The 104,187-nt window shown below is 36.7% G+C and overlaps 1 protein-coding gene and 1 long non-coding RNA gene across 10 annotated transcripts; one reads left to right on the top strand and one right to left on the bottom strand.

Moving 5' to 3' along the window:
• The first annotated feature begins 3,392 nt into the window (after positions 1-3,392).
• Positions 3,393-59,812, top strand: LOC137240041 (uncharacterized). Of its 2 annotated transcripts, none has more exons than XR_010949588.1 (5): positions 3,393-3,557; positions 3,614-3,727; positions 3,784-3,875; positions 3,957-4,169; positions 59,435-59,812. It is a non-coding gene; the product is annotated as an uncharacterized lncRNA (long non-coding RNA). The 2 variants fall into 2 exon arrangements; XR_010949587.1 differs by lacking the exon at positions 59,435-59,812 and adding an exon at positions 38,431-39,064.
• LOC137240039 (uncharacterized) lies at positions 34,734-102,868 on the bottom strand. 8 transcript variants are annotated; one of them, XM_067765936.1, is made up of 11 exons: positions 102,752-102,868; positions 102,415-102,592; positions 101,088-102,202; positions 59,419-59,714; positions 39,707-39,851; positions 39,046-39,442; positions 37,262-37,478; positions 36,860-37,194; positions 36,172-36,787; positions 35,783-36,118; positions 34,734-35,457 (listed from the first exon to the last, which is right to left on the bottom strand). In XM_067765936.1, exons 1-3 carry the CDS (start codon positions 102,817-102,819, stop codon positions 101,756-101,758), a joined length of 693 nt encoding a protein of 230 aa, XP_067622037.1. In that variant the 5' UTR covers positions 102,820-102,868; the 3' UTR covers positions 34,734-35,457; positions 35,783-36,118; positions 36,172-36,787; positions 36,860-37,194; positions 37,262-37,478; positions 39,046-39,442; positions 39,707-39,851; positions 59,419-59,714; positions 101,088-101,755. The 8 variants fall into 8 exon arrangements, with proteins under 8 accessions (XP_067622037.1, XP_067622041.1, XP_067622040.1 ...); XM_067765940.1 differs by lacking the exons at positions 59,419-59,714; positions 101,088-102,202; positions 102,415-102,592; positions 102,752-102,868 and adding exons at positions 49,028-49,099; positions 49,159-49,350 and having other exon boundaries at positions 34,744-35,457; XM_067765939.1 differs by lacking the exons at positions 59,419-59,714; positions 101,088-102,202; positions 102,415-102,592; positions 102,752-102,868 and adding an exon at positions 43,618-44,049 and having other exon boundaries at positions 34,744-35,457.
• Positions 102,869-104,187: the final 1,319 nt, after the last annotated feature.

Genomic DNA, 104,187 nt, shown 5'->3' with positions numbered 1-104,187 from the left:
ACTATGAGAGTTTCGCCTATTATTTAGTTAGTTTAATGTATTGCTGTTTGTGTAAAAATTTGTTTACCATTACTGAATATTTTTTGGATGTTTACTTTTTCGGTTCTATTACCTTCTTGTACTTATGTTTAATATTTTAAAATTAGTCGACAAGCTACACCCAAGAGTGTAAGTTTATAAATAGGTTTTTATATTATTTATGATTTTAATGTTTCATGTTTGTTTTTTACAGTCTTGAGAATGACCTCAGATTGAGGTCGAAATATTGACTAAATAAAATTTAATATATATACATATATATAAACTCTATCCGGGTTTTAATCTGAATATATATGTGTATGGCCTCGAGCTCGTTAAATATTTAAAATTTATAAATCTAAGGCCGAAAATAATCAGAAGATAAGTAAATATTCTGTGTTAATTTTATTGTCAGCTCTTAGTTCAAAAAACCATTTAGTTGATGTGGCAACAATTTTTTTGATGTAATCCATCACTAATTATTAATGAATGAGACGTCATTAATTCAAATTAATCAAATGTATCAGTGGATTTTTTATAGGGGGCCCGTAAATTGTTTAGTCCCGGGCCCGGATTTTCTCTATACGGCCCTGCCCCGACATCTAGGCAGCTCATTTTTAGGGGAAGAAATTTTTTAGCCATGAGATTGTATCGCCTTTATTAACAGCAGACACTTCCATTAATACTTATACGGAAAAGAGCTTTCCGAAATTTCAGAATAAAAAGGTAATACTCCCTGTGTAGCAAGACCGCACAAAAGCTTAACTCTTCTGTCAAATACAATAAGCCTTTTTCTTTTATTTTTTTGTCAGTTCATTGCGGCTGCTGAGTAGAGTATCAATCACTCTATGTCAGCTGCCAGTTCGAAATCATCCTATCTCAAAATATTTTTAAAAAATTTCCCATTTCAGGATTTTTCACAAAAACTCCTTATATCAGAATTAGGTTAAACAAGTAAGGAAGGCTAAGTTCGGGTGTAACCGAACATTAAATACTCAGATGAGAGCTTTGGAGACAAAATAAGGGAAAATCACCATGTAGGAAAATGAACCTAGGGGAACCCTGGAATGTGTTTGTATGTTTGTATCAAATGGAAGGTATTAAAGATTATTTTAAAAGGGAGTGGGCCATCGTTCTATAGGTGGATGCCATTTCGGGATATCGCCATAAAAGTGGTCCGGGTGTTACTCTTTGTTAAACCTGAATCTGAATATTTTACACTTTGATTTTACTAAAAATATAGTTAATCAACGGACTTACTATGAAAATATTGATTTTAAATGTGACACACGTTGACTTGAATACAAACATAGTTGATCAACAAATAAGAATCTAGCAACTTCAAATTAACAAAAATAAACTTCAGTATAACTAACTTAATGTTTGCAGGAATTCTCGCAAGTGAGCAAAGAACGATGCTAATTTTTGTGGCGCAAAACACTTTCTTATGAGCTTTGCAGCATGTGTTTTTTGACAAAAACTAAAATGCAGAGAAAATAACGGTTCATAATTTCGTTTATAGCGTTATTTCTTCTATCGATGCGCAGCTCAAATAAGAAATAAAACATTTTTTTAATTCTATGATATCCGTGAAAGTGAATACTTGAAAGCTGTGTTTGGAAAATTATACAATATTATTATACGCAAATAAATACTGTGCAAAGTAAGTATAAACGCCTCAAGTGCGCTTCAATGTATTTAATATAGGGGAACACAACGGGAAACGGAACAACTGAAAAATTCGCTCATCCTATTTCTTATGATCATTTTGCAATATCCCTTTTGATACTTATATAATATTGTTTCCGTCTCGGGAAAAAGATTTTTTTAGTATCTAATTTGAGTCGAAAATGTACCAAATCAAATATTTTATCCGACTAAGCAGAAGTATAAAAAAAAGCCTATAAAAAATATTGCTTAATATTCGCTAGCGTTATTTGTTGCGACTATCGTAAACAATACTTTCACTGCCACAAACTGAACGACATATGAATCATATTGCTATCGTTTTCAGATGCGTTTGAGAGAGTTTGATCCGGTTAAATTTGCTCAAATGCGGTATCATTAGCGAGCATTTGGTCTGCTGGGTTATTATATGTACATACATTCACACATACATTTATTTATATATTTATTATGGGCCATCTGCACCGCGATTCATACATATGTACATAACTCAAGCGCAATTGGTTCAGTGTTGCCAAGATATCAAAGTGTTTAAACCAAAGTAGGGCATACTTTGCGGTCGCACGCTGCGACGAATTAATACTCAAATGACCACGCAAATTTATTTTTTCTTCTAAAATTTAGTGTTTATAAAAAATGTATGTTTTATGTCAATAAAAACTAATAATATTTTTACAAATAAGTGTCCCCAATGGGAGTTGAACCCTGGCACTGCATTTGTGATCTGCTCAGAACCAGATCCCAAATTAGCGACTTATTTTTAGAGACTAGTGACGTGAGAATGTTAAGTTAATATCATATAGTATCAAAATGGGATTTCACTAGTTTGTTTTATATTGAAATATTTAAAAAGTGAGCATTCTCGTTTTATTTTTCTAAGATATGGAATTATAATAAAAAATTCCGACAATATGCATAAATTGTATAATATACCTACACGCATTATGAAATGATATTTCAAAGTAGTGCTGTTATCAAGAATGAACTAGGTTCTCAAAGATTTTAGGTTTTGAACATTGGCAACCATAGGATGTGCGATCGAATATGAAAAATTAAATTACATTATTGGTAAGATGTGAAAACAATAATCTTAAATTTCGTGTAAAACATATATTTACACTTTAATATGCACATATGTACATAAATTAAATGTAATTAAACGAGCCACGAACTAAAACTATGTGCGTTTCTTAACATTCGTTGATTCCTCTACGTAAGTATGTAAGTAAGTATGTGCATGCTAATGTGTATGGATGCCGGTACAATATGTAGGTACATGTTTATACGCGAATATTTTCTTCAGAAGATTTTCATTTACATTCAAATAATGTTGCTTTTATTTCTGATTACCTTTGGTCAGGTTTTGTGTACTTGGAGTGAATAGGAGTTGTGAACTAAATTAAAAATTATATTAGCTAATGATATTCGTAAGTGTGAAAATACTACTCAATCGAAATCAGAGTTCTTAAAAAAGTGCGTTGCTATATTGCTTCCTCTACGTATGTACGTTTGTAACGAAACAGCTTTTGAAAATGAGATACAACTACATATATCTCTAAAGCTCTACCGATTTTCAAAGTTGTGAAATGTTGAAACCTCTTGCCATTGGTTTAGCTGGAAAATAAATGTGTCTCAAAAATAAGCGGGACACCCTAATTTGCTTGTCAATGTGTATGAATGCCGGTATATAAATGTTTTTCACGCGAAGATTTTTTGATTTAAACGTTGAAATATTTATTAGTTCTTTCTATTCCATTCAGAAATAGAATGTTAAATGTGCAAAGGCGAACGAACTGATGACGAAAAATTAAAAGAATTATTAAATTTATTCGAGTTATTTGAATGCTTAAGATGTAAGTAAAACATTATTGGAAAACTATCAATGCCACTTCAATTTAAATTATACCAGCGAACGGAGTGACTTATCGCTGTCGTTTCAAAGTCTGACATTAAGGATGCTATCTCCAATATTGGATTAAGAGCTGAGTTCAGGCAAAAACTTTTTACTTGGCGTAAATCAGAGGTGACACACGTGGCTAAATAATCTTGTCATAACATTAAAACGTTCGTTCTTATTAGTTCAATATTGATGGCGAAACAATTTCGGTAGAGTCCGGAGTCGTATCTTGGTTGGAAAAATCGCAGAGCTCAAATTCAGTGGAATTCAGCACGTAAATACACAAAAGTTCATTGCTTATAAATCACTATTTTCTGTAACCCGTATTTATCTTTAAAATTTCCTAAAATTTCAGGACATCAGTACCATTTTAAAAAGCTGTTCGAAAGGCAGCAGCATTCTAACTTACTACGAGAATCACTCTGGTTTAACTAATACTCAAAGGGAGCAACTAATTACGATAGCAGTGGAAAAAGCCAATTGCAATGATATAACCATTAGAACTTCCGACTATCCTGCAATTGTGGGCCAAATAATTTCAATATTTCCTGTAGAACGTGAAGCTAAGGTAAATGACTTTGTGTGGCGTCAAAATATTCCTTTATACTTATGGGGTATTCCATACCAAATCAACCCCTTTAGATTTGGCTGAAATTTTTTCTTCTTTTTCTACGTTACGAAAGATGTTTTTCAGAATTTTTTTAAAATTTTTCATCCAACTCAAAAAAAGTTATGAATTTTTGAAAAAAAAAACCGCTCTTTTTTTCAAAATACTAGAAATTTTTCAAAAATTGACCGTTTGGGATATTTTTTTCAAAATTTTTGTGTTTGAATGTACTTTTCGAAAAAAAATACCAAAAAACTTGTCAAAGATCATCTTATATGAAATTTTTCAGTTTTTCGAGAAGACTCACCAATTTTTCGAAGTTCGCCGATTTTTCGAAGTTTGTCATTTTTATTTTTTATTTTTTCCCCCATAAAGAACTTCAATCAATTCTGCAATTCTCCCCACTAATCCCGGAGTGGGCCGATTTTTTTTTCATTTAATTGAAAAAAAAATATTTGAAAATTTGAAATTTTTTTTTCAATTAAATAAAAAAAAATACAAAAAAAAAATCGGCACAGTCCGGAATTGCAGAATTGATTGAAGTTTTTTATGGGAAAAAAGTAAAAATGACAAACTTCAAAAGATCTGCGAACTTCGAAAAATTGGTGAGTTTTCTCGAAAAACTGAAAAATTTTCATATAAGATGAGCTTTGAAAAATTTTTTTTTATTTTTTTCCGAAAAGTACATTTAAACACAAAAATTTTGAAAAAGATTCCAAACGGTCAATTTTTGAAAAAGTTTTAGCATTTTGAAAAACAGAGCGGTTTTTTTCAAAAATTCATTACTTTTTTTGAGTTGGATGAAAAAATTTTAAAAAATTCTGAAAAACTCCTTTCGTAAGGTAGAAAAAGAAGAAAAACTTTCAGCCAAATCTTATCTCACTTCCCTACGCTCCTGACATAAATGAAGATTTGAAATGCATTTCTAATTTCTGTACTGAGCCAATTAAGGATATTGATTCTCAGTATCGGATTTTAAAACTTTTAAGAGAAGTGAAATTTATCAAGATCCGAAACCGTATGTTGTATCAAGCAAAATTTTACAAAAAATTGTAAGAGGTAATTCGTCTTTATTTCCAAAAAATATCGATATTTACATCAGTAACGTCCAGTTTCAGTTTAAGTCTTTCTTTGAACTACCGAACATACTTAACGCGACAATTGACAGTCAAAAAGCGCTTTTGGTGAACAATCTTTCTCAAATTTTATAAATTCAGATACATTCGCGAACAAATCAAAAAATTATCTATCTGATGACATTGTAATACCATTTTTTACGCATTTCATTATTCGTTTCCAACGATACCTCAATACCTGCTGTCTAAGCTAGATTTTATTTTTCCATTTGCTTTTATTTCATCAAATTTGTTAAAACCTCATGATCATGAAACGATATTTTACCATATATTGCGTGAGCTTAAGCAGTTGGAAAACGGCATTGAAATTGATATGCCTAACGGAATAAAAAAAGTGTATTTCGTAACAGGACTAGTTTTAGGATACAATTTGGGGTTAAATTCATGGGAATAGCGGACACTTCCCCCTCAAAAGGTCGAGAAATCGGAATTTATTTCAGAAATTAAAATATACACTTTTTGAAATTTTTCTACGTTCGGAAATTGTTCATGCCTATTATCTATTTTCAAATTGTTAGATTACGATGATTTTGCTGGCTGGGAAGACATTTGGGCTTAAATATTATTTTGTAATGTGTATTAAAGAACATGTTGTAAACCCACCCCAGACCTGTACATGTGTGCTGGTATATCGATCGATCAGCTGTGAATATACTGTCAGAACTATTGCGAACATATCAAAGTGGCAAAGTGTTTTTATAAAATTGCGGGAGTTATAATATTTTATCCTTCGAGATTAGTGCTTGAATTTGCTTTTAAATAAAGCAATTGTGAAAAATGGGAAATGGTAAGTAAATACATATGTTGTTACATGCATTGAGCATTCAATGTTTCGCACTCACTGGGCAACAAATAATTTAAAGTGGAATTCACTCGTACTCGTTACTGTGCGCGATGAAATAATATAACAATATATTGTGTAATAAAATTTATGTTTCCAAAGAAAACAAATATTCAAAGTTCAATACTTAAAGTATTTGTATGGAAAATCCTCAAGTCCAAGGTGTGTAAATGAAAATATCTAGCATCAATACTGCGGGCCATTTTTTTCTCAACGGAGTATCATAGAGAGTAAAATGTTGCGTATGTAGTTTTCCTTGCGTGCAAAAATGTGCTCCAGAACAATTTTATTGCACGGTTTTTGCAACAATTTTAAAAATATAAATTTATTTCACAGAAATGTAAAAATGTGCTCTTGAAGAGTTTTTAATTACAAGCAAATTGGTGTTTGAATTAGTAGTAGTAGTAGTAGTATTAGAGTTTATTTATTTAGCAATTTAGCTACTTTTTAAATTATAAATTAAATGTAGTAATTCATTATTACATTTCAAATCTTAATCATAATTAACTTTAACAAAATCAGTCACTTTTCTCTTAAATATGTACATATTAGATTCAGACTTTATTTCCATCGGCAATGAATTAAATAAGCTAGCTCCTTTATAAAACAAACTGTTTTGTGTCGCACTTGACATTAGAGGTGGTGTTCTAAAATCAATATTGTTCCTAAGGGAATATGGTTGTATATCAGCTACATAGCATATCTCGGAAGTTAAATATCTTGGTAAAATATTATATTTAATTTTAAACATAAAGCAACACGCGTTAAACATAACACGTTGATTTACAGACATCCATTTCAACGTTTCAAGAAGCGTTGAAATCGACGTCATTACACTACATTTAAGAATAGACCTCATAGCTTTATTTTGGAGTTTTTGCATTCTATCTATACTTGACATTGTGCTTAAGAAAAGGATAGTGGAACAATATTCAAAATGTGGTTTAACGATCGTGTTGTAAATATTTATTGCACACATAGTTGAAACTTGTTTCCGTATTCTTTTAACCAAATTAATCTTTTTAGCTATTTTTTTGCAAACTTAATCTATATGCAAATTAAACTTAAGTTTGTCATCAATAATAACTCCTAGATACTTAATTTGGTCTACTCTCTCAATATATTCACAATTTATAGAAATATTTTTGTTGGATCTACCATTGATCAACATCCATTTGGTCTTCTTTACATTAAGTTTTAGTTAATCATTTTTAAATAACTTTCAACTCTGATAATATCTGCATTAAGTTTATCTATACACTCATCACCTGAATTAGCTGATATATATAATAACGTATCATCAGCGAACAAACATACATTTGAATGCTCCAAGGCTTTTTCGATATCGTTAACGTAAATTATAAATAATAATGCACCTAATGTAGAGCCTTGTGGCACACCAAGGTTCACCGAAATAGTGTCGGATACACATACTCCCACCTTAGTCCGTTGATATCTGCCAGTCAAATAGCTTTCAAACAATTGAAGCTCCGGCCCGGATATTCCGTATTGTTGCAGTTTTTTTTATTAATATTCCTCTCTCCAAGGTTTCAAACGCTCTTTGAAAATCGAGGAATACTGCTGCTATTGTTTTTTTTCTATCAACATGTGTTTTCCATCTGCTAATCACTAAATTTATTAGTGATTCACAGCTATGTTTTTTTTTCTGAACCCAGATTGATATTCGGAGAATAACTCGTTTCTTTCAAAATATTGCACCAGTTGATCATGAAACATTGTTTCAATGATTCTACCTTCCACTATCAATGTGTTAATTGGTCGAAGATCGTATGGCTTGATCGCGTTCTTTACTTTCTCTATTGGAACAACTCTGGATTCTTTCCAATTTTCTGGGAAAATGCCTTTCGTGAATGATTAATTAATCAGCGCAACCATTATTGGTCCTACATATTCAAACGCCTGCAATAGTATAGGCGCTGAGAGACCATTAAAATCTTTCTTTTTATTCATACTTTGAATATAACTTTTGAGCTCACTTAACGTTATTTTTCTGAATTGGAAACTGAAACTTTCATTTGGTGTTTGTGCCCAATTAACAAAACGCATTGCTGGTATAGATTCATTAATAGCTTAATTGCTGTCCACAAAAAAATTGTTAAGTTGATTCGCTATCTCGTACTTTTCAGTTACTACTGTTCCACTAAAGTTTACTTTTTGTATTGCTTTATAATCTTTTTTTAATACCAATTTTTTTATTTTTTGCCACATTGACTTTTGATCTTTGCACTGCTCAATTTGTTTCTCAATATATTTATTTTTCTCTCTATCCAATTTTAATGTATATTCGTCCCTCACTTTTTTATATTCAGCCCAATCAGACGGATTCTTTGTCCATAAAGCGCGTTTATAGCAATTAATTTTCTTGTATTTCACTTCAAGTAATGATGTGTTAAACCATTCACATCTGATTTCATTACTCTTTAAGATTTTATTTTTTGATATTTTATGCAACGCATCTTTAATGTGTTCACTAAACATTTTTGCCTTTTGCTCGAAGTTATCGTACGATTAGTGATACAATTTTATCCTCCTTTTTATGCTGGTTATTTTTGCTACCAATTTCTATACAAATCGTTTCGTGATCACTCATTTTATGTTCAGTAACATTTTCTGCTTTTGCTATGAGCGCATTTGTAACAACATAATCAATTAGTGTTGCTGATGTAGCAGAAATTCTCGTCGGGTCCGTAACTATTTGATTAAACGCGTTATCTTCGAATACTTGCTTCAGTTGCCTCTTAAATGAAGAATTATCCAGCCAATTAATATTAAAGTCACCAATCACTAGCACATCAGTCATGTTCGATAACTTTTCTATTTCAGTCTTAATGAAATCGCAAAACGCAGCTTCCGGTGAAAACGTCTGTTAGGTGATTTATAGACCGTAGCAATACACAACTTTCTATTATTTTGACTAATATGTACCTTTATACACCAAAACATTTTCTCACGAGCGACTAGCTCAATAGACTCCACACTCCATCTATTCTTTACGTAGATCAAAACTCCACCTGTATGCCTTGATTCGCTATCACATCTAATAATTGAATAATCGCTCAGACTTATTTCACTGTCTTCAATAACACTGGTTAAGTGTGTTTCTGTAAGACATATCACATCATAACGTTGATGCGCGGAGAATATCTCTAGTTGAGCATAATTCGAACATAATCGCAGATATTAAAATAAGCACACCTAATGTTATGCTCTGATTGCTAATATAACGTTCTTTCAGCTTCAACTTTCAGTTTTCTCTGCCATACATTACAACACGCGTCTCTAGTATCGTGATCAATATTTATATTAGTTAAGTTAAGGCTTGCTTTCGCTTTTATGCAGTTTATACAATTTACAACAGTATTTTGGTACTCCTTGTAACTATGGCCTGCTGCGCTATATTTTGCACATATTTTCTGGGTTTCTCTGCACATGGATGCTTTGTGGTTAAAACCCCAACACTTGTAACATCTCAAGACATCTAAGCTTTCATAAACAATACACCGGTCCCATTCAATATTCAATCTTTATACCTTTCATGAAAATGAAATGGTATATTAATTTCGTCACGAAACCCAAAAGTGTAAGTCCTTAAAGGAAAATTGATAGACCCACCATTAAGTATACCGAAATAATCAGGGTGAAGAGCTGAGTTGATTTAGCCATTTCCGTCTGTCCGTCTGTCTGTTTGTATGCAAACTAGTCCCTCAATTTTTGAGATATCTTGATAAAATTTGGTGAGCGGGTGTATTTGGGTGTCCGATTAGACATTTGTCGGAACCGGCCGGATCGGACCACTATAGCATATATCCTCCATACAACCGATATTTCAGAAAAAGAGGATTTTTGTAATATCTTATTCAATTTAGCAGATTGAAGCTTCAAACTTCACCATATAATTTCGTATATTGCACATATTGTTGCCTGAAAAAATTGATGAGATCGGTCGTATATATAGTATATATCCCCCACAACCGATTGTTCAGATAAGAAACTTTTCGTAATTGCTGCCCTATTTTAAGAGCTAGAGGCTTCACATTTCAACGAATGCTTACTTATATAGCATATATTGTTGTCTGAAAAAATCATACAGATCGGTGGTATATATAGTATATATATGGTTGTATATATAGTACATATATATAGTATATATATATAGTATATATATATATATTCGCAATTTTAGCCCCATTTTAACAGCTAGAAGCTTCAAATTTCACCGAATGCTTAAGTATATGGCATATATTGTTGTCTGAAAAAATCATAGAGATCGGTTGTATATATAGTATATATCTCATACAACCGATTGTTCAGATAAGAAACTTTGGGCAATTTCTAACCCATTTTAACAGCTATAAGCTTCAAATTTCACCGATTGCTTACGTATATAGTATATATTGTTGTGTCAAAAAATTATAGAGATCGGTTGTATATATAGTATATATATGGTGGTATATATAGTATATATATATAGTATATATATATATTTTCGCAATTTTAGCCCCATTTTAACAGCTAGAAGCTTCAAATTTCACCGAATGCTTACGTATATGGCATATATTGTTGTCTGAAAAAATCATAGACATCGGTTGTATATATAGTATATATCTCATACAACCGATTGTTCAGATAAGAAACTTTGGGCAATTTCTACCCCATTTTAACAGCTATAAGCTTCAAATTTCACCGATTGCTTACGTATATAGTATGTATTGTTTTGTTTGTGATATATATAATATATATATGATGGTATATATAGTATATATATATAGTATATATATTTTTTTTTGCGATTTCGGCCCCATTTTAACAGCTAGAAGCTTAAAATTTCACCAAATGCTTATGCGTATAGCATATATTGATGTCTGAAAAAATCATTGAGATCGGTGGTATACATAGTATATATCTCATACAACCGATTGTTCAGATAAGAAACTTTGCGCAAAATTCTTCCCCATTTTAACAGCTAGAAGCTTCAAATTTCACCAAATTCTTATGTGTATAGTATATATTGTTGTCTGAAAAAATCATTGAGATCGGTGGTATATATAGTATATATCTCATACAACCGATTGTTCAGATAAGAAACTTTGCGCAATTTCTGCCCCATTTTAACAGCTACAAGCTTCAAATTTTACCAAATGCTTACGTATATAGCATATATTTTTGTCTGAAAAAATCATAGAGATCGGTTGTATATGTATTATATACTTCATATAAACTCTCATTTTTTCCCCTTTTTTACGGATAGAAGCTTCAAAATTCATCAAATTTCATCAAATAGTTACGTTTACGTCATATATTTTTGAAATACGTGATTCGTAGTCATAGTTTTTACATTCAAACAACAAAAAACGTGAAGCTTTGCGTCCTCACACAAAGTACCTACCTATTTTTTTTTTATATTTATCTTAAAAATCGTTTAGGTATGTAGATCTGTTCACTATATATTTCTTATCTTATACATCCGATTATTCGGAGATTATGAATGGGATAAGATTATTGTTAAGCCCCATTCATGAAAGGTATGAAATCTTCGGCACAGCCGAAGACAGTCCCGTCCTTACTTGTTTTATTTTCATAACGCTCTCGAAAGCATCTCCATCAATATCAACATACGCATTAAACGAACGAGTATTCTTGAAAGAGGCATAAACTTTAGTGCACTTTATATATTTAAATTCAATATCGTTTTGCTTTTGAATTGCTTCCTGTACCTTATTACATTCTATCTTTGACTATAACCCGCACACTAGAATTTTAGGATAACGCATACCTGGAAGAACAACGTCATAATTTTCACTAAGCTTGCCCTTGATTTTGTCTGCTAAAATGCCTCTGTCATCACTAATTATACAATAAATTTTTTTTTTCTTAATTCCATTTATTTTCACTTTTATGTCTGCTGGGTTAACAGATGCCTTAACATCAATTTTCGTTTTTTCACTCTTGGTTTGTTTTTGGTTTCAGAATCACTTGTGCAAAACTCATATTTTTCTTTAGTTTCGCTGTATATGATTCTTTCTCAACACCATCTTTTTTTATTTACGATTGCCTTAACTTCGTCGCATATTTTTACACTCTCTTTTTTATTACTTTCAAGCTCTCGACACATAGCTTCTGATTGATCTTTAAACTTAAGAGAGAATTCTGCAATGCTCTTATTAACATCTGCAATCTTATTTTCACTAGCTATCAGTGTTGCCAGCTGATGAAAAAAAAGAAGCTAGATTGGCAAAAAAAAAAAAGGTTAGAAAAGGCTAAATTTAGAAAAAAAGAAGCTAAAAAAGGCCAGAAATTTTGTTGGTTAATTCATTAAATTTTTTTTATATTTTAGTTTACACATTTGTAAATAAAAAATTATAAACATAACTTAAACATAACTTCTTGTTTCAAAACATATCAGGCACATTTTCCTTGACTAGCACATGGAATTACTTTAAATGATTGCATATGTGTATATAAATAAAAAAAATATTACAAACTAATTATTTATATAAAATATTCCCCGTCTGAAGAATCAGAAGAGCTTAAGTCTGCGTATAAAGTTTGGCTATTTACCATAGATATGAGATCATCGGTAATTTCAAAATCATTACAACATTTAGATAAGCGTTTTAACGAGCATCTAATATTAAGCAGCGCATTAAGCATTTTAATTTTTAGTTTGTTCCTTAATTTAGTTTTCAGAATTTTCATGCCACTAAAAATGCTTTCAACCTCCGCGTTACTGAGTGGTAATACTAAAAAACTAAATATAAATTCGACAAGTTCTAAAAAAGGAGGTTCGTTTAATGCATTTTTATGTTCCCGGACTTCCGACCAAAATTTCATGGTGGAGTGTACATTTTTCCATTGTATAGTTATAAGCTTTCGCCACTGCAGCTCTATTAATGCTATTTGACTTGAAGAATAACTATACTTCTCTTTTTCAAAGTAAGAAAATACATCTGGCTTTGAAACTTTCAACGAATTTTCAGCAGAAAAAGAATTAAACCCTTGTAGAGAACTCATATTACTAGGTATTAGGTGTTCACAGGAACTATTGAAATTACTTTATTTTAGAAATTATTAAAAATACATTCGGAGTAAAAAAGGCTAGAAAAAAGTCACGAAGCTAAACCCAAAATTTCGAGGCTAAAGGCAAAAAAAAAGGCTAAATCTAGCCTCGAAAAGGCTAAAACACTGCTAGCTATTTGCGTTGCCCTAAGCGATTCTATTCTCCCTGCATAGCGCGCTTCAACAGCTTGCAATAACTCTTTTAATTCACGCTCCATTATATTTCTTGTTTCTTTATTATCTTCTTTAAACTCTCTTAAGTAGCTTGCATGCTTTTTTACTTGACTTCTCATTTATTGAAGCACATCGTCAATATTATGTATGTACTGTATACACTCATCACACATATCGGAGAAATACATTTGACACTAAATTGTTTAAGCTCGATTGATCTATGCCCGCGCATTTAGGTGTTTGCTGAAACTCTTTTCCGCACACCCCCGCACAGAAGAGGCTTGTTTCCCAACGTATTGCGTTTTTGCATTTATAACAGCAGCCTATAACTGCACTGCTTTCTCTTTTGGCACAATTGTTTCACTTTATTTTTATTTTATTTTATAAAATTGGCAAATTTATGTTGTTTAAATTTGAAATGCTCATGCCATTCCAAAGACTGCAAATAATTTGTGTTTTATAGCTGTTTTTTTTTTTTTAATTTTGCTTTATATTTATTTTGTTTGAGTAATTAAACTCCCGCTGTTTTGAAAATTGTCAAAATCGGTGGAGTCTATCGGCTCCTATTCAGCTTTAAAAGGAAAAGGACAAAGAAAATTCAAATAGCGTTGATTAAGGATACGGCTTTTTTTTTGGAAAAATCTAAGACGAGCGTTTATTTGTATTATCGATAGCTATCAAATAATACCTTTGTTCTCAAAAATAAATATGACATTTTTCGGTGATCTATTTCAGAAATTTTCACTCTGTGTCTTTAAACATAACATTTATTTACATTGTTATTATTACATTGTTTCATTAAAATTATATAAGTATGAAATAAACACACCCAGTAGGGTGGTCCTTATTTTTGAACTTTAAAAAAATGGTCGGGGCACCCTGTCATATGATTCTCCTCAGAAAAAAAATGAATACGTATTTTTTTATTTTAGTTTTAGAAGCATTTTAGAGTCGCTACCATGCATCAAAGTTTTGGAAAACGACTTTTGAAGAGACAAAATACCTATGAATCCGTAATATTATCTAATGGCATGCTTTTATTAGTATATGTATTAGAGTGATTCAAAAAAATTGCCACCACTTAGGGTTAAGTTAGAGCACTAAAGGTAATACTAGGTTCAAACACACAGAAAATTGGCAATTTATACTATTTGGGCAATTTATTACGCAATTTGTCATATAATAAATTGTAATAATAAATTGCCAATTTAAAAAAAATTGCGTAATAAATTGTTTCAAACTGCAAATGCAACATTGTAAAGTGTGTTTATTGAGTATATTTTAACGTCAGTTACGCATGGCTGAACTATGTGGTTGGCTCATCTCATCAGCTGATTTTATGTCTTTCTTTTCACTGGAGTAGGGATTGTCAAAAGAAGATGGCAAACTCAAAATGAAACCAAAACATTGAACACATTTTCTTACAACACACAAAAATTTCAAAGTTTTATGTTTTCATTCCATTTCATTCGCCTAATAATGTGCGTGTTCATTTTGACAGTCTGAACGAAGGTATGTTCTTGCTGTAGAGATGAGCCAACCAGCTATCAAATTACTATTGTGTAAGCTAAATCGAGTTGTATGAACAGCACTCATTTCAAATCGAAATTTGCTCAATTTATTTTTCTGTTTGAACATAGTATAAGACCGAAAAAACAAATTTTTTTTAATTTTGAATCACCCTAATGTATATATTCAGTTGATATTGAAATCAAAAAGTAAGAACTCATGTTATTATTGAAAACATCGAATCTGAACTTCTAAATAGTAGCATGCTTTGATTTGTTTATAAGTGAAAATAAGTTTTTAAATTCAAAAACTAGGTGGCGTTGCATGGCCGCGAACTAAATTTTTTTTTTAAATTGTAACCCGAGTTGGCTTTGCACACACCTTTCTATACATTGGTTTGTGTTTTATAAGTGAAGTCAGCTGTTGAAACATTTTTCAAATTGAGAACCCAGTAGGCGCTGTATGGCCGTAAGCTAAAATTTTTTTTAAATAGTAACACGAGTTGGCCTTGAATCTTTGCATTTAGTTGTAACTTTTCTGTATTTTAAAGTGTACGGGTTGCCTGTTATAAGTTATCATGGCGTCTACAAGTAAAAAAGCTAGTCTATCAACTAGAAACAAAACCAATATTTGGCTTCTCGGACAATCAGTACCAAATCTCAATCAGTCAAAGTTGCCTTCTTTTGGCGAAGTGTTACGTTTATTCTTTTATTACAAAAATGAAGAAAAAAAAAAAATTTCCGGGATTCTGCGAATCTTGCCGCATGTGAAGTCATAAAGTTATGGGAAAAGGCCAGTATACCAACAAGATTGAAAAAGCATGTGATCAATAAAATAGAAAAACTCTTCAATGAATGGCGTAATCTAAAAAAAAAATAAAGAAAACAAAAAAAAACGTTCGAAGAAGTTACAACAAAAGGAACAATCCTGACATCGTAACTTAGAGGATCTGTATGATATCGCGCATTCTGAAGCTTTGATTATTATGACAATAGAAGAGGATAAACAGTTCTTACTAGCACAGCGACAGCAAAACCGACCGGGTTTAATTGGCTCTGTAGATAAAAAAAATAAGGAAATGTGATCAGATTAAAAAGAAAGCCGAACACATGCAACAATTGCGTGAAAAGGAAAATAAAAGCATCTCGGCTATGACAGAAAAGGTCCTACTTTCTTTATCGACCACAAGCGAAGAATCGTCTGGATCTGATTTCGAAATTGAAGTCAAGACGTTGAAGTCAAAACCCCCCAAAAAACGAGCTCGTCAAAATTTAATCAGTAGCGACCTATCTGCTAGCCTCGATGTTGCTAAATTAAGTGATAGAAAAGCCACTATGGTCGTGTCATCTACCTTAAAGAATGTTGGTGTCAATCTTTCAGAGTTTAATGTGAATAGGTCTTCAATACGTCGAAATCGTATAAAAAATCGGAAAACACTGGTGGAATCCCTTAAAAGAGAATTTAAACCTGACGTACCACTTACAATTCATTGGGATGGCAAAATTATTGAGGATATAAGTGGACATGAAACTGTAGATCGGTTACCAATTTTGGTATCTGGGGTTGGTATTGATCAGCTTCTGGGGGTTCCAAAACTTGAACATGGAACAGGCGCAGCATATGCCACAGCTGTGCACGAAACAATAAAGTCATGGAGTTTAACAGATAAAATTAAATGTGTTTGTTTTGACACTAAATCTGTTAATACGGGCCTAAAAAATTGTGCTTGTATTATTTTGGAGCAAAAAATGGAGAAATATATGCTTTGGCTGGCTTGTCGTCATCACATAATGGAGATTTTGTGGTAGTGGTACAATCCTTGGACCCCTCTAGCGGACCTGATATTCAGTTATTTAAAAGATTTAAGAAGAACTGGCATAGAATCAACCAAAACGAATATACCACAGTAATTAATGACGCAAATTCATCACACATCATTAATAATTTTGCGGCAGACATGCTTTCTTTTGCCCAAAAACATCTCCTAGCATATCAACCCCGAGATGATTATAAAGAGTTGCTGAACCTGACTATAATTTATTTGGGAGGAGTCCCTGAAAAAGGGGTTTCTTTTAGAAGACCTGCTGGGCTACACCGTGCTAGATGGATGGTAAAATCTATCTATTGTTTAAAGATTTTTCTATTTAAAGACCAGTTTAAGCTAACGAAACAGGAAGAAACAGCAGTGAAAGATATATGCCTTTTTACAGTTATTATTTATATTAAATACTGGTATGAGGCTCCTGTAGGATCCTCCGCACCAAGAAACGATTTACAGTTATTAAAAGACCTTGCATCGTATGAATTTGTAAATGAAGAGTTAGTGTCTTTTGCTTTTTTTGACGATCAAATTTCAATACAAGAAAAGAAAAAAATGGTGGAGGCGCTAGGAGTCGAAGGCTTAGAGGACTGTCCAAAAAGAAAACAAATCAACATCAAATACATCTCTGACATGGGTATAGAAGATTTTGTAACCAGCAACTCTTTACGATTTTTCAACATAATGGGCGTATCGTGTCAGTTTTTGAGAAAAGATGTGCAAACTTGGGAGAATGATCCAGAATTTGAAGCTGCGAAGAAAATCGTTCATTCCATGCGGGTAATAAATGATATAGCTGAACGTGGTGTCGCTTTAATGGAAGAATATAATAAGTTATTAACAAATTATGAAGAGCAAAAGCAATATCTACTTTTGTTGGTGAAAGATTACAGAAAGAAATATCCAGATACAAAAAAATCAACTCTTCTTAATAATAGGTTATCTGCTTAATTATTAAAAGTATTTTTATTTTGAAATTGTTACTTTTGCGAATCATTTATAATACTAAATAAAAGTTTATACTTAACATTTTTATAAAAGTTCAAACGCTGGTAGCGACCCCTAAATATTTTAGATTTTTTTTTGTTTTACTGAAAAATTAGTTTCTCGGGATAGAGAATCGAATGAAAAGGTGCCCCGAAAGAAATAAAAAAAAATTTTTTTTTACCCATATAAGGACCACCCTAACACCCAGTGATGATAAAAGTACCAGTTCGAAAATACTTTGAAATCGAAAGCTTACATTTTGGTACTATTAAGCGATGTACGCAGTAGAGATATACGCCGCCGATAAACGCCGCCGATTTTGGTCGTTTTACGCACGCCGCCGCCGAATGTCAAAAATATTGGGGCGGCGTCCGGCGCCTTACTATGTTTTCTACTCGTTTAAAACTTTTTCCAACTGTTCAAAAGTTATTTAAAAAAACAGGCGTTTTCGATGTCAGCTTAACACGAACTTTGCATCGCCCAATTTACCAAGTTATTAAAACAAAACACTAAAAGAAAAGTTATATAATAAATTTATATGCTCACTTTGCATTTTTTTTTTTTTTTTTCAAAAAATTAATAATGAACAATGAATTCAAATGAAATGACCCACGGCGAACATGTTTTCAAATTGTCCTCAAGTTGTTAAAAAAAAGCAAAATACCCAAAAAAGGTTGCGATTTTTAAAAAAATTGTATATTGCGATTGGCTGAAAGAATAAGCGAAATCAGTGATGCAAAATCCTTTAGTAGGTTCTAGGGGCATAAACAGTCCATTGAAATGATTCTTACCTCATACTTAAGTCGAGGATATATGTATGTATGAGAAGGGTTTGAAAAATCGCTTGGGCTTACATTCAAACATCTGTTGTTTATTTGCGAAATTATACAATAGCGTCTGAAATGTTAATTTTGATTTTCACACTTCATCCTTCAACACCCAAGTCTCCTGGTTTAACCTTTCCTAAAGTTGGCGGCCCTATCCAAAACTAGTCCCTTAGAGTGAAACACATTGATTATCACCTACACGTTACGGCTCCTTTTACAAATGTGAATACGTAGACACATATATTTACCAGGTGAGGCTTTGTCCTTCGCTTCCCAAGCTTCCCAATACAGTCGAACTAATGACCGTGTGAGGTACTACCCTAACGTAGTGAACAGTCGAACTTGTCTGAAAACTGAAGCTACGCGGTCATTCATAATGAGCTCTTATATCATAAGGCCGGAAAACAAGAGTTTACATCGTTCAACTTAAAATCGGTCTACTTTCATTCCAAAATATCGTTTTGATTTAACGAAGACTATTGAAATCAATGTTGTGAACACAAACGTCTGCAAACTTTGGTTTACATTTTAAAAATTTTTTTCCAGGGCCCTTGTAAAACGTTAATTATGTAGATGCGCCGAGGATTATACGATTTTCACCCATTCCGCAATAACATCCACTTAGACGTGGGCGGCATCTTGGCCGAATAGTCACTCCCTAAAATTTGAAGGTGCTTCTCTGGTGTAGCTCGGAAGCATCCGTTGGAAAGTCTTCGGAACTACGTCTAGAGCTTCTAGGAAAGTGACGTTGACGAAGGTACGAATTTGAAATCCTATAGCTTCTGTGCTGGCATATGGTGTGAGGGTCAGGAGGCGTGGTAGCGAATGGTGGTCGGGATTGCGACTGTTCCCACATCGGGAATTGTAGCTCTTAAAAACCGAAAAAAACTGGAGGCGCCCTGTGCCACAAGAGTCATGAGTATTAATAGGCCATTAATAGCAACCGGAAGCCTTTGTGCGTGACCGCCAAGGAGCCATAAATTTAAGGAAATTGTGTTCGCAACGATTATTAGGAGTTAACCCTAGGGGAAACTACGCTTTAAACGACATATGCAGACAAAAGTGTGACTATTTTATGTATCTCTATTACTTTTCAGCAGACGCAGCAGTACCAATTCCAAAGTCCGGGGTTAGGTTCGAAGCCGCTCTGGAGTAAGTGAACGAGGGACAATCCCTCCGCAAGGAGCTACTCCTGAAAATGTTTGAACGGTCTGCGAGATCTTGAGGAAAAACCCCAGATCTTTTCGAAATGGCCACCACGTTGATTTCCTTAAATACATACAAACAAAACCTTTCCTAGATATTATGTTTTTAAATAGAAAAATCAAGTTTTTAAAGTAAGAGCACCGGAGTATGCCGGTGCGCCGCCAACGCTGACGCCGCCGGTATATAATAGAGCCTACGCCGCCGCCGCCGATAAAGTGATCGGCGTAAACCTCTAGTACGCAGATCAAAAGCAAACATTCAAGAAAAATTTTGCATTTTTCTTGAGCATGAAAATAGCAGTGGGCACAACATTTTGGCATTTAACGATGCATTACAATTTATACATGAATACCGCTTTTATAAAAATAAAACAAAATTTATGAAACTTTTTGATACCATTTCTGGGTAACTCTAGAATGTGTTTGTACGATATGGGTATCAAATGAAAGGTGAAAGGGAGTGGTCCTTAGTTCTATAGGTGGACGCCTTTCCGACTTTTGCAGGGGTTTTGCTCAAACTTTATTTTTTAATTTTATGATACCCATTGGTACTTTATATACGTACAAATTAAATGAAGTTTGTAATTTAAGTGGATAACGGTATTTTGGGGTGGGACATCTGTGACCCAACAGCACTTCAGAAAGGGACATATTTGTCCCAACAGGGTATAAACTACACACAGAAGAGGAAAACTTGTTAGGTAATAACTTATGTATTGTATGCCGCTATTAACGTTTACAACTCAACTCTGGTTGGGTTGAAATTTAGCAATTTTGTATTACGGATTACAACTCAATCTGTCAAAAAAATGTCGGTTGAGTTCTATAGTCTTACAACTTTTTGTGGCATTGCCATTTACAACCTTGTGTTGGTGTAGTTGTCAAAGACGTCAAAATCTTACAACTGATTACTAGCAGTTGTCTCATACAATTTTGCAGTTGTTTTGAAAAAAGGTAACGTTTTACAAGACGTTTCACCACCTAATTTTCAACAAAAATTTTCAAAAGTTGGTATCAAAAGACGCGTTTCGACCCCCGATTTTAGAATCCGGAAACAAAAATTAAAAATAATTTCAGTCATATGATTTCGGTTAAAATTTTCATGTGGTTGTTGTATTTTGCCAGATTTTTTGTACGCACTAAAGCAGAAAGGCGTTGTACCCACCCAGGGTTGTTTTTTCAACGCAGAAGAATGTTCTGTGCAAAAAAACTATGGATCGGGCCTCATATGTCGAACCCTATCGGGGATATTTTGTGGGTTTTTGTGAATATTTTTCGACAGTAATAAAATTTTTATTTTCCGCTTTCGAATCCTAAAAACGGAGATCCAAACGCGTCTTTTGATACCACATTTCATAAGAGTTAGATGGTGCACGGTCTCATAAAACGTTACCGAAAAAAAAAAACAAAAAATTGAAAGCCGGTAGTTAAACCTTTTTTAATCAAACAATAATCTACAATTTTGGACATATTTAAAGAAAAAACAACGTTTAAACGAAGGATTACATTGAATAACTTCTTGACTTTATGGAGCGGCATTCCGAAGTTGGGACAGGGTGGCCGCAGTTCGGATGCAGCGAAAAAAGGTGAAATTAGGCGAACGTAAGTCCCGTTGATACTAATCACTACTCCTGGGAATCTTGTTTTAGAGTAATAAAATACAATTTATGCTGTTTGAATTTCAATCCACTTCGCACAAATATGCTCCTCAATAATATCTAAAACCAGTGGAACACCAAAATCATTTCCACAGCATTTTTGAAAGCTGCCATCAGCAAGGAACCTGAGTGTGGCGCATAATTTTAAAATAGGGGTAAAGCCTTCCCTCGAACGCGTTTGCGGAAATGGTCCTTATTGTGTTTAGTAATGAGCAAAATGCTTCCTTTCAAATCTGCAAAATAACTTAATTTGAAGCTCATCATTTGTCACTTAAACATTTTCTTACTTGGTGCTTGTTAGTTCCGAGGGATTGGAATGATCACGCGAATGTTTTTCGTATTATAAAATAGATTTCATATAGTATCCGTTTTGCTCTTAATAACAAAATCACTTTTGCAAATGCTTAAATTTCCGCCACAAATTCACCAGCTGTTCATTTATCTGTCAAATCATCACTTTCTTAGGTTGGCAACATCAATTCAACTTCAACTGAAATAAGTTGTAATTCGTAATACCAAACAGGAGTTGAGTTGTCTTAAAGTTGAGTTTTTTTAATTACAACCCAACTAAGTTGAGTTGTAAACGGTAATAGGGGCAGTAATTTTATTTATTTTATGAATTTGATGAAACGAAACATTGCAAAAATAATGGCAAATTACAGGCACGGCAAATAATTTTTGTTCCTTTCTCGATACATAGACGTCTTTTAGACTGTTCTATGGGTAAATGATCACCTACATTTCTCATTGATTTGTACCTATTCGTATGCCGGCTCAGAGTGTTTACGATCGCGGCGTCGGTCCAATGCATTTCATGCCTTGGCCTGTGCCACCTTCATGCTCTGGGCTGCCAAAACACTGGTCTCAACTCACTGATACCAGGTACACCATCATCAATCGGACAGCACACTCGACAGAGCCTATATCCTTCAAGGCGCCTTCATCCATCTCTGACTCCCAGAGTGACGACTGCCCCCATATGCACTTCAGAATTCTTCAACGTTGTAACGGTTTAACTGGCAAGATCGCGGAGATAGATGCTAATATGAATAAAAATAATATCCGTGTTGCCGCAATTCAAGAAACAAAGCTAACTGTCAGATCGGACCTCCGAACTTGCGACAACATTCACAAGCAAGATCGTACAAGGGGTAATGGCGATGGCCTTGCCTTTATCACCCATCACACAGTGCAATATAGTCTATTTCAACCTAACATCAGCCGCAGGCATAATACCTTAGAAAGTCAAGGCATAACCATCCGGTCAGGCGATGTAGACCTAGAAATAATTAACATATATATTCCCCCTGCCACTTGCTGTCCAAGTGGCTATCGCCCTGACATCAATACGCTACTCTGTGGCGAAAACCGTCTTATCCTTGTATATTTCAACACACACCACGATCTCTGGCATTCCACCTGACAGCAGAGGCAGGCAGCTAGCAGAGAAAATAGACAATACGACTTTCTGCACGATAAACTGCGATGCCCCCACCAGAATTGCAGGTAATTGCCACAGCTCACCTGACTCTCAATCGTCAGCGCAGGGCTCATAAATTGCGTTGAATGGCAACCGATCCGTACTCTAACTTCTAATCACCTGTCCGTTCTCCTTTCAACTGAGCGACCTGCCAATTTTATCACTTTTGAAAAGCGGACTTTCATTAATTTTAAAAAAGCCAATTGGGAAGATTACACAACCTTTACAAACCAATCTTTTGCTGATCTTCCCATTCCGACCGATGTCCGGCAGGGCGAGCATGCGTTCCGGAAGGTCATCGCTTCAGCTTCTGCATCTACCCGCTACTAAAGCCTGGCAAACCTGCCAACGAAGGCGAGTCTTATCGACTGATATCACCGTTTTGCTCCCTCATTTCACGGCGAAGATTTGCCTAGCCACGCACAAACATGGCTTCCGTAAAATGCACAGCACCAACACCGCGCTCGATGCCATTAACACTCAGATTAATTACGGATTAAATCAGCAAAAACCCCATCATAGGACGGTGCTCGTGGCACTTGACCTGTCAAAAGCTTTTAGCACATTCAACCACGGCACGCTACTCTAAGACATAGAAGGCTCACACCTTCCTGCTTGTCTAAAAATATGGGCCGCTAATTACCTGAGTGGTCGGCAGGCGTCGGTTGAATTTACAAAGCTTCCTTCGCCACCAGATGGAGTCACAATCATTTCCTATGCTGACGACCAGTGAGCTGCAATTATCCATCTTTTAAGGTTATTAGTTGACTAACCAAACAAGTAAGGAAGGCTAAGTTTGGGTGTAACCGAACATTACATACTCAGCTGAGAGCTTTGGAGACAAAATAAGAGAAAACACTTCGTTTTGTAACGTCGCACAGTGGCGCCTTTTGAGTTTTTTCTTTGCAAAAATCATAACATTTGAACCAATGACGATATTTAAAAAATGCAAAAAATTTAAAATGCAAATGAAAGCTAATTACTTGAAGTTTTATTGTGTGAAAGCTCAGAATGTCACAGATACAGGGTACTTCAAAAAAAATTCGTCAAATTCGAAAATTTTTGAAAAATGCAAAAACAAAATGTTTTTAGTAAAAAATAAAAAAAAATAAAATAAAATGAGATTTGTCTTATAATGACGTATTTAAGCATTAAATAAAATAAACTAATGATTTTGATTAGATAGCGTGGCACTGCCCACTTATGATAAAAAGTTTTATCTAAGTAGTGACGTAATCAATAATTTTACATGTTTTTTTTTTTAATTTACAAGCCAAATATGTATTTTATTAATAACTAAAAGTTATTGAAAGTGGTTCAATGAAATATTATTTGAGCTAAAGATTAAACAGCCAACGAATTTTGGAAAAGGGGAGTGGCGCTGCCACATATGCTAAAAAGTTTGATCTTAGTAACCGCTTTACAAATTTGTACCAAACTCGATAGACGTATTGATTTCTACAAAAATGTAATATCGTTTGAAGGTGAAATGCCTAAGGTTTAAAATAAATTTGACAAACTTCAGAGAAATGCAATAACGAAAAGTATATATTTATAAATTACTAAATTAATTAATTCTTTTATTTGAAATAAAAAATTAACTTGTACATAGATATTTAATTTTTCAATAAAGTAGAAAAATTGATTAGTAAATCTCTTTTACATTGTTGTGATAAGAAGTGAGAAACTTATTCTATGTTAACATAGTCATGGTCACTAGAACATATATCTAACAAAGCAACCATTTCTGAGCTATACGCATCTGTAAGATCTTTTTATGTTCTTACATGCCTCATAGATGATATGACTGGATCAGAAGATATAGCTAACATGTTGAAAAGGTCTTTGTTTTGTCTAACTCGTGATACTTTGCAGGTGTTCATACATCTATATCTTTTGTAGTCCTTGTTCTTAGATTCTTGAGCTTCTTCAGACAGTTCTCCTAATGGTAAGCACTGGTACTCTATTAAATCTTTTCCATGTGCTAAAATTTTATGTACCGTTGGTTTAAGTTTCTTAGGATACTTTTGATGCAGCAACTCTGTAGTTTTAGATGCATATTCTCCAAATTTGGGTCCACTAACTTGTTCATGGCAGTTTAAAATATTTAAAATTACTCACAATCTTTTCACAATATCTCTATCAACTCCTGTTATGTGAGCAGTCACTTCATCGTTTTCAAAAAATCTTCTTGAGGAGTTACCATCATTTGTATTTCCGTATCCATACTTTGGACAGTCAACTCTAAGGCCAATCTCTTTATAGAATGCATCCTGAATTATTTTTTTTCTCCTGTTTTGTTTCTACTTACATGTTGTTTTGTCGTCGAAAACTTCTCCTTGTTGTGGTAGTGTATAAGCCAGCTTCAAAACAAATTCCATACATCTTATCCTAGCATGCAAAGGAGATATTCCATACTCATAATTTAGTTCGTCAGTGATTGAATCATCAAGATTTTCAAAATCCTTTTGGCTCTTACAAATTGGATATTTCATTGTAGATGTCGTATTTGTTATTAAGTTTAAAACTTTTCCATCGACCATTGTTAGAAGAAAATCATGCTCTATTTTAATGACATTAACCTCTTCAATTTCAATTATTGTTGGTTCTAATTTGGCAATTTGATGTTTTATATCACTAACTGTAGCTTTTATGAGCTCTGAAGACTCCTTGTATTTAAATAATATCGGGCGATGACGGACGTGGATTTTTCCAATATTCTGAAGCTTCATCTTTTAGTCGCAATGGAACAATTGAAGCCATAAACATATTACTATCTGTAATTGTTTCATCGTCTACATTTATTCTTTGTTTATATGCGCTTTGTATTGATGATCCATCAGAGCCCCACTTAGTTATCAATGCTAGCTCCTTTGGCAGTGATTTCAACTTTCCTTCAGTAAAACTTTGAAGGAGTCGTGTAGACGTATGATCCATTAAGTTTTGTAGCTCAATTTCAGCTGATACTTCGGTCATTTTGGGACTTAGAGGAACTGCTTCTTTCTTGGCTTGGGTAATTTTTTTGTATCCAGGTAAAATATCGGCATTACGTTGCAATAATGACTTACGCAATATAATATATTTTTTCTTCGTTAAACCGAGATCTATAAACAGCGCCAAAGCTTCTTCGGGAATGTATTTCCTAGGTATCGCATTTGGTGGTGTGGGAATGCTGTTTTTGATCCTCATCAGTCGCAATGGACCTGCTACCGCAACTGCTTTTGTTATATGAGACTTCACGTTTTCTTCGTCTTTTTTATATTTAATAGCCAGTACTTCTGAAAAATGTGTTGTGGCCATAGCTTTTGTGGTATCAGACAGCTTCCTTGTGTAGGTAGAACGCTCTTCTATAGGTTTTGTTGGGCTCCCTCTAGTTGGATTGGTAGACGTGCTAGGCGTTTCTTCGTCCAAAAAAGTTTTGTCAGCTAGCCACTTTTCATGCTTACTTAGAAATTTTGAATTGTCACGATAGACGTCCTTCCATTTTCTTTCTATCATAATGTATTGTAAACAAATTTTTTCTTCCAGGCCTTCCTTTTCTTTAATGCTTGTTTCACGCGCTAATTCTCTCATAATAGCCTCAACGAAGTCCCGTCTTAACTTTGTAGATTTAAACATCGCAAATAGTTTCGAGTTTTCTAGATACATATTAGAGTTGCCTTCGAGTGTATCTGACTAAATATTAAACTGTGAACTATATTTAAAAATACTATTCACTTTATTTAAGTAAACAGAATACTTAGTTCCTTAATCTCCAAAAGACGAATTATAATGTGCATTGTATGATGGATAGCTTTGTATACCTACTCAAATTATTAAAATGAATTTCAGGTATGCAATTCGTAACTAAAACAAGTAAGGAAAGCTAAGTTCGGGTGTAACCGAACATTACATACTCAGTTGAGAGCTATGGAGACAAAATAAGGAAAATCACCATGTAGGAAAATGAACCTAGGGTAACCCTGGAATGTGGTTGTATGACATGTGTATCAAATGGAAGGTATTAAAGAGTATTTTAAGAGAGAGTAGGCCATAGTTCTATGGATGGACGCCATTTAGGGATATCGCCATAAAGGTGGACCAAGGGTGACTCTAGAATGTTTGTACGATATGGGTATCAAACGAAAGGTGTTACTGAGCATTTTAAGAGGGAGTGGGCAATAGGTCTATAGGTGGACGCCTTTTCGAGATATCGCCATTAGGGTGGGCCAGGGGTGACTCTAGAATGTTTGTACGATATGGGTATCAAACGAAAGGTGTTACTGAGCATTTTAAGAGGGAGTGGGCATTAGGTCTATAGGTGGACGCCTTTTCGAGATATCGCCTTTAGGGTGGGCCAGGGGTGACTCTAGAATGATTGTACGATATGGGTATCAAACGAAAGGTGTTACTGAGCATTTTAAGAGGGAGTGGGCATTAGGTCTATAGGTGGACGCCTTTTCGAGATATCGCCATTAGGGTGGGCCAGGGGTGACTCTAGAATGTTTGTACGATATGGGTATCAAACGAAAGGTGTTACTGAGCATTTTAAGAGGGAGTGGACATTAGGTCTATAGGTGGACGCCTTTTCGAGATATCGCCATTAGGCTGGGCCAGGGGTGACTCTAGAATGTTTGTACGATATGGGTATCAAACGAAAGGTGTTACTGAGCATTTTAAGAGGGAGTGGGCATTAGGTCTATAGGTGGACGCCTTTTCGAGATATCGCCATTAGGGTGGGCCAGGGGTGACTCTAGAATGTTTGTACGATATGGGTATCAAACGAAAGGTGTTACTGAGCATTTTAAGAGGGAGTGGGCATTAGGTCTATAGGTGGACGCCTTTTCGAGATATCGCCTTTAGGGTGGGCCAGGGGTGACTCTAGAATGATTGTACGATATGGGTATCAAACGAAAGGTGTTACTGAGCATTTTAAGAGGGAGTGGGCATTAGGTCTATAGGTGGACGCCTTTTCGAGATATCGTCATTAGGGTGGGCCAAGGGTGACTCTAGAATGTGTTTGTACGATATGGGTATCAAACGAAAGGTGTTACTGAGCATTTTAAGAGGGAGTGGGCATTAGGTCTATAGGTGGACGCCTTTTCGATATATCGCCATTAGGGTGGGCCAGGGGTGACTCTAGAATGTTTGTACGATATGGGTATCAAACGAAAGATGTTACTGAGCATTTTAAGAGGGGTGGGCATTAGGTCTATAGGTGGACGCCTTTTCGAGATATCGCAATTAGGGTGGGCCAGGGTGACTTTAGAATGTATTTGTACGATATGGATATCAAATTAAAAGTATTAGTGAGGGTTTTAAAAGCGACTGGCCCTTAGATGTATATGTGAAGGCGTTCTCGCGATATCGACCAAAATGTGGACCAGGTGATCCAGAAAATCATCTGTCGGGTACTGCTAATTTATTTATATATGCAATACCACTAACAGTATTCCTGCCAAGATTCCAAGGGCTGTTGATTTCGCCTTGTAGAACTTTTTCATTTTCTTCTACTTAATATGGTAGGTGTCACACCCATTTTACAAAGTTTTTTCCAAAGTTATATTTTGCGTCAATAAACCAATCCAGTTACCATGTTTCATCCCTTTTTTCGTAGTTGGTATAGAATTATGGCATTTTTTTCATTTTTCGTAATTTTCGATATCGCTAAAGTGGGCGTGGTTATGGTCGGATTTCGGCCATTTTTTATACCAAGATAAAGTGAGTTCAGATAAGTATGTGGGCTAAGTTTAGTAAAGATATATCGGTTTTTGCTCAAGTTATTGTGTTAACGGCCGAGCGGAAGGACAGACGGTGGACTGTGTATAAAAACTGGGCGTGGCTTCCACCGATTTCGCCCATTTTCACAGAGAACAGCTACCGTCACAGAATCTATGCTTCTACCAAATTTGAGAAGGATTGGTAAATTTTTGTTCGACTTATAGCATTAAAAGTATTCTAGACAAACTAAATGAAAATGGGCGGAGCCACGCCCATTTTGAAATTTTCTTTTATTTTTGTATTTTGTTGCATCATGTCATTACTGGAGTTGAATTTTGACTTAATTCACTTATATACAGTAAAGATATTAAATTTTTTGTTAAAATTTAAATTTAAAAAAATTTTTTTTAAAAAAGTGGGCGTGTTCTTCATCCAATTTTGCTAATTTTTATTTAGCACATATATAGTAATAGTAGTAACGTTCCTGCCAAATTTCATCATGATATCTTCAACGACTGCTAAATTACAGCTTGCAAAACTTTTAAATTACCTTCTTGTAAAAGTGGGCGGTGCCACGCCCATTGTCCAAAATCTTACTAATTTTCTATTCTGCGTCATAACGTCAACCCATCTACCAAGTTTCATCGCTTTAACCACCTTTGGCAATGAATTATCGCATTTTTTCGGTTTTTCGAAATTTTCGATATCGAAAAAGTAGGCGTGGTTATAGTCCGATATCGTTCATTTTAAATAGCGATCTGAGATGAGTGCTCAGGAACCTACATACCAAATTTCATCAAGATACCTCAAAATTTACTCAAGTTATCGTGTTAACGGACGGACGGACGGACGGACGGACGGACGGACGGACGGACATGGCTCAATCAAATTTTTTTTCGATCCTGATTATTTGATATATGGAAGTCTATATCTATCTCGATTCCTTTATATATGTACAACCAACCGTTATCCAATCAAACTTAATATACTCTGTGAGCTCTGCTCAACTGAGTATAAAAATGTATGTTGTTAACAAGTTCCAATAACAAAAACGACCTTACGGTCGTACTGAATTATATATACCTGCTCAGGCGCGTATTTATGCCCAAGGCTGTTTAACTTTATTTGACGTAAAAAGTGAAGTTGCAGGTGGACGCAGGTAGACTTTATGAATTTAGGTAACTGAATATTTCACAAATAACTACTGTTAATTTGACGGAGCACATCTTTTAACATTTTTTTTTCATCAAAATTTTAAAAAGGGCCAAAAAGTAGGCATTTTGAAAAACAGGTATATCCGCCAACTTTTAACAAAAAAAAAACAATTTTTTTTTAGTTCAATCCTAAATTAAATTATCTTTAATTGCTATACAAGAAAACGACAACTGGCCGCCTTATTTACTAACAAAACCATTTTAAATACAACGAAAAAGAAGAAAAATTTCAAATTTTTCCCAGTGTTGAAAATTGGTCAACTTTGAGCGGCTCTACCTGGTGAACTATATATGTATATATATATTCTTGATCCCTGGAAAATTCTCTATTAGAAACATGTATTAGATTTAGCGAACGCTTTCATGAATTTTTTGATTTTTGCGATGTTTTAACGGCAGAGGCGCCACTGAGCGTCGTCGCATCAAGTTCGTTTTTCCCCACAACTCAACCGCGTGCTATAAAAGGACGCTATTCATGTGGTTGAGAATAAAATGGCGGATAGTGCGGGAATCGAAATGACAAAAAATTTAATTGGAAGCATTTGGAAAACTGAAAAATTTATCGTACTTTGAGTAAACCATTAAATCGGAATGTATCTAAATATATAGTAGCCTCAATTACGCAGAAACCTACGCACATGGTTCTGGCCTTAGTGTATACCTGTGTGTTGGTGGAGCAACTGTACAGCAATCTAAAGACATCAAACTTCTGAAAGATACAAACAAATAAGAGAAAATCACCTTGTAGGAAAATGAACCCAGGGTAACCCTGGAATGTGTTTGTATGAAATTGGCATCAAATGGAAGGTAATAAAGAGTATTTTAAACGGGACTGGGCCATGGTTCTATAGGTGGACGTCATTTCGGGATATCGTCATAAAGGTGGACCAGGGGTCACTCTAGAATGCGCTTGTACGATATGGGTATAAATTGAAAGGTGTTAATGATTATTTAAAAGGGAGTGGGCCTTAGTTCATCCAAGGGCCCCCACTTAACACTTGCCTGGTTATTCACACAATGCAACAGATCTACAATTGAAGATTAAAATTATGCCTATGGATAAGCGTCGTATTACAGAACTTTGGAATTGTACAATAAATAAATATCAACAGCTAATCCAAAAGCGGTATTTTACCAATACCGGCGTAATATGGTGAAGGCGTATAAAGCGAAGGAGAAACGTTTACCCCGTCTGCATATGAAAATGTTCAAACGGAAAAATATATTTTAGTCATTATCAAATAAGAATTTAGTGTATATGGCTGATTCTCCATAAACTCTCAGTTTTATGAGTGCAAAATTGAGAAAAATAAACGTGCGAGTTTTGAATATTTTTTGATATTTTAAAGTTCATTTATACTTGTGAAATGGACTGTCAAAGTGGCCAAGCTTAAAGTATAAACTTATAGATTTGACAGGTAAATCTCTGAAATTCGTTTCCACGGTTGTGACCGGATTGCCACGGTTGTGACATTAGTAACAATCGATATAAAAAAAAATACATTACAGGACATAGTTAACACTCTTCGCTTTATTTATATAAAAGTTTAATAATATTTAACCGAAATCAAGTAATTTTTCTATGTTATTTGGTGTTTCAAGTTTAACCTTCACTAACTTTATTAAAAACAAGTAAGAATGGTTAAGTTCGGGTGTAACCGAACATTACATACTCAGTTGAGAGCTATGGTGACAACATAAAGGAAAATAACCATGTAAGAAAATGAACCGAGGGTAACCCTGGAATGTGTTTGTATGACATGTGTATCAAATGAAAGGTATTAAAGAGTATTTTATGAGGGAGTGGGCCATAGTTCTATAGGTGGACGCCTTTTCGAGATATCGCCATAAAGGTGGATCAGGGGTGACTCTAGAATGTGTTTGTACGATATGAGCTCTAGACTTTGTTTGTACGAAAAGGGCATCAAATGAAAGTCGTTAATGAGTCTTTTTAAAAGGGAGTGGGCCTTAGTTCTATAGGTGGTCGTCTTTTCGAGATATCGCCATAAAGGTGGACCAGGGGTGACTCTAGAATATGTTTGTACGATATGGGTATCAAATGAAAGGTGTTAATGAGTATTTTAAAAGGGCGTAGGGCTTAGTTCTATAGGGGGACGCCTTTTCGAGATATCGCCATAAAGGTGGACCAGGGGTGACTCTAGAATGTGTTTGTACGATACTGGTATCAAATTAAAGGTATTAATGGGGCTTTTAAAAGGGAGTGGTGGTAGTTATATATGTGAAGGCGTTTTCCAGATATCGACCAAAATGTGGACCACGGTGACCCAGAACATCATCTGTTGGATACCGCTAATTTATTTATATATATAATACCACGAACAGAATTCCTGCCAAGATTTCAAGGGTTTTTTATTTCGCCCTGCAGAAATTTTTCATTTTATTCTACTTAATATAGTAGGTGTCATTTTAAAAAGTTTTTTTCTAAAGTTATATTTTGCGTCAATAAACCAATCTAATTACCATGTTTCGTCCGTTTTTTCGTATTTGGTATAGAATTATGCCATTTTTTTCATTTTTCGTAATTTTCGATATCGAAAAAGTGGGCGTGGTCATAGTCGGATTTCGGCCATTTTGTATACCAATATAAAGTGAGTTCAGATAAGTACGTGAACTAAGTTTAGTAAAAATATATCGATTTTTGCTCAAGTTATCGTGTTAACGGCCGAGCGGAAGGACAGACGGTCGACTGTGTATAAAACCTGGGCGTGGCTTCAAACCAATTTCGCCCTTTTTCACAGAAATAAGTTATCGTCCCAGAATCTAAGCCCCTACTAAATTTCACAAGGATTGGTAAATGTTTGTTCGACTTATGGCATTAAAGGTATCCTAGACAAATTAAATGAAAAAGGGCGGAGCCACGCCCATTTTGAAATTTTCTTTTATTTTTGCATTTTGTTGTACCATATCACTACTGGAGTTGAATGTTGACATAATTTACTTATATACTGTAAAGATATTAAATTTTTTGTTAAAATTTGACTTTAAGAAAAAATTTTTTTTAGAAGTGGGCGTGGTCGTTCTCCGATTTTGCTAATTTTTATTAAGCATACATATAGTAGTAGGAGTAACGTTCCTGCCAAATTTCATCATGATATCTTCAACGACTGCCAAATTACAGCTTGCAAAACTTTTAAATTACCTTCTTTTTAAAAGTGGGCGGTGCCACGCCCATTGCTCAAAATTTTACCAATTTTCTATTCTGTGTCATAAGTTCTACTCACCTACTTAGTTTCATCGCTTTGTCCGTGTTTCGTAATGAATTGTCGCACTTTTTGTGTTTTTCGAAATTTTCGATATCGAAAAAGTGGGCGTGGTTGTAGTCCGATATTTTTCATTTTAAATGGCGATCTGAGATGAGTGCTCAGGAACCTACATACCAAATTTCATCAAGATACCTCAAAATTTACCCAAGTTATCGTGTTAACGGACGGACGGACGGACATGGCTCAATCAAATTTTTTTTCCATCCTGATGATTTTGATCAATAAGCAAATGAGTACATGAAGTTATGAGCATCATATGTACATATGCATGCATATACATTCATACATACGCGTGCACATATGTGATATATATTAATTAACGTATATATATTCGAAGGTAAGAATTAAGAAGTAAAGAATTAGATAGTTACAGATTACAAATGGTGTTGACTAGCGATAGAAAATTATCGATTGTTAATTATTGAAGCGTTCGATTTCAATTTTATAAGCAAAGCAATGTCAGCCATAAACAATTAGTTTATTTACTTCTTAGCTTAAATTATCTTACGAGATGTGCTAAGATACTAAACAATCATTTAGAACTAGATTAACAATATTCAAATATTTCGACTGCTCTAATATTTCGGGAATATATTTTTGTCTTTTTTTTATTTTTATTTCTGTCTTTATAATCTTATGGCCACCGTGGTGTGATGGTAGCTTGCTCCACCTGCCACACCGTATGCCCTGGGTTCGCGCCCCGGGCAAAGCAACATCAAAATTTTAGAAATAAGGTTTTTCAATTAGAAGAAAATTTTTCTAAGCTGCGTCGCCCCTCGGCAGTGTTTGGCAAGCGCTCCGGGTGTATTTCTGCCATGAAAAAGCTCTCAGTGAAAACTCATCTGCCTTGCAGATGCCGTTCGGAGTCGGCATAAAACATGTAGGTCCCGTCCGGCCCATTTGTGGGGAAAATCAAGAGGAGCACGACGCAAATTGGAAGAGAAGCTCGGCCTTAGATCTCTTCGGAGGTTATCGCGCCTTACATTTATTTTTTTATTTTTTTTTTTATCATCAGAAAGATTATAATTTCAATTGATATTAACACTGATTTATACATTAAAACCTCACGAAATTATAACATTTTCCCCAAAAGTAGACAACCTGCCACGGTTGTGACATTTGACGCGCGCCACGGTTGTGACATTTCAATGAATAACTGTACATTACACACATGTAATTCAAGCTAAAAGATTTTGCGACCGTTTTGAAGGTTGTGTTAGCGAACGTGTTGAAAAACCCGTAAATTGCAGTACACACAATGTACCCTTTCCGAGTGGCAGGTGCCACGGTTGTGACGTGCATTTTCGAAACATACCGTTTTTGGTTTTCGATTATATATAAAAAAAGACCGGTGTGATTAAGAAAGCTATATTAATAAAAAAAACTTTCAGTGACGCCTGCTGATTGAAACTGACCCCTACATGGTGCAGGCAAGCTCGCACTGTAGTAATAATCCCATAAACAATTGGACGACATTATTTTTTTCAAACCTAATCGACACTTTTCAAAGTAGAGTTAGGAATCGATAAATTAATACCAGCAACTCAGAAATGTGAAATATTTATCAGTGAATAACGTATTTAATATAAATAAAAACTATTATTCCCATTATTAGCGATTTGAGTCTGAACCAAATTAAATCATTCAAGAATTGAAGTTGGCGACATGCCACGGTTTTGACATTCGTATGGTATTCCCCATGAAATCTTGATAAAATTTTAATATGATACAACAATTTATCCTAAACTAGTTGAAGAAAGTCACTTTTCAACATTTAGCGTGCATAGTTCATTGATAATGCTTAATGAGTATTAGAAATCGCAAAGCGACACAAAACTGAGAGTTTGCGGAGAATCGCCCATATGGCTAAACCGATTTGGGATTTCAAAATCAACTAACCATCATCTCTCCTTCCTGTATCTTTCCTAAAAATTTCATGGCAATCTTTCTATCCGTTCTCGAGTTATGGAGTGACAATCAAAATGTACACTTCTCTTTATATATATAGATGTATTAAAATGTTACTAAATAACTAGAAAAGGTTATTTGAAACAATATGTGGCTGATGAAAGATAATTTTATTTCTACGTTACAATAAAATAGTATAAATAGTAAATATTCTGTGTTAATTTTATTTTGAGCTCTTAGTCCAAAAATCATTTAGTTGATGTGGCAAAATTTTTTTTGATGTAATCCATCAATAATGATTAATGAATAATGTTGATAGTATATCATCATTATTGTTGTTATTGCTCGAACCGCTTGAGGGAGGTGTATTTAGGTCGGGTTGTGGGTCCAGGTATGAGAGAATTTCCATTGGATCGACATCGGGGAGGAGCTGGAATTGAAGAAGAAAGAAAACTAATTTGTGTTGGACTTCATTTTGAGATATTTGCTGGATGTCTTTCTTGATTTCGAGGGAGCCTTCAATAATGTGGCCATTGGTACTAGGAGTTTGGCCGAATAATTCTACCAGAGTCGGCTAAACTCCTAGTCAGCTGGTTGCTGGTTGCAAAGTGGGTAAGATCGACGGCTGAGAGAAAGTTGAGAATGGGTGCACCACAGGGGGTACAAAGTAGTGGTTTATGTTGATGAGCTGGCAATACTTATAAGGGGAAATTTGAATTGGAAGTACAGAAACAAGTTTAAAAGGTTTCACTTACATTGAAATATCCAGCACCGTCATTGTTGTCCATATTCAATTCGGCATTCAAATATGTTTCACTGAGATTCGGCAAACCATTGGGCTGGGAGTTGATCAATGAATTTATAATTTGCTCCTGTTGTGGTTGTTGTTGTTGCTGTTGCTGCTGCTGATGTGAATCATTCGTAGAAGCACGATGGGATCCTGGTCCACCGGGTTGTCCACCAGGGGTGCCAGGTGCTTGTGGTGATCTTTTAAATTTTTTTGATCTGTTAAACTTTTCTCCATAGTATGCTGATCATTAACACCACCAACTTCACCAGCGCTATTACCATACATATCGGATGGACTGCGTCTATAAAATGAGGAAAGCGACAATATTAGATTTGCTACCCTTTTCTTACTTACATTTGACCAGCGCCGGGTACATTGGGCGTGTCCGCATTCATGTCATGCTGCATATAGGAACTCATCGCATGCGAGTTATCCCATGGTGACATAACTTTTGATTGATCATCGGAGGTGTTTTCTTGTTTAATATTCGTCACGTTGGGACCACCCATTTGGCCACCCATGGGACCGATTTGACTACTCATCTGACCGCCACCCATTTGACCACTACATATTTGACCGGGCATTTGTTGTCCACCCATCGGACCCATTTGACCATGCATTTGCGCGCCCATTTGTCTGGGCATCTGACCGCCACCACCCATTTGATTAGCCACTTATGCACCCATTTGTCCTGGCAGCTGCCCATGCGATTGAGCAACTATTTGACCAGGAATTTGTCCGCCCGAACCTTGTGCACCCATTTGTCCTGGCATCTGTCCAGGTCCTTGTCCTAGCATTTGTCCAGTCATTGGGTTGGGTATTTGTGCTGACATCGCGCTATTGATGCATACCTACGCGCCAATTACCACTCGAATCAATTATGACTTCATCCACATCGGTGCCATTCAGTTTATGGAGAATGGCTCAGATATACTGATCGATTTATAGACTTTCAGTAAGCGCAGGTTTACTGTAAATAAAGTAAGATATGAATTATCGTTTATAACCTTCGTTCGAGCCGCTCTTTGTTTTAAATACTTACTTGCATTCGGGACACCGCCAAGCGTCACGTTCGCAATTCATAAGCAAATAGGCTTCCAGATCAAAACACTGTACATGTTTGCATTCGTGTCCTCGCGCGGGCATACGTATTCGAGACTTCATGATCGGATATTTCAGTGACATTTTCGTGCACTTAGTCGTTTCCATATTACTGGCGCCAGCTTCCAGTGGCACATTAGACGTTGAGCATACCATGAAGTTACGTTTGATTTTGGCCACACAATGATCTACGGGTAAGCAATTGCGTTTGTGCAGACTCTGCAAAACATGCCGCACGGAGGGTCGATGAACTAGTTGCAGCACGAATAAGTGGGACTGGAAAATGAAAAAAATAGCAGATTAGGCATGTGTGTACAACAGTGCCTAAGTACGAAATACGCACCTATTGGATGGGGCGAAGCATTGCTACAACAACAACAACTGATATTTTAAATATAAAGAAGCTTTTGGAATTGACAAATCTAGTTGCACCTGGAGCCGCTTTATCTTAATTACACTTCACTTCAAACGCTTCTGAGGTTTTATTCGGACGTCTCTTTGTCATTGTCTGCTCTAATATTATTTATTACAATATGGTTCAGAGGAGGCAACTATGTATGCTATTAAGAATACGAGAAAAAAGTTTTTCGGAACATTAATGGTGTTTAAGTTATGCCACCTGGATGTATCAAAGAAAATTAAAAAGTATGCTGCTTTCCTATAGCCACCACCCTTTGATAGCGGAGGAAGGAAAGGAGATGTCTTACTTAGCTGGGAACTTTAAGAGGATAATGATTTGATATTCATTGGTGCTTCCAAATGCCTTCAGTAACCACTCACAAGAAAAATCTGATGAAAAGTGTGACCCGAAAGGTCACCCACATCAACCGGAGTAAGTTCTTATACATAGACTAACTTGTAGTTTATCAATTACTTTCGCAATTCCTTTGAGGAATGGAATGGGAAGTTCGAAAGTACTTTTTCCATTCTTTGTAATATATTTGAAAGAAATTTCGATTACATTTCCCATTCAGTACGGGAAAGAAATTACAAATGCGCAAAGTATTTTTTTTTTTTTTTTCAATGACAAACAAAAAAAACTTTGTACTAGAGCCTCAAAAAAACGAAATTACTTTTGGTATTTTTTTTTGAGGAATTGAAATGTAATCAATTCCTTTGCTGTGGAGTAAAGGAATTGATTACTTTCCTCAAGTACATGTAATGGGGAATTGACGGTAATTGATTACCTAAAGTAATCATTACTACCCAGCTCTGAGCGTGAGTATGGTATTGATATCGAATATCTCTATACCAATTTTAAGATCTATACCATAAACCCTTTTGGAGTTAAGGGAAAAGGAAACGGTAAGAAAAGTAAAAAGGAGAGGAAAAGGCAGTCGTAGTGTTAGAAGTAAGGGTTGAATTCCTATTCGATTTTTTGTCGCTCGACTGCATTCTACCATCAAATACAGGTAGTCTATCGGTATAAATTGCCGTTTAAACGGTGGAACGACAAAAAATCGACCAGTAAATTGACTCGTGTAAAGCAGCCTTTATTTGCATACATTACAGGTTTGACTGGACTACAAAAGTGCTGTGAAACGGAAACTAACTTCGAACAAGCAGGAATCTCAGGCGACTGGCGGTGGGCGTAATCATATGCACACTTTTAATAGTTTGGAAGAAATGGTAATACGAATAACCGCACTGGAAACATCAACTGAAGGTATCGAAGGTACAAATCGATATGGAAGGAAACAAAGCTCAAGCGCAGGAGGTAATGCTTCTTCCTCTGAACCCCCATTAGAACCAGATAACCTTGATTGCTCCATGCAATCTACGCCCGAAGATGGCCCAAGCACTTCTCGTAGTATAGTGGCAGTCAACGACAATACACCACAAACCTTCTTCTAGAAAAGCAATTAAGGATTCAAGAAGACTTTAATAGACAAACAAAAGAATTTTATAAAAGAAGTGAAGAAAAGATGGACGAATTGAATGAAAAGTTCTGCAGGTTGAACACTTTTAATGAAGAAATGTTGGAAGAAGTACGTCGTCATAACGTTCCCATGGAAACGTTGAAGAGAGAAGAAATTGATCGAACTTATTTATGTCTTTGAAAATTAAAGCAAAAATTTTTCTACAGTGTATAAACTACAACAATTAATTTTTGACATATGTACGTACCTCTTAATATATTTTAACTGCTTCCTTACAAACTTCCAAGAATTATTTGCCGTATTTGAAATGCTTCGTTAGTATTGCTTTCCGCTTCGTTTTGCTGTGTAGGCAATGATTCTTCCTATTCTCTTTCGTTTTCAACAAGAGGCTCCTCGACGCCGTAGTGTAAACAAATATTATGCAACTCGCAGCAGACATTTGTAATTTTAGCTGCTTTCCTAGGTGTGTAATGAAGCTGCCGCGCACAAAGTATACATCGGAAACGGTTTTTAACTACCCCAATAGTTCGCTCTACAATATTCCTTGCTTTTGCGTGCATTTTTTTAAACGCTTTCTCGGCTGCCATCCTCTGGAGACCGGAAAGGAGTCATGAGCCACGGCTGTAAAGGATAGCCTGCATCGCCTGTTCATAAAAAACATAATAAAACTTAAGGGCTACATTCTCATGGTATATGCGAATGAAATCTCAGACGAACGATTCGTCTCTTGACGTTTTCGTCTAACAACCATATTCTGTATCACTTTCCTTCGCCTCTTACTTTATCTCTTTTCATAACGTGAGAAACGTAAGAGGTGGGTAAAAATAATACAAAATGTGATTGCTAGACGGAAAACGTTCGCCTGAGCTTTCGTTCGCAATAAAGAATGATGCCCAATGATGACATACCAAGAATCCAAGTATTCCTTTCTCCCTCTCTATATGAGGTTTGGGGATACTCCTTAGCGTCGCTAAGATTCCATACATGAGAATCGTGGTTACTTCCTGGGTACCGTGCATCAATACACCTGATTCACATTTTACTATCACAAACCTGGAAATAAAAGTTGATAAAAAAATTAAGCCCGGTTTATCTTTTAAGGTCTATATTGTATATATGTAGATATTCGCATGTTATATTACATCATGTTAATCAGATTACAAAAACGCGAAATTGCATTTTTTTAAGTTTTGGTTTGGAACTCCTCATTTCACCTAGCCTGTGTAGAGGCACGTTAGCTTCTACAACAATGAACAAATAGATCTCCACACACAAGCTAGGTCTGAACACGTCAGTGATAGGATTAATTCCCAGTCATAGACTGGCCTTCTGAAATCTCGAACGAGAAGTTTTGGCGGTAAGTACAAAACCAGCTAGAATTAACGAATTTTTTGAAGCGATCAAACTGTGTAGAAGCGTCACTTTGTGTGAAAATAAACTTGCTTGTTATATGCACATATCGAGCCATACCAGCGAAATTTATGTAAGGAACAAAATTTACGATTTTCCGTTTTGATAGGAATCTACAGCCTCCCATCATTGACATCAGCTACCAAACTTTCACCAACTCTACGAAGAACGCTTTGGAAGTCATGGCCAAAGCAATTTTGTTGTAAGTAACATTTAATAACGTCCTGAACAACATCCAAAACGTACTTGAATGCTACTTTATTGACCCCAAAATTCTTCACAAACCTTTTAAAAGAACTAAAGTTCATTAATATGGTTTTGCGCACTTGTTTTGAACAACTTTTACTTGGAATTTTTAGTTTGGACACACACGATATAAAAAAAAAGATATTTTAATAGGGCTTCCTTTTTTCTGATCACAAACAGATTATTCCAAGCCTGCGCAGCTTTATGGTTATCAATAGTGGTTATAGTTTACAAATTTTGGTAATTCTATACGACAGCATGACACTGCTAATACACTGCCGTGCTTATAAAAAATTACCCTGGGTGTGTCCAACACCGGTTTGGAGACCAAAATTATATCCGCGCAAAACACAAAGAACAATTTTTTTGTGGGTACACCAACATTACAACAACCACATGAAAATCGCCAACTACAACTGCAAATATCTCCGGACAGAGATACAACTTTTATTTTCCGGTTTCGGACGCGTGTTAGCAGTGTCATGCTGTCGTATAGAATTACCCAAATTTGGGTAGTCGCACAATTATTCACGCACTTTTAATGAAAGTTTAAAAATTTTTCGACGCTCACAAAAACCCCCTTAGCCGATAAAACGCACTCTTCGCGATCCACATTATTTAGCAGAACACCACCGCTTTACATGGCATTGTCTGCCGCCACAGTCCATTTTATTAACTTCCGACATGTACTGGAGAGTTTAGAATTTCCGCACGGTAATATATTTGTTATCAGGGGAAAATTTTAGAATAGCACCCCCCGAGTTCGGGGTTAAACTTGGTATCAAATGAAAGAGGGAGTTCTCCCGATCACAAATATATATAACTTAAAGTGCGCATACTTATATTTTACGAGTTATTTGATATTAAAGTTTGCAAATTTAGCAAATTTCTATAGCACTTTCACTTACAATTTACACATCTTTCAAAACCTTTATGCACATAAATATCTATATAAATTGGCAACGATACACTTAAATTTCATTTTAATATATTTCACATATAATTCTTGCATTGTTTTTACTTAATATACAAGTTTTTATTAAATCAATCGCGCTTTTGTAGCAACATTCACATTTATGTATATATATATTTTATTGATGACATTACAAAGCTGTGCTGCCACATCTAAAAAACGGAAACGGTGCAGTATCGAAAAATAACTTATAAAAATATCTTTCATCTGATGTATATATATCTTTAACTTTTCTAGTCTTTATTTACCAATAATTTGAAAAAGCTCTTTTTTGCATTCGTGAACGAGCTGATATTACCTTATAACTCTTATGTTTATTGTTATGTTAGCCGATCCAACACCGGCTGCGCCATGCACAGTAATTCTGCGTAGAACACCTTTCCGCGTAGGCGGCCTTCGGCCGCGCTTATTTAAAATAACCCTGGGCTACGCCATGCCAAGTCCGGGTGTGTGGTATAACCGTGGCTACCGCCACGGTGATATTCTTCCGCATATTACCTTATAACTCTTATGTTTATTGTTATGTTAGCCGATCCAACACCGGCTGCGCTATGCACAGTTATTCTGCGTAGAACACCTTTCCGCGTAGGCGGCCTTCGGCCGCGCTTATTTAAAATAACCCTGGGCTACGCCATGCCAAGTCCGGGTGTGTGGTATAACCGTGGCTACCGCCACGGTGATGTCCTTCCGCATATTACCTTATAACTCTTATGTTTATTGTTATGTTAGCCGATCCAACACCGGCTGCGCTATGCACAGTTATTCTGCGTAGAACACCTTTCCGCGTAGGCGGCCTTCGGCCGCGCTTATTTAAAATAACCCTGGGCTACGCCATGCCAAGTCCGGGTGTGTGGTATAACCGTGGCTACCGCCACGGTGATGTCCTTCCGCATATTACCTTATAACTCTTATGTTTATTGTTATGTTAGCCGATCCAACACCGGCTGCGCCATGCACAGTAATTCTGCGTAGAACACCTTTCCGCGTAGGCGGCCTTCGGCCGCGCTTATTTACAATAACCCTGGGCTACGCCATGCCAAGTCCGGGTGTGTGGTATAACCGTGGCTACCGCCACGGTGATGTCCTTCCGCATATTACCTTATAACTCTTATGTTTATTGTTATGTTAGCCGATCCAACACCGGCTGCGCTATGCACAGTTATTCTGCGTAGAACACCTTTCCGCGTAGGCGGCCTTCGGCCGCGCTTATTTAAAATAACCCTGGGCTACGCCATGCCAAGTCCGGGTGTGTGGTATAACCGTGGCTACCGCCACGGTGATGTCCTTCCGCATATTACCTTATAACTCTTATGTTTATTGTTATGTTAGCCGATCCAACACCGGCTGCGCTATGCACAGTTATTCTGCGTAGAACACCTTTCCGCGTAGGCGGCCTTCGGCCGCGCTTATTTAAAATAACCCTGGGCTACGCCATGCCAAGTCCGGGTGTGTGGTATAACCGTGGCTACCGCCACAGTGATGTCCTTCCGCATATTACCTTATAACTCTTATGTTTATTGTTATGTTAGCCGATCCAACACCGGCTGCGCCATGCACAGTAATTCTGCGTAGAACACCTTTCCGCGTAGGCGGCCTTCGGCCGCGCTTATTTAAAATAACCCTGGGCTACGCCATGCCAAGTCCGGGTGTGTGGTATATCCGTGGCTACCGCCACGGTGATGTCCTTCCGCATAGTAGTAAAAATATATATTTTCCTTTTTCTTTATTAACTGAAAGGTGGCACGTTAATATTTATATTTGTTTTTTCTTTGTTGATGTGGCAGCACAGCTTTGTAATGTCATCGATAAAATATATTCATACATAAATGTGAATGTTGCTACAAAAGCGCGATTTATTTAATAAAAACATTTAAATTAAGTAAAAACAATGCAAGAATTATATGTGAAATATACTAAAATGAAATTTAAGTGTATCGTTGCCAATTTATATAGATATTTATGAGCATAAAGGTTTTGAAAGATGTGTAAATTGTAAGTGAGAGTGCTATAGAAATTTGCTAAATTTGCAAACTTTAACATCAAATAACTCGTAAACTATAAGTCCGCGCACTTTAAGTTATATATATTTGTGATCGGGAGAACTCCCTCTTTCATTTGATACCAAGTTTAACCCCGAACTCGGGGGGTGCTAAACTAAATCGCTGCCGAAATTTTTGCTAAATAACTTACGCCTTATCGTCCCTGTCAAAAGGATTGCAAGCGTCCCCCAACACTTTTCTTGGCACTCTTAAGCACTTGAATTCACTACGCTGCTCTTCTAATAACATGGCTGCTATCGAAATGGAATTCATTTTGTTTTTGTTTTATTTATTTATAAATAAATTTTTATAAATGTGATTCCAACTTCTTGAAATGGCCAATACCAATTTACATGCATTCGGTAAATACATTCCCTTTACGACGGGAGCTCATGCGTAATAATTAATAGACCCCTTAACTCTAACTAGTCGTATTATTGTAAAATAAGTTTAAAGAAATGAATATTTTATGTTTATTATTTTATTAAATGATTGAAACTATAATCGCCGAAATGTATGTCACAAATCCCCATATTCAGATCTATTAATTTTTGTTTGGAGTGGCATCATTGATAAAAATGTGCGTTTTGACAGCGCTCTCTCGATACAAAGAGCTGCAAATCCATTCATCTATGGCGTTATGGTATGGCACCATTCAAGGCGAATCTATACCAGGTGGTGACAAAGCGAATTCAACCAATTCGCCGTGCAGAAGAATGTCAAGTCAAAAGAAAATTTTCATTGATTTCGTTTAACTGACATATTTTTGTACAAGGCTTTGTATGGAAAATTATCAAGAAGAAGCAATCAGCTGTTGGGATAACACCGCCCTTTAAGGCCCGATTAATGGTGACTTATAACCATAAGGCCATAACCAAATAAAACAGCTGATCGAACCTACCTTATGGAAATCAATGTAATCGATTAATGGTGCCATACCATAACAATAACGCCATAACCATACCATAGCCAACCAATTGAATTTTGGTTTTCTGCCATATCCACAAACAGCTGATTGTTCATTCGCCTATTTTTTTTGCCATTTTGTGTATGTTTATATAATTTTTTTTTTATATAATAATTTGGCGGCCACCGTGGTGTGATGGTAGCGTGCTCCGCCTACTACACCGTATGCCCTGGGTTCGCACTCCGGGCAAAGCAACATCAAAATTTTAGAAATAATGTTTTTCAATTAGAAGAAAATTTTTCTAAGCGGGGTCGCCCCTCGGCAGTGTTTGGCAAGGGCTCCGGGTGTATTTCTGCCATGAAAAGCTCTCAGTGAAAACTCATCTGCCTTGCAGATGCCGTTCGGAGTCGACATAAAACATGTAGGTCACGTCCGGCCAATTTGTAGGAAAATCAAGAAGAGCTCGACGCAAATTGGAAGAGAAGCTCGGCCTCAGATCTCTTAGGATGTTATCGCGCCTTACATTTATTTTTTATTTTTTATTTTTATATAATTTTTTTGTGTTTGCCGCTTTTTTGTTTTGGTAATTAAAAATTCTATTGTTTTGTTTATTTTAAAGACAAATTAATTTCGTTTATTGTTTATGCAGATCATAATGGATGACTGCAAATTAATTGAATTTGTACGCGATTTCCCATGCCTTTATGACAAGGCAAACCGGGATTTTAAGGACGCAAATAAAAAAGTGCCGCTTGGAAGGACATAGCAGAGAATTTAGGTGTGAGGTAACTAATAATTAATGATCTTGTAATATATGCGTACTTAGGTATGATTATTCCCAATAGTGGCAGTAGCAGTAAGGCGATGGGGGAATTTACGAGAGCGTTTTAGTAAGAAGATAAGAAGCAGTAAAAACACTTCAGGAAGTGGCGCGTCTGATGGAAGGCAGTGGGTTTTCTTAGAGAGTCTACAGTTCTTAAGAGACCACATTATACCCCGACCGTAAGTATAATGGAATTACTTAACATGTTTGATTATGGACAAATTCTCTATTACAACAGAATACAGCAGAGCTCCCAAAATATAAACAGAAGTGTTGAAGGTGGCAAAAGTACACCCACCGTTTGCCAGTCACGCCCTGCAACTCCCACTTTACCTGAGCTGCTATCTATAAATACGCAGTCCCCTCCTATTCCTCCAGCGCAGCCACCGTCACCTGCTTTATCTCAGTCGACTCCGATGCCACAACCGTAGTCTGAGCCATCAACGTCTCGCGGACGAAAACGAACGGCAGTTTTGCGTGATGAATTGAACGCTGCCATAATGGAGACCGTCCAAACTTTTAGGGATGTATGTGCGCGTAGAGCTCGCCGCGAGAATTACAGTGCCGATATAAGTGCATTTGGCTCCATGATGTGCTCCGTCATATCGAGTTTGAAGAAGAAAAATCAGGCGGTGGTGATGCAGCGGTGCACTGAGATTGTCATGCAAGCTCAGATTGAGGAGAACGACGAAGCAGAGATTGTGGAATACTTGTATGACAACCAGTAGGGCGATTGCCATTTTTATAATTTTAATTTTAAAACTAAAAGGCTGGCACTAAAAGCAGATAAAAAATGGGTAATTGTTTACTTTAGCTCATAAGAATTAAAACACGTCCAAAAATTTCGGGAGGGGAGTCAGAAGCCGGGCCTTGACCTCGGGATCAATAGGAAGGCGAAAACAAAAACATCTATCAAAAGGTGTTCAGAAAAAACCAACAAACCCCCGGTTGAGCCAAAATCGAGAGCCTGATCCAACGCCGGGTACGCGATCTAAATTATTTCTGCATAATTGTGTATGTGTGTACTACAAAATCATCAAAAATACAGACACATGAAAGTTTTAAACAGTTTTTGAAAATATCTATTTACTGAAATAAACTTTTTAATTTTCGCCTTTGGATTATTGATACCGAGGTCAAAACCCATCACCCGACACCTCTCCCAACATTTCTGGACGTGTTTTATCAGTTTGGAGCTAAAGTAAACAATTACCAAAAAAGGCAGGCATACAAATATATGTAAGTAAGAAGTTTTTGTATATCCTCATTTTATAGATATTTGTATGTCTGCCTCTTTACACTTTTTAACGCCAGCTTTGCAATAGCAAAACCTATCTTTTTAGTTTATAAAGAAATTGACTGATTTTTCTATTTAATTTCCTTTTAAGTTATAATGAAATGTGAATACATCCCGTGAGATATATTTAATATGTCAATATGAATGCGACCAAATATGCCACGGGATGTTTAGTTGAGATTCCTAATGAAAGAACAAAATGTATGTATAAATAGATGTACAGTTTTGTTCACAAAAGTAGTAGCAAAAATGATTGCAACATTTTATCGGTTATTTGTTTCATTGTAAAAAGTTTGAAATTTTTATGAAGATTTACAAAAACTTCTTGAATTTTCTAATTTGTTTGAAAACGTTTTTGAAAATGGTTTACATAGTTTTCGTTATACAATATATTCAAGTTTTTTATAAAATTAATAAAATTAAATAAAAGAAACAAATAATCGATAAAATGTTGCAATAATTTTTGCTACTATTTTTGTATGTAGATATATTTGAGATTCCTAAGAAAGTACAAAATGTAAAATCGAATTGTGATACATTAATTTCTTTATTTATTAATATATCGTATGTTGTATTGAATGTAACATGAAAGTTGGCCTATCCTAATATAATAATACGTTAATTCGAGTATAAAAAAATATGGTGAATATTGAATTGTGATAATGTAACAAAGAAACACACATAAGAACTTAAATTTTTATAATAGTAGATATGTACACACCTAAATAAATAAATAAATAAATAACACCTGCTCATGTTAATAGTGAAAATAGTTTTATTCGTTACATATATTGATGCACAGCGAGCACTAAAATAGCAGTGAAAATTATTGATGTATTTTATCAGTTATTTTCTCCTTTTATTTATTTTCGTTAATGGTAGAAATAACTTCATCAAATTTTTTAAATACATATTTTTTGCACTTTCATAAATACGCAAATCACACCGTATGCCCTGGGTTCAACTCCCGGGCAAAGCAACATCAAAATTTTAGAAATAAGATTTTTCAATTAGAAGAAAATTTTTCTAAGCGGGATCGCCCCTCGGCAGTGTTTGGCAAGCACTCCGGGTGTATTTCTGCCATGAAAAGCTCTCAGTGAAAACTCATCTGCTTTGCAGATGCCGTTCGGAGTCGGCATAAAACATATAGGTCCCGTCCGGCCAATTTGTAGGGAAAATCAAGAGGAGCACGACGCAAATTGGAAGAGAAGCTCGGCCTTAGATCTCTTCGGAGGTTATCGCGCCTTAAATTTTTTTTTTTTTTTTTTTTAAATAAATATATGTAGCTTTAAAAATCCGTCACGAACTTTGAAACTTTTTGAGCAGAATTTTTAGAAAATCTCTTGTATGCAACGTTGTTTCTTAAAAACTCGCTGTTCCCTTGTATGCATTCCCGGATATGGTTTCATTAGATTGTTTTTTAAGGGAAATGCACAATCTCCAACGAAGAAATGGGGAAAGGGTTGCGACGATAATGGAAGAGGAGTATCTGGTGGAAGTGGTAATCGATTTTCCAACAGATCTTCCCCAAACCTTGTTGCATGAAAATGCCTCCACGCTTTGACTTCCATAAGCTCCTACGCTTACAGCGGTAAACTTGTATTTAGCAACGCATGCTCCCAACAAGACAATGCTGAAAAACTTTTTATAATTAAAAAACAGTGATCCTGACTTCGGAGGGCATTTTATAGCAACGTGCTTTCCATCAATAGCACCTACACAATTTGGCATGTTCCACATTTGGGAATAGTCAGTGGTTATATCTTTGTAGTGCTGCTCTGTGGGTTCACTTAAATATATTGGGGAAAGCGTTTGTTTTTGAAAGGAATACCAGAAGTACCTAAAAATCATACTAATTAATACAATATACGATGTTAATATCTGGGAATTTTTTACTGAAGTGTAATGGATAAACGTTCTTTTACACCAATTTGTTGTTTGAATTTGGTCAGTGATGGAGCCATTAGTTTTAAAAAAGTGTCATAAACCGGCAGGGACATTCTTTTATGCGCAAGAAACTCACTTTCGTCCATATCCTTAATTCTTAAGAAAGTTTTTTGGTGATATCCGGCATGAGTCCTATTAGCATTAATGGGGCGGGCATGCCATCATCTTTTTTGTCTTTTAGCATATAACGCCATTATGCTGAGGAACAAGTTGTCAATTTCTTCGTCACTACTCATGTTAGCTTAAACAGGAATAAATATATATGTTTTATTTACTTCTTTCTTAATTATCCATTATATATATTGCGGTTCATAGATGCGATAGCAAGGAATTGCCGGCAGATGAAACCCCAACCCAGGAGATAAGAAAATTATTGCTCTCAATGCCGAGATGAAGCAATTGGTCGACCAACACAAACAGGATATGCAACCTCTTTGCTGGTGTTGGTAATATGTGGTCAACCGTCAATCCCTAACAGACCCTACCAAATGTAACGACAGAGTATTAATGCACTTCCCACGGCAGCCGGTTCTATGCACCAAAAGGTTTTGTGTGACAGTTTCCGTGTTTTATTTGAAGATACTTACTGTTAAATTCACGTCCTTGCACTCAAATATATATAAATCTTCGCCTATATGTAGTGCTATATTTAATTAAATCTGTAAGAATACAGAAATCCTTATTAATTTGTTAAACTTGTAATATGTGAACAACTTACATTGTGGTACTTATAGATATGGGGCTTTATTCACCACCTAATAGTTTCACTATGTAGATATGCACCCAATTTGTTGCAGTATTAATAAAAATACTATTAAAAATATTTTCTTTTACTTTATTTTGATTAAAAATTACAAAATTTTCCAATCACTTTTTTTTTTTTTGTTTTAATTGACACCGCATACGCAAGCGTCGGTTGGCAAGGTGCTTTGCAGAGCCCTTATACTACCAGGCTATATTATATACAATCACTTTTTATAAACAAAACATTCCCAGCTCATGACAACAATGGTCAGCTGTTTACGGTTATGGCACCATTAATCGATCACAATAGAGATGGTTATGGATATGGGTATGGTTACGACTATGGCGTTAGGGTTAAGGAAGTTTAATTTGGCTTTTAACCCTAACACCATAGTTGTAACCATACCCATATCAACAACCATATCCAATGTGATCAATTAATGGTGCCTCAACATAAAAATCGTGAAAATTTCTTAAAAAAAGAAGAAAACGCAAAAAATTACAAACATATTCCGCAAAAAATAAGTCTCTTAGTCATAATGTATCCAAAACAATGAATAAAATCTACAAGAAGTTATTAAATTCACCAACTCGAAATATTATTAGGTCATAAATATGGCGAGAAACCAAAAACCAATTGGTTGGCTGTGGTAGCGTTATGGTCTGGCACCATTAATCGATTACATTGATTTCCATAAGGTAGGTTCGATTAGCTGTTTTATCTGGTTATGGTTTTATGGGTATAAGTCACCATTAATTAGCCTTTTAACGAATGACGTTTCTTATTATATTTATCCTCTTCGTCTCTGACATATGACTTTTACATTCAGCGCTTATTCAGCAAAACAATCCTCGTACTCCAATGGTACATAAACCAGAAGTTGCAGACATTGGTGCGTTATCGGTAACCGTATCGGTAACCTTAAAACAGCTGATTCGACCAACCTTATGTGAATCAATGTAATCGATTATTTGTGCCATTTCGTAACGCTAAAACTGCACACAAATCACACACAGAAGGTTGTGCATTCACGAGTTCAAATTACTTCGTTCTGCGCATCTACGTCACACTTGACTGCTTCAGCGAATGAAAGAAAGAGAAAAAAAACAAGAACTGAAGGAAAATGACTTAAAAATTGCCCATAAAAAACAGCTGAACTAATGTTTACATGCGCAATGTGCCACCTTCTATAATTCCATCATGAAAGCTGCAGACATTGGTGCACTATCGGTAACCGTATCGGTAACGTTATAACAGCTGATTCGACCAACCTTATGGGAATTAATGTACTCGATTATTGGTGCCATATCGCAACGCTAAGGTCGTAACCAACCAATTGGTTTTTGGTTTCTCGTCATATCCATAACCTAAAAATATTTGAGTTGGTGAATTTAATAACTTTTTGTAGATTTTATTCATTGTTTTGGATACGTTATGACTAGGATACTTATTTTTTGTGGAATATGTTTGTAATTTTTTGCGTTTTATTCATTTTTATGAAATTTTTACGATTTTTAGGTTAAGGCACCATTAATCGATAACAATGTATCGTATACGGCCCTATTCTACAGTGGTAACAAGTTCATTTTTACCGGTTACGAAATCTTCTGGCAACTTTTACACCTTTTTGGTATTCTGAAGGCAAAAGTTGCCGGATAACAACGTAACCACTAAAATAGGTGGTAACATCGACGTAACCACATAAAACAGCTGATGTTTACTCTGAAAAATAAATAAAGCGAAAGTGAAAATTAAATCGAGCATTTTAAAAACAAGTAAACAAATACAACCTAAAGTAAAAATTACCCAAAACGTTTCAAACGCCAATAATTAGTTTAATATAATAAAAATGTCCAATTTACTATTATTGCTGCTTGCTGAAGATGAAGAATATGATGAAATTTTGGAACGAAGACATAACTTAAAGAGTCTTCGGGGCAGTAGTGATCCATTGAACCTTCCTTGTAATACCTTCAAAGAGCATTTCCGTTTACAGAAAGAAGCCTGTAAAATACTTATAGAAAAGTTGTGGCCAAAGGATGACCAACCTACTTCTCTGCCCTTTGGAGTATGATTTTTTGTTGTCTCACATTTTTAGCACATGGATCGTATCAATAATGTGTTGGGGTAGGAATTAGTAAGATTTTCGAATTCGTATATTTTTGCATTTTCCTTTTACATATAAGTTGATTTTTATCTCTGCTAAAAATGTATCCAAAACAGTATATTTTATACACTATTGTACAGGTATGTTTATATGCATGTATGTTAAGAGGTGAAGAAATCAAAATATATGCAGCACGTAAAAAGATATTCACTAATAGGAGACATTAATTTAAAAAAAAAATATATATCTTTTTTTCTTCTTTTTTTTGGCAAAATTTGTTTGAAAAAAGGTAAAAGTATGTTTTATTAATAATAACGTTGTAAGAGTGAATTTAAAGTCATTCACACACAAAAATATGTATGCAAGTATGGAATTAATCTATTATGATAGTTAGTTTATACACATAAGGAAATAGAGTTGTTGTTTAAATTTTGAAACTACATATGCCTGTATAAGTACGGTGGGAATCAATAATAAAAATTGGTTACATTGAAAATTTGTTCATCAAAAAAAATGGTGGTTTTTGTTATTCCAGAACGGAGGGTACTTACTTAGCCGCAAAAGACCGTCCGGCGGCATGTGCTGGTGTACCTCCTGATGATGTGGTTGATGGTAGTTGTTTGTTATGGTTACGCATTTTCGATGGAAGCAGTAAGGAAGGCGGTCGGCATGATGTGGTGGTGCACAGTGGCTAGTCATTGTCGGCTGGGGCGGGTCCTTGCCAACCTTACTGTTCCTGCGCCATAAACAGCAAAAAAGTTCCTATCATGCCTATCAAACTCATGCTGTCAAATTCAAAATAAACTGACAGAAGCGCAGAGACCGACTCAAAACGCCTATAAATTCAAAATAAAACGACATCCGGTCGAACATTCAAAATTTAAACTCAAAAAAAAAAATTACTTTAAAAAAAACTAAACGCAACAAAAATTACCGAACCGGACATGACCGGTTACTAACTCTGAAATCAAAATAAACAAAAACGGCTGAAAATTAAATTAAAACAAAAAGCTGAAAATGGAAGAAAAAAAAACAAAGGCCGAATATAACTTGGGGGCGCCGCGGGTGTTGTTGCGACGCCCGGTGCTTAACCCACCCTCAAAATCCATGGCCACCGACGCACCTAAATTTTCGGTGGCCCCTTACCTGTAAACCCTACGTGCCTTCTAAATAAATGGCGACGCCAGCATTCCCATTTTAAATATTAATTTATTTATAATTCATTTCTATTAACGTATGTAAGCAACAAAAAAAAAAAAATAAGATAATGCAGGGTTCTTAGCCAGGGCTACAGCATTGTTGAACTACGAATAGCTAATTACACTATGAAAATGTAGGTAAGTGTGTGTAGTGCATAAGTGAGAGAAAAAAAATGATCCAACAGATCACACTTTATTGGGCCGAAATCGAAACGAAATCTAATATGAATACTTAAGTCTGACTAAGCTTGTTCTGTTGGGGGTTCTTTCCTTTTCTCTTACTTTTGCTCGTAATATTTTAAATTATACAATTATTTACGTCTCCCCCTTTTTTTTATAATCGTTATAAAGAACAAGGAAAATAATTATTTGAGGGAAATTTCATTATTTAATAGGTATGTGGTTTGCGACACCACGAACTTTTTTTTTTTTTTTTTTGATTGCTTAAGCTGACCCGAATTTTTCTTTCCCATGCTGTCCAATGCACATAGCCATTGTGTATATGCCGGCGCACATGTTTTCGGTGGCGAGTACCTGACAACCTCACTTATTGAGTGTGTAAAAACGCATAAAAAAAAATATGAAAATTTAATAATAAAATGTGTTCATGAACTGTAGCAAAATATTGTTGCTTTTATAAATGGAAATCACCACCCATGTGCGCAAGCATGTACATGTACATATGTAACATTAGGCTGCATCAAAAAAAAGAAATTTTTGTTTCCACTGTGACTTTGTTGAAGTTGCTTCGTTTTGGTTAGGAGAAGTTTTGCTGTTGTGTGGAGATTTTGTAACTCCAATTGTAGCGTTACTGCTGAAGATTAGGGTCTGACTTGTTTTCGGTTTCCGCGGTATAGGGTGGTAGTAATATTAGTTTGAAAAGTGGTCTTGTTACTTGCCCCCTTTCAGTTCTTATGTCCACAACGCGCACCCGGTTGTCTGAACCAGGGTGTAACCTTATCACACGCCCCAATCTCCATTCGTTGGGAGGAAGATTGTCTTCCCGTATAACCACCATATCTCCGACTTGCATATTTGATTTAGGATGCTTCCATTTTATCCGTTTCTGTAGTTCCGAAAGATATTCTGATTTCCATCTTCTGCAGAAGTTTTGATGTAATGCCTTGAGTTTCTGCCAGCGATTGACTATTGAGGCAGTATTTTCATCAACGCTGATTTCCGCTGGTGCTAATAGATGTCCGCCAATCAGAAAGTGTCCTGGTGTTAGAGGCTCAAGGTCAGATGGTTCATTTGAAGCGGGGCTAAGAGGGCGAGAATTGAGACACGACTCAATTCTACATAACAATGTGTTAAATTCCTCAAAAGTGAATTTGTTGTTTAAGGCCACTTTTTTGAAGTGGCTTTTAAAGCTTTTCACTCCCGCTTCCCATAGTCCTCCCATGTGTGAAGCTCCTGCTGGTATGAAATGCCAATTTAATGCCTGATGGGAATATTTTGACAGGGTTTGGTTTCTTGCATCGACAAGAAATTCCTTAAATTCAGTTTTTAATGCACGTGATGCACCGACAAAATTTGTTCCATTGTCCGAACAAATGTTTCTTGGACATCCTCGTCTAGCTACGAATCTTGAAAGAGCGGCTAGAAACGAGGAAGTGCTCAAATCACTAGTGGCTTCTAAATGTATGGCCTTAGTAGAAAAGCAAACGAACAGACAAACGTAACCCTTTGAGGTACGACACCCGCGCCCACTGTAACTCTTAATATCGAAAGGCCCTGCGAAATCTACCCCTGTATTGGTAAATGCACGCGAAAATGTGGTGCGTTCTTGAGGTAGAATTCCCATGAGCTGATTTTGCGATCGTTTCTTGAAGATCGTGCAGATCTTACAATTATGAATTACGGATCGTATCATGGTTTTAACTTTTGGAATCCAGTATTGAGTTCTAATGATGCGCAGCATTAATTGGTTTTCACCATGGAGAGACATTTCATGGACAAACTAAACATACAGACGTGTAAACCTACAATTGTACGGAAGTATTATGGGATGGCGTTCAGATTCGGTAGTATCTTTGGATGCACCAAGTCGTCCACCCGTTTTCAGTACTTCGTCTTCATCAAGATATGGAGTGAGCGAAAGTATTTCGCTTTTAGATCCAATTGGTGTTTTGGATTGCAAACTTGAAATTTCTGATCCGTAATATTGCTTCTGAGCAAGTTTTATTAAACGGGTTGTTGTAGCTTTAATTTCATCTGAGGAAATTAAATAAGATTCATGTTGACTACAATCTTTCGTTTTAGAATGCGTTTTATGAAAAAACCTGAGTATATATGAGATAACTCTTAACGCCCTAGGAAGATTTGAAAACCTGTCGAGAATATCATTAATATTGCTTGAAATTGCGGTTGCATGTGCTTGTACGCGTTTTTCTTCAATATTCGTGTTAAAATCCAAATCTTGTGTTGGCCACTTTTCCTTCTCTTCTTGGAGCCAAGAAGGACCCTGCCACCACAGAGAATTGTTGACTAAATCCTCGGCTAGTATTCCTCTACTGGCTAAATCTGCTGGGTTTGTACCTGAATCCACATGATACCACGATGAACTTCCAACTTTGTCGACGATTTTTGTAATTCGATGCGCAACGAAAGTTGACCATGAGCACGGAGGTTTTCGTATCCAAGCCAGCACGATTGTCGAATCTGTCCACAGGCGAATGTTTTGTTGACCTAAATCAAGGTTAGCGCAGATAGATTCGGTTATCTCCGCTAATAATACAGCTCCGCAAAGTTCCAATCGAGGAAGTGAGATGGTTTTGACTGGAGCTACTCTTGTTTTTGCCAAAAGCAGATTCACAAATATGCCGTTGTTGGTTTCCACTCTCAAATACAGGGCTGCACCATACGCTTTCTCGGAGGCGTCGCAGAACCCGTGGATTTCGACCTTTTCTGTTGGAGAAAAGGCTACCCATCGCGGTATTCGTATTTTGTCGATATCCTTGTACGTATTGGTAAAATTTTTCCACCTGTCTAATGTTGAAGACGAAACGGTTTCATCCCAGCCAGTACCCTCTAACCAGATATTTTGCATGATCATTTTTGCCACGATAATTGTTGGAGCTAGCCACCCTAATGGGTCAAAGAGTTTTGCGATAGTAGATAGTATCGCTCTTTTTGTGGGGTCGGTGTTTTCTTCTATAGGGTTTGCTATGAAGTAAAACTGATCGGAATGAGCATTCCACCTAATACCGAGCGCCTTTACACTACTTGAATCTTCAAATTCTAAGAAATCTTCGCTCAGTAGATGAGCTTTGGGAATACCCTGTAATATTTTACTGGAATTTGAAGTCCATTTTCGTAATGGAAAACCAGCTGAACTTAAAACCCTGGAAATTTCATCTCTTGCTCTGATCGCAGATGCAATAGTATGCCCTCCCGAAAGAACGTCGTCGACATACATATTTTTTCGTAGGATATTTGAGCCGATTGGATGAGATTTTTCGGAATCATCAGCCAGTTTAAGTAATGTCCTTATTGCTAGATAAGGAGCACAATAAATACCAAATGTCACCGTTTTGAGCTCATACAGACTGATTTGATCATCTGGACTTGAGCGGAAAACTATTCTTTGGTATCTTGTATGATTATCATCTACTAGGATTTGCCTATACATCTTCTCAATATCGCTATTGAAGACATATCTGAAAAGTCGCCAGCGAAGAATTAATGTTGGTAAATCAGCCTGAAGCACAGGACCAGGAAGAAGAACATCGTTCAGGCTGACACCATTTGAAGAGCGTGAAGAAGCATTGAAAACAACTCTAACTTTGGTAGAGATGCTTTCTTCTTTTATTACTGCATGATGTGGTAAATAGTAATTATCGACTGCATTGGCCGATTGAATTGAATCTAATTTTGACATATGCCCCATAGTCTCGTATTCTAGTATGACTCTATTGTACTCCTTCTGTAAATCGAGATTTTTTCTAAGTCGGGTTTCATTTTTATAGAATTGAGAGCACGCTATTCTTAATGATGGACCTAGATTTATCTCTCCTGGGAATTCTGACCTTAACGGAAGCGACACAATGTATCTTCCGTCAGAATTCCGCTGCGTTGTACGTTGATACAATTCCTCACAAAATGTATCTTCTAATGTGGAGGCTTTAGCTTTCGGCGTGTCTTCGAGCTCCCAAAATGACCTTAGCTGCTTGTCTAAAGCCACTTCATTGTAAAAGGATACCCGATTATGATTGGTTGGACTGGCTGCATCAGCACGACCAGTCAGTATCCAACCAAAGACAGTTTCTTGAGCTAAAAGAGTGCTAAGAATATTTTTTTTGATACCGTCTAATATGATTTGCGGATAAATATCCCCGCCCAGAACAAGATCAACTGGCTCATTCACGAAGAAACGTTTATCCGCAAGCACTAGATCCGGGAATGCTTGTTGTGTTAATGCACTAACATCGCATGTTGGCAAATTACCTGTCAAATGTGGTAGAACTAGAACTAAAGCGTCAATAGAAATTAGTGGGTCAACTGGGGACCGCAACTGAATGGCGCATGCCTCTTTTACCTGCGCAGAAACTGAATTATTGATGCCCGAAACTTGAGCATGCATCTTTCGAGTTGGCAGGTTGATTCTTCGTCTGAGTCTTTCAGTGATAAAAGAGCATTCAGATCCCGAATCTATGAAAGCTCTGGCCGAAAAATCTGTACCATTATAATGAATGGTGACGCGAGCTCTGCCTAGTAAAACCCCTTTACTGGTATTAATAAAATTAGATTTTACAGTAGTTTTATTTTGCTGCTTTTTTTGTTTTGCAGATTCATTTTGAGATTGAGCTTGCCTTGAAGTGCACGGTTGCTCATCCGATAAATCTGCAGAATTATTAGCCTGTGTAGGTTTTGCCTTACTTGTCCGTAAATGCAGAAGGGTATTATGTCTTAAATGGCAGTTGCTGCAATTGTGCGCACTTGTGCATTTGGACACTGAATGCCCCGATGACAGACAGTTTAGGCAGAAGTTATTTCTTTTTATAAAAGCAAGTCTTTCATTCGTGTTCAAATTTTTGAACTTTGAACACGCATAAATTTTGTGATCATTGCTTTGACACATTTTACACGTGCCTTTAGCTACACTTGCTTGGAAAGCGCCAAGTTTCTTTGGGGGATGTTCAGAGGCCTGCTTTGAGTTTTGTACCTTTTGAGGTTTTGTACTCTTTGTACCTCTTAAACCAGAGACTGATTCTAACGTTTGAAAACGATTTGTCAGAAATCGGTCCATATCCGCCCACTTGGAAGTTTCTGTCTTGTTTTCTACGGACTGTTCCCATAGCGAAAGGGTCACATCAGGAAGCTTAGTTGAACATAAGTATGTAATAATTGGATCCCAATTAGATATGTCAATATGATGACTTACTAACGAGGATATGCAATTATTTATGTCCCTTTGTAATCTTTTTATTGAATTACCGCATTCAGTTTCGACTGATTGAAGGTTGAAAAGAATCTTTAATTGGGTGTTGACTAATATTCTATTATTTTCATACCTGTCGCACAAATTTTTCCAAGCTATATCAAAACCATCATTCGTCAATTCGCATTTCTTAACGATTTCTCTGGCTTCACCTTGGGTTTTTTGTATGAGATAATATAATTTTTGTACTGGCGACAGGCTTTTATTTAGAATATAAATGGCCGTGAACATGTCACGAAAAGTTGGCCATGACAAATAATCACCTTTGAATATATCAGTATCACAAGGTGCTAAATGCAAATTGCGTGGCGTGAAGGCAGCATCGTTCTCCTTCTCTGCCTTCTCAAATTTTTCCGACAGGTCATTAATTTTTGTCATGCACCGCACAAAAACGGTATAGCATGATTTATTTTTCTTTCTAATTGCAGTAACGTCTTTAGCGGTAATGTCCTCGGCCACTAGCAGATCATCGAAAGCAGCTTTGGCTTTATCCCTCATGGACTTCCACTCCTGCTGCTGAATTTTCAGCGAATTTTTGGAGTGCTCGCTTATGGGTTTGCTTAAGAATTCGATGTCGAATTCAATTACGGTGTCTGCTAGGCGGTTATATGCTTCCATATTGAAAATATTTTAAATATTACAAACAATGAATATTTTCAAAAATATTAAATGCACAGAGTCAGTGTCTGTGGAATTACCCAATTTGCTAATATAAATTAGTTAACGCTTTCCACCAACAAAATCAACCCAACAAATTAAATTAATTTCTGACAAATTTTGTGTAAAATTACAAACGTAAATATTTATTTTGAAACGAGTAAACTGAAATTTAATAATTTTCAGAGTAAAAAACCAGTGGGCTGTATATACGTATAAATATGTGTTAAAAAAAAATTATTATTGCTCGCCAACCAAATATATTTATGTATGTGCGTGTATATATGTATGTAGCACAGTATATATTTAAAATCAAACGCAAGCGAATCAACTGATCAAAGTTGGAGGAAAATTGTTCCGTCCACTAAATAAATGCTCAAATTAAATTGTTTTGTTTTAAAAGTGAATTGAATGTAGAAGCTGAGTGATTTTTGTGAAACTAATTTTTCTTAAATTCAACTGTGATGAACCAAACCCAAAAGTGAAGTTAATTACACAGTGCAGTGTTGTTGTTGTGGGCTGTTAATAACAGAGCAGTGCAAGTCATATAAATGTATATTGAATTAATTTATTTTTGAAAAATTACTTGCACTTTTCTATTAAATTAATCCCAAACACTGTTTGTACAAATAATTGTGTGCAATAAAGCAACAGCGAAGACCCTTAAGCCGTGTCAAATATTATTTACCGTCGGCGGCAAGCAATACTTGATGGACAAATGGGCTATTTGTACAACAAACTTTGTATTTAATTTTTTCACAATATCACTCGCGCACTTTTCACTTTCACTAATCTTATTTGAATGTGTACCACTGAAATATACCACGTACCTTTTTATATTTGTAGATGTCCTTTTTGATGCAGTGGATCCAATAATATATAAACAAATGGATTGTTAGTTCCTGTGTTGTTTAAGTTGGTATTGCTGCTGCTATTGACATGCAATTAAATATTTAAAACACTGTGTGTTGGTTCGCAAAATGGTCGCTTTGAAAAAACGGATTGAATGGACCAATGTCTTGGCCGGGCCACAGCTCAGGGATGGTGCCGGTCAAGATTTAATGTAATGCATTCCACCTACCTCCAACGAGTGCCTTGATGAATTGTAAATACCTACATATTTTTTCTACAAAAAATTAATTTTGAATACTGCTTATGCATATCCATAAGCAATGACATATTTTATACATACATACATGAAATAAAAATGAATGTGCCACTGAAATTGAACCATGTACATCTATTACTTATTTTTCTTCAATTTTCGACTTTAGGTAATTCAAACGGAACCTGAGCTGAAAATAGTTTTAAGCTTAATTTAATTTAATTTAAACTGCGAACCAGCGGCGGAAAATGTCCAATTAAATCTTGCGTATCGCAAGGGGCCGGCTTCTTTTCGCATAAGCGGCAGGCCAGAGAGAACCCCTTAGCCTCAGATGTTTTGCGAATTGCAGTGAATCGCGTCATTTTTCTGAAAAGGAAAATGAGTTGTTCTAATTTCATCGACCATAGGTCCATAGGTCGCTGGTTCATATCCGGCTCGAAGGACCAATGTCTTGGCCGGGCCACAGCTCAGGGATGGTGCCGGTCAAGATTTAATTTAGAAAAGAAGAAAAAGTTTGGTATTAGAATTTTAATTAAATATAATATCTTTATTCGAAATAAAGATTGTGCACAAAAATTAATTATATATATATTTTTATGTTACCTTTTGGTTGAAGCTGGAAACTGCGGCGGGATACGTCCTTTCTCCTTGATGTGTGAAAACAAGTGAAGTAAAAGAACATAACAGGTCAATACCGCTTGCCAGTCAAACTGTTTATTTATTCCAGCGATGTTCATTTGTATGGTTAACATAAACAATTTGACTGGCACTGTCAACCAATATAAGAAAAATGCGAGGGCGCCCTTTTATGTTTTGAGTTTGGGCTGTTGGCCTAAACATAACTTGGGGGCGCCGCGGGTGTTGTTGCGACGCCCGGTGCTTAACCCACCCTCAAAATCCATGGCCACCGACGCACCTAAATTTTCGGTGGCCCCTTACCTGTAAACCCTACGTGCCTTCTAAATAAATGGCGACGCCAGCATTCCCATTTTAAATATTAATTTATTTATAATTCATTTCTATTAACGTATGTAAGCAACAAAAAAAAAATAAGATAATGCAGGGTTCTTAGCCAGGGCTACAGCATTGTTGAACTACGAATAGCTAATTACACTATGAAAATGTAGGTAAGTGTGTGTAGTGCATAAGTGAGAGAAAAAAAACAGATCACACTTTATTGGGCCGAAATCGAAACGAAATCTAATATGAATACTTAAGTCTGACTAAGCTTGTTCTGTTGGGGGTTCTTTCCTTTTCTCTTACTTTTGCTCGTAATATTTTAAATTATACAATTATTTACGTCTCCCCTTTTTTTTATAATCGTTATAAACGCTATGTGTGAGAAAAATATGTAATTAAATGTACTTATGTTTAGTAAATATACTACATACAAAGTAAGAATTTGGTCGAATACTCTTTTTTTTCATTCACAAAACATATTTTAGGGCTATGAAGTTTGGATACAAATTCTGATAATTGGGGCTCTCTTACAAAATTATTATGTTGTTGTAGTAGAACTTATGTTTGAGTGTCACAAAAATCAATTTGGTATAATGGCATAGTACGATGAGAATAATATGTAATATGTGCTAAGAAAATTTGTTATAAAAGAAATAAAGATCAAATTGTAATAGTATTATGTATTATATGCACGTATATTTTTTTCTTCTGGTTGTTCGAACGATATTGCTAGCAATATTGATTCATATGTATATATATATTGTATTTGTATGATATAAGAAAAAAAGTTTAAATCTTTTAGCCAATTCGTGCATAATCGACCAATGGCTGCGGTCGCAAATTTTTTTTTCTACCAATTTATGGTTGAGCTCCAAAAATGGATCGCTAAAACGTTTCACGTGATGAAGACGGCTTATTATGAATAAAATTTATAGAGCTAACTTCAATCATTTTAAAGCAAGAAAAAATATCATTAAAATGAATAAAAAGGAAATGTATGCTCCTTGTTGTATAGCTAACAATTTCGAGTATTCAATAATACAATTTGACGAAAAAAAATCGACCCTTGTTAAATGGTTTAATCGGGCTGTATAAAACTCTCTAGGTACTGCTTAGAAGTTTCTTTAACTACCCTGCAAAAACGCTCTCGTCATTCCACGTCATTTGACTAGCTATTATACAGTCATAGGTTATATTCCTAGTCACATTTGCATGGGCGTGGGTAAGTTTTATGACCAAATTTTTTTGTAGGGTAATTATTTTGGTGTTCATACATGGCCACCAGAGTACGTACCGTGGGCCTCTGCCGGCGTGGTTACTGGTGATGTTGTTGTTGCTGGTGAAGTTGTCGCTGTTGTTGGTTATGGCGCTCTGGTCTGAGGTGATCAAGTGAACCTGGTGGCAATTAAACTTCGTGTTGACCTTTACGATCTGGATGACTTGGTGCTAACTTTGGCGTTCGTTGTATTACGCTGCAGTGTACTGCTGGCCCTGGAGGCGGAGGTGGTGTTGGACGCTCATCCAAAGGTGGTGGTGTACGTCGTAAACGTAGAGAAAGGAATTTATCTTCAGATACCAAGGGTTTCTCATCAACAATTTGTTTAGTGCCGTCGGAATCCGAATCGGAATCACTAGAAGTTTCCTCACTAGGTGTGACTGTGAAACGCCGACCTACTACTTCAACTGGATATTCTTTACGTTGAGCTTGTGTCCACACAACACAACCGTTGTAAGGTTTATTACCACCCAAAATAGACGAGTAAAAACGAGGTTTGACGGAATGAACTGGTCGGTACTTTGCGCTATGGACTCTTTCCTAGTTTCTGGGCATTTTCCCGTTTGTTATTTTGGTAGTTGGGTGAAGGAATCGGCCTGCAATTCCTCGTTGCGGTCTTGTGGTTCTTCACAATACTCTCTTGAATATGTGCACAGCACGGCGAGGGTGTTTTGCGATGAGTTGAACATAGTCGGGGATGTGCAGTTGATGTAAGCAATAGAGTTAATGAAGCAGGAGCTTGACGCCTTTGCCTCTTTGGTTTATAAAATTTTCTGATTAACTGCGCAAAAGAAAAGCCAACTCTTGCTTTTTCCCGGCCGGAAAAACGTGCTATCTTTTTGCTTTTCATTTTCTAAATTTTTTCCACGTCTTCTTCGTTTTACTTGCGGCCGGAAACTCATGGCAATTTTCGCTAGTGTTCGCCGGTCTTTCTTGTTTTTTGATACTTTTGTATCGCAATTTCGCCCCATCACCAGTTACTAGGTGTGTTCGCAAGAAAACGCTCGCAAGTGGACCGTAACCGTAGACCATAACAGCAGACCGTAACATGTTCCTACCGGTTATGTGTCGTTGCCGGTTATTATGGTTCCTGCTGATAATTTTAGTTGCCGGCTATTATGGTTCTTGCTGGTAATTTTAGTTTCCGGCTATTATGGTTCTTGCTGGTAATTTTAGTTGCCGTCTATTATGGCTGGTGATGGTGGTAAGCCTGGGGGCTTAGTGGGCGCTATAGCTGGTGGTAGCGCGTGATGGAGTATTATACATGAGTTTTTCCAAGTTAAAGGATTTGGTTGTTTGTAGTTGCTACAGACTCATCGACGACACCGTGTCGCTTATGGTCTTAACTCGGTAGATATTAGTAGTAGGAGTCCGTGGAAGAGCACAAAAAGTTTGAATTTTGTTTCTGCAATGGGCTTTGCCTTCCCGTTTTAAAATCAAGTTTATCAAAGTACGAAAATCACGCAGCTGCTTGTGAAGTCCGAGTACACGTGATTCCTCGTGTAGACTCTGAAAACCTGCAAAACATACATAACCATCTTTGTTTTGCTCTAAATCTTCAGCCGCCTCCACTCAAAAGCATATTTCGAGCTCGAACTATTCCTGGCAGCCAAGTTGACCCCAATGTTATAATTAAATTTCAATCCCCTACAGAGAGAAATCGGCTACTAAAAGCTGTCGCTGATTTCAGGCGACAAAACAAGAACGGTGGCCTTCGCCTGACGCATGTGGGAATAAATTCCGATGCGCGCATCTACGTCAACGAGTTACTGAGCAAAAGCAACCATGAAATATTCAAATCAGCACTGACCCTTAAAAAACGGAAAAAAGTTGTATCTGTATTTGCAAGAAGGGGTCTCATTTATATAAAATGTTCTAATAATACCGGTCCACGTCTAATAGACTCTGTTGATATGCTTAAGGAGCTAGAAAACAATAATCCGGACAGGGACCGTTCCTTTCGTGTTGAGCCGAACACCTTCGACGATCACCCGGAGCTTGACAAATCTCATCAATAAATATTTTTTATATATTTTCTATCTAGCCGTATTCATTTCTTCTTTTTGTTCATACTTTACCCCCATATTTTATTCGTTAAGTATATACTACATTTTGTTTGAGTTGCATAGCAGTGTAAATTTAATGTTTCTTTTTTTAAGTTCTTTTAATGACTATGTCCTCTTCTAATGTTATGAGTTCCAAAGGCTCTACTTATACTATGTTGCGTGTCCTTGGCAAGCAAGCAAGCGGGCTTAATATAATTCATATAAATGCTCAAAGTTTATTTAAAAATATTGACGAATTTAGATACCTTTTTGAAGATTCGGCAATCGACGTTCTTTGTGTTTCTGAGACGTGGTTTACCTCACGCCATAGTAACAGTTTGGTGAAAGTAAATGGTTACAAACTTTACAGAGCTGATCGCTATGGTCATGGTGGTGGTGTTGCGATTTATGTAAAGGAAAGCTTGTCCTGTAGATTAAGTTGTGTTTCTAGTGAAGGTGATCCTGTTGAATATATGTTTGTTGAAATAGTTTCTAATCATGATAAGGTTCTTATTAGATGTGTATACCGACCCAATCGGCAGGTGAATTTTATGGATTTCACCAAATTCGTTCAATCATTACTAGGAAACTACAGTAATATCATAATTGCCGGTGATTTCAACAGCAATTTGCTTGAGGATAACAGTTTAAAACTAAGTATGGAATCTCGTTGACTATATCCGACAAACACCTTTTCTCTTACTCACTTCACTCGTACTAATAGCACTCTCCTTGATTTATTCTTTGTAAGTGACCTCCAAAAAACCCTCCACTATAAACAATTGTCTGCTTCAAGTTTCTCAAAGCATGATTTATTTTTCATGATTTACGACTTCCAGTCAACCAAAAAACCTGTGCCCGTGATTTATCGTGATTTTAATCGAATTGATTATGAGTTGCTTACTGCTGCAGTGAAGTTGGTGGAGTGGAGTCTCATCCGGAGTTTCACATCTGTTGAAGATAAAACAAACTTTCTGCAGGACAAAATCAACTGGCTTTTCGACTATTATGTCCCTATAAAAACTAAGGTAGTCAATCGGTGCAGTAGGACTTGGCTTCATGCTAACATTAAACATTTAATCAATGTACGTAATAAAGCATACTCGCGGTGTAAAAGATACCGTACTACAGATACGTATAACCAATTTAAATCGGCTCGAATTACTGCTGCCAAAGCAATTAAAAGAGCGAAAAGTTTGTTTTATGATAAAGTTTAGCCTGGCAATGAACTCGCGGCAAACCTAGAATACCATAAGGGCGATTGGCGTGGGAAAACCCAAAGAAAGCCTACCTGTTCACTCTGACTTAGATGAAATTAATTAATTTTGCTAGTTTGCCTGTATCAAACCCTCGTGTTAGTCTTGACAACTACTGTGAACGTGTAAATGTTGGTGCCAGTCCTCTTGAATTTATGTGTGTTTATGACTGTGATCTCCGTGAAGTCAAACGCTACTGGCTTTGATGGAACCAGTGCGAAGTTTCTCAAAATTATATTGCCAAAGATTCTGTCACATGTGACCCATCTAGTTAACTCCATACTACGACCTGCGTATTCCCCAGGTGCTGGAAAGTTGCTAAAATTATTCCTGTACATAAGAAAAATAACAAGTACAGGCCCATTGCTATCCTACCATTTTTGTCTAAAGTTGTTGAGCGTATCCTTCATAAGCAAATAATGTCATATGTGCATGATAACAGACTTCTAACAGACCGTCAGTTCGGTTTTCAGACCGAAGCGAAGTAGCATTTCGGCTCGGTTGGCTGTTATAGAATGCATAAGGATGGAAATTGATGGAAATAATCTTGCTTTTCTAACTCTACTCGATCATTCCAAGGAGTTTGACTCAGTTGATCATGAGCTTCTATGTCGCAAGCTACAATATCTTTTTAATTTCTCTTCTCGTGCCACTGCTTTGATTAGGTCCTACTTCGTGCAGAGATCTCAGGCTGTGTATGTTGGTGGCAGTAGGTCTAATTTTGTACCTGTACTCAGGGGTGTTCCGCAAGGTTCAATCCTGGGCCCTTTGTTGTTTGTGTTGTATGTTAATGACTTACCCAATGCGCTAAGATATTGTAATGTTCATATTTATGCTGATGATGTTCAACTATATGTGTGCTGTCCTCTTGATCGTGTTGGCATGTGTATTAATGATATTAACTCTGAATTGACGAATGTAAGTGCATGGGCATCTGCAAATGATTTATCAATTAATCCTGCCAAATATAAATGTATTGTCATTCGCAGAAAAGCCTTCGATACACGAAACTTAGACGAGATAATGCTAGACGGTGCAGTTATTGAGTATGTTGACTCAGCGAAAAACTTTGGTTTGGTATTTAATCAAACTCTGACATGTAATAATCATATAATTAGTAGAGTAGGTAAAGTGTATGGAATGCTTCGTACACTATGGCTAACACTGTATTTCACTCTTTTACATATTAGACTTCTTCTTGCAAAAGCGTACTTAATACCTACGATACTGTATGGATGTGAGATTTATGCTAATTGCGACTCTGTATGTAAAACTAAGCTTAATGTTGTTTATAACAACATTGCCAGATACGTATTTAGGCTAAAACGACTTGACCATGTGTCTGCGTATGCCGAAAAGTTGTTAAATATTTCTTTTGAAAATTTGTTAAAATTCAGAACAGTGTTGTTCATATATAGGGTTATTCATACGCAGGAACCAAACTATTTATACCAGAAGCTTCAGTTTCTTCAATCGACAAGGTCGGCACTGCTTACACTAGACACAAAACTCTGACATCTGAACGTCAATTTTTTATCTACGCGGTACGTCTTTGGAACTCACTTCCAGTTAGTTTAAGGATTATTACTAATACACTGCGATTTACAAATAAAGTGTTTAGTTTTTACAATGATTGTTAACCACTACAACTCTATTTTAATACCTTCTATATTATTGAATGTGAACTTGTACATATTATATTTCATTTTTTCAACATATTTATACCTCATTTTTTTTTTTTCTCCCTTTGTGTTTCATTTTATAATGTATCCCTATTTCTTACTTCTCCCCTTTTTTTATGTTAAGTATTTTTAATTATCAGAATACCTTATTGTATCACACGTGACTGGCACTGTTAAATAATTTTTTCAAAATTTTTGTGTCAGGATGAATATATATGTTAATAAATAAATGTTAAAATGGTAAATATCCGAAGGGTGGAAGCGACCTATCAATTTCCCGTTTAGGTCCTCGAGATCATACAGTGCATTGCCTATTTTTCGTAGCACGCGACACTTAAGGTATTTTGGCAAGAATTTGGCGTTAAATATTTTCTGATACCGGGTATTGTTAAAAAATGCCATTTATTATATGTTTGTACCTATATTCCCTTTCTTCTAGGTGTGGTGAAAAATGCGTTTGGCAAGCGGCATCCCTGTGCTGGCGTCGCAAAATTTTGATCGGCTCCCCACTTGACTCTCGGATTCAGAACTATTGGAATTGTCCGTACTGTCCGGGAAGGTTATTATCACATTCGAGGGTTCTTCCGCCAGGGTACTACTGCACCTCGGAAGCTCGCCACCTCCATGCAGAGATTCACCCTCTGGTTCGGTGCACGGGACGACGCCTCGAGCACCGGCTGGTGTGGGAGCTATGAAGCCGAACGAGGCTCCCCCGCCTTCTCGCTCGGGTACAGGTTTCCCCGCCTGCGATGGTGCCTAGGGCATTTAGGAGTAAATACACCCTTATACCCACATCTAAAACAAAAAGGATTCCTAATAAGTTTGTAAGGATAAACTAACCTTCACATCCGTTTAAAATTATATACTCTATGTGCATGCAGCTTTAGTTGCGTTTGACAGGCGCGGGCAGTTGGCAAGGCGAATGTCAAATGCAGCTGTGGCTCACGTCACTGACAGGAAATGAATACACAGAATAAATTTGCATTTAAGCCGGTCGGACGTGTCCGAAAAACAAAAAAGTAATTTTCATTTTAAATAGTTTGGTCGGTGTGGCGGCGGCCACCTAATACAATCACTGCGAGCTATAGCTTCAGCGAAAACTTGTGAAATTAAAAGTTTGAGCAAAAACCTGTGCAATTAAAAGATTAGCACATCACCCCCGTAACCTATAAAACATTTTGAATACATTGTGGCGGCCACCCGGAGCGAACACCGATGGATTCGTTGGGAGCACGACCCATGCATTTTAAGGTTTCCACATCAACCGATTTATCAGAAATGGATGTACCTTATATGGCGACCGTGAGGCTGGAGCCTCGCCCTCTCTTTTTTCAATTTTGGCATCGTGGCGAAGCGGCAGTAGCGGTGAGTGGAAAATTTTTTTTCGAGTTGGACAAAAAAGTAAAAGTGAGTGTGGTGCGAAAAATGTAATAAATTCTGAGATTCTAATACATAAATTGCTAATTAAAATTTTAACCTACGGCGTAATTTTCTAAATAAATTCAATAAAAATACAATACATAATTTCCTAACTAAAATTTTACTAATCTACGATTTAATTTTCTAAATAAAATTCAACTAAATTTCAATACATAATTTTCTAAATAAATTTTCAATAAACTACAATGCAATTTTCTAACTAAAATTCAATAAAACCTCAATATACAATTTTCTAAATAAAATTCTACTAAACTACGATATAATTTCTTAAAATAAAATGTAACAAACCTACAATATGATCTTCTAATACAACTTTTAACAATTCTACAATTAAATTTTATAAATTAAATTTAAAAACGACAGTACAATTTTTCTACATTGAATTTAATAAAACCACAAAAACAATTTTATTAATCAACATTTAACAAAAGCAAAATTCAACAAAATTAAAATACAATTTGATAATGAAAATTTAACTCAAAATTTTATAATTTCTATAAATTTTACATAACGGCACTCGCACCACGCCAAGCATAACGGCGCACGTAACGGCACCCAAAAGCAAATGCACGCAAGTTAGCGCAATTTTCCACCACCAACAACATTAACACGCAAAGAAACATACCAGCAGCAGCAATAACACCAGCAGCGATTCAGGTCTGCCAGCGCAGCAGCAGCAGTGACAAGATAAAAAAAAAATAAGTATACATATATGTATTTAAGATGTTGCCTACGGGTATTTTTCTTACACTTTATGTATGTAAATTAAAACATTTATAAAAGTTTTTAAAATTCTGTGCTTTCGCATTTAAATCAAAAATTTTAAATTTAAAAAATTAATTTCACATTTCGTACATTTTTGGATTTTGATATTACGGTGGTTTTCGAAAAAACCAATTAACTAAAACATTTATAAAACTTTTTAAAATTCTGTACTTTCGCATTTAAATCAAAAATTTAAAATTTAAAAAATTAAAGGAAAAATTAATTTCGCATTTCGTACATTTTTGGATTTTTATATTACAGTGGTTTTCGAAAAAACCAATTAACTTTTTTATTACATGCGGTGGTTCCGTGAAAAACCAATTCAATTTTTAATACATGCGGTGGTTCCGTGAAAAATCAAATTGAGATTTTTTTGAATAAAGCGGTGTGTCCGTGAATACATTTGAGAATTTTACCAATTAATACACATACTTTTGAGCCATTTTAAAATCAATTACTTTTATAGATTTTTGATACAAGTTTACTGCAGTTTTAATTAATTCTTCCGATACATGGTTAAATACCCCCTTAGTGACTATTCACCTGCAAATCAGTTCCCTTTTATAAAATTTTTTTTTCTTCTCTCTTTTTCCTCAACAATTCAACTTCAAATATAAATTTAGACATTCAAATAAGTACTTCATTAATTTCATAATTTGAACTGAATTGTTGGTGCTATTCTGATAACTACATATGTACAACCTTAGAAGTGGCAAGCAAGTGCAAAAAAACTTCAGATTCAGAATCCGATTCCGATAAATCAGCATCAAGCTACGAAATTTTAGCTTCATCCTCGACAGAAGCAGTCACAAACCAGGAAAATAGATTTTCTTTATCAACAGATTTTCCAGGATTCGAAAATTCTTCCATTAAAAATTCAACTTCTAATTTAGATTCAAATCTTAACGATTCAAATAGCGCAAAACTAATTTCAACTTCTTTTACTTCAAAATCAGATCTTAAAAATAAAAAAGTACAAACGTGGCCTCACCTTCTGCTAATTCAGCTCCAGATTTTAACGATCAAATCATGGAACACTTGAGGAAAAGAAAATTTTTATTAACACATGTGCTAATTCCATTAGAGAAAACTACAGTGGTGATCCACTAGCACTTGATTCTTTTATAGACAAAATTGCATTACTTGAACAATTCGCTACTGCAGATTTAACTGATACTTTTATAGCGTTCTTAAAATCAAAATTAGAGGGTAAAGCTCGTGAAGCAATACCAACACAAGTAACTTCAGTTAATGAAATTAAAACAGCTCTGCGTAATAGGATCAAACCAGACAACTCGAAAGTTGTAGCAGGGAGAATTGCAGCGTTGCATGTTAGCGGTAACAATTATACAGATTTTGCCAAAAAAGTTGAAGATTTAGCTGACTCACTTGAGCGGTCTCTTATTATCTCAAACGAAAGCTCATGAAATGGCAGTCGAACAAACTGTTAACGTGTGTCGTTTAAACGCAAAATCCAATTTAGTAAAAACCATTTTAGCCTCAACGGCATTTACTGATCCGAAAGACGTAGTAGCAAAATTAATTGTAGAACAAAACAATGAAGTAACTGAACGTCAGGTTTTAGCTTTTCGATCACGTGGTAACAACACATTCAGAAATTCACGTGGTAGTTATCGAGGCTTTTACCCAAACCGCGGCTATACTGGTTATAGAAATAATAGTTCATTTTCATATAATAGTAACTATAACGGTAACAACAATCAAAGATATAGAAATTATAACGGAAATAGATACCAGAATAACAACAGTAATAATACGCGTCCAATTACAAATTCCAATTCAAATACAAATAATGGTAACAATAGAGGTAACAATTCGAGATCAGCCAATGGTAGAGGTCGAAACGCAAACGTTCGCGCTTTAAACGCCAGCGCCCCTCAGGAGCGAACACTGAGGGAGGACGAATTAAGCGAGCAAGCGAACTTCCCTCACCAATAGCCATCTATTGTTTAAATTTAAATTATTCAGATTTCATAGAATTACAACTAAACGAGTCACAAAAATTTTGTTCTTTCCTAGTAGACACTCAAGCCGACATTTCTTTAATAAAAATATTATGCCTAGACAGAAATATTTCCTTAAAGACGAACGACATTATTAACATTACCGGTGTCACTTCTAATTCAGTTTCTACTTTAGGTAAAATTACAGCAAATTTAAATTTTTCAAACTTTTCTATTAAACATACTTTACATGTAGTAAATGAAGACTTTAATATTCCATCCGACGGCATACTGGGTAAAGATTTTCTGAAAATTAACAAATGCATTATTAATTATGAAAGAAATAGTATTTCCTTTTGGGTAGGTAATGAAAAAGTCGCGATACCAATCCTTCACGGAACAGAAAGCGACAGTTGTATCATTCCACCAAGATGTGAAATATTCAGACTTTTTGATTTAGGAGATTCACCCGAGCCACTTTTCGTGGACTCGCAGGAAATGGAAAAAGGTGTTTTCACAGCTAGGTGCATTATTAATTCCAGTAACCCAATAATTAAAGTCATTAACACCACGGATGATATAAAGTATGTCAAAAGAAAAAGTATTCGGACAGAAAAACTTTCAAACTACAATGTTTATACAATTAACAAGACAGAAACAGAGGACAAACGTACCAAAAAACTAATTTCGATTTTGAAAAATCAAATACCTCAACATGCTCATAGTAAATTAATTGACCTTTGCATAGATTATGCCGACATTTTCGCTCTTGACACGGACAAAATGACTTTAAATAACTTTTACGAGCAAAAATTAAGACTGACAGACAACGAACCGGTATATGTTAAAAACTATAGATTGCCATACTCTCAACGTGAAGAAATAAATCGACAAGTAAATAAATTGTTAGACAATGATTTGATTGAACCCAGTTATTCAAATTACAATAGTCCTTTGATTGTAGTCCCAAAGAAAGATACTAAGGGTCAAAAAGCATATCGTATGTGCGTAGATTTTCGCGCAGTAAACAAAAGACTCATTGCTGACAAATTCCCACTAGCTAGAGTTGACGATATTTTAGACAATCTCGGTAGAGCAAAATATTTTTCCACATTAGATCTTTTTTCAGGATTTCATCAAATCCCCTTGCATCCTGACTCTCGTGACATTACGTCTTTCAGCACTGACCGTGGCGGATTTAGATGGAAAGTGCTTCCATTCGGCTTAAATATAGCACCTAATTCATTCTCGCGAATGATGACCATAGCTTTTTCGGGTATACCACCCAATGTCGCATTTTTGTACGTCGACGATATTATCGTCATAGGGTGTAGCGAAGCACACCACAATAAAAATCTTTCAAAAGTCTCCGATAATTGTAGATATTTTAATCTCAAACTTAACCCAAATAAATGCAACTTTTTACGACCAGAAGTTACATTTTTAGGTCATAAATGTTTAGCCAAAGGTTTGTTGCCAGACGAATCTAAGATAAACGCAATTAAAAAGTATACGAAACCGCCTGACAAAGACGCGATACGACGATTCGTCGCGTTTGCAAATTATTACAGACGGTTTATACCTAATTTTGCGTCTCTGGCAGCGCCTCTAAATCGATTAAGCAGGAAAAGAGTTGAATTTGTATGAGATGTTGAGTGCGAAAGAGCATTTTTATCTTTGAAAGCAGCGTTACTTTCACCAATTTGTTTCGCTTCTAAAGCATTTAATAAAGCCGAACAGAAAAAACCCATTATAGAGTTAGAACTTTTAGCTATTTACTTTGCAATCAAGTAATTTCGACCATATGTTTATGGCACCCATTTTATTGTAAAATCAGACCATAGACCTCTAGTATACTTATTCAACATGAAAGACCCATCTTCAAAACTTTCAAGAATAAGACTGGAACTATCTGAATATAACTTTACTATTGTATATATAAAAGGTAAATCAAACGTTTGTGCTGATGCACTATCGCGTATAACAATCGATGAGATTAAAGAAGCTAATAAACAAATTTTGGCAGTACAGACAAGAGCCATGACAAAAAAGGCAAACGAAAAAAATTTACATAGGAAAACAGACAAAAACGATGAAAAACAACTTACTTTACATGTCTACGACAAATTTTCATTTAATTTTTCTAAAAAAGTTCCACGAATAAGATCTGCAATTACGTACGATAAATATACCAAAACAACAAATTTAAGAATTTTTGCGCATATTAAACATAAGAAACTCGAGTTACTTAGTTTTGAGCTTGTTAACGAAATAATGACTTTAGAGAAATTACTTTCGAGGCTTGAATCAGAAGCCGGCAAACGCAAAATTAAGCAGATTGAATGGCCTAAAAACGATATTATGTTCGAACATTATACTATTACAAATTTCAAAAATATTGGAAATAAAATTTTAAAATCTTTAGAAATTATACTAACAGATCCAGTGGAGACAGTAACAGATGAAGATACAAAATTAAAACTTATGAAAATTTACCATAATGATCCCATTTCTGGTGGACATTGCGGAATGAAAAGACTTTACGCAAAATTGCGAACAAAATTTTATTGGAAGAACATGACTCGTGATATATCGAAATATATCAAAAATTGTAAAGATTGTCTTTTAAATAAAAGAAGAAACAAAAGAAGAACTTGTTTTAACACCAACTCCTTGTAAACCATTCGATATATTAGTAATTGACACAATAGGAAACCTACCTGAGTCCAAATATGGTAACAAGTTCGCACTTACCATGATTTGCGACATGACTAAATACCTGGTAACAGTCGCTGTGCCAGACAAATCGGTAAAAACAATCGCTTCAGCTATTTTTGAAGGATTCATTTTAACTTACCGCACAATGAATGCCATAAAATCAGATTTAGGTACTGAATTTAAAAATGAATTATTCGAAGAATTAACAAAGCTTTTAAATATTCAACATAATTTTTCAACTGCATACCATCATGAAACTGCACGGCACGATTGAACGTAATCATAGAGTTTTTAATGAATACTTACGTGCATATCTAAAAGACACTTTTTCTGATTGGGATGTTTATTTAAAATACTTTACTTTCCTACACAATACTACGAGTAGCACAGTTTTCGACAACCAATTTTCGCCTTACGAGTTAGTCTTTGGGAAAAAGGCAACTTTGCCTAATGAATTGACAAAAGAAAAAATTGACCCAATTTATAACGTTGTTGTTGTTGTTGTTGTAGCGATTAGGTTACTCCCCGAAGGCTTTGGGGAGTGTTATCGATGTGATGGTCCTTTGTCGGATACAGATCCGATACGCTCCGGTAACAGCACCATTAAGGTGCTGGCCCGACCATCTCGGGAACGATTTATATGGCCACATTAAACCTTCAGGCCATCCCTCCCTCCCCACCCCCAAGTTCCATGAGGAGCTTGGGGTCGCCAGAGCCTCGTCTGTTAGTGAAACGGGATTCGCCGCTCGAAGGTGAGGTTGACAATTGGGTTGGAGAAGCTATATATTGCGCTACACAACCCCTTGAATCCCCAATTTATAACGTCGAAAACTATGGCAAAGAAGTTAAGTTTAGGATGCAGGAAACGTACAAAATGGCACAAAATCTAATTAATAAAAATAAATTACAAAGTAAAAATCTGTATGATAAAACGGCACGACCTTTAATTGTAAAAACCGGAGATAAAGTACTTTTACAGAAAGAACCACATCATAAACACGAAAATATTTATCTAGGTCCGTTTATTATAACGAAAATTAACGAACCTAACGTAACTATTTTCGATGAAGTTACAAAAAAAGAAAAAGAAGTACACAAAAATCGACTTATAAAAGTAGAGTAACATTTTATACCAACTTAGAAAAATCCCAAATTTTCTAATATTTTATTGCTAACATAAATAGCAAGAATTGTTAAATAGCTAAGAATGCATAACATATATTAAAACACAAAAAAAAACCACAAACACTAATGCAATGTAAAGTTAACGACAATAAATGTATAGAATAATGTCTATGCATTCCAGTAAATTGAATTATGTACAAAAGAAAAAAAATGAAGAGAAACATGCATACATCCTGTTCGCGCCCATGAACCTTTTTCTCAACAAAAGGGTGGCAACTACTCAAGCATAAATTGTTGGCTGCGGAAGAGAATTGTCAAATAACACGATCCACGTGTTCTTCTGCTTTTCGCCATACTATAATTTACAGCATAACCTACCAACTTGTAACATACACAATTTACCAATATACATTGAATTTAAATAAAGAAATCAACTTTTAATTTGTGTAAAACTTAACACAAAAATTGGCGACCGTGACAGGACTATAACGTTGCTATTGTATACCAATTTATCGAATCGCCAGTCAGCATCGCTATCAAAACTACAATAAGAAACATTTATTTGGAATGCCAGCCATTGCAATCAATTTCAGCCGGTGATCAACTCAAAGCAGTCTCCGCAGCCTGACCAATGCAGCTAAGTGTTTTCCTTAACTTCCTATGCACCTTCCTATTAAAATCCCAGCTATTTAAAGTGATTCTACTTGCGTGTTTTCATTAAGTTTTTCTTAACTACTTGCCATTGTGCTAAATTCATAAAAAAGGCGGATTAAATTAATTGTGAAGAACATATAGCAGGCAGATTAAGATATCTTGCTACCCTGATAAAGTTTTATGAGGAGGGTGAGCTAATAACAGGCATATTAGTGAATATATTGCTAGTCGTTTTGCAGCTAAAATGCCGTCAGAAAAGGAATCTGGTAGCGAAACAAATCTAAGAGATGCGCAAGAGTTACAAGACTTGTTCACCAAACGGAGTTCAGTAAAGGGACAAATTACAAAGTTCAAAAATTCGCTTACTGGGCTCATGGCAAAAGATTCTTTAACGTCGACTGAAGTGTCAGAGTTAACTCTTAGGCTACGTAGATTTGAGTCGTTAACTAACAGATTCGAGGACTTGCAAAATCAGATAGAAGTGCTAAATGCAAGCAATTTGGATGCCGAGATTGATGAACGGGATTATATTGAACAACTATTCATAACCAATATTTCTCTTGCTCAAACATTAGTTCAAAGGTTTAATTCAAGTCATTCTGATGCAAATGAACGTCCGGTTGTGAATAACTCCTCGGCTACACCTTATGAACATCAGGGAGCAAATTTTAAACTACCCCAAATACAGATTGTAAAATTTGACGGATCTTATTTCCGCTGGCTTGAGTATCGAGACACCTTTGTATCATTGATTCATAACAACAATCGCATAGCAGCCATTTACAAATTTCATTACCTCTTATCATACCTAGCCGGCGATGCATCTAATGTTGTTGCCAATTTGGAGGTATCCGATGCCAATTATGGCACTGCATGGAAGTTACTATGCGAACGTTATGACAATAAACGCCAGCTCATAACCCATCATTTAAATTCTTTATTGAATTTACAACCATTGAATCGAGAATCTGACAAATCCCTACGATTTATGGTAGACCATATCACTAAAAACCTTCGCGCATTGTCAAGTTTGGGTCAGCCTACTGATCAGTGGGATGTGTTAATCGTACACATTTTGAGTTCAAAGTTAGATAGCCGTACTCACACCAAATGGGAGGAATGGCGTGGTACACTAAGTGACATGCCTGATTTAAAACAGTTTCAAAAGTTTTTGATCGATCGCGCCGACGTCTTAGAGGCTTTGAACCGTACGCCAAGCAATTCGAACAAGGGCGTCAAGCCCCTTGGAGCCACTAGCAAATCAGAGTACCCAAAAACAAATTCGTTTGCGTGCATGAACTCCAATGATAACAAAGGCGGGGATTCATGCTATCCGTGTTTTCTTTGCCGAGGTGATCATCGAATTTATGATTGTGTAAAATTTAAAGCTCTAAGTGTGCAAGATCGAATAACTACGGCAAACAAATTCCGATTATGTCTCAACTGTTTGCGGTATGGTCACAAGGTGCACAGTTGCAGACTAGGCCCCTGCCGCGATTGTAAAGGCAGACATAATACCCTTTTACATGCACCGTCTCAGGGAGCGTCTAGTTCAAACAAAGGTCCCAACAAAATTGCCACTCTTGAAACCGTAGCAAGTTTGTCTAATCAGGATTATTCGCAAGTTTTGTTATCCACTGCTATAGTTAATATATCGAACCCTCTTACAAATCAATCCATAAATGTGAGGGCTCTGTTGGACTGTGGTAGTCAATCGTCCTTTATAACACAGTCTTTAAAGGACAAACTTGGCCTGCAAACCAACAGCTCAAATATTATAAACATTGTGGTTTCGGGGACAATGAAACCAATGGCTTAATTGAAACATGCAGCGCCCACCTTACTTCGTTAACCGAACCCTTCAAGATAACACAATCGTTTTTGGTGCTGCCTAAGTTAACGGGTGATCTTCCAAGATATACCATAGATGCAAAACAATTTCAAATACCCAAGACCATGCACCTTGCAGACCCTTCTTTCAATGAGTCTGGTCCCATTGACCTTCTAATCGGAGCCGAAATATTTTGGGATGTTATTGGCGATAAGCAATCTTCACTAAGCCGTGAAGGTCCTAAACTAAGGAGTTCCAAGTTCGGTTGGCTAATCTCAGGTCCGACACATAATAAGGTCCTGCCCAAGTCCAGGTATGTTCAGTGCCACCAGGCCAATGCTTCAATAAGCTTTCAATCGATCAATAAACAATTAGCTAGGTTTTGGGAGTTGGAAGAGATTCAGCCTAGGCATTGTACTTTAAGCCCGAGTGAACGAGAATGCGAGGAACATTTTCTATTCAATACCCATCGTTTAGAGTCTGGTAGGTTTTCAGTCGGGTTGCCGCTAAAGGACACTCCAGACTGTCTGGGCGAGTCTTACCATCTAGCAAAGAAGCGTCTGCTACAGTTAGAAAAACGCTTTCGCAAAAGGCCGGACATTAAATCTCAGTACTTAAATTTCATAGAGGAATACTCAGAGTTAGGTCACCTTACCAAAGCAACAGTAGACAATTCTATGTGTTCATATTTTTTGTGCCATCATGCCGTATTAAAGGCCGAAAGTGAATCCACCAAAATTAGGGTTGTCTTCGACGGGTCAGCTCCCACATCGTCTGGATATTCCATCAATGACCTCCTCATGGTAGGTCCAAATCTTCAGGATAGTCTGTTTTCCCTATTAGTCCGAGCTCGCCAACACAAGTACCTACTGACAGGTGACGTGGAAAAGATGTACCGTCAATTTTTGGTTAATGAGGCAGACAGGCAATTGCAGATGATCCTTTGGAGGGAGGATGAATCTACGCCTATTAAAACGCTCATGCTGAATACCGTGACATACGGGATGGCCAGCTCCAGCTTTCTTAGTACACGCTGTCTATGGCAATTAGGTGAAGAGTGTGACGACGATACCATCAAAACCATTATCCAACATGATTTTATGGTTGACGATCTAATCACTGGAAGCGACAGTGAAGACACGCTAATTTACATTCAACAAGCCGTCACACAAGCTTTGAAGCGAGGATGCCTCAATTTAAGAAAATTTAAAAGTAACTTACCCAGCTCCAATCATGCATTTTCCTCAACTGAAAGCAACCTCTTGTTTAGCGAATCTACAAGTACACTGAGAATAGGATGGGAACCAAGTACGGACGAATTATTTTCCCCCATTCAGAGGGTATTTCCTACACACACCGATAAATTAACCAAACGCTCCATGCTCTCCTCCTTATTTAAGATCTTCGATCCCTTCGGCCTACTAAGCCCATGTATTATACAAAGCAAATTGCTGCTACAGAGACTATGGAGCGAAAAAATTGATTGGGATGATTCAGTTCCAAATGAAATACAAGGCGCCTGGAAAAAATTTGTTCTTGCGTTACCGGCCCTTCTTGAGATCAGGATTCCTCGACGCACAATGTGTGATAATCCCATATCGGTAGAATTGCATTCATTCAGTGACGCTTCGCAGCATGCTTATGGGGCATGCATTTATCTCAAATCGACAAATTGCCATAACGAAGAGACAGTCGCGCTACTATGTTCGAAGTCAAAGGTAGCCCCTATTAAGCCGACAACCATACCCAGGTTAGAGCTTTGTGCAAGCTTGCTTGCAGCGAAATTGTGCGAAGCCGTATTAAAGTCGGTACGTTGTGAAATAAGTCGTAAGGTACATTGGTGTGACTCTACCGTAGTACTAGGATGGCTTAACACCAGCCCCCAAACACTAAAGGCATTCGTTGCAAATAGGGTTGTCGAAATAAGCGACTTAACCGATGTAACTTCTTGGCGGTATGTTCCCACTCATCTTAACCCTGCCGATCTCATTTCAAGGGGAATAACTCCAGACCTTATTTCTAGTAAACCTATTTGGTGGTCCGGTCCTAAATTTTTAATCGAACCCGAAGATTCGTGGCCTATATTAAGTAAACCACCACCATCTTCGAACAATTTGCCTGAAATCAAGCATACAGCCATGCTCTGTGAAGTAGCTACTGAAAATTTTCTTATAAAGTTTGAAAACTATTCAAAATTCTTAAAATTAAAACATATGCTTGCTTATATCTTTAGATTTATTCACAATCTAAAAAACTCGAACAACCGAATCACAGGCAGCTTATCGGTTGAAGAATTGAGTAGCTCATTTCAATATTTGTGCCGTCTGGCGCAGCAACAATCCTTTCCATCTGAATACCGATTGCTCTCTAAAGGAAAACCCCTAGGTGCAAAATCTGCAATTTTGTCATTAACTCCATTTTATGACACAAACACAAATTTAATGAGAGTAGGCGGTCGCATAGCCGCTTCTGAATTCCCATTTGACAAAAAACATCCAATTTTGCTACATTCGTCTCACCATCTCACGAAGTTGATTTTTGATTACGAACACCGACGAAATTTGCATGCAGGACCTCAGCTATTGTTATCCATAGTCAGAGACTTTATATGGCCCGTAAATGGTAGACACCTAGCCCGAAGAACTACACGCTACTGCGTTACCTGCAGAAGATTACAAGGTAAAACCATTACGCCCATCATGGGTAACTTGCCGTCTCAACGTGTTACTACCAATTTTCCCTTCAGAGCCGTCGGGATAGACTTCGCTGGACCATTTTGTACATTGAACAGAAAGGGCCGCGGCTCAAAGGTAGTAAAATGTTATCTATGTATTTTCATTTGTTTGAGATTTAAGTGCGTTCACCTAGAAGCCGTTTCTGACATGACAAAAGATGCTTTCATATTAACATTTCGAAGATTTGTCTCTAGGCGAGGGATCCCTGCCGAGGTATTCTGCGATAACGGACGTAATTTTGTTGCGGGAGCAAGAGAAATAATCGGTTTCTTCGATTCTAATAAGATTGCTTTGTCTGAATTTGGAAGTAATGAAGGAATCAAGTTTTTGTTTTCGCCTGCTTACGCTCCTCATTTTGGCGGAATTTGGGAAGCCGGAGTAAAATCAGCCAAATTTCATATAAAGAGAGTTATGGGAAGTTCCCACCTTACCTTTGAGGAATTATCTACCCTTTTTGCGCAAGTAGAGTCTGTTTTAAATAGCCGCCCACTATGCCCTCTTTCATCTTCACCTAATGATTTTCAAGCCTTAACCCCTGGACACTTTCTCATTGGTCGGCCTCTCACTGCATTGCCTGCACCCAACTACGAGAATTGCAACATAAATCATGTGCAGAGATATGAGCGTATCCAGCAAATTCATCAGCACTTCTGGCAGAGATGGCAACGTGAATACCTAGTCGAACTTCAGCAACGTTGTAAATGGAAGACTAATGCTGCGCCGCTCAATATCGGAGATATGGTTCTCTTGCAAGAAGACAATGTACCCCCGCTTTGTTGGCGCCTTGGAAGGATACAACGCCTTCATCCTGGTTCGGATGGAGTGACCCGTGTCGCTGAAATTGCCACTATACGAGGATGTGTACGTCGCCCCTTAGTGCGCCTTTGTCCATTGCCCACTGCTGAAGAGATGAGCCAGTGAAGGTTGAAAGAGTTTTTAATCTTTCAAGGGGGGAGGATGTTCGCGCCCATGAACCTTTTTCTCAACAAAAGGGTGGCAACTACTCAAGCATAAAGTGTTGGCTGCGGAAGAGAATTGTCAAATAACACGATCCACGTGTTCTTCTGCTTTTCGCCATACTATAATTTACAGCATAACCTACCAACTTGTAACATACACAATTTACCAATATACATTGAATTTAAATAAAGAAATCAACTTTTCATTTGTGTAAAACTTAACACATCCAATAAGGCAGAACAAAAATCTATATTTAAAACCATTTTTTAACATGTACTTTATTTTTTCAATATAAATTTAAGAACATGAAAATTCATAAACAAACTGTATTATAAATAAAGAAAACAGACATAAAAAAAAAAAAACACAAACAACAATGTAATGTTAGATACTAAAATAAAGTTTACTTAGCCATAAAATTGGTCCGAACTAACGAATTACAAAAAAGGAAGGTGCACCCTAATATTCGTTCGTTCGAAACAATTGATAACATAAAAAGATGAATGTGACAAATGAAATGTGATCGATGCATGCAGCTTTAGTTGCGTTTGACAGGCGCGGGCAGTTGGAAACGCGAATGTCAAATGCAGCTGCGGCTCACGTCACTGACAGAAAATGAACACACAGAATAAATTTGCATTTAAGCCGGTCGGACGTATCCGAAAAACAAAAAAGTAATTTTCATTTTAAATAGTTTGGTCGGTGTGGCGGCGGCCACCTAACACAATCACTGCGAGCTATAGCTTCAGCGAAAACTTGTGAAATTAAAAGTTTGAGCAAAAACCTGTGCAATTAAAAGATTAGCACATCACCCCCGTAACCTATAAAACATTTTGAATACATTGTGGCGGCCACCCGGAGCGAACACCGAGGGATTCGTTGGGAGCACGATCCATGCATTTTAAGGTTTCCACATCAACCGATTTATTAGAAATGGATGTACCTTATAGGTTCCTCGCAGTATATGTATGAGTGGCCCATTGCCTGGCAATTCCAGCATTGGATTCCCGAATAGTCCGGTCTCCTGCTGCGTCGATATTCCAGCGCCTCTATCTGCGGATCCACTTCACAATCCTCGCCTTCCATCCTCATGTCACGGGTTGTCACGCGTGCTTCGTTTACATGCCGTCCTGGGTAAGTGGCTCCCAACAGCTTGCTTTCCTTAAGCACTTGTTCACCTCTGCGTGCTACATCGCGTAGATCATGAAGGGTCCTTACATCTGCGTTGAAAAGCATCAGCTTAAGGCTACTGTTGACGTTCCTTTTTATAATGTCAATTAGTAGACCTCCGACATTGGCTCTCTTAAGTGCGCGTTCAAGGAGATTATGTCCGTGTGGAACACGTCATAGCACTCACTTGCTTTCTGCTTACGCATGGAGATCTCCATCATGATCTCGTAGAGTACCGAACTTTCTCTTCAAGGAATAGCACAAGAAGGCATAAGTCGCGCTTGGGTTCTGTTTGGTAAATAACCAATACCACTCTTCGGCCCGCCCAGAAAGGAATAAGTGGAAACTATCCATTATTTGTTCGTCCGTGCATTGTGTGCGCTCACACAGGGTGTTTAACTTAAAAAGAAAATCTGCTACGCTTCCAGTACCGTCGAACGATATCTTCCACTCTTGAGGTTTCACTACTATGCTGCTCGGAGCAGGGTACACCGGTGGTGCTACTGTTGGAAGTGGGTTACGTTCCATTCTATTCGCGTTCCGGTTCTGATTTATTGATTGCTGCGCAGATTCGAGAGCGGCGTTGAGCTGGTCCATATTGTTTCGGATTGACCCCATCTCCCTCCGCATTTCCTCCTGCGAAGCCTTGAACAGTTAGTGTAGCACTTCCACCCACGAGTCCACACGAGTAGCTTCGTTCTGCATCCCTGGCGTATTCGCCCGGTCACCTGCAGCTTCTCTAAAGTTTCCAACTCCTTGGTGTAATGGTAAGGCACCAGCTCCATCCGGTGCGTAGGTCGACACATTGGTCATTAGCCCCGAGATATCATGCGCGTTTAATAGGGGCGCATTCAGATTACTGGTGCTTCCAGGTCTGTCCAATTTATCGCGAGGGTCATTCAGGTCAGAGCCCATATTCGTTCCCGCGGGATCTCCATACGGTCCACCTACTGGGGTATGCACCACCAAGGGACGCTTAGCCTTTGAAACCCCCCCCCCCCTATGATTACCACTCCGGTGCTGGTTTCCGCGGAAACCTCCCGCACTCCCGAAAGGAGTATTCCGGCCCGGTTGTCCGTAGGACTGGTCACGCGACATAATCAGGTAAAAAAAATTAGAAAAATGTAAGTTGTTGTTGAATCCTAGTATTGGGATTAAAAAAAATGTCTGCCTATCTGAGAAAAAAAGGTATTTTCCTCTATAGGACAACAAAAGTCTCCAGCTCGCCCCTGGGACTGGCTGGGGGTGTTGAGGCCTCCCGTCCATTCTCACTGGACATGTATGTTAAGAGGTGAAGAAATCAAAATATATGCAGCACGTAAAAAGATATTCACTAATAGGAGACAATAATTAAAAAACAATATATATATATATTTTTTTTTTCTTCTTTTTTTGGAAAAATTTGTTTGAAAAAAAGGTAAAGGTATGATTTATTAATAATATCGTTGTAAGAGTGGATTTAAAGTCATTCACACACATAAATATGTATGCAAGTATGGAATTAATCTATTATGATAGTTAGTTTATATACATAAGGAAATAGAGTTGTTGTTGTTTTAAATTTGAGACTACATATGCCTGTATAAGTACGGTGGGGATCAATAATAAAAATTGGTTACATTGAAAATTTGTTCATCAAAAAAAATTGTGGTTTTTGTTATTCCAGAACGGACTCACCCAGTAGGCCGGTACCTACCTAGCCGGAAAAGACCGTCCGGCGGCATCTGCTGGTGTACCTCCTGATGATGTGGTTGATGGTAGTTGTTCTTACCGGTTATGTGTTGATGCCGGTTATGTGTTCTTGCCGGTTATTATGGTTCCTGCTGGTAATTTTAGTTGCCGGCTATTATGGTTCTTGCTGGTAATTTTAGTTGCCGGCTATTATGTTTCTTGCTGGTAATTTTAGTTGCCAGCTATTATGATTCTTGCTGGTAATTTTAGTTGCCGGCTATTATGTCTGGTGATGGTGGTATGCCTGGGGCTTAGTGGGCTCTATAGGTGGTGGTAGCGCGTGATGGAGTATTATACATGAGTTTTTCCAAGTTAAAGGATTTGGTTGTTTGTAGTTGCTACAGACTCATCGACGACACCGTGTCGTTTATGGTCTTAACTCGGTAGATATTAGTAGTAGGAGTCCGTGGAAGATTCGATTAGTAATGGTTTTAATTACAACATTTTCTTGTGCAAGTTAAGCCACAATAGTCCAGCAGCCACCCTCGTAATTATTTCTATTCATTAATGTACCCATTAACACCTAACGGCATCGCCAACACTTGCAAAGCAAGAGTAAGTTGATTGCTGGGAGACAACCTAGAGCCAGCTAGCAGTTACTTCACTCTTAAGCTAATAATGAAGTTTAACATTCGCGGTTAACAAGTGAGAGAGTTGTTTGACTGGTATGCTGAGCAGAGTCAGAGAACTTAACTTCTGAGTTACTCTGGTAGAGCAAGTAAACGATCACCGGATTCTTATTGGAATTGAATAAGTAACTACAGTTGTGGATAACAGCGGAGATTGAGTAAGCGGTATGATTATTCTTGTTGGTTCGTTTTTCTAATCAGAATATTGTGGCAATTGGATTACGAAGGTTGTACAACGAAAAGTAGCGACACCATTATATTTTATTAATAAATTTAATTAATATGATCATATGTATTTAATTAGCGAGCTTTGCTCATATTGCTATATTGGTCTTAGAGACCAATTGTACAGCGAACAACGGAACATTCATATGGCGTAGCAGCTAAAAAAGGCTTGCACTGATATGAATGTTGGAGACTCGAGTTCAACGCTCAGCTCCCGAAAAGCTAGCTGATGAAGAAGTGAAATTCAGAAACATGTCCTAGTAACCATCGCCGTTTGTAAACTTACAATTTTTCTCTAATATCAATTACAAAAACCATTGTATAAAGCAATATGAGCAAAGCTCGCTAATTAAATACATATGATCATATTGATATAATAGTAACAGCGGAAGTATTAAAAACAAATACTGTAAAAATCCGAACAAATGTTACTAAGCTTTCAAAAGCACGCCTAAAAATCATATTCACACCATTAGGAATAAACTACATACAGAGTGTATGTGCCTACATGGTGATCAAAAGGAATATAAACAAAAAAGGCAACTCTTAGAGACCAATTGTACAGCGAACAACGGAACATTCATATGGCGTAGCAGCTAAAAAAGGCTTGCACTGATATGAATGTTGGAGACTCGAGTTCAACGCTCAGCTCCCGAAAAGCTAGCTGATGAAGAAGTGAAATTCAGAAACATGTCCTAGTAACCATCGCCGTTTGTAAACTTACAATTTTTCTCTAATATCAATTACAAAAACCATTGTATAAAGCAATATGAGCAAAGCTCGCTAATTAAATACATATGATCATATTGATATAATAGTAACAGCGGAAGTATTAAAAACAAATACTGTAAAAATCCGAACAAATGTTACTAAGCTTTCAAAAGCACGCCTAAAAATCATATTCACACCATTAGGAATAAACTACATACAGAGTGTATGTGCCTACATGGTGATCAAAAGGAATATAAACAAAAAAGGCAACTCTTAGAGACCAATTGTACAGCGAACAACGGAACATTCATATGGCGTAGCAGCTAAAAAAGGCTTGCACTGATATGAATGTTGGAGACTCGAGTTCAACGCTCAGCTCCCGAAAAGCTAGCTGATGAAGAAGTGAAATTCAGAAACATGTCCTAGTAACCATCGCCGTTTGTAAACTTACAATTTTTCTCTAATATCAATTACAAATTTAATTAATATTAATAAAAAGTTAAAAAGAGTTTTATTAACTGGCGCCCAAGCGTGGGGCTCGGGAAGTTTATGAATAATTGAAATTAACATTATCGTAAAAAAAAAATATCCAAAAACTTATTAATTTGACTGAACGCTGCAAAACTTAATTGAAATAATAGATGCTGACCTTTGCTGACATTGGAAAAAGGGACTTAATAGAACCGCCAGGCAACGGTGGTTAATTAATCAACACGTCCACCAAATACAATATTGAAGAACAAAACTTAAACAACGGAAATTATTACTACATATTTTTGTGCTACTGCAAAAAAATCGATGGAGTACAGCATTTTAACCTGAGATTGAACGGTGTAACCTTGGTTGATATCTAAAGGGCATAGTAACTACTCACATAAAATATCACGTTTAAATGAGTACGACATTAACAAACAAAGAACAATTAATTTAAAAAAGGAGATTAAATATGTAAGTGATATGCTCAATTATTTTACGAAATACTAAAATAATTAAAAAACCATTAGCCTATTTCAATACATAAGAAGAACAAACCTTAAAAAACGGAAATTATTACTACATATTTTTGTGCTACTGCAAAAAAATCGATGGAGTACAGCACTTTAACCTGAGATTGAACGGTGTAACGTTGGTTGATATCTAAAGGGCATAGTAACTACTCACATAAAATATCACGTTTAAATGAGTACGACATTAACAAACAAAGAACAATTAATTTAAAAAAGGATATTATATATGTAAGTGATATGCTCAGTTATTTTACGAAATACTAAAATAATTAAAAAACCATTAGCCTATTTCAATACATGCATTTGTGAATTTTTATTGATTTTTCCCTTCTTGAACTGTTTTCCCAGTTTTTTTCTTTTAAACTTGTTAAACATTCGTTTATGCAAAAGAATCCCTTTTAAAACCGCGTGTTATACCTAAAATTTATGTGCGACCCTGAATTAGCTAACCTTTTTGACACGTTAGACTTAAAGGACGAAAGCGAAGTAAGTATGAACCCTAATGAGTTGACGGCTATAGTTACTGCACCAATTTCGGCTGCACTAAAATTACAGCAAGAAGATTTTGATAAAAAATTAGAACAAATCACAAAAAAGTTTGCTACTACATCGTCTGAAAACCTGTCAAATCGCTACCCGAGTTTGACGGCAAACAAGAGCATTACATTTCATGGAGGCAGGCTGCGCACACGGCCTACAAACTCTTTGAGAGGTATGAGGGAAGCGCAAAGCATTACCAAGCGGTGGCAATAATTCGGAACAAAATTAGGGGTCCGGCAGACAATGTTCTAGCTTCATTCAATACTGTGCTAAATTTCAAGGCCATAATAGCTAGGCTAGATTTTACCTATGCAGATAAACGGCCAATTTATTTGATTGAGCAGGAGCTTAGTACTCTACGGCAGGGGAATTTGACGGTTATACAACTTTATGATGAAGTGGTGAGAAAGCTCACACTTCTTACGAATAAAACCATAATGACCTACGAGGGCAATTTAGCGAACTCCATAAATGAGAAATACAGAACGGATGCGTTACGGGTTTTTATTTCTGGCCTCAGAAAACCCCTTTGTGACATTTTATTTTCTACAAGGCCAACTGACTTGCCGTCTGCTTTGGCACTTGCTCAGGAGCTAGAAGCGAATCATGAACGCTACACCTTCGCGACACTATTTTCGAAGCGCTTTGATGATAATAGCAGAAGCCAACTTTCTGACAGAAGGTCTCTTGAAAACAACAACAGTCATTCGGAATATTTGAATACACATAAGTATCCACATTTCCAGCATAATTACAATAGGCAACAGAAACGTATTTTTACTCAAAAGGAAAGACCTGAACCAATGGAAATAGATCCGTCAACGTCTCGCTTTCGTCGTCCATCAAACTTTGAGCTCAAAAATTCGCCGAACGATACCTTAGATCAAACCAAAGCCAATAATTTTCAAGGGTCTAGGCAAAGACAATTTCCTCAAAATACTGGTAACCTAGGACAACAAACTAAGCGTCGCTCTGATTTTGAGAGAAATACCGGGCCAAAATGCAAAGAATTAACCATATTACCCAAGATAGGGCTAATAAAATTTCTTACAACGACTTAGTAAAGAGCGAAGTCGTGGATATTGAGGAAGAGATAAATTTTTTAGGGAAAGTTCACTGCTGCCTTGGGTTAGCAGAACAATAGGAGATGAGAAAAGAATTATAAAAATGTTAATAGATACAGGGGCTTCAAAAAGTTATATAAGGCCCTTTAAGGAGCCAAAAGGAATCGTACCTTTAGCCAAACCATTTTTAGTTAAGTCAATTCATGGCGAAACTAAAGTAAGTGAAAAATGTAAAGTACATTTATTTGGAATAAGTTTTGATTTTGTTATTTTGTCAACTTTAATAAACTTTGATGCGATAATTGGGCTTGACTTGCTAACGCAGGTTAATGCCATTGTGGACCTGAAAAAAGGCATTGTTACCCACGACTTTGGTATAGAAAAGTTATTATTTACGGAATGTGAAAACATAAATATTATACAAATTAAACATGAAAGCGTACCGCTCGCAGTGAAAACTGAGTTTTTAAAAATGATACGTAAACGATCAAACGCGTTTGCTGATCCAAATGAGTCTTTACCATATAACACTAATATAGTCGCAACCATTCGTACAAAACACGAAGAGCCCATATACTCCAAGTTATACCCTTATCCTTTAGGCGTAGCAGATTTTGTGAAAAAGGAAATAAAAGAACTTTTGCATATGGCATTATTTGACCCTCTAGATCTCCCTATAATAATCCAATTTGGGTGGTAGACAAAAAAGGCTTCGATGAGTTAGGGAACAGGAAAAAACGCTTGGTGGTAGATTTCCGAAAGTTAAACGAAGTTACCATCGATGACAAGTATCCAATACCTAATGTAACATCGATCTTGTCTAACATGGGTCAGTCGCAATATTTTTCAAAACTTGACTTAAAATCGGGCTTTCACCAAATCGAACTCGCAGAGCGAGATAGGGAGAAAACAGCATTTTCCGTGAGCAATGGGAAATATGAATTTTGCAGACTGCCATTCGGTTTAAAAAACGCCCCTATCATATTCCAGAGGGCCATAGACGACGTGCTACGTGAACAAATAGGCAAAAGCTGTTATGTTTACGAAGACGACGTCATAATATTTTCGCAAACAAAGGAGCAACATATTGAGGACGTAAACTGGGTTTTAAAGAGCTTATATGATGCTAATATGAGGGTATCAGTAGAAAAGTCTCAGTTCATTAAAAACTAAATCGAGTATCTCGGGTTTATCGTTTCAAGAGGAGGTATTAAAACGTGCCCAGACAAGGTACATACAATGCTAAACTTCCCAGCCCCCGAAAATGTATACTCTCTAAGATCATTTTTGGGACTGGCAAGCTATTATAGATGCTTCATCAAAGACTTTGCCAGCATAGCCAAACCTTTGACCGACATTCTGAAAGGTGAGAATGGAAAAGTCAGCGCTAATCAGTCGAAAAAAGTAAAAATAACATTAGATTCAATGCAATACCAAGCTTTTGATACTTTGAAACGTGTTTTAATATCCGAAGATGTAATGCTCGCCTACCCCGATTTCAAAAAACCTTTTGATTTGACAACCGATGCCTCTAACCATGGTCTGGGTGCTGTTTTGTCTCAGGATGGCAGGCCAATCACCATGGTCTGGGTGCTGTTTTGTCTCAGGATGGCAGGCCAATCACCATGATATCTAGAACCTTGAAAGGTAATGAGCTTAATTTTGCAACAAACGAAAGGGAGCTCCTGGCTATAGTATGGGCATTAAAAAATCTCAGAAACTATCTCTATGGTGTAAAGCACTTGAACATATTCACAGACCACCAACCGCTAACATTTGCAGTTTCCGATAGAAACTCGAATGCAAAACTCAAGCGTTGGATGGCATTTATTGATGAGCATAACGCAAAATTGCACTGCAAACCAGGAAAGGAGAACAATGTCGCAGATGCTTTGTCGCGACAGCAGGTTAACTTGGTGGAACAGGAGTCGAATTCCGATTGTGCAACAATTCATAGTGAACGGTCTTTAACGTATACCATACAGGCAGTCGGAAAACCCATAAACTGTTTCAAAAACCAGATTGTTATTGAAGAAGCTGAGAACCCATCTAAACGAACTTTTATTGTATTTGGAAATAGGACAAGACATGTTATTCAATTTTGTGACCAAAACACTCTGTTAGGAATTATTCAAGACCTTGTAAACACAAACGTAGTTAATACACTTCATTGCAGCTTGCCTATTCTAGCCCATATCCAACATGATCTTGTACAATTATTTCCAAATACCAAGTTTAAATATGCTAAGAAATTTGTGACTGATATCTTTGACTTAAATGATCAGATGGAAATAATAATTACAGAACATAATCATGCTCACCGCGCAGCACAAGAAAATGTAAAACAAATTTTAAACGATTACTTTTTTCCAAAACTGGAAAAGAAAGCAAAACAAGCGGTAGGCAACTGCAAAATCTGTTCAAAATCAAAATATAATAGACATCACCAAAGGCATAAAATAGCTGAAACACCAATTCCCTCATATTTAGGAGAAATATTGCACATTGATATATTTTCAACGGATTCAAATTTTTTTTTAACATGTTTGGACAAATTTTCCAAATTTGCAGTTGTGCAAACTGTACAATCTAGAACTATTGTAGACATAAAGCCCCAGCTCATGCAACTTTTGAACATATTCCCTAATGCTAAAACCATTTGTTGTGATAATGAGAAGTCATTTAATTCCAATAATGTCAGATATCTCCTTGCCAACAGTTTTGGCATTGAAATTTTTAATGATCCACCCCTACACAGTGCATCTAACGGGCAGGTGGAACAGTTCTTCAGCACATTGATAGAGATTGCTAGACGCATTAAATTGGAAAGGAGCATTGAGGACACGCGGGATTTAATTTTATTGGCGACTATCGAATACAACAAAACAATTCATTCGGTAACCAACCAAAGGCCAATTGATATATTTCGACCTTTGACCGAAAATACAAATATAAGCACGGAAATACCGACACGTTTAAGGCACGCACAGCAACTAGAGCTAAATACTCATAACAAAAAAAGAATAGAACGTAAATTTCGTGCAGGCGACAAGGTACTGGTAAAAAGAAACACCAGACTTGGTAATAAATTAACCCCCCTTTACGATGAGCAGATAATAGAAAAAGACTTGGGAATAACAGTTCTTATCAAAGGGAGGCTGGTTCACAAAGATAATTTGAAATAGGTATAACTTTTACCTGAATCAGAAACACAAAATTTGTCTTTATTACTAAATTATTAAGATAAGTGTGCTTTATCCGGTCTAAAGCCATAAAGAGAATTTCAAATCAACGGCACTAAGCTGAGCATTTCACATTTTTGTTTCATTTAAAAATCGTTTAGTATTTCATTTAAAAATGTTTAATACACATTTGGTACTCAACAATTCAGTTTTTCAACAAATAGTGTAAGCGATATGTAATCTAGTAAGTAAGAAAAATTGTATGAAACCTCTACCGCTTACTCCACTCACTTATGATTTAAAGCAATATACTCAATGCATACGGGTATATCATTAAGAGATCTTACGGCGTGACGTAGGAAACTTTGTTAGCTGCATCGTAAATTATTACTCTGCATTCAGTTTTATTGGCCAGATTGAACTGCTACTCCCTCATACGCATTGGAGACAAGATGTCCTATCAGATTGAGGATTTAAATTTTGCAACACAATTTAACTATGTTCCAATAAATATATTATAGTAAAGACAAATCAACACACAAGATATCCAGGACCGAGGACGTCCCTCTTTAAGAAAGGGAAGAGTTAAGCCACAATAGTCCAGCAGCCACCCTCGTAATTATTTCTCCTCATTAATGTACCCATTAACACCTAACGGCATCACCAACACTTGCAAAGCAAGAGTAAGTTGATTGCTGGGAGACAACCTAGAGCCAGCTAGCAGCTACTTCATTCTTAAGCTAATAATCAAGTTTAACATTCGCGGTTAAAAAGTGAGAGAGTTGTTTGACTGGTATGCTGAGCAGAGTCAGAGAACTTAACTTCTGAGTTAAGCCCCCATTACTGATACTTAGCATAGACTTGACTTGACTTGGCGTAAACTTGGCAACTTAGCCACGATTATACTCCACTTGGCGCATAAAATCTGGCATCATAATCAGCGTTGAAATTTATTTTTAAATAAATGTCAATTTGTATGACAAAATGTCAAAATGAAATGGAAACAAACAAATGGCATCTCAAAATGTAAACGTCACTTAGAACTTACATAGAACATCAAAATTCAACAGACTTCTAAGTCAAGTTAAGTTTTGAGTAATCAGTAACATGCAATGTTCATTTAACAGAACTGTAAGTGACAGTTCGCAAGCCAAGTCAAGCCTATGCTAAGTATCAGTAATGGAGCCTTTACTCTGGTAGAGCAAGTAAACGATCACCGGATTCTTATTGGAATTGAATAAGTAACTACAGTTGCGGATAACAGCGGAGATTGAGTAAGCGGTATGATTATTCTTGTTGGTTCGTTTTTCTAATCAGAATATTGTGGCAATTGGATTACGAAGGTTGTACAACGAAAAGTAGCGACACCATTATATTTTATTAATAAATTTAATTAATATTAATAAAAAGTTAAAAAGAGTTTTATTAACTGGCGCCCAAGCGTGGGGCTCGGGAAGTTTATGAATAATTGAAATTAACATTATCGTAAAAAAAAAGTATCCAAAAACTTATTAATTTGACTGAACGCTGCAAAACTTAATTGAAATAATAGATGCTGACCTTTGCTGACATTGGAAAAAGGGACTTAATAGAACCGCCAGGCAACGGTGGTTAATTAATCAACACGTCCACCAAATACAATATTGAAGAACAAAACTTAAACAACGGAAATTATTACTACATATTTTTGTGCTACTGCAAAAAAATCGATGGAGTACAGCACTTTAACCTGAGATTGAACGGTGTAACGTTGGTTGATATCTAAAGGGCATAGTAACTACTCACATAAAATATCACGTTTAAATGAGTACGACATTAACAAACAAAGAACAATTAATTTAAAAAAGGATATTATATATGTAAGTGATATGCTCAGTTATTTTACGAAATACTAAAATAATTAAAAAACCATTAGCCTATTTCAATACATGCATTTGTGAATTTTTATTGATTTTTCCCTTCTTGAACTGTTTTCCCAGTTTTTTTCTTTTAAACTTGTTAAACATTCGTTTATGCAAAAGAATCCCTTTTAAAACCGCGTGTTATACCTAAAATTTATGTGCGACCTTGAATTAGCTAACCTTTTTGACACGTTAGACTTAGAGGACGAAAGCGAAGTAAGTATGAACCCTAATGAGTTGACGGCTATAGTTACTGCAGCGATTTCGGCTGCACTAAAATTACAGCAAGAAGATTTTGATAAAAAATTAGAACAAATCACAAAAAAGTTTGCTACTACATCGTCTGAAAACGTAGAACCATTTGAAGAGGTTTGAATTGTAGGAAATGTACAATGTGACGAAACCCTTGACCTTGTCAAATCGCTACCCGAGTTTGACGGCAAACAAGAGCATTACATTTCATGGAGGCAGGCTGCGCACACGGCCTACAAACTCTATGAGAGGTATGAGGGAAGCGCAAAGCATTACCAAGCGGTGGCAATAATTCGGAACAAAATTTGGGGTCCGGCAGACAATGTTCTAGCTTCATTCAATACTGTGCTAAATTTCAAGGCCATAATAGCTAGGCTAGATTTTACCTATGCAGATAAACGGCCAATTTATGTGATTGAGCAGGAGCTTAGTACTCTACGGCAGGGGAATTTGACAGTTATACAATTTTATGATGAAGTGGAGAGAAAGCTCACACTTCTTACGAATAAAACCATAATGACCTACGAGGGCAATTTAGCGAACTCCATAAATGAGAAATACAGAACGGATGCGTTACGGGTTTTTATTTCTGGCCTCAGAAAACCCCTTTGTGACATTTTATTTTCTACAAGGCCAACTGACTTGCCGTCTGCTTTGGCACTTGCTCAGGAGCTAAAAGCGAATCATGAACGCTACACCTTCGCGACACTTTTTTCGAAGCGCTTTGATGATAATAGCAGAAGCCAACTTTCTGACAGAAGGTCTCTTGAAAACAACAACAGTCAGTCGGAATATTTGAATACCCATAAGTATCCACATTTCCAGCATAATTACAAAGTCGAAGAAAGTAAAAATAACATTAGATTCAATGCAATACCAAGCTTTTGATACTTTGAAACGTGTTTTAATATCCGAAGATGTAATGCTCGCCTACCCCGATTTCAAAAAACCTTTTGATTTGACAACCGATGCCTCTAACCATGGTCTGGGTGCTGTTTTGTCTCAGGATGGCAGGCCAATCACCATGATATCTAGAACCTTGAAAGTTAATGAGCTTAATTTTGCAACAAACGAAAGGGAGCTCCTGGCTATAGTATGGGCATTAAAAAAGCTCAGAAACTATCTCTATGGTGTAAAGCACTTGAACATATTCACAGACCACCAAACGCTAACATTTGCAGTTTCCGATAGAAACTCGAATGCAAAACTCAAGCGTTGGAGGGCATTTATTGATGAGCATAACGCAAAATTGCACTACAAACCAGGAAAGGAGAACAATGTCGCAGATGCTTTGTCGCGACAGCAGGTTAACTTCGTGGAACAGTAGTCGAATTCCGATTGTGCAACAATTCATAGTGAACGGTCTTTAACGTATACCATACAGGCAGTCGAAAAACCCATAAACTGTTTCAAAAACCAGATTGTTATTGAAGAAGCTGAGAACCCATCTAAACGAACTTTTATTGTATTTGGAAATAGGACAAGACATGTTATTCAATTTTGTGACCAAAACACTCTGTTAGGAATTATTCAAGACCTTGTAAACACAAACGTAGTTAATACACTTCATTGCAGCTTGCCTATTCTAGCCCATATCCAACATGATCTTGTACAATTATTTCCAAATACCAAGTTTAGATATGCTAAGAAATTTGTGACTGATATCTTTGACTTAAATGATCAGATGGAAATAATAATTACAGAACATAATCATGCTCACCGCGCAGCACAAGAAAATGTAAAACAAATTTTAAACGATTACTTTTTTCCAAAACTGGAAAAGAAAGCAAAAGAAGCGGTAGGCAACTGCAAAATCTGTTCAAAATCAAAATATAATAGACATCACCAAAGGCATAAAATAGCTGAAACACCAATTCCCTCATATTTAGGAGAAATATTGCACATTGATATATTTTCAACGGATTCAAATTTTTTTTTAACATGTTTGGACAAATTTTCCAAATTTGCAGTTGTGCAAACTGTACAATCTAGAACTATTGTAGACATAAAGCCCCAGCTCATGCAACTTTTGAACATATTCCCTAATGCTAAAACCATTTGTTGTGATAATGATAAGTCATTTAATTCCAATAATGTCAGATATCTCCTTGCCAACAGTTTTGGCATTGAAATTTTTAATGATCTACTCCTACACAGTGCATCTAACGGGCAGGTGGAACGGTTCTTCAGCACATTGATAGAGATTGCTAGATGCATTAAATTGGAAAGAAGCATTGAGGACACGCGGGATTTAATTTTATTGGCGACTATCGAATACAACAAAACAATTCATTCGGTAACCAACCAAAGGCCAATTGATATATTTCGACCTTTGACCGAAAATACAAATATAAGCACGGAAATACCGACACGTTTAAGGCACGCACAGCAACTAGAGCTAAATACTCATAACAAAAAAAGAATAGAACGTAAATTTCGTGCAGGCGACAAGGTACTGGTAAAAAGAAACACCAGACTTGGTAATAAATTAACCCCCCTTTACGATGAGCAGATAATACAAAAAGACTTGGGAATAACAGTTCTTATCAAAGGGAGTGTGGTTCACAAAGATAATTTGAAATAGGTATAACTTTTACCTGAATCAGAAACACAAAATTTGTCTTTATTACTAAATTATTAAGATAAGTGTGCTTTATCCGGTCTAAAGCCATAAAGAGAATTTCAAATCAACGGCACTAAGCTGAGCATTTCACATTTTTGTTTCATTTAAAAATCGTTTAGTATTTCATTTAAAAATGTTTAGTACACATTTGGTACTCAACAATTCAGTTTTTCAACAAATAGTGTAAGCGATATGTAATCTAGTAAGTAAGAAAAATTGTATGAAACCTCTACCGCTTACTCCACTCACTTATGATTTAAAGCAATATACTCAATGCATACGGGTATATCATTAAGAGATCTTACGGCGTGACGTAGGAAACTTTGTTAGCTGCATCGTAAATTATTACTCTGCATTCAGTTTTATTGGCCAGATTGAACTGCTACTCCCTCATACGCATTGGAGACAAGATGTCCTATCAGATTGAGGATTTAAATTTTGCAACACAATTTAACTATGTTCCAATAAATATATTATAGTAAAGACAAATCAACACACAAGATATCCAGGACCGAGGTCGTCCCTCTTTAATAAAGGGAGGAGTTAAGCCACAATAGTCCAGCAGCCACCCTCGTAATTATTTCTCCTCATTAATGTACCCATTAACACCTAACGGCATCACCAACACTTTCAAAGCAAGAGTAAGTTGATTGCTGGGAGACAACCTAGAGCCAGCTAGCAGTTACTTCATTCTTAAGCTAATAATGAAGTTTAACATTCGCGGTTAACAAGTGAGAGAGTTGTTTGACTGGTATGCTGAGCAGAGTCAGAGAACTTAACTTCTGAGTTACTCTGGTAAAGCAAGTAAACGATCACCGGATTCTTATTGGAATTGAATAAGTAACTACAGTTGCGGATAACAGCGGAGATTGAGTAAGCGGTATGATTATTCTTGTTGGTTGGTTTTTCTAATCAGAATATTGTGGCAATTGAATTACGAAGGTCGTACAACGAAAAGTAGCGACACCATTATATTTTATTAATAAATTTAATTAATATTAATAAAAAGTTAAAAAGAGTTTTATTAACTTGCATGCAAGCCGAGGACTCAATATTTCCTTGTTATTTGAGGATTTCTTATTCCCTAAAGCAAATCTTTTTCTGTCCAAACGAAGGCTCTTAACCATCGCCTTCGTAAACTCCCTTGAAGGGGAAAATTTTAGATTAGAAAGAGGGAGTTCTCCCGATCACAAATATATATAACTTAAAGTGCGCAGACTTATAGTTTACGAGTTATTTGCAAATTTAGCAAATTTCTATAGCACTTTCAGTTACAATTTACACATCTTTCAAAACCTTTATGCACATAAATATCTATATAAATTGGCAACGATACACTTAAATTTCATTATAGTATATTTCACATATAATTCTTGTATTGTTTTTACTTAATATAAAAGTTTTTATTAAATCAATCGCGCTTTTGTAGCAACATTCACATTTATGTATATATATATTTTATTGATGACATTACAAAGCTGTGCTGCCACATCTAAAAAACGGAACAAGTGCAGAATCGAAAAATAATTTATAAAGATATCTTTCATCTGATGTATATATATCTTTAACTTTTCTAGTCTTTATTTACCAAAAATTTGAAAAAGCTCTTTTTTGCATTCGTGAACGAGCTGATATTACCTTATAACTCTTATGTTTATTGTTATGTTAGCCGATCCAACAACGGCTGCGCCATGCACAGTAATTCTGCGTAGAACACCTTTCCGCGTAGGCGGCCTTCGGCCGCGCTTATTTAAAATAACCCTGGGCTACGCCATGCCAAGTCCGGGTGTGTGGTATAACCGTGGCTACCGCCACGGTGATGTCCTCCGCATATTACCTTATAACTCTTATGTTTATTGTTATGTTAGCCGATCCAACACCGGCTGCGCCATGCACAGTAATTCTGCGTAGAACACCTTTCCGCGTAGGCGGCCTTCGGCCGCGCTTATTTAAAATAACCCTGGGCTACGCCATGCCAAGTCCGGGTGCGTGGTATAACCGTGGCTACCGCCACGGTGATGTCCTTCCGCATATTACCTTATAACTCTTATGTTTATTGTTATGTTAGCCGATCCAACAACGGCTGCGCCATGCACAGTAATTCTGCGTAGAACACCTTTCCGCGTAGGCGGCCTTCGGCCGCGCTTATTTAAAATAACCCTGGGCTACGCAATGCCAAGTCCGGGTGTGTGGTATAACCGTGGCTACCGCCACGGTGATGTCCTTCCGCATATTACCTTATAACTCTTATGTTTATTGTTATGTTAGCCGATCCAACACCGGCAGCGCCATGCACAGTAATTCTGCGTAGAACACCTTTCCGCGTAGGTGGCCTTCGGCCGCGCTTATTTAAAATAACCCTGGGCTACGCCATGCCAAGTCCGGGTGCGTGGTATAACCGTGGCTACCGCCACGGTGATGTCATTCCGCATATTACCTTATAACTCTTATGTTTATTGTTATGTTATCCGATCCAACACCGGCTGCGCCATGCACAGTAATTCTGCGTAGAACACCTTTCCGCGTAGGCGGCCTTCGGCCGCGCTTATTTAAAATAACCCTGGGCTACGCCATGCCAAGTCCGGGTGTGTGGTATAACCGTGGCTACCGCCACGGTGATGTCCTTCCGCATATTACCTTATAACTCTTATGTTTATTGTTATGTTAGCCGATCCAACACCGGCTGCGCCATGCACAGTAATTCTGCGTAGAACACCTTTCCGCGTAGGCGGCCTTCGGCCGCGCTTATTTAAGATAACCCTGGGCTACGCCATGCCACGTCCGGGTGTGTGGTATAACCGTGGCTACCGCGACGGTGATGTCCTTCCGCATATTACCTTATAACTCTTATGTTTATTGTTATGTTAGCCGATCCAACACCGGCTGCGCCATGCACAGTAATTCTGCGTAGAACACCTTTCCGCATAGGCGGCCTTCGGCCGCGCTTATTTAAAATAACCCTGGGCTACGCCATGCCAAGTCCGGGTGCGTGGTATAACCGTGGCTACCGCCACGGTGATGTCCTTCCGCATATTACCTTATAACTCTTATGTTTATTGTTATGTTAGCCGATCCAACACCGGCTGCGCCATGCACAGTAATTCTGCGTAGAACACCTTCCCGCGTAGGCAGCCTTCGGCCGCGCTTATTTAAAATAACCCTGGGCTACGCCATGCCAAGTCCGGGTGTGTGGTATAACCGTGGCTACCGCCACGGTGATGTCCTTCCGCATATAACCTTATAACTCTTATGTTTATTGTTATGTTAGCCGATCCAACACCGGCTGCGCCATGCACAGTAATTCTGCGTAGAACACCTTTCCGCGTAGGCGGCCTTCGGCCGCGCTTATTTAAAATAACCCTGGGCTACGCCATGCCAAGTCCGGGTGCGTGGTATAACCGTGGCTACCGCCACGGTGATGTCCTTCCGCATATTACCTTATAACTCTTATGTTTATTGTTATGTTAGCCGATCCAACAACGGCTGCGCCATGCACAGTAATTCTGCGTAGAACACCTTTCCGCGTAGGCGGCCTTCGGCCGCGCTTATTTAAAATAACCCTGGGCTACGCAATGCCAAGTCCGGGTGTGTGGTATAACCGTGGCTACCGCCACGGTGATGTCCTTCCGCATATTACCTTATAACTCTTATGTTTATTGTTATGTTAGCCGATCCAACACCGGCTGCGCCATGCACAGTAATTCTGCGTAGAACACCTTTCCGCGTAGGCGGCCTTCGGCCGCGCTTATTTAAAATAACCCTGGGCTACGCCATGCCAAGTCCGGGTGCGTGGTATAACCGTGGCTACCGCCACGGTGATGTCATTCCGCATATTACCTTATAACTCTTATGTTTATTGTTATGTTATCCGATCCAACACCGGCTGCGCCATGCACAGTAATTCTGCGTAGAACACCTTTCCGCGTAGGCGGCCTTCGGCCGGGCTTATTTAAAATAACCCTGGGCTACGCCATGCCAAGTCCGGGTGTGTGGTATAACCGTGGCTACCGCCACTGTGATGTCCTTCCGCATATTACCTTATAACTCTTATGTTTATTGTTATGTTAGCCGATCCAACACCGGCTGCGCCATGCACAGTAATTCTGCGTAGAACACCTTTCCGCGTAGGCGGCCTTCGGCCGCGCTTATTTAAAATAACCCTGGGCTACGCCATGCCAAGTACGGGTGTGTGGTATAACCGTGGCTACCGCCACGGTGATGTCCTTCCGCATATTACCTTATAACTCTTATGTTTATTGTTATGTTAGCCGATCCAACACCGGCTGCGCCATGCACAGTAATTCTGCGTAGAACACCTTTCCGCGTAGGCGGCCTTCGGCCGCGCTTATTTAAAATAACCCTGGGCTACGCCATGCCAAGTCCGGGTGCGTGGTATAACCGTGGCTACCGCCACGGTGATGTCCTTCCGCATAGTAGTAAAAATATATATTTGCCTTTTTCTTTATTAACTGAAAGGTGGCACGTTAATATTTATATTTGTTTTTTCTTTGTTGATGTGGCAGCACAGCTTTGTATTGTGATCGATAAAATATATACATACATAAATGTGAATGTTGCTACAAAAGCGCGATTTATTTAATAAAAACATTTAAATTAAGTAAAAACAATGCAAGAATTATATGTGAAATATACGAAAATGAAATTTAAGTGTATCGTTGCCAATTTATATAGATATTTATGAGCATAAAGGTTTTGAAAGATGTGTAAATTGTAAGTGAGAGTGCTATAGAAATTTGCTAAATTTGCAAACTTTAACATCAAATAACTCGTAAACTATAAGTTTGCGCACTTTAAGTTATATATATTTGTGATCGGGAAAACTCCCTCTTTCATTTGATACCAAGTTTAACCCCGAACTCGGGGGGTGCTAAACTAAATCGCTGCCCCTTGAAGTTATATGAATGAAATTTCTTCGTCACTCGGTCACTTTTTATTTTCACTTCTCTAGCACTGCGCGTTTAGTTTATGTTATATTAAAATAAGGCAGCTTCTTAAGTTATTTTAAGTTTATATTATTCCAGCGTGACATTTCCCTTTCGCAAAATGTTAAAAGTGCCAAGATATAAGTTCCATCACATGCACGTAATCTTCTTTTTTTTCTTGCAGACAGCTAACCAACCTTTTCCGTTTTCTTTTTTCCGAAAACTCGTGGTTTTGTCTTACTAGCGATCGCCGACTTTTTTTTGTTTCGATACTTTTCGTCGCAACTTATAGGTCCCAGCCACTAGACCCTTCCAACGAAAACGCTCCCAAGTGGACCGTAACCGTAGACCATAACAGCAGACCGTAACATTATCACATTCCATATTGCTTACTTAAAAACTAATATACATTTGTTTATAAAGTAAATTAAACAGCTAAAAGTGCAGAATAGTTTGTTTTTAAGTTTCTCAATAATTTTATCACATTTGATATTGGTTCTTTAAAAAGCAAAAATTACTGCACTAGATTGATATATTTAAAATTAAAAGAAATTCGTTTAAATGAAATAAAAATTCAATAATATAAAACAAATTAATATTAATTCAGTCTTTTTTTTAATTTCTTAAATTACTTAATACTTAAAAAAAGGAATTCAATGTTCTTAAGCTAAACTTAAAGCATATTGGCTGACATCATACGTGCGTAGTCCCGGTGTTGTCTTTGCAATGCCACCATCTCCTGAATTGCCGCAGCCAACGACATCAACCCATTTCCCAAATTTTCTAGGGATTCAGCCAGTCTTGACTGGTCATGACGTCTGTTCCTCATGTCCTGTTGCACCAATTCCAAAATTTCATCCCTAGCGCCCCTTCTGTTGCGTGACGTTGGCAACAAAACTTGTCGGGACGTATTAGGACTCGGCGCCGCACAATTGCTCGCAGCAGGATTACGTGGCACGGGATTGGGAGTAACTGGACGTGAGGAAGTTCGACTGAGCGATTCACTTACCACTAAGCAAAACGAGGCAAACTCGTTCGGATCTTCCGGAAAAGCAGGTAGTGGAATTTCCACTAGTAATTCTTGTGCTGTTCGAGGAACATTTTCGGCATTGTTGGCGTTCTATTAATAAAAAAAGTATCGTCAAACATTTTTTCGTAATATAAAAATGTAATACTACAATATCGGTAGTATATTTTAAGTATATATAAACATATTTCAATTCTTAAATAAAAATGCAACAAATGCATATATGTACATGGGCATAACAATTTCACACATACACTACCAGCGGTTATTATTGTATTACACAAGTTTATTACAAATATATTTACCTGGAAGCCGAGACGTGAGGTTGAGTGGCCCTCCACAGCAGCAATCCCAAACACCTCTAACGCTTGCTGCTCGAAGTCAGTCAGCTCTGCCACAGGATTTTGTCCACCACCTGTCTTTCTCCTCGGCAGAAAATTTTCGGGCCCGGGAACGCAACTGTTTTCGCCAGTTTCGCAAACTCTGAAATTATAAATAAAGACAAACAATCAGTTCTTAACCCCTTTCCAATAATATTATAGTAATATGTAGATATGTATGGTATTATTCTGTTGTTTGTGACGATCATGCATGCTTTCAACAGTTAATAACTTATAAATAAGAATTTTAGTATTTAATTACACAGGTGCGCTCTTCTTGTTATTGGACATTAAAATGTGTACTTGACACAGAAATCCTGCATATTGCATTACTCCGGCTACGTGTTTGAACGCACAATCACTCTGTAGCCGGAGTAAATATTTGGCACACAAAACAACACAAAACTCTTAGTTATATAAAAATCAATTTGCTTACCTCTCGCCAAGTATCACATGTTCTTGATGGCCCCACCATCGCATTCAATTTACATGTGAGCTCCTCCCACATCCTTTGAATATTATTTGGCGATGTTGGACAGTTTTTACCCTGCAGGAGCTCGGAATGACGCCACATATAATCGCACCTGGGACGGAGTGGTGCGTGCATATTTTCTATAATTAAAACAAACAATTAATAATGAATTTAAGAAAATATTAACCAAAATTTACCTACTTGTTGATTTCCATTTTCCTTTTTTCTTCTTTTGATTGCAAAACATATGTTTTGGTTTTTGGTTATGGTGGAACATGCACACTGGTGAGTTTCTTCGTCATGACAGCGTTACCATCTGCTCAGAACGGTTACATTTGGGGGTTACGACTTTTGGTAATTTTGTTTGCCGATAACAATTTTACCGGTTACGCGCAGCATAGGGCCGATAGGGTTACGTCAGGGATACGACTACAGCGATACGAAAAAAAGCACCAATGACTCCGCTTTAAGGTCGTAACCACGGTTGCTTCTTTGGGTCCATTTGGACCAAAAATGGTCCCTTCCAACCCAATTTGGTCCTCTGGTCCCTTTTTTCAATTTTTGGTCCTCTTTAGGCAGTAGCCACGATTTTGGTACTTTTCTTCTTTTTTCACTGAGGTTGAAATTCACAACTTTGCCCACAACATTTAGCATACTTTCATTACACATATAATTTTCAACTTACTTATGTATATTCGTAACGCTAAAGCTGCACACAAATCACACACAGAAGGTTGTGCATTCACGAGTTCAAAATTGCTTCGTTTTGCGCATCTACGTCACACCTGACTACTTCAGCGAATGAAAGAAATAGAGAAAAAAACAAGAACTGAAGGAAAATTACTTAAAAATTGCCTATAAAAAACTGCTGAGCTAATGTTTACATGCGTAATGCGCCACCTTCTATAATTCCATCATGAAAGCTGCAGACATTGGTGCACTATCGGTAACCGTATCGGTAACGTTATAACAGCTGATTCGACCAACCTTATGGGCAGCAATGTACTCGATTATTGGTACCATATCGCAACGCTAAGGTCGTAACCGTATCGTAGCCAACCAATTGGTTTTTGGTTTCTCGTCATATCCATAACCTAAAAATATTTGAGTTGGTGAATTTAATAACTTTTTGTAGATTTTATTCATTGTTTCGGATACATTATGACTAAGAGGCTTATTTTTTGCGGAATATGTTTGTAATTGTTTGCGTTTTGTGAATGAAAGAT

Source organism: Eurosta solidaginis, chromosome 2, assembly GCF_040869045.1.
Source record: "Eurosta solidaginis isolate ZX-2024a chromosome 2, ASM4086904v1, whole genome shotgun sequence".
In the NCBI taxonomy this organism is placed as follows: Eukaryota; Metazoa; Arthropoda; class Insecta; order Diptera; family Tephritidae; genus Eurosta; species Eurosta solidaginis.
The sequence above is the reverse complement of the archived record's forward strand: the minus strand, read 5'-3'. Positions and strand labels throughout refer to the sequence as shown.

Excerpts from the sequence above, each read along its gene's own strand:
- LOC137240039 (XM_067765936.1), bottom strand. The coding sequence starts at position 102,819 with ATGCAATATGCAGGATTTCTGTGTCAAGTACACATTTTAATGTCCAAT. Across the intron at positions 102,593-102,751 it reads AACAAGAAGAGCGCACCTGT|AGTTTGCGAAACTGGCGAAA; the intron begins GTAATTAAATAC and ends TTATAATTTCAG. Across the intron at positions 102,203-102,414 it reads CCTCACGTCTCGGCTTCCAG|AACGCCAACAATGCCGAAAA; the intron begins GTAAATATATTT and ends TTTTATTAATAG.